We start from the raw sequence: 144,179 nt of genomic DNA, 5'->3' as shown, positions 1-144,179 counted from the left end.
TGGTTGATCACAAGAAATGCCCACACTATTAAGAAGGAAAATGACATATATAAACAAAGGATATTGTCTTATAGTCATTATTTTAGAATAAAGGTATTTTTATTAATATATGTCTAATTTGATGTAAGTGTGCCTTTAAAGTCTATAAATATCTACTTTATATCTTTCTACCTAAGTAAAAAAGGAAAGCGTGATTCGGGGAATTTTGTATAAGTCAACCAAGACAAGAACCAAAATCAGGAGAGGCTGACTGTTACTACTTTGAATTTAGAAATAATATTCTGCAAATAATGTCTAATAGTATCAACATCAGATAATTTAGTGTTCTCAAAAGGGGCACTAGTAGCATTGGGGATGAAGTAGTTTCTCTGCTACAACAGCTCTTTGGCGGGGGGGGGGGGGGGGGGGGGGGGGGAAGGATGTGCCAAATAGTCATGTGCCTCCTGGGGAAAGTAGTACTCACTTCAAGTGAGAATCGGGAGGACCTCCAATTCTGCAGACTTTAATATTCCATCCTGAATTTGGACTGATCCATTAAGCTGATTCATTTCTGGCAAGGCATCTGGTTGGAAAACATTAAATCCTATATAAAAGACATGGGATTAAAATGTCTTGCTTAAATGCAATTGTTAAAATCTTGTTAAACAGTAAATGAGTAAGTTCAAGGGAACATCTAGGTTTGACAACCCAGTCAGTATTTAAATGTTTTCCTATTTTCCTATATTCTACTCTAAAGAACAATTCTAGTTAGCTTATAGATCTAATTTTAAAGAGAAAATATTAAAGTTTATGGATGACATTAAAATCTGTTAATCAAAATGGATTATGAAAAATATTAAGGATCTAGAAATAAAGTGCAAAGAAAGATTAATAAATTAGACTGCATTTAAATTCAGAACATAGGCTTATTAAAGAGTAGAAAAACAAGCTACAGAATGCAAAAAAAAATGCAGTTTAACTGTCATAGGACTTTTAATTATAGTATTCTTACAATTCAGTAACAAAAAGATAATCCACTAAAAATCAGCAAAAGACACAAGAGTCACTTCACAGCTCCATATCCCAAAAGCACAAAGGAAAATTAAATCTACGCACATAAAAGGGGATAAGACTTGTTAGTCATCAAGAAAATGTCAAGGAAAATCATTAGCAAACTTTTTACTAGGACAGCTTAAATTAAAAGGACAGACAATACCAAGTGTTTACAAGAATCTTGAATAATAGCTCTCATACACTACCAGCAGGAATATGGATTGTTGGATCCCTTTGCAAAACTGTTTGGTCTTATTTATTAACTATAGGTTTACCCTATGACACAGCAATTTCATTTCCTTAGTATATATTTACCAGATATCTACATGATTAAAATGTACAAGAATATTGATTATAACATTTTAGTAGTCCCAAACTAGAAACTTAAATGTTAATCAACAGTACAGAGAATTGTGTACATTTATATGTTATGTTTCAATGTAAAAAAAAATTAGGAATCCTGGAAGAAGATTCTTAGAGGTAGTGATATGGCAAATGTGATTACAGAATGTAGAATCCTCTATCTGTATATCTATGTCTATATATATCATATATATCTAGATCTATATCACATATATATATCATATATATATTTTAAAGAATCCATTGTTTGATGTCTACATCATGTTGGACATGATGTCTACATCATGCACCTGATGTCTACATCAGGTGGACATTATTCTATTCAAATTTCATTGGCCTGAACTCATTAACACACTAACTTCAAGGGAATCTTTAAAAAAAAAAAAAAAAAAAAAGGGGACTTTAATTCTGTGCCTAAAAAACCAAAGAAATAGGTTTAGGAAGAGCTTGCCAATTTGTTAAAATCAGTCCTAGTTCAATTTGACCCTTAGTATCTTTGGTTGATAACCTCTAAATCTCTTAAACTGTTCTACAGCCTTTAGTCTCCAGACTATGCTCTCTGCACTGTGTTGCAAACACCCATATTTTTTTAGACAAAATTATTCACCCTCTTCAGTAAATAATTTTAAGGCTTTACCTGTCTCTACTGAACAAATTCAAAACTTAACTAATATGTAAACAAGGTTTTACACTGAGTGGAAATGCCTTGTGTGCCAGCAATGTGTCAGAAATTTTTTAAGCAATAGAGCAGAGTAGGGAGGGAGCCAAAACATAAGAGACTCCTAAAAACTGAGAACAAACTGAGGGTTTATGGAGGGTGGGAGGGAGGGGTGAGTGGGTGATGGGTATTGAGGGCACCTGTTGGGATGAGCACTGGGTGTTGTATGGAAACCAATCTGACAATAAATTTCATAAAAAAAAAAAAAAAAAAAAAGACCAACCTAGCTCAAACATGAATAAGATAGCAATTGCACATTGAGTTAGAAGATATGTAAAATTGTATACATAATGTGACATTTTCTGTTAAACTGCTAAGGATAAAATCCTTTGGAATCTTACATGTGCAGAAGTTGGGAACCATCACCCTAAGGATGATTAGGGTTTGCCTGGTAGAAAAAAAAAAAAAAGGACATTTCCTGGTAGGGGGCAAAAACACATTGTAAATCACTGATTTCCTTAAATGATTCCTCTCAAAGACATGGGGATAGATTACTACCAATAAGGGAGAAAGATTATATGTTTTATAGTTATGTAATAGAAAGGTCCTACTGTATGTAAATGCTGACTGACATGTGTCAATAGTTCTGTTTTATGTGGTATAAAGAAAAGTTTAACATGCTGTATCTTTCTCAACCCACTGTCCCTATTTTCAAAATACTAGCATTTAGAGAAGTTATCTATCTTTGCAGAAAACAAAGGTATCTGAGAATTTGTTCTTTTTTTGGAAGTGTCTTTTTAAAAATTTTTTTTAAATGTTTTTATTTATTTTTGAGACAGAGAGAGACAGAACATGAGCAGGGGAGGGGCAGAGAGAGAGGGAGACACAGAATCCAAAGCAGGCTCCAGGCTCCGAGGTGCCAGCACAGAGCCCAACATGGGACTCGAACGCACGGACGGTGAGATCATGACCTGAGCTGAAATTGGACTCTTAACAGACTGAGCCACCCAGGCGCCCCATGGAAGTGTCTTCATGAAAAATTTCCCATGGTCAAAAGGTATTTAATGAACAATGGGCATTTTAAAAGAAGGTTTGAAAAGGTAGGATGAGTGGTGGGAGGACTTGCCCTCAAGGGAAGATGTGACCTGCAGTCTAAAGAAACTTGAGCGTAAAAGAGCCCAACAGAGGGTGGGTGGTGTGTGGGAAAGACGGAGAGGGAGGACAGTGAGGGAGAAGGGAATGGGGTATGGAGATCTGGAATATCTGTGTAGGTTAAAACTGAAAAGAATTTAGGAGGTTTAGCTTGAAAATGCCTAGATAGTTGGAAAAACTACGGTCTAACGGACATTTGAGGAATGAAGGACCATGGGCTTTAAAAGGTGGTATGGAAATCAAGTAAATTGTATCAACTTATGTCCCTATTGCCTGAGGCATGTATAAACTCAAGGAGGAAAAGAAATACATCTAAAACCCTGAGTTCAGTTAATATATTTTAGTTATTTAACAGCAGTTTTAGGTCCTAGGCGTGACCAAGAGGCACTTTTTATTTTATTTTTAAAAATTTTTTTTTAACATTTATTTATTTTTGAGACAGAGAGAGACAGAGCATGAACAGGGGAGGGGCAGAGAGAGAGGGAGACACAGAATCTGAAACAGGCTCCAGGCTCTGAGCTGTCAGCACAGAGCCCGACGCAGGGCTCAAACCCACGGACCGTGAGATCATGACCTGAGCCGAAGTCGGACGCTTAACCGACCAAGCCACCCAGGTGCCCCAAGAGGCACTTTTAAAGTGGAGATACACCAGTATTTTTTAGCATTGTCTCTCTTCTCCTTCCCACCATGCATATACGTGGCCTTCATTCATTTCTAGGCCAACTTCATGACACATTCCCACTTTAATCTTAATGTGTAACTGAGTCTTAAAGTTTACTTCCTACCCGGATAACTTAGGATGAAGCTTAGATACCAACTAAGATATATGGATTTTTGATAGGAGACTCTGCTTAAGTGAGATCGGTATTTCTTGCTGAGATAGCTTCGTTGGTTCAACATAATCATTGGGAAGCTCCAATTTTGTTTTCAATAACAGATTTGTCTTTTAATTTCTTATATAAACAATATTTGTCTCTTTTAGAAAAGACTTATACATAGAAACAAGTTGAAAATAAAAAAAATCACTCACATCTTAGTACCCAGAAAAATATCTCAATTTTTTATTGAATTGTTTTTATTCTTTTTTAACTTGTTTTAATTTTTATTTAAATATCTCTCAATTTTAAGACATTTTCCATGTCTGTGTTTGAGTGCCTTCCTCATTATATGCATTTAAAAACTACAATCAACTGTCTTTACATAATGTTTTAATTAAATATGTTATATCCACCCTATATTCTACTGTGTAAATACATTTAACTTCATAATGTATTTTAGTATTACTATGAGATCCAATAATTTGGATTCCCCAGAATTTATTAATCCACATTATTGATCATTATTTTGTAAATATTTTATCATTATGAATAATAACCTGGTTAACATTATTTTAGCTAAATATTTATGCATATCTTCATTTCCTGAGAAAAATTTCTAGATGAGTTTCTGAGGCTAAGTGTATGCATAGCTTCTTGCCATTGATTCATAGTCTCAGATTTCCCTTTAGGAAAGTTACACACATCTACAAATCTCACAGGCAGTGTTTGAGGGTAACTATCTCTGCATTTAGTTGTAGTCTTTGAATAAATGCATTTTAAATTCTCGATCTACAACATCTCCATTGCAAGATGTGAATAATTGTTTAAGTATCCTGCCACACACTCATTGGTTTGAATAATTATGTCAACACTCCTGCTTTGTTTGTACTAGGGAAATAATGCTGTGTTTTTCCATTGGTTAATATTTTATAAGGCTGAATGAGATTATCCAAAAACCTGCAAGGGCATTTCTTAGAAAATACAGGAGCTTCACAGGAGAACGTGGCTATCTCAGTAGGTTGTACTGATTTACCCTAAACCAGAGACTAGGGTGCTAGTCTGAAGAACAAAATGTGGCATATTAGGAAAGAACAAACATTCTCCAAAGTGTTTTTCACATAATAATGAATTTTATTCATTAATTCAAATTTATTTTGATATCTTACTGTTTTCATAATTTATTTTGATATCTTACTGTTTTCATAAGTATTTATTTTTAATTTCTAAGGAAATAATAAATCCATGAAGCTAAAGCTCATCTCTCTAGTTTGCTTTTGAATACTTTTTTTCTTTTTAAAAATCATAATAAAATTATCTGATGTACAATTTCAAGAGATGGATGAAAAGTTTGCTGACTACTTAAGTATATTTCACATAATGGGAACTATTCATAGAGAGGTTCTTTTGCCCAGATTACAAGAGACCTTTCATAAAAATTGATAATGTATAGATCATTGAACTACTTTTTTGTGATAAATGGTTTGTTGAATAAGATATTATGAAACATGTAGTTAAAACCATGGGAGATTAAACATTAATCGAATAGAATATAGCCCATCCCTGCTCATGTACACATTCACTCAACTGTTAAGTTCTTGTCTGTCATATAGGATCGGAATGTTCTTCATGGCACTGTTTTCCATGAAAAGGAGTATGATGGGATGGAAGGAAGGTGAACTAATTACAGGCATGGTTTGTCCTTTGAGTAATAACTCTATCCCCAGCCTGCAGGGCCTGTCACTATTTGTAGCACTGCCTCCTAGTCTTGACAGTCCAAATGCAACTTGTGCTAAAAAAGAGCTGCACTACCTCTCATTTTTAGGATGCTGGTGCTTAAAATTTATCAATTTCTGTCATCTCCAATGTATTTACAGGGATATTGTCATTTTCTTTATTATTCTATTTAATGATTTTAATATTTAATATGAAACAACAACAATTAAAAAAAAGTGGAAACCTATACAGCTATTCCCTCATTAGAGTTAGGCTATTCAATAACTTTATTAATTTAACTTACATAACAATTTACTTAACATTTGTTCATTTCAGGGACATACACAGGAAATAACCTGACAGTAAAGACACCCACATTTTTTATTTATTCATCAGTTCATACTGTCACACATGCCCCTCCAGAGCTCTCAATCATAACTGATCAACACTTGCCAATGTAATACTATCTGTCATTTGAAACGAAGGTTCCTAAAGTTTCCTTTTTCTTTGTAACTAGACTCAAATGCAACTTTTACTTGAGGAATAGAACTTTATTTCTGTATCATGGTCTATTGGAAATGAAACTCGAGGAGTCATATGGATCAGGACTCAGAAATGTGAAGACAGATAATGTTGGGTGTAATCCTCTATTAAAGTGGACACTAACATGTAAAATACCAGCCTTTTTTAAGTGGTTACATTGTATTCTCCAGAGTTAATGGAAAAAAAAAAAAATATATATATATATATATATATGAAACACATGTGAAACTGCATCAAACAACTGATTTTTTCAAAGAATTCACTAATTTAACTGAGGATTCCTTTAGGGTAACAATCTTCGGACCTTTTTGATTCTCACATTACTGAAATGAAACATGAACATTCCCTCATCACTACTATTCTACTTTATACCTCTTTACCTCCACAAGGCTGCATGAGCCAATTATTTGACTCAATTGACAGGGACGATGATAGATGCCTGAACTCTAGATTGAGTTACTTTTCTGTCAGGATTGTATGCATTCCTGTCTAGAGATTAGTTTACAAATTAAAAACTAAATTTGGAGAGAAAATTATTGGCTATTGTGTAGTGATTTGCTGAGAAAATAACATTTTTTTTGGAATTTAAAAATTTATGTCATAGTTGGATAACAAGCCCTTAGCCCCAATTTGTACTCCTTACTCCTATCATCTGACAAGCCTACATTTGATGTCTTTAATGTAAACCAGACATACACAAATTTTATTGGTAGCCCAGCCAAATCTGTTCTACATAATGGAATTCGTTACCATTTCAACATTTTTTTTCTTGTAGTCTCCAGTAATGCTCTAGACCTATGTCCAACAAAATAGAGTAAAATTTAATGGATTTAATTAAATATCTGGTAAATAATTCAGGATATATCTAGGTTGCAATACTAAATCGAACAAATTCAGTATTTTGTGTGACTGATACAGTCGTACATGTATAGATTTGCCATTCTTTGCTGTGCATTTTATGAATATGTTAGTATAGACTTTGAATAACCGAAAGACTTGAAAAATGACAGAAGTTGCTGTAGTAAAATTAGTCAGAAAATGATTGAAACTTCCACAATACACTGTCCTAAAACTATGATCAGGAATTAAAAGAAACTTACTGTCTGGTTGAAATTGTAAAAGAGGGTTTGTGGACCCCGCAAATCTAAGCACTTCTCTGAAACTTGCATGAATTGTGCATTAAAAAATTAGAGAATGGTGATTTTTAAGACCTTACTTTGTTGTTAGGGTTACTTGTAACCTTAAAACATAAAACAATTTGAATCTGGAGCAATGTAATCTCAGAACATCTGTTCTGGGAGAGAGAAGAATTTGTTATTTTGGTGATATTTTTCAAATTTGTAGTTAAACTACAAATTAAAAAAATACTTCTTTAAATACACTGATGCTTATCACTTTTTTCTTTGATTTTCAAGTCTATGATATTTTCATTTTTACATCCTCTAGTTTTGATAAGAATCTTGATTTTTATTAAGAATCACTTATTGCCTATTTTACAGAAATTATTTGGCCTCTTGAAATAATTGTAAAATTTGCTATATTTGGATAACAATATACACTATGGCAAAAATGATCTAGTAAGGGGTTTAACTGAAACAAGTTGGTTGATTTGTAATAATGGACGCTTAATGTTGCCAGAGAAAAGTACATCAGCCTAATATTTACTATTAGATAATTTTATAGAGATGTTAACCTAATACCAACATGAAAGAAAAACATTTAAGGAATTCAACAACAAACAATATACAGGTACCACAGTAAGGTTTCTACTGTTGAAAATAAATGTGAGTATAATAAATTCAAGATTATGCATATACACTGAGTATAACTTTGAGAGCAAAAATACACTAGTAGTACAAGATGTTAAAATCCAAATATTTGAATGGAACTGAGCAGTCTCTTTGTTGTCTATTACCCTTGAGAAAACTTTCCTTCATTATATAACAAACATTCTGTGCTGGCTGTATTGAATAGTAATAGAAAGTTTCAGAAATACAAGTTGAATGATTTATTTGGCTCCTACAAAACCTAACAGAAGCAATTGGCCTGTATATATTTTGTCATGTAGTTCCTGGCCATTTCCAAATAAGTTCCCATGCTTTATTAAATGTTGAGGAAGAATAAAACACAGATATGTATGTGTGTGTGTGTGTGTGTGTGTGTGTGTGTATATACATATATATATGTATATATTTCTATATAACCTATATATAAACTATAATAAATATAAACATATGAAAAATACTTGTATATAAATATATAAAAATTTATAAATATATAAAAATGTTAAATATATAAAAATTTATAAATATATAAAAATTAAATATATATCATTTACATATAAATCATATGCTTATATATTATAGAATTCAAAATTTATACATATACTTAGTATATTTTATCAAATTAGAAATAATACCATATTAATAATAATTATAATAAATCTTAGGAAATTATCTTTAACCTAAAACCAGCTAAGTAGTATGCTTATGCATAAATTCCAATTTTTGGTGAATTATGTACCTTAACAGACTTGTGAAATAGAATAGGATAGACTTTGGTTTTCTGAAAGAAGAAAAAAGTATGAGTAGATGGACAAAACTGTGTATTACATTTAAAGTAGGAAGAATGTCTGGAAATGGTATAGAGGTCTAAAGTAGAACTCTGTGGAGATCTTATGTCTATGTTTTGGGAAGGTGTATGTAAATAAAGATGATTTTGGTAAAGATTGGCCAGTTATATAAATAAAATCCAGCCAAGGTTAGTCTTAGAGAAACTAAGAAAACAGAAGTATCATGAATGAGAACGGTAAACAATGTCAAATGTGATTGATATTCTTTGTGAGTTATTTACGATATTGGGGAAATGTGGCTTACTGGAAGGTTGTGAGTGGGGGACAGATTGCAGTTAGATTAAAGTATAAGAGGTGAGATTTAGTCAGGGGATGAGTTAGTATCGTTGGGGCATAGTAATGGCGAGGGTAACCTACTTTTCCTAAAACTTTTGCAGTAAAATATTTTGAGGTAAATGGTAGATGCAGGGGGAATATTGAAGTTTCTGGGAATATTTTATTTTTTTGTGGCTGATGTGTTTTCAAATGGGTAGAATTGAGAAGAATGTTGGGATATTGAATTGAAATTGTCAGAGGAGAGATCCAGAAGGTTTAGACCATGGAAATAAGTTTTTGATAGAATGAAATCCAATGGTATTGAAAATCCAAGGAGATGAATTTATACAGAAGGAGTACTAATAATTTCAATGAGTACTAATAATTTCAATGCATGTTATAGCATGGTGAAAAGAGTAATTTCAAGATGATTGAAATAAAGGAGAAAATATTTATGGAAGCAGCTGAATGTATATACTATGTGTAAGAAGAGTATAGAATTTAATTGTATTTTTCAATGAAGTAGGAAAAGATCACCTGCAAAGAGAGGGGTGAATTGTCAAGTGAAGAATTGAAGCAATATGGATGCCTTGAAATTGCTAACGTGGTAAATATGAATGAATATTTACTACAAAACATTGGGCCAATAGGGAGAAATCAGTGAACAAAGAAATAATACTGAAATATAATTGTTTCCTATTTTATCTCTCTTCCAACAATTAAATCATAGAATGATCTTGCTTTTTGAATTGTTTTTATTAAGTATCAAGCTCTATGAAATCAAAGAACGGAACACAATTATCATTAAAATTGGTACAATATTGCCACTTTAGTGATTAGTAAATTCTTTATAGATTGAAAATAAATTGACATATAAACAATAGCTCTCAATTTGACAAGCAATTTCCAATGATTGTGACATCCGTAATGGTAGGAAACAGTAGTGAGAGACTGAGGAGTTTAAATTTGAAATTTCAGATGTACTTTTCTGGATCAAAAGAAAATCTAGTGGTCTTGTCAGCGAATGGCTTAAGCAAAAGGGACTGTCATTCTAGGTGATGACGGAAAGGAACTTGCAAATTTTAATAGCATATTTCTTCCACAAATACATGACTATTACACCAAAGAGTGGTTGGACACGTAAGTAAAACCTATGTAATACAAGAGAGTCCATGATTTAGTAGATAAAAAGGAAACAAAGCATCATTTTTGAGTTGTGAAATACACAAAAAGTTGAAAATCATGCTGATTTGGAAAGTAAGAAAAAACACAATGCATGTTATGGATCACTTAGGTACTTCTAGTGATGCAGAACATTAAAGAAGGGGAGAAGGTAAGTGAAACAAAACAAAAATGATAGATTGAAAGGCAGTAAGTTATGCGTATGAGAGAAGGTATAGCCTAGTAAGACAAAATAAAATGAAATATGAGAAAATATTTTTTAGACTAAAACATAAAGAAAGGGACTTTAGAGAATTTCTGATGTAATACCAACTGTTAATCATCAGATAGCTGAAAACATGCCAGATACCATGGTAAGAAATTTGCATTTATTAAATAATCCACTTCTTGCACAAGTCCTCTAAGTATTTTTACACTTTACAGATAAGGAAACTAATGTTTGGAGTAATTAGATGATTCCCTCAAAGTTTTAAAAATATAATGTAAAATTGGGGATTCAACCTTGCCTGCCTGACTCCGAAGCAAAGGTGCTTAGCATTCCCCACTATAATTTGTCTATAATTAAAATGCTGTGCTCTTAATAGGCTAGAATATGGACTAAAGAGATAAATATTTGGCATGATAAGTTATATAAATACAACAAATTCACATAAATTATAACCTCTGTAGTAGGATAAAGGAAAGGCAAATTTGCATGTGAGAAAGGAGTATTGAAGACTAACAAAATTGACAACAAAAATGACATTTTACATGAAATGGAACTGCTAAATACCATGTTCAAATTAAAAAGGCAAATTAAAGATCTAACTAATGTGATTATCTTAGTTTGAATTCTTATGGGAGCAGATTTTAAGAGAAAAATTTGAATGCAAATATTTATTCTGGACACCGGTCTACCTCTTTTTTTCCCATGGGAAAGTTGGAAGTGGGTATTTTCATCTTTAACTGTTCTGTGCTGAGCCATGGAGAGGGCTGTGGTGACTGGCTAGTTCAAAATGGCTTTTATGTCCCTCCACCCCCTGCCACCCCCAACATTGGCTTTCAGGACGTTTAGAGTTTGCTAGCTTCCATTAGCACTCTGAGATAGGCTAGGTCAGTCCTCTGGGCAGCTTCCATAAAAGTTGGGGCATTGGATGCATGGTCTGCCCTTTTCCCTTTCCAGGGAAAAGTTGGAAGTTGGAGTTTTTCCTCAGTATTCTTTACTGGGCCTGCAGGAGGAGCTCTGGCAATTGTATCCAATCTGCTGTCTTTTCACTCTGCCCCAGGTGACTAGAGTGTGCCTCTTCTGTTAGTATTCTGAAGCAGACAGGGCAGAAGAGCTGGAACTGTTGACTCATGGTCCAACTCTTGCCCTCCCCAGGAAAAAGTTAAGAGCTACGGGTTTCCTCTCCATTAAATGGTGCTGTGCCATGGATAAAGATTATGGCAAGAAGATTGCTCAGATTTCCCTGCTGGCCTTTGATGTAGCTGTTTTATGCTTGACTAGGCTGCAGGAGCCTCTTAGCTAGTTTTTGGATTTCTCACAAAGGGAACTTATCTGTTGTTGAATTGTTGGATTATAGGGGTTATGTGGGTCTAGGGCTTCCTATTCTGTCATCTTGCTGATATTACTTCCTAAGCACTATTATTTAAAGCCAACTGAAATCTTTAGTCCCTTGACCAGATCTTATCCTGAAGTTTTTCAGCATTTCTCTTCAATTTATTTTACTTTTCTTCAAAATGGGGACACCTGGCTGGTTCAGTTGGTAGAACATCTGACTCTTGATCTCAGGGCCATGAGTTCAAGCCCCACGTTGGGCATGGAGCCTATTTATAATTTTTTTTTAAGGTTTATTTTTTGAGACAGAAGGTGAGTGGGTTAGGGGCAGAGAGAGAGGGAGACACAGAAGCAGAAGCAGACTCCAGGCTCCCAGCTGTCGGCACAGAGCCCGATGCGGGGATCGAACTCAAGAGCTGTGAGATCATGACCTGAGCCGAAGTCAGATGCTCAACCGACTGAGCCATCCAGGTGCCCCTTGGAGCCTATTTATAAATATCTAGTATTCATTTTATACTTTTGTCATTTCCAACAATACCCAAATTATGGAAAGAGCCCAAATGTCCATTGACTGACAAATGGATAAAGAAGGTGTGGTGTGTATATACGATGGAATATTACTCAGCCATAAAAAATGGAATGTTGCCATTTGTAATGACATGGGTGGAACTAGAGAGTATAAAGCTAGGCAAAATAAGTCAGAGAAAGATACCATATGATTTCACCCATGAGGAATTTAAGAAACAACATGAGTGAACATAAGGAAGAAAGAGAGGCAAACCAAGGAATAGACTCTTAACTATAAAGAACAAATTGATGGCTTCTGGAGGATAGTGGGGGGTAAAATAGGTGATGGGGATTAAGGAAGGCACTTGTGTGAGCACTGGGTGTTATATGTGATGAGTCACCAAATTCTGCACCTGAAACTAGTACTGCACTCAATGTTAACCACCTGGAATTTAAAAATTTGGAAAAAAATATTAGTGTTTGAGACAACAACAAAAATAAGGTTTTTCCCACTGCAGCTCTCCTTCATGGATTAAAATCTCAAAGTACTGAAGTAACTACTTACCAAGTGATTAGAATAGCATGTATTATTAGACTCTATTATAAATGACTACTTCAGCAAGATAAATCATACCCTAAGGTAAAAAATTAATGCACCTTTCAAAATGTCACTCTTAACTTCCTCCTTGTTTGCCCTTAGATAATATTTGATTCAGTCTGTGTTATTTGAACAAAATTCTATTCTGATACTTGAAGCGACAAATGGAATACTGAACTGGTTAGCAAATGAGAGATTTCTCCAAAGAAAAATTATATAACAGTGGAATTATAACTAATTATATCTACACAATGAGGCATCCTAGTGTAGCTGACCAAGGAAATGTAGCAGAGCTGCTGTATTAACTGGCGTCTATTTTCTGGGTTAATCAATTAAATTATAATGTCAAGGAATATCTATTGGTTAACTCATGCAACTTTGTAGAAGACTTCTGTAGGGTTTATTTTATAACTCTTAAAGTCTGAACTATTTTCCTCAGTCTTTGATGAATTATTTTATCCACTTATAAAAAAAATAACAAAAAACTGTCTGCCAATGAAAGGAAGTCAGGTGTTCTAACCTTCAGTTGCTGAAACCATCTTAAGTGACCCAGAACTTTAGAAAGAACATTGGCTTTTTCCAAAAGCACTCAAAAAAAAACTTCTTTAGTAAGACTGACTTTTACCCACTGCTGTACTTAATGGCTTTTGCTCTTAAGAATCTCATGCAAAATTCATTGGATATTATGGCAGAAGGGATCATATCTGCCTAGTGTGCTGAAGGAGGAAGGGGAGTGAGAATGGGCCTTATGCTCAATGCTTTTGACACATTGCGAGTGGCACCTAGACACGCAGAGCTGAGGGGGGAAAGTAAAGTCGCTGGGCTTTGCAAATGAGCAATATTTCTAGAGTTGTCATATTTCATATCTATAAACGCTGATATCATGTAGTTCACTTTGTTGTGTAGACCTGAAGCAGAGCCAATTCACAGGGAAACTCGCAGGCTCAGATTGTTACAGGGAGAATATAAGGGACACATATACTTTCCCGTGAAAGGGATGGAATTAAATTCAGAGGCTGAAGGGCTATTTTTTCCTAATGCCAGCAGACATCAAGTTAAATTTAAATTTTCTCTTCTGCAGACCACCAAATATTTGCTGTTTGAAGTCAAACGAATCATAAAATGCCCACAAAGAGATAAAATAGTTTGGTATATATTGTTTTATTCTCAGAATCCATTTTAAGTTTTCATAAAATGACCATGATGAAAAAAAATGCAGTCAAGCTGAAGCTGTGCTAGAATATGGAAGATAGTGCAATGCAGATGACAGCAAAATTCTGCTTTTTTGAAATTCCACTCTATAAGAGAGTATTGAAATAATACATTAAATGGTTTATTGCAAATGTACTTATTTAAAAAATTGAGATCTACCTTTGGAGATCATGATATAAAATGTAGGAACAGCTACTCTAAATTTCTCTGTTGAAAGCAGTTCCATTAACATAAGAAGGAAAGTATGAAATTTGCATGCTGAAAATCACAATTTCTGTTTTTCTATGCTCTGAGTGCTAATATACAAAAAAGTTACATGGATGAAAGACTTTGAATCTAGAAACGTATCTGGAGAGGAAAACATGGTGCTGTATTGCTCAAATAAGCTGAACTTTCCTACTTCTAAAATATTTTAGGGGTGTCTAGGTGGCTCAGTCATTTAAGCTTCTGACTTTGGCTCAGGTCATGATCTCGTGGTTCGTGACTTTGAGTCCTGTGTTGGGCTCTTTGCTGATAGCCCAGAGCCTTCTTTGAATTCTCTCTCTCTCTCTCTCTCTCTCTCTCTCTCTGCACCTCTCCCATTTGTGCTCTTTCTCTGTCTCTCAATAAATAAACATTACATTTTTAAAAATATTTTAAGGGAAGTCAGTATTTCTTTTAGGTTCAGATTTTTTTTTCTTAAATGTGGCCAAGGTGATATATGATCATTTAATAGCTTTTTTTCATGCAGAGCTAGAGTGTATTTATATAAAGCATTGCAATAGGAGTTGAATATATTTAAAGAAATTACAAAATACTACTCTTCATGTGATATCTTGCCATCAGATTCCAGTATCTTCCATGTTAAGAAAGAAATTATGTTTTGAGTCAGACCTGGGTATAAATCCTAGTTATCTTCTTGGTATGCAGTACCTCTTGATTTCTCTTAACCTTCTGTGTTTCCTTTCCTTTCTCCATTTTTTTTTTTTTTTTTTTTTTGGAATTACTTAGGCCTCACTTTACATAGTGATGTATAATGAAGAGAGATGGGTGTGGTATATTCATTAGGAGAAAAGCAATGGCAATGAAAACTGAAAAAAGGAATCAGATTCAAGAGACATTTATGAGGAAGTGTTCATAAATAGTTCTAAGTGTTCTAAATAGTTTTCATTTTTCTCTCCAGCAGCCCCTTCTCCTGTCACTCTTATTTTTATCAGTTACCTGGATTATGCTTGTTTGGAGTAAACACATATTTATCTTCTGTTCTTTCCTTCTTATTCACCCAAACATCATGCAATCTGTTACTAGTCGATATAGTCTGTAATATGTTTCTTTAATGTTGGCAAATTTGCACTTTTTTTCCAATCTTAGTTTCTTGAATTTGATATTACTTATAAGCTAATAAGTTTGTTACTATTTCATGTGAAGGACACTTGATTGTGTGAGTATTGTGTTCCCATCTATTCACAGAGTATCATGAGGACAGTGCAGAGCAACCCAAGTGGAAGCTGTGTATGCAGTGGTTCTGGGTCATAGCTGAGGAACCCTGAGCTTACAGAAGTGACTGTATTAATAGGAAGCAGTAAGCAAGTTTCTTCTTTGTCCCTAATGGAGACTGCCTCAGTCTGTTTGGGCTGCTATAATAAAGTACCACAGACTGAGTGACTTATAAACAGCAGGAATTTATTTCTCATAGCTCTAAGAGTAGAAGTTTGAGATCAGAGTGCCAGCAAGGTCTGATTCTAATGAAAGCCTGCTTCTAGGTTGCAAACTGCCATTTCGTCTGTGTCTCACATGGTGGAGATGCAGATGCTCTTTTTCTCTTCTTATAAGGACACATCCCTTCACTGGGGCCCCAACCTCATGACCAAGTGATCTTCCAAAGGCCCCATATCCCAATACTGTCATGTTGGGAGTTAGGATTTCAAAATATAAATATTGGACAGTCCATAACAAACATTGTCTCAGTGTTCAAGGTCTGCCACTGGAAAAAACCCTGAGAAATGGCCCACATAGAGCATGTTCGGGGCTTATAGTTCTTGGCATACTCAGCACCTAGAGCGGACTTCATTGGCATGCAACCTATGCAGTCACATAGAGCCCTGTTCCGTGAAGTGCCTTGTGTTTGTTTTTGTTTTTGCATTCAGTCCTATAAGTTATTTATCTGGTCTTGCTTGTTAAGATCTTAATGGAATACGCAGCACCTATGCCAGATTGCCTTTCCCAACAGCCATCACCCTGGATCAAGTTTTCAATCACTTCTACCTTAATTAATATTACGAAGATTTTTAGTAGTTTTTTTCTTCCTTGTAGTTTTGTCCTCCTGTACAGTGCTGTTTAACTAAAATCCAAATTCAGTTGTGAATATTGCTTGTGAATCCATTATCCTTGGATTTCAAATGTTACCTAATATCACCCAATCTGTTTCTTTACTGTAAACACACAGGAGAAATCTATTTCAGTAATACACAACTACTCTGTTTTCCTTGAACATAATTCTTTCTGCATTACTTCACATATTCCTAAGAGCAGAGACTGAGATAGGATTAGACATATATGAGATTCAGTGGGAGAACTGCCTCCGAGAGACAAGTGAGAAGGAACTGGAAAAGGTGGGAAAAATCATTAGACTTTTTGTGCATCTGAACACTTAACATATCCCTATTAAGTTCCATCTATTTTTTAGGGTCTATTACTTTGCGAAGTCTTCCAAAACTAATTGGCTGTACATAATTTTCCTTCGAAAGATCATAATTCTTCTAACTGTACACACACAAATGCACATGATAGGACAAATTTAGTCTCTCAAAGTCTCAGATTTGCACTTTGTTTCAATTTTCGCATCTTGAATTTTATATTTCTTATCAGCTAATAAGTTTGTTAGTGTTATGTATGCTGGCAGAAACATAAACTCTTGATTGTGTGAGCATTGTGTTTGCATCTATTCATGTAGTTTCATGAGGACACTGCAGAGCAACTCAAGTGGAGTTGTTTGTGTAACTGTACACAAATGCACACGATAATAGGACAAATTTGATTTCAGTATTTACGATACGGATATAACTTTTTTGTGTTTATTTTTTGGGAGAGCCAGAGAGAATAAGCCAGGGAGGTGCAGAGAGAGAGAGAGAGGGAGAGAGAAATCTGCTGTGCTGTCTGCACAGAGCCCGATGCAGGCTTGAACTCATGAATCTGGAGATCATGACCTGAGCTGAAACCAAGTGTCAGTCGCTTAACCGACTGAGTCACCCAGGTGCCCCTTAACAAGTATTTTATAATGCCATCTTTACTGTTGTGAAATGAGTTTCAAAGATAGTAGAGCTTCATGGGTTTGAGGCCTGCATCGGACTCTGTGCTGACAGCTCAGAGCCTGGAGCCTGCTTCGGATTCTCTGTCTCCTCTCTCTGCCCTTCCCCTGCTCATTCTCTGTCTCTCTCTCAAAAATAAACATGAAAACATTTTTTTTCAAAGACCGTATAGCCCATGTACACATGGAACTTAAAAACAATTTACAGTTATAAGGAAAAAAATGAAAAACCTAATTCTACTTATATTATTTCAATAAAATAATATTGAAAACACAAAATGATTGTAACTGATACATTAAATAATGTATAAATGGTCAAATCTAACATTACAAGAAGATTTATATCCTTAGACACATCTCTGCCTAGATGTAATAGCTACAGATGCAGACTACATATTGTGTTGAAATACAAAATAACATTGATATTTGATCAAGTAACTTTCAAAATATTGAACAGTGTTTGGAAAATTTCTTCAAAAAAGCAGAATACAACTATTAGAACTGATAAATGAATTCAGGAAGGTCCTAGGATACAAAATCAATATACAGAAATCCAATGCATTTCTAGACACTAATAATGAAGCAGCAGAAAGGGAAATTAAGAAAACTATCACATTTACAATTGAACCCCAAATAATAAAATACCTAGGAATAAACTTAACTGAGGAGGTGAAACACCTGCACTCTGAAAACTATAAGATGAGGGGCTGCTTGGGTGGCTCAGTTGATTGAGCATCTGACTTTGGCTCATGTCGTGATCTCATGGTTTGTGAGTTCGAGCCCTGCATCAGGCTTGCTGCTGTCAGCTCGCAGTCCACTTTGGATCCTCTGTCCTCCTCTTTCTCTCTGCCCCTCCCACTTAGCACTTTCTCTCTTTCTCAAAAATATAAACATTAAAAAAATAAGATGACACAAATGGAAAGCTACTCCATGCTCATGAATTGGAAGAACAAATATTGTTAAAATGTCTCTCCTACCCAAAGCAGTCTACTGATTTAATGCAATCTCTATCAAATACCAGCAGCATTTTTCACAGAACTAGAACACATAATCCTAAAACTTGTACAGAACCACAAAAGACCCTGAAAAGCCAAAGTGATTTTGAAAAAGAAAACCAAAACTGGAGGTATCACGAACCCAGATTTCAAAATACACTGCAAAGGTGTAGTAATGAAAACAGTAAAAGTATGGGCAGAAAAATTGACCCAAAGATCAATGGAAGAGAATAGAGAGCCTAGAAATAAACACACAATTATGTGGTCAATTAATCTTTGACACAGGAGTCAAGAATATGCAATGGGAAAAAGTCTTCAACAAATTGTGTTGGGAAAACTGGACAGCTACTTGCCAAAGAATGAAACTGCACTCAACACCACACAAAACATAAAATGGATTAATGATTTAAATGTGAGACCTAAAAATCATAAAAATCCTAAAAGAGCACAAGCAAAAGTTCCTCTGACATGGGCTGTAGCAACATTTTTCTAGATATGTCTCATGGATTAAGGGAAATAAAAACTATTGGGGCTACATCAAAATAAAAAGCTTCTGCACAGCAAAGATAACAATCAAGAAAACTAAAAGCTTACTACATGGGAGAAGATATTTGCTAATGACACATCTGATAAAGAGTATCAAAAAATTGTAAAGAACTTCCTCAGTACTACACCTGACACAAAATAATCCAATTAAAAAAATGGGCAGAAGATATGAACAGACATTTCTCCAAAGAGGACATACAGATGGACAACAGACATGTGAAATGATGCTCAATATCACTCATCATTAGGGAAATACAAATCCGAATCATAATGAGATATCATTCACATCTGTCAGAGTGGCTAAAATCAAAAACGTAAGAAACAGGATTGGTGAGGATGTGGAGAAAAAGGAATGCTCTTCCACTGTTGGTGGGAATGTAAGCTCGTGTGGCCACCACGGAAAACAGTATGGAGGTTCCTCAAAAAATTAGAATTAACATATGATGCAGTAATTCCACTACTGGGTATTTACTCAAAGAATACGAAAGCACTAATTTGAAAAAATATATGCACCCCTGTGTTTATGGTTGCATTATGTACAATAGCTAAATGATGGAAGCAGCCCAAATGTCCATTGATAGAGGAATGAGTAAATAAAGAAGTGGTTTGTATATACAATAGAATACTACTCACCCATAAAAAAGAATGAAATCTGGCCATTTGCAACAATCTGGATGGATCTAGAGAGTATCATGCTAAGTGAAATAGTTAATCAGAGAAAGACAAATAGACGATTTTACTCATATGTGGAATTTAAGAAACCAAAGGAACAGGATAAAAAGACAAACCAAAAAACAGACTGGTGAATATAAAGAACAAACAGATAGTTATCAGAGGAGAGATTGGTGGGGGAATGGGTGAAATGGGTGATGAAGATTAAGAGTACACTTATGATGAACAAGGAGTAATGTATAGAATTGTTGAATCACTATATTCTACTCATGAAGCTAATTTGACACTCTGTTAGTTATATTGGGATTAAAGAAATTAAAAAAAAAAACTCTTCATTTGGCATAAATGGTAGTTACATTTCTGGGAAATAGGGAGTATTTAAAACTGAAAAATTATTTTTGTGTTAAATATTGGGTCCTAGGCTCAGATGACTTAGCCAATTTATCGTATCCACTAATATATGGTGAGATATTTGGAAGTAGTGTGGAATGTGAAGAAATTCTTCACTAATGACAGGCATGTAAGCATTGTAGGATGCCTAATATCTCTGACCACACTCATGAAAAGTTAGTAGATTCCCATCATTATTCTCAAATGTCCCACGTGTGGGAACTGTCCCATGCAAACAATTATTTAGAGTTTGACTGTAGAGATGCTGCTTTCCTAATATAGTAGAGGAGCTGTTCCAGATATGCCTGGAACAAAGGGCCAGCATTATTTTATGGTTGTGAGAGCTAAAGTAGCTAAATATAACAGTAAATCTGTGTGATGGAACAACAACAAAAAGACAGGGGTGATAAATGGGTGTTGTATCTCTACTTTTTTGATGGTGAGAAATTTCTTTTTTAAAATTTTTTTTTTTAATGTTTATTTATTTTTGAGACAGAGACAGAGCATGAATGGGGGACGGGCAGAGAGAGAGGGAGACACAGAATCGGAAGCAGGCTCCAGGCTCTGAGCCATCAGCCCAGAGCCCGATGCGGGGCTCGAACTCACAGACCGCGAGATCGTGACCTGAGCTGAAGTCGGACGCTTAACCGACTGCGCCACCCAGGCGCCCCAATGGTGAGAAATTTCTAACTAAAATGTGTCTCATGAAAGAAGATAAAAAGTCATCATACTTCTAAGTAATTTCCCATTCATGGTTAATTTATCTAGTTTCCTTATTACTCTATATCTTGAGTCTCCTTTTCTGGTCACCCAGGCTTGTATGTGTTCTTAGTAAACAAAAGTTAATTTCCAGATGTTTTCTTTCCTAGGTATCCATTACCAATCAGCTTATTTACATTTTTGCCTAGGAGTAGAGCTAAGTGTATTTTTCTTTCTTTTTTTTCCCCCTCAAGTTTACTAGCGCACGCACTCAAGCGTGCACATGTGCGCAAGAGGGGGAGGGGCAGAGAGAGGGAGAGAGCATCTCAAGCAGGTTCAGTGTCAGGAACCATGAGATCATGACCTGAGCTGAAATCAAGAGATGCTTAACCAGCTAAGCCACCTAGGTGCCCTTCATTCTTATTTTTTAACCTTACCATTTTTAAAGATCAGAACATTCCCCACTCTCCACTTAAAACATTTTTTAAACAACACCTTCTCTATGATTTTTTTTACATGTCTATTATCAGTCAGGAATGAAAAAAAAATTAACAGATTTAAGTGGGATAGGATGCTTTTATAATTGTTTTTCCCATAGAGAGCTTTAGAGCTCTATAATCAGTATCTGTTGTTTCCAATTCAGAAATTGTTCCCCTTGATGTAGGAGGAAATTAAGTGATTAATTACATATATTTATTTATTTTTTCATATGAAAACTATAGGGGACAGGGCTTTGTGAATCCTATATATAAATTTTTATATAAAACACAAAACTGTGAAAGTTTCACTGAAGTAGTAAAAACTGAAATGAGTCACTTGTTGAGGGTAATTACTGAAAACTTTCAATTAAAAATTGACATTTAAAAGTTATTGTATGTCATCAGTAGTTGAAATTGTAACACATCAAGTTACTTCTAAGAGAAAAAAAGCTTTATAAAAATAGCTTTCTAGATCTAAATACATTTTAGAAAAGAGGGAAAAATGGTATACTTCATACATTTTAGAAATTTCCCATTCATATTATTCATGATGATGATAGACTTGGAAAACAGGCATACGTTATTTTATTAATATAAAGATGTATCAGTTAATAATGCCTTTGGCTTCAAGTAATGCATGCATGACCAATACTAGCCTAAACCAAAAAGCAAATGTCTTTCTCATACATGAACAAATCCAGAAATTGGTTGGTGGTGGTGGTTGGCTGCTCCAAGGCGCCATCGGGGATCATCTCCTTTTGTCTTTGTGCCATGTTATCAGTAGTTGCTGGCTTTCTGGTCTCAATGGTTGTTACTTTACAATGAAGTGACAATAAGAGTGCCACTGTTGCATGATTTATGCAGATAACTGATAACTTCTGCATTGCCCAAATATCCATGGCATGAATTTCTGTATTTATTGTTAAGAAACACAGCATGATAAAACCACCAGTTTAATTGCTATGATTTATTTGTTTATAGTGACCTGAGTTTAAGAAATTGGCTTAATTATTGTGATTTATACCACTGTTTTATAGAATTACTCATCTGATTGCAATTTATTGGGGGTTTTCATGAAGGTAAAAATTGTGTGGATTTATAAAGTAGAAGTTAATACTATGTTAATACTTTTAAGACTATTACTATATGTTTTCCAAAGTATAAAGAAAAGGGAAAATTCATGTTTGATTCTAAGAAGTTTATCTTAGGTCACATTTATTCAAACAAATTTACAACTAAGCTTAATTTTAAATTTGCACCAACATTGTGTTTCACTTTGGCTTTAAAATTTAGGCACTCTTGTTACTCCCAGGACTGTTTGCTAAAGAGTTTTCAACAAAATGTATTTAAGTTTTAACTAAAATGTGTTACTACATTTTTATGCTTCATTGAGGGAACAAAGTTAACATTGTTTTGCAGTTAACCTGTAGAGTCTTGTCTTCAGAGATGGTTCCTTGAAATGATAAACTAGGTTTATTCCACAAATTATTTTCATTTGGTGTAATGAACTGAAATGTATTTAAAGCTTCTTTGAAGATGAAACTGTGATGTGCTTTAAATTTCTCATAGACATAGATTATTAACACGTTTGAAGACAATTTATCCAAATTTAGGAAGTGGTTTTACATAAACTATTATAGTATAGTATAAGAAATTATTACACACTCAGTGTTAAGAATAAAAGTACAAATCAGCTATTAACTCAAGGATATTAACCAAATTGTGAATTAACTATAATACAAATTTAATCCAATGTTGCTTTTTAGCTTCTAAAAGAGGTTTTAATTTACTGTGATCTCAGAAAATAAATAATAGTAATTTAAACATTAACATAACTCATACATATTTAGGAAAATAACTCTGCAGCTAAAATATTTATATGAACTAGTGTTATTAACAAACCTTAATAGAAAGTTTCCCAAGGGTGATTCAGACAATAATTGGGGCACAGTTTTCAGATGGGATCCAAGTGGGAGTTGTAAAATCTAATAGAAATCTGAATATGGAAAACTGTTGAGAGAGTCTAGTCAGTTTTATAATACCATGCCCTGCCACTCTGGGAGAGTATATTAAGCAATGCCATAATTTATTGAAATCATTGTAATATATTTAGAACTGGTCCCACGGCTATACAATAGTTTATAGTATCTGAATATATGATTTCACTTATTGTTACATGGATATTTGTTTTCCCAAATAATGAAGATTCTGAGTAGGACTATGAAGATAAATTATTCCCCTGAAGCATTATGCAAGAAAATAATTGCTAGTAGCTTTTTGTTTTGTTCTTAAAGTGAAGATGTTGTTATAATATTTCCTTTACAGAATTCTAGAAGAAATGATAGAGGTTTTCTATGAGAGATAAAACTATTAGGGACTAGCCATTCTCCTTGAGATTCTGGAAATTTAGAGCGTGTGAATTCAGCCCATTGGACCAGGTGCCATATACAAAAGACAGTGATTTCTGGCCCAAATATCATTCACTTTCTTGTAAATTTCTGTAAGAGAGGATGAATAGTGGTAGAATTTCTGAGTGGTAATGTAGATATTTATTTACAGCCTTTCTGGGACTTAAGAAAAAGGAATATCTAGGTGAATGGAATGGCTCATATTCTAGTAACTTTTGGGAACTCACATAAATTAAAATTATGCATTATAATTCAGCCTTCGAATTCCAAGAAGTGTCTGAGAGTATGTAAACTGAAAAAGGCACTCTCTCTTTTCCTCTCATCCTTCCCTTTCTTCATACAAGTGTTTTTTTTTTAATGTTGGAATTCCAAAAATCCCTGTTCTATCTCTATTTTTTATATGTTGGAATTCTAAAAATCCCTGTCCTTTGTCTTCTTCTACTCTACACACCTGACTTGTACAGTCAAGTGTATTATATGAATCACAAAGTAAATCCCCCATTCTAGGATCTTTGTGAACTGTGACGCCATACATGGGCGATTTTTGATTAAAACACATTTCTTACAATAAAATATATATATTTTTAGAAATCACATTGAAAAGTTTTTAATGTGTTAGTATCATTGATTGGTTAAATGTGTAGACTTCAGAGGCATACTGCCATTGAATTATAGAAAAAAAATGGCTTTTTTCATGGTCAAGTCTTTCTGAGCAAAAAAAAATTGCAGACTGAGAATGTCTCTTTTTCCTTAGAAACATTTGCTTATGACATTCTAAGGTGATAGACATACCAGAGCCATGCCACATTTACTACATGACAGACATAATTCTATCTTAGTAAATACAAAATTCTCATAAAACCCTGTAAGATTGATATTCTTATCCACATTTTAAAAATGAGACAGGAAAAGCACAGAGTATTATGCAACTTTCCTAAGGTTACACAGCAGTAGGAGAAAGACCTGGAATCTGAACACAGCAGCCTTGGTTTGAAGGTCAAACATTAGTGTACTAGGTATACTGTTTGTTAATAGTAGCTTGATAAATATGAGTTGTTACTTAGTTTTATATTAGTACTACCATTTAAAAAAAATTCACTTTCCCCAAAGCCTACAGATCTGTAATACAGGTGGTCAGAGTATTTTCTGTAACATCCTTAAATACGAACGCATCCTGTTATGTGTGGACTGCTTTAATGAAATGCCCTCAAATGCTGATGGAGTAAGACTACCACTGAAACCCAGAATCATTAAACCACTGACGAATCCCACTTTTTCAACAGAAGTCTGAACCTTGTCCAAACCGAAGAGGTCATTTAGATTCTGCTCTATGTCCTGCTTCGTGTTTTTCCTGAGGAACTGAGACAAACTAAGTGTTTGAAAGAGGATATGAAGGGAGAAAAAAATGGAAAAAATTATCCATTAATGTCTAATACTACCCAAACACTTGTGTCTCCTTTCATTCTTGGTGTTTTCAGTGAATTTATTCTCCATTTGCCCTTACTGTTGGTAATTAGTTTTGTTCTTGGGGAGTTTGGAGTTAAGTACATATATATCCTTCCATAAACCATTATACTTGTATCCTTAGTAAATCTCTTTGCTGAAACACAAAAATACTGTGGTCCAGGTATCTGAATTATTGACAGAGGTCCCAATGCCTTGCAGATGATTTTTCATTACACTTGTTCCTACAGTTTCTGCCATCTTTTCTTGGTCCATGGGGGAGGACTATTAGAATCCATATGGAATTCTCAACAGTCCTTTGCCTCTGTCTTATTGACCATCTCTGGGGGCTTGGTACTAGAAACAGGAACTCAACCATTCTTCATGTTACTGATTGCAGCACTAAACTTTCTAGAGAGATCAATCTACTTGCAATTTGCAGTTATGGCTGGCATTTTGTATAAGTCCTCTTGGTGACAGAGAATGGAGTAACACTAGTTCAATTCTGAAATGTATTGTTCTTCTGTACTGGTCTCTCCTTGTTAACAAAAAGCACAGTCATTTTTCCATTTCTGAAGGATGTTAGCAAGTTTATAACAATGACTTATTATAGGTATAACCACTGTAGCTCTAAAAGTATCAACTAATGTCAACATTTGTATTTTTAATTTTATAAAATAGTAACTTGAGATTCAATTTACTTCTTGTCACTTCCAGCCAAGTCACTAATGATCATCATTGTTTTCAAGGATGTGGAAACACCTATTTAGATGACATGGGTCAGTGCCAATAAAGATTTTGATTTCTGGGCACAATACAGATAGAAAAAATAGTATTCCTTGAGTAAAGCAAAAAGCCAGAGTATAAGCAAAACAGGGTCACCTGCTTCTGTCATTTAAATTGACACCCTGTTAGTCAGACTTAAGTGACTGCTAGTCACTTATCCACAGCATCACCAGCACAACCAATTCCTCATCAGTATGACCTCAGGAGGGTAGTTAAAACTTTATATATCTTTTTATCTCAAATGTTCAAATGCAATATCTTTATAAAACAATGAAGCATACTATTAAACTATAGAGGATTCTCAATAATTAATTCTCCATAAAGACTTCCAAAGGTAAAAATGAATAATTAGCAACGATCATAGTATTAAAATAATAAGTACACAAATACTCCTTATAGTAGGCATGATCATAAATTCTGTGTAACTTTTAGACATAATTTATGTCCAGATCTCATATCTACCATATAGCTGGTTTCTTGTGCCTTGTGTATTTTTATTAGTTTTGTTACTGTTGTTTAAACAAAACATGGCAGTTTCTAACTTAATATCCTTGATCTCTCTTGTCTAAATGTCATTGAAGACCAGATGTTAATTCGGTGAGGAAACAGTAAATGTTGGTTTGGTAATTCAAATGACAAATACCTTCTCCGAGTTTTGTCCTTCCTGCTCACCTGGCGTTGCCTGTGTTAATAGTGTACCTTGTATATGCCATTCGTTTTGAACAGTATGCTAGCATTTGTTTGCATTACTTTGAGATCCTATAGCAAATGGCATTTGAAAAATGATGTCCCATTTCTCTAAAAAGTATATATTTTTTCTTCCTTTTTTTCTTTTTTCCCCTTTCATTTCCCATATTTTTGTATTAACTTACCTGTCATTCTTGCCAATTCTTACCTATATATCAGGAGTCAGCAAATATTCATCAAAAAAGGGGAGATAGTAAATGTTACAGGTTTTGTAATCTCTTTCATTATTCTTCCTCTACTGATTATTCTTACAACCATTTAGATATGTAAAAAACATTCTTAGTTTATGGGACACAGACTGTGGTTCACAGGCCATGATTTGCCACACTAAGCCACACGTTCATTTTATACTTGGATTCGTTTTACACACAAACCTAATTATTAGTGCAGTTTGGAAATGAAGACAAAACATAAGGAATAATACAAATATATGTAAAGTTTTACTAATGTACAGTGGAAAGAAATCCTTGCTCTGGATGCCTATTAATAATGATGGTTATTATGACAAGTTGGCAAAAAAAAATGAACCTTTTTTTTTTAATATTTGTTTATTTTTGAGAGAGAGAGCAAGCAGGAGAGGGAAGGAGGGGGTAGACAGAGGATCTGAAGCAGGCTCTATACTGACAGGACAGCCTGTTGCAGGGCTCAAACTCACAAACCATGAAATCATGACCTAAGCTGAAGTTGGATGGTTAACCAACTGAGCCCCCCAAGTGCCCCAAAAAATGAACCAATGTTTTTATGCTGCATGTTTTCTCCTTGTCATTTTTGCCCTATATACTGTATGGTCTTCTCTTTGTCTTGCAGATGTATTTTCCTAAACTTTGTACATTAGTATATATCCTCCTTTGCATATTGTTTCTGCTGCTTCCTTTGGTCACTTTTGTGAGTGTGAATGATCCAACAGCCAAGGTATTAAGCATTTGGTATGTGCTAACCATTCTTCAAAGATCTTTATTTGTATTAACTCATACTTCTACTAACCTTGGGAAGAAGTTGTATTATGCTCGCCATTTCACATGAGACAGAAGTAAGGAATAGTGAGGCTTTGTGAACATCCAAATAGCATTTCAAGAAAGTGGCAGATCCAGTTTTTTGTAGTTTCAAGTTTTTATTTAAATTCCAATTAGTTAGCATATAGTGTAATATTAGTTTCAGGTGTAGAATTGAGTGATTCATCACTTAACATACAAAACCCCGTGCTCATCACAATAAGTGCCCTCCTTAATTCATATCACCTCCCCTCCAGAAACTCTGTTCTCTATAGTTAAGAGTCTGACTTATGGTTTGTCCCTTTCTCTTTTTCTTCCTTTGTGTTCATTTGTTTCTTAAATTCCATCTGTGAGTGAAATCCTGTGATATTTGTCTTTTTCTAAGTTATTTTGCTTAGTGTAATACACTCTAGTTCCATCTATATCATTGAAAATGGCAAGATTTCATCCTTTTCTATGGCTAATATTCTATTGTATGTATATAACACCTCTTTTTTTATCCATTAGTTGATGGATTTTGGGGCTTTTTTCATAATTTTGCTATTGGTGATAATGCCGCTATAAACATCAGGGTGCATGTACTCCTTTGAATCAATATTTTTGCATCCTTTGGGTAAATGCCTAGTAGTACAATTGGTGGGTCATAGAGTTGTTATATTTTTAATTCTTTATGGAATTTCCATACTGTTTTCCAGAGTGGCTGCACCAGTTTACATTTCCATCGATAGTGTAAGAGGGTACACTATCTCACCAATATTTGTCGTTTCCCGTGTTGTTAACGTGACAGGTGTGAGGTGATACCTCATTGTAGTTTTGACTTGCATTTTCCTCATGATGAGTAATATTAAGCATCTTTTCGTGTGTGTTAGCCATCTGGATGTCTTCTTTGAAAAAATGTCTTTTCATATCTTATTTTTTAACTGAATTATTTGTTTTTGTGGGTGTTGAGTTTGATAAGTTTTTTTTTCCTATATTTTGGATACTGTCTCTTTATCAGATAGGTCATTTTCAGGTATCTTTTTTTATTCCAAATTTATTTTTATTTTATTCAGGTATCTTTTTTTATTCCAGGTATCTTTTTTTATCTTTTTTTATTTGTTGGTTGTTTTCTTCACTATGCAGAAGGTTTTTATCTTAATGAAGCCCCAGTAGGTGATTTTTGCTTTTGTGTCCCTTGTCTCAGGAGACATATCTAGTAAGAAGTTGCTAAGACCAATGTCAAAGAGGTTGCTGTCTGTGTTCTCTAGGATTTTGATGGTTTCCTTTCTCACATTTAGGTCTTTCATCCATTTTGAATTTATTTTTGTGTATGGTGTAAGAAAGTGGTCCAGATCCAGGTTTTAAAACTGGGACTCTGGCACCACTGTCTGTATACTAAATCACTGTTGTTAACACTATGTGAATTATGACATAGAGGCTAATTGACTGAAGAATTTCTTCAGCTGAAAATTGGCTACATGTAAGCTGTGGGAGAAAACCAAGCAACAAAATATCCCTTATTTTTTAGGCCCACATTAGGTTTGTTTCAGTTTTCTTAATTATAAGCAAGTGCTTACCAATGTCACTAATGATAATATAATCTATACAAAAAACAATTTTCTTAAGGATTTTTGTGGTTCTTTACTACAAATAGCTACCTTTACTGATGTTGTCATCCTTTATGAGTGAATTTTCTATTTGGCATAAGATTCTTTTTTTTTTTAATTGAATATGTGATTTCAACAATTGGTTTTCCTTTCATATAGGTCTGAAAATAGATAAATGCTTATTTTCAGAGGTCCTTCATTACAGGCTCAGTGGAGCAATAAATAACTTGTCATCAATCAGCACATTTTAAAACTATTTTTAATTAAAAAAACAGACTTGTAAGAGGTCCCTTCAGTTCTCCACTGGAATTTGCTGACTGGACAAAGCATGTGTTTGTGCTTGAGTCTGAATAAGATGAACACGTGTATCTGTTTTCCTCCTGTTGCACTTCACTAATTTCCACTGACATAAAGTTATGCTTGTGTATCACATAATGCTCTCGTATTGGCAGTGGAGTAAGCCCCGTATTGCAAATGTTCAGTGATGCACCAAGGTGTATATTGTCCTCTGTGTAACGTAATCTAGTTTCTGTAGGTTTAACAGTCCTTTGTTCATATATTGTAGGTGGTGTCCAAGGTTGCATTGCTCAGCTATTTTTAAAGTTCACTTGAGGTTGATAATTAGGTTTTCTTTTTTTCCCTATTGATTTAAGTTAATAGCTTCTGAATATTTTTATGAGACATATACTTCAGTTAAGCAAGAGTAGTACCCACCTCATTGAACTTATATCCAAATCGAAAATTTTCTGTAGGTTGAGTATGAGATTTATACCCAAAAAGAACACATGATCCACAAATACGTGTCTTTTTCATGGTGATATGATAATGATATGGTAACATTAATCATTATACAGAGAAAACACATGCAAACTTCAATATGCAAAAAATTATTTCAGAGTTTCCATTAGGAATGCCAGTAGTATAATGCTTAGCATAATATAATCCATTTACTTCCTTTTAAAATAAACTCTAACAGAAAAACAATTTCCTATGTTTTCATTTTAACTTTTTCTGAAATTTATTAGTATGACTTATATATTTGAGATCATCAAACATGTTTGGACTATTCAGCTTTTTAATGTATTAAAATTTTTTTCCTGTGTTATTAGATTACCTGAACTGTTTTTGAAATTCTATTTTATAATTAGAAAGCTGCCATGTACAAATTAGAAATATACATAACTGCATGTACCTGAATGTACCTGCCTGTAATATTCCAAATACTTAAATATATGTTAATATATTTTAATTTTTAAATGACTGTTGGATATTCAAATAGAGGTGTTGAGTATGAGATTAAATATCCACATCTGTAATTAAGAGGTGGGACCCTGGGAGGAGATATAAATTTGGACATCCTCTGAGAATGATCACATCAACAAGTGAGTGTCACACATGAGAATGCCAAATGAGTGAGTACAGCTAGAAGATAGATGTGACCCAAAGAACAGGCCCTGGAGTACCCCAGACTTTAGAAGGGTAATTAGGAGGAACCAGCAGAGAAAGATGAGTTTCAGTGAGATAGAAAAAAGAAAAGCTAATAGTGTAGTATTCTGAAATTTAAAGGATATTTGAAGAAGAATTATCTGCAGTGTTAAATGATAATAACAGTCAACCAAGAACAATGACTGAGATTTGGCAATTGTTTTAACATGAATGGAGATGATTGGCAAACTTGGTAATAGCAATTTCAATGGAGTGGTAAAGGGGATGCCTATTTGAAGTGAGTTTAAGTAATAATAGAGAAATTTGAAATAATATGGACAACTTCTCAGGGGTTTATGTGATTGAAATACAGTGATAAATCTAAATTTGGTATAAATTATATATACTTTTTGTATTGTCCAAAAATGTTAATATAGTAATTTCATTTATGAGAAGTAAAAAAATACTCCTTTTTATGTAAAAATATAACAACATTCCCATAATACTCCAATATAGAATAAAATTTACTTAATAAAAATTTGAATGTGTTCGTATATTACATGGATTATCTAATTAAATTCTTAACACTCTACTGGATAGATACTACTTCTTTTTAATATTGAACAATGTTATAATTGTGGTATTTAAAATGTACTGATATGGGGCACCTGGGTGGCTCAGTCGGTTAAGTGTCTGATTTGGGCTCAGGTTGAGTTCGAGCTCTGTGTTGGGCTCTCTGCTGACAGCTCCGAGCCTGGAGCCTGCCTCAGATTCTGTGTCTGTCTGTCTGTCTCTCTTTCTCTTTCCCCACTTGCTCACGCTCTCTTTCTCAAAAATAAATAAACATTAAAAAAATTTAAAATGTACTGACACATTTTCAAATGTACTTCTGATTTTTTTAGAGGGTATCTCCCTCAGGGTGTAGGGCTGGTCATGATATTTTCTCAAATGTACAAGCAATCTAAGACATTAATGAGAACACCCTTAGAAATTTTTCTAAAATAATACTACTACATTTTGAAAATGGCTTATTTTTCATCTGTCATCAGATTTCAGTGGTTTACTGTCTCTTAAAAAATATGATGAACGATTCCAGGGGCACAGACCACATATAAAATTTTCAGACATTCTAGTCTATCCTATTCAGCCTCTTGGTTTTTGGAAACTGTAAAAAATTAGAAACAAACCTAGTGTAAGAAATGTAGTGCTCATCCTAAATGCCTATATTGGTATTAAATGAGAAAGCATGACGTAATCTGTATTAAGGAAAATATTGTAATATCTCAAGTAGTTATTTTCAAAGAAGATTTTTTGTTTTAAATCCATTCTCTTCTACTCTGTCAGTGAAAAGAAAAAAGAGTACTTCTCTGTGTTCTCAAAAAAGCTAAGAAAGTACAGGCTCCTTAAAGGAGGGTTGTAGAAGAAAAGTCATAGAATCTTTTCTAAAATATTGAACTCACAGTTGATAGATTTTGCTAATCTTCTTACAAGCAGATTCAAGAATCTAAGAGAAAAAAATAAGTTCTTCTTCAATGAAATTATTTTTTATTTAAATTCCAGTTAGTTAACATACAGTGTAGTCTCAGGAATAGAATCCAGTGATTCATCTCTTATATATGACATCCAGGACTCATCCCCAAATGTTCCCTCCTTAATGCCCATCACCCATTTAATCCATCCCCCCACCTACCTCCCCTCTGGCAACCCTCAGTTCATCAGTCAGTGGACATTTGGGCACTTTGCATAATTTGGCTATTGTTGATAGCACTTCTGTAAACATTGGTCACATAGCATGTGACCCTTGAATCAGCATTTTTGTATCCTTTGGATAAATACCTAGTAGTGTAATTGCTGGGTCTTAGGGTAGTTCTATTTTTAATTTGTCTAGGAACCTCCATACTTGTTCCACAGTGGCTGTACCAGTTTGCATTCCCACCAACGGTATAAAGGGGTTCCCCCTTTCTCCACATCCTCGCCAACATTTGTTGTTTCCTAAGTTGTTAATTTTAGCCATTCTGACTGGTGTGAGGTGGTATCTCATTGTGGTTTTGATTTGTATTTCCCTGATGATAAGTGATGTTGAGCATCTTCTCATGTGTCTGTTAGCCATCTGGATGTCTTCAATGAAATTATTTAACTTTGGGTTCTGCTTTTCTTGTCAAAGGCATAGCTAGAGAGATTTTGATTGGAGCTAATTAGGCCAGAAGGCTTAAAGGATATCACTGTTTGAAACTCTAGCTTTTTAAGTTTAGATTCTATTTTACTCAGGGGTTTGAAGTGTCTAATTCTCTCAGGACTAAAGTGACTATGTAAGATAATGCCATCTTTGTCAATATGAACAGATCTATTCACATTTATAGAAAATCATGTAACAAAAAGTAAATATCTGAAAACAATAAATGTTTCATGGGAGATAAGCCCTAATATGTAAACAATGATCAAGAAATTATTCATTGCTCCATCATGTATAAATAGAAAAAAAATTAAGAGAAAAATTTCACAAAAATTTTGAGCTTGAGGGTTTTGATTCATTGTACAGATAAGACCATAGTGAGCTCAATTTTCAAATAAAGAAAAGAATCAGGGTTCAGAAATCAAGGGTACATAATCAGGGGTAGGGGAGGAGAGTACAAAGAAGAAAGATTCTTTACACAGAAAATTAAATTAGAGAAGGTATACTAACATTTCAGATTATATACCAAGAATGGTGGTATTTTAATGAATGATATTCATGGAATAAACTGGAAATCCATGAGCAAGGAGTAATAGCTACAGATTCCATCTTAGCTTTATGGTGAGTGTGTCATGATGTGACTTCTCAATGATAAGGGAAAACTTGTAAAGTTTAGAAATGTCATTTCTCTTTCCCTCGCACCCTAGCATAAATTATGCTTTAAATGATTATAAAGGTGTTATTAAATTCAATTCAAATGGGGGATATTCTGCCATCAAGTAAAAATAAAATTCTCTTCATAATGACCTGATGCTAAAAAAATCAGTTAAACTCCAGATCTATGTTAATATTAACATTCTATTTTCAGTAGAAAATGCCGTCTTCCCAGTTGTCACTTTTCATTCCCTTTTTTTCACCTATTTGTCCTACTTTTGTGTAATTACATATGTACAGAGCTGTTTTATCTACTTAGTTATAATCTCATATAAATAAACTAACCAGGTCCTATATATCTTTGTATTTTAAACCTTATCCTGTAAAACACCTATGACATTTTACTAAAAGTTTAAATATATAAAAGTGGCATCAGCAAAATGGTGGAGCTTCAAAATCCTGTTCTTCCAGAGAAACATTGAAAAACAAGCAGAAGATTTCAGAAATAATTTTTCAGACCTCCAGATAACAGTCAAAGGTTTGTGTCAGGAAAGTGAATGTTGAAACATAAAAGGGCAACTTTAATGTGTTAAAGAAATAAAAGTATGATTCATTCAGAGGAATGAAATTAGTTGACAGAAATTGTCCCTATAGAAGCTCAGAAAATTGACTTACTTGACAAAAAGATGTAATCAACTATCTTAAATCTGCTCAAGGAGCTAAAAGAGACCAGAAAATGATGTTGGAACAAAATGAGAATATTAATAAAGAGAAGTTATAAAAAGAAATATAAATTATGGAGCTCATAAGTACAAAAAACTGGAATTTACTAGACAGATTTGACTATAGATTTTATTAGGCAGAATAAAAGGCAAATTTTTTGATAGGACAATTGAAATTTTTCTGAGGAGACAAAAAAATAAAAACAAACCCAAAAAACAAAAAAAACAAAAAAACTGAAAAGTGAACAGACCCTGTGGGACCTGTATGGCATCATCAAGAAGACCAGCATATGTATCATAGAATCACTGAAGGAGAAGAAATAAAGAAGGAGAAAGACTGTTTAAAGAAATGAAGGCCAAAAATGTTCCAGATTTTTAAAATACATGAATCTATACATGTAAGAATTACAATGAAATCCATGCTAAAATAAAACTGTGCTGAAGCACATTATGATCATATTGCTGAAAAACAAAATGAGAGAGTCTTGAAAGTGGCAAGGGAGAGTTTCTTTATCGAAAGATAGTGATTGGCATAATGGATTTCAAAAATTATCTGACTGTGCTGTCTACAAGAGATCACCTTTAGATCCAAATATAGCAATAGGTTGAAATGAAAGGATAGAAAAAAATAATTTATACAGATAGTAACCAAATAGAGTGACTATACTAATATAATACAACAACTTTTTACCATAAGTAAAACTATTACAAGAGACCAAAAGATATTTTTTGGTAAGAAGGTCAATTCATTAAGAAGACATAACAATTAAAAACATATATGCACCAAACAACACAGTCCTAAAACACACAAAGAAAACAATGAATGGAGAAATAGACAGTTCTACGATGATACTTGTATGCTCCACTTTCCATGATGGATGGAACATCTAAACAGAAAGACAATTAAGAGAGAATTTGAGGGGTGCCTGGGTGGCCCAGTTGGTTAAGCATCAGACTCTTGATTTTGGCTTAGGTCATGATCTTGCAGTTCATGAGATTGAGCCTCTTGTCGGGCTCTGCACCAACAGTGTGAAGCCTGCTTGGGAATCTCTGTGCCCCTTCCCCATGTGCATGCACGTGCCTGCCCTCCCTCCTTCTCTCTCTGTCTCTCAAAATGAAAAACCTTAAAGAAAGAGAATTTGAATAACACTAGACATAATAGACATATAGAACACTAAAGCTAACAACTCTAGAATACACATCCTTCTTAGATCCATACCAGTGTTCAAGGTAAACCATATTTCATGTCACAAAATAAGTATTAATTTAAAAAGATTGAAATCAGATAAAGTGTCTTCTCCAAATAAAAGGGATGAAGCTAGAAATGAGTAACCAAAGAAAAATTGGAAAATTTACAATTGTAGGGTAATTAAACAACATGTCCTTAATTAGTGGATGAAGAAATAAGGATATTAGATAATACCTACATGGGTAAAATGGGTGAAGAGGACTAAGAGGTACAGTCTTCCAATTATAAAAAACATCATGGGGATTAAAAGTACAGCATAGAGAATACAGTCAATAATACTGTAATACATTTATTGTGAGCAATTCATAATGTATATAATTATTGAATCAATATGTTGTGTATCTGAAATTAATACATTTCAACAAAACCATTAAAAAATAGTAAATAGCAGAAAATGTGTTAACTGGTGCACACACACACACACACACACACACACACACACGAGCCTATTTAAAAGTCTAAAGGAGGGGCGCCTGGGTGGCGCAGTCGGTTAAGCGTCCGACTTCAGCCAGGTCACGATCTCACGGTCCGTGAGTTCGAGCCCCGCATCAGGCTCTGGGCTGATGGCTCAGAGCCTGGAGCCTGTTTCCGATTCTGTGTCTCCCTCTCTCTCTGCCCCTCCCCCGTTCATGCTCTGTCTCTCTCTGTCCCAAAAATAAATAAACGTTGAAAAAAAAAAAAAATAAAATAAAAGTCTAAAGGAATAAGTGAGTGACATTAAAAAAATTGATAAACCAAAGAAATCAACTTTCTGGTGACAAAATAACAAAACACTACAGATGAATAAAAACAAAACATTAAAACTTATGCAGTGAAAACAGTTCTCAGGGAGAAATGTATACCAATATACACATACTTTTAAAAATGATCTCAAATCAACTTAAATTTATACCTTAACAAACTAGAAAAAGAGCAAAATTGCAGTGGATAAAAACGAATAGAAAAATAACAAAGAATTGATGATACCAAAAATTGGTTCTTTGAAAATATAAACAAAATTGGCAAATCTTTAGCTAAACTGCAAAGTAAATAAATAAGTAAAATAAACAGGAAAAATACAAATTTTTAAAATCAGAGCTAGGGGCGCCTGGGTGGCTCAGTCGGTTGGGTGTCCGACTTCAGCTCAGGTCATGATCGGTCCGTGATTTTGAGCCCCGCGTCGGGCTCTGGGCTGATGGCTCAGAGCCTGGAGCCTGCTTCCGATTCTGTGTCTCCCTCTCTCTCTGCCCCTCCCCTGTTCATGCTCTGTCTCTCTCTGTCTCAAAAATAAATAAACGTTAAAAAAAATTTTAAATCAGAGCTGATCTTTAAAAGTTTATAGGAGGATTGGGTTAGAGAATGAATGAGTTGTTTGTAAAAATAAATAATTAGAACCTGAGGTTACAATTTGAATGGGAATCAGCAACACAATATTTTAAATTGCATATCATATCTTTATTAAAGTTTTCCAATTCATGATCTTCAACAAATCTTAGAGTTTTCTTGGGTTCTCAAAGAGTAATGTTCTTCACTATGCTTTTGTGGTGCATAACCTTGGGTAAACTTAGAAATCTCTTCATCTTGTAAGTAACAGGAATATCTTCTTAATCCATGATGATAAGATTTTTAAATTTGGGGGAACTGTTGGTAATCTCAAGAAAATCCCATTTTTCTTCTCCTCTTGGCTAATCTCTAGATTTTCTTTTCCTGTTTTATACATACTCTTGGCATTTTCAACCAAGCCATTCTAAGGCATATCTAAAGTTTTACCTCTTTGAAAAGCTGCATTAGAGTGTTCTTTGTAAAAAAAAAAAAAAGAAAAGAAAAAAGTCCTAGTAGGCTTTATAGTAATGAGTCTCTGCTGGTCATATTACCTAAAAATTTTAAGGGCCATGTACAAATAATTTGTGTGTTCTTTCACAGATGAACACAGTTTTGAAAATCGGCATGTACTCACTGCAAATTCCTGTTATAGTTCAAAGATACATCATATGGACACTGTTTTTATTTTAAGCAGGAATATATTAGGAAATCAGTATGCAGCTGTTATAAATTGAACTAAATATCATGTTCCTCAATAGCCATCATATTACCTAATGTCTAAAAGTTCACAGTACTTATCGTCATGGCTAATAATAACATTTGTGAGGAACATCTATCTTAATATCTCATATTTAATTATGAAATCATAATCATTTTAACTCTTGCCTGTTGAGATCTTGTCCAACTTATTTTATAAAAGAGACTTTTATGACTCAAATTTTTTCATTCTGATGGCTAAGTTAATAAAGTATGAAGAAGTACTATTAGAGGGATTTTTAGTGTAAAGAGAAATGACTGAACTACTTTTAGACCAGATTAACCATAAAACCCAAGAAGCAAGTATTCTTACTTAAATCGTTAAATTTATTTTTACTTCTAGATTTGTGTTAAAAAAATTAGAGTAAGCATTAATGAAAACGTAATCTGGTTCTGAGTCCAGCAAACGTTCTCTGTAAAGGGCTGGATGGTAAACAGGCCATGCAACTTCTGATAGAGCTATTCAACTCTGCCATTGTAGCATGAAAGCAATCACAGGCATATAAAAAGGAATGAGTGTGGCTCTGTTCCAATAAAAATTTATTTGTAAAACTGGAGATAGGCTGAATTTGGCCAGTGGGCCACAGTTTGCTGACACCTGATTTAGTGCTCTGTAGGATAATTGTGATTTAAGTATAAAGAAAACTCCTTAACATATTGAGTCCATAGAGATTAACATATTATAAGTTATTGATCTGACTTTAGATGACTCAAAGTAAATTTTTCTTTTTGCACATATTAACTAAAGACTTTTAAATACATTATCTCAACTGAGTCCAAGACCAAGTCTATGGCCTAAAATTATTAAGCAATTCTTATTAAATACAGTTAAGGATTTCTTTTACTTTGTTCTGTGTTTAGATATTCTCCAGTTTATCTTTCATGTTAACTGATTAAAAGATTTTAGTGTTAAGGTGAGCCTGGATAGTTGGCCTATTTTTTTAATTTTTTTTTGTAATTCAGACTTACCTGTATGTGAAACTGATGGCTGGGACTGATGTACTCATATGGTTAATAAGCAGTTTACTGCTATGGATAATAAGCAAAGGCAAATTGCTCCAATCTACCACATCTTAAAGCGTCATCTTTGCATTAGTAGATTCATGAAGTCAGCATACGGTTTCTGTAAAATTATTGTTTTAAAAATATTTTTGAACAACTCTTTTCTGTTCAGTGCTGAGACAGATGTAAGGATTAGTGACCTATGCTTTTCCTTGCGGATGTTGGTAGTCATTGTATGCCAGTCATTGTGAGTACTTTGGGAGGCTTCTGTGGAAGTAACCAAGTAACCTATGGCTCTGTGCACATTTTAGAAGCTCGTTCTTTACTAATATATTAAAGTCAAGCACTAGATTTTCCATCTGTCCTGAAGGTTTTCCAAGGTAGACAGCATGCCACTAGTAATTTTCTCCATTCCTCACATTAATGGAATAATGATGACTTTTCAAAGAGTTGCCTTTACTACCTAATGTCTTCTTCTGAAAGCTCCTTTAACTTCCTTTTCTTCCTGCTTCTAATACTCTTTCTGCCCATGTTTCTCTTCTTGTCTGTCTTTTTCTTTCTTTCTTTCTTTCTTTCTTTCTTTCTTTCTTTCTTTCTCTCTCTCTTTTTGTTTCTTTTCTTTCCTCTTCTAAAAATGTTCATTTTCTTACAGCTATTAAATGGATATGTCCCTTTTCTACTAGGGATATCATTAAAAGAGAACAGAGTATGGTTAAAATATCAATACACATGCTATGAAATGATAAATCTTTAGAAATTACTACTGTCACATGAAATGAAACAATTACGTTTTGTTTTTTTTTTAACCAACGTGTCTATTTGAGCATTGGCAACATGTTAGCATTTACTTAAAAACCTGAATAGCCTAAACTAATAATTAAATATCTTTTATATTGCCAGTTTCAAGCTAAAGAAAATCTTGATCTTCAGTATTAATTTTGCATTAAATTTTTAAATGCTTATATTTATCATCTATCACAGAATGTAAAAATTGAATAGGTTTCTTGATTAAAAAAAACAGATGAATGAAAAATAATAAAAGCCATATATGAAAAACTCACAGTTAACATCATCCTCAGTGGGGAAAAACTGAGAGCTTTACCCCTAAGACCAGGAACAGGACAATGATGTCCACTCTCACCACTTTCATGTAGCATTGTTCTGGAAATCCTAGCTGCAGCAATCAGACAACAAAAGAAATGAAAGGCATTTAAATTAGTAAGGAAGAAGTGAAACTTTCACTGTTTGCAGATGATATGACACTCTATATAGAAAACCTAAAAGATTCCACCAAAAGTCTACTAGAACTGATAAGCGAATTCAGTAAAGTTGCAGGATACAAAATGTGTGCATAAATCTGTTGCATTTCTATACACTAATAAGCAGCAGAAAGAGAAATTAAGAGAAGGACCCCATTTACAATTGCATCAAAAATAATGAGACCCCTAGGAATAAACCTAACCAAACAGGTGGAAAACTATGCTCTGAAAACTATAAAACATTGATAAAAGAAATTTAAGATGACACAAATGGAAAGACATTCTATGTTCATGATTGGAAGAACAAATATTGTTAAAATGTCCACCTTATCCAAAGCAATCTACAGGTTTAAAGCAATCCCTATCAAAATACCAACAGCATTTTTCACAGAGCTTGAACAAACAGTTCTAAAATGTGCATGGAACCACAAGAGACCCTGAGTAGCCAAAGCAATCTTGAAAAAGAAAACCAAAGCTGGAGGTATCATAATCTCAGATTTCAAAATACACTACAAAGCTGTAGTAATCAAGCAATACGGTGCAGGCACAAAAATAGGCATATAGATCAATACAACAGAATAGAGAGCCCAGAAATAAACCCACAGTTACATGGCCAATGAATCTTTGACAAAGGAGTCAAGAATATGCAGTGGGAAAAAGACAGTCTCTTCAACAAGTGATATTGGGTAAACTGGACCACTATCTTACACCATACACAAAAACTCAAAATGGGCTGAAGACCTAAATGTGAGACCTGAAACTGTAAGAATCTTAGAAGAGAGCAAGGCATTAATTTATTCTAACATGGGCTGTAACAACATATTTCTAGATATGTCTCTGGAGGCAAGGGAGACAAAAACAAAAATAAATTATTGGGACTAGATCAAAATAAAAAGGTTCTGCATAGTGAAGGAAATAATCACCAAAACTAAAAGGCAACCTACAGAATGGAAAAATATATCTGAGAATGACATATCTGATAAAGAGATGGTATCCAAAATATATAAAGAACTTATCAAATGCAACACCCCAAAACCAAATAATCCAACTAAAAATGGGCAGAAGACATGAAGAGACATTTTCCAAAGAAGACATCCACATGTCCAACAGATACATGAAAAGATGTTCAACATCAGGGCAAATCAGTGCTACAGTGAGCTATCACCTCACACCTATCAGCATGGCTAAAATAAAAAATACAAGAAATGAGTTGGAGAGGATTAGAGAAAAAGGAACCCTCGTACACTGTTGGTGGGAATGCAAACTGCTGCAACCACTGAGGAAAACAGTATGGAGATTCTTCAAGAATTTAAAAATAGACTACCCTATGATCCAGTAATTCCACTACTGGGTAATTACCCAAAGAGTAGGAAAACACTAATTCCAAAGCATACCTGCACCCCTATGTTTATTGCATCACTATTTACAATAGCCAAATTATGGAAGCAGCCCAAGTGTCCATTGATAGATGAAGAGACAAAGAAGAGGCAGTGTGTGTGTATGTGTGCATGTAAAATGGAATATTATTCATCCATAAAAAAAATGAATTCTTGCTATTTGCTACAACATGGATAGAGCTAGAGGGTATAATGCTAAGTGAAATAAGTCAATCAGAGTAAGACAAATACCGTATGTTTTCACTCATATTAAAATTTAAGACAAGAACATACAAAGGAAAAAAGACAAAACACAGACTCTTTACTGTATAGAACAAACTTATGGTTATCAGAGGGGACGTGGAGGTGGGTGGGTGAAACAGTGATGGGGATTGAAGATACACTTATCATGATTAGCACTGAGTAATGTATAAAATTGCTGAATTGCTATATTATACACCCGAAACTAATATGATGTTAACTATACTGGAATTAAAATAAAAAACTTAAAAACAGATGCATGAGACATGATATTTTAACTCATTTACTCTTTTTGCATATGATAATTTGGTAAAGTGAAGGTAACATTTTAAAAAAGCATTATCTGAATGTATTTACTGTTTTCAGTAACATGAATGGAAAAAAAATCTACCAGCAAAATCAGTACTATATTATTTCTATAAAGGGAATACATATAAAAACAATTTCTAGGAATGACTGATTTTCCAAAATTCATACATTCTTTAAATGCTTTTATATACTTACAGATATCTTAGGTAAGTAAACATACCTCGAAATGATATTCTCATATACTACAAGGGAAAATTACTGAATTAAAGCTTATACAAATTGAATAGCAATGCTATCTAAATAAACCAAAAGCATTACAAGTTTTATATTAAATTTATTTTATGTAATGACTAGAGATCTTAAATGTTAGAATAAATGCAGCTATCTGAAGAGAATATTCTATTTTATCTAAGTGCTTAATAATATTAAAAGCCCTTGGGGTATATGGGCGGCTCAGTTGGTTAAGCATCCTACTCTTGATTTTGGCTCAGATCATGATCTCATGGTTAGTGAGATCGAGCCCCCGTGTTGGGCTCTGCACTGGCAGCCTGGAGCCCACTTGGGATTCTCTCTTTCCCTCTTTCTCTGGCCCTCCCCTACTCATGTGTGTGCATGCTCTTTCTGTCAAAATAAATAAACATGAAAAAAAATTAAATATGAAAAGCCCAAACTCCTAAACTACTTAAAATATGCCTGGCTTGAGCACTGGGTGTTGTATGGAAACCAATTTGATGATAAATTTCATATTAAAAAAAATACAAAATTATTATTTCATGTGTTGCCAAGGAAATAAAGGCTGTACCAAAAAAGAAAAAAAAATATGCCTGGCTTTAGTCTGCGTACTTTAGTTATCAAAGATGGTTTAATGACCTGTACCCACCCTGTATTAGTTTCCTTAGGGGTAGCTTAGAACCACAGAAATTTATTTTCTCACAGTTCTGAAGGCTACAAGTCTGAAACCAAGGTAGAGGCAGAGATATGTTCTCTTGTAAGACTCTTAAGAGACAACCCGTTCCATGCCTTCCTTTAGTTCCTGGTGTTCTCAGCAATCCTTGGCATTCCTTGGCTTGCAGCTGCATTACTCCAGTCTCTGCCTCCCCTGGGACGTGGCACTCTCCCTCTGTGTCTTTGTCTTTACATGTCGTCTTCTGCTTATAAGGGCAGCAGTTATGTTGGATTAGGGTCTGCCCTACTGACCACATCTTAATTGATTACATCTGCACAGACCCCTTTTCCAAGTAAGGTCACATTCATAGGTTCCAGGAGTTAAAACTTACGTGCATCTTTTTTGGAGGATGCAATTCAACACCTAACACAGCCTATGAGAAAGCATTGTATTTAAAACTTATTATTTTTTGTAGACAAGGAAACAGAGGCTTGGAACACTTCAATAATTTACCAAGGTCATATATTAAATAAGTAGCAAGGCTGCGTTTTGAAGCCAGACAGCTGGGCTCCAGAATGTTGTCTGGAGTGCATTGCCCACTCGCAGGAAGTATAAAAATATTTTATACAATATTATTAAATTATCCTTTGTCTCCCATTTTTATCTAGGGAAAATATTTATATAAATTGCAATTAAAATAAACTGGGGTAAACTTTCTCAAATACAAATATCCTCCACTGAGTTGTAGATTTAAAAACCATACTTTCCCTCTTTTCTGAAAACTACCTTTGCAAATATAAAATAGTCACCTTGAAACCCAAATACCAAGGAGCAAACAGAGCCTGGAGGCTTTGAACAATACTGTTGTCTGTCTCTCTCTCTCTCTTTTTTTCTTTTTCTTTTTTTTTTAATTTTTGTTTAAAGCTTTGAAAATGGCCTCACTGAACACTGCCAATCATTTTCCAGGGTCACTGAGATATATCCCAGCAGTTTGAAATTCTCTTTATGAGCTTTAGGAAAGCAAATAGCAATCTTGTATGTTCCATCCCATGGGATAAAGTTACAGGTATAGCATTTTATAATATTCATGCTGAAGCAAGATACTTGTCAGTATTAAAAAAACAACACTGTAAACAATAAAAAATATTTCTACAAAAACAGTGTACTGTATCCCAGTTCAGTGAATACAGATTGAACACTAAGAAGTGACATTTATATACAATGAACACGCTTCACAAAGGTAGGATCATGTTCAGTTACATATATATCTGCAGTCCCAATGCCTAGCCTGGTACCCAAGAGAGGAAAATATTTGCCTGATTGAAAGATACAGAAGGTAACATTTCTGTTCTCAAGGAGTGCAAATTTTTTAAATGGGAGTGGATGGGGAAGACAAAGAACACATAAAATACAACTCAGAATATGGTTGTAAAATAATGGAAAGAGTGGCAACATTTAGGAAACACAGAGAAAGAGTAGGGCAAATGTATAAATGACAAAGTTTAGCTAGAATTTTATAAAGTTAGAGACAGTAAAGAAATAATATTTACGTTGAAAAAGTTATTTTAATTCCTTGAGCTAAAAACTTTTGTATGATCTTTAAATCCTCTCTTGTCTTTCCTCTGCAGTCCACACTCCACATATTCCCACATTTCAACCATCAGCAAAGCCTCTGGTTTACTTTCAAAATATATTCACAGAATCTGACCACTTCCCACTCTTTCTCTTCAACAACCTGAGTCCAAGTCACCATTCTCTCACCTATATTGTTGAAATAGCTCTTTGACTGGTCTCCCTATTTTTGTACTTGCCCTCATTCAATCTATTCTCATATAGCATACAAAATGATTCTATTAAAATTCCAGTATATTGTGTCAATGTTCTATCCCAGAACTCTCCAGTGGCTATTCATTACATTCATATTAAAAACCAACTCTCTTAAAATAGATTACAAAGCCCTCTCACCTTTTCTTCTTTCTTGTCTGTTTCATTCCAGTCATACTGACCCTTAGGATTCCTCAAAAAATGCAGAGATGCACTTTCTTCAGAACTTTGCACTTGTTCTCTCTACCTCTTTTGCTTCTTCTCAAAACATCTCCATTTGCTTGCTCATTTTCTCCCAAAAGTCTAATCAAAACTTTCCTTTTCTGTGTGCCTTTTCTGGCTACTTTATAGAACAAGCTTATTTTTATTTTTTTTTAATGTCCATATTTGTGCTTTTGTATTTTTTTTCTCCTTAAGCCTTATTTTGATCTAATATATTACACATTACCAACTTTTTATTTTCTTTTTTCTATATTCTCCACTGGATAGTAAGCTCTGTTAATGCCTGAAATTTCACCTCTTTTGTCAACTGCTCTATGTCCCATTTTCTAGAACTATAGTTAGGACACATTCTATGCTCAGTTAATTGTTGAACGAATGACTGATGACTGAGGTTTTGAGGTTTTGAGCCTAAAAACCATGAGGGAGTATTAAGGGAATGTGGCAGAGACCACTGTTTTGTTTTCCAACTCAATGATCACTATTCCTGTTTTTCTTGAATCCAGAACCTTGATTTTTTTAATGTTTTATTTATTTCTTACAGTTTATTTTGAGGGAGAGAGTGCATGTGCACATGGGGAAGGGGCAGAGAGAGAGGGGGAGAGAGAATCCCAAAGTAGGCTCTGCACTGTCAGTGCCTTTCTCAGTAATAAGGGATGGATATTGGTTGATACCAATCAGTAAATTACAGTCTCTTCGCTAATAATATGTGTAGACCGAAGAATCTGACTCCCCTAAATAAAAAAAGTAAAGGGAAATACTCTGGCTCATGAGAAAGTATTATTTTCTCTGCTATTAGAAGAAAATACTCCCTTCCTATCTTTTGATATTATCGAGTATACATGGGTGGTAGATGTGTAGGCATTGTGAATCAAGGAAAAGAAAGCCCAGTGAATTGGAGAAAGGCTAAACTGAAGCCTTGACAACATAGAAACACCAAGAAACACAACTTGGGCACTTCGGTGACTCTTGGCTACTTGTAATGCGAAACAATAAATTCTTTATTCATTCAGGTCATTGTATTTGAATTTTTTACTACTTACGGAAGTCATCTTCTATAAATTATGCCTGTGGTTTATGAAAATGTGTAAGCCAGGAAGAAAAAGAGGCTCTTATTCTCTTTGCCTTTGATTTTAGTATCTTGTATATATTAATGTATTTTCTGCTTGATACCGAAAAAACAAAAACAGAAACAAAAGCAAAACAAAATAAAAAACACGCACAAAAAAACACCTACCAAAATTTATATTCAATAGCACAGAGGGGAACTTTGTGTATGTAATATATAAATATTATGAGAACATATATGCTAGCAAAGAGAAAAATAGTAGGAAAGCAAAAAGAAAGCTAATTGTAAATCCAAGAAGCACAATTGAATAACTAAAGATAGGCTGTTATTTCTGAATTCCTGAATACCCAAATCAGAAACAAATACAATAAATTAAGAGAAATACAGTATTTGTAACATCCAATATTTCTTTATGGTTGTTTGGAAGAACAGATGTTCCTGGTACAGAGACCCTCAGAAAATGATTTTTATGATTCCTAGTGGGCAACGTTCTTAGCAACACACCTGGAGAGTTAAAAAGTTTCTAATTATCACTTCTGTCCACTCCCAGGATACTACTTCAGACAAAGCCACTATTGTATCTTGGCATTATGTTAGATCAACATTCTATTTTCTTTCTTTATGTCTACCTTTGCCCTCTCTGACACATATAATTAAATTCTATTACAGAGTGCAAAGATACTTCACAGTAAAAATAAGTGTAGACATTGTGTCTATTCTCATGGAATTTAGATAGAAAATGTATATAATTAAAAGGCAGGGAGATTTCTGGTTTTATATATGGTGGAGTAGCTTATGGGAGATGACCATTCCAATTTAGAACAACAGCACCATGACCAAATCCGGTCAAAAAATTTTTTTTGAACATTTGAAAAAAATTAAAGGGTTCTTGTTGCAGAATTTTTTACTTCAATATCTCGATCATTGTCTCGCCCCTTTGAAGAATGAAGAGGTGGACACAAAATGAGCAGTAGGTGAAAGTTTATTAGAGCATAATATTAGAAAGAAAGAAATAGTATTAAAGCTCTTTTCACAGAGGAGACATTTAAAAGTGAATGCCTAAAAACTGTAGGCAAGGGTCTTTGTTTTATAGGATTCTGGTCAGCCCCTCCTTCCCTTTCCCCTATTCCTTCTCATGTTCTACTAGATTACTTCTCATGTTCTGTGGGCTAGATAAGTCTAGGTGCTAGGTTGTCCATTCCTGATTGGCTCGTTTCCATTGTGTGAGGGGTGGCCTATCGCCATACCTTTCCTTGTGGGTCATAGGTTTATGGTCTATTTTAGTTGGGTCTTTTGTCAAATTCCTGAGGGGAACCTGAGGGGGATTAGGTGGTGTCTGATTCATTCTTAAGAGGAACCTTACACCTGAGTGGCTTTGCTGTGTTCAGACATTCCCAGCATTTTCCAAAATATGTGTTTTTTTTCCCCACCCCGCATTGTTTTTCCCACTTCCAGCATTGTTCCAAAATATGTGTTTTTTTTTTCCGTACCTCAGGTCCTAACTTTTCCCTTTCTGCCTGTTTTATACTGTTTTCCTATTATGTTTCTAATATAACTGGACGGTAGGATGCCAGAACAAAATGAAATACAGAGAGTTGAACCCACAGTCATGAAGGCATTTTTGCCTTGGGCACTTGCCAATTAATGATAATTGAACAAAGTCCAATAATCCAACAATTTGCCAAGAATGTGAAAGATAGCAGATTTTATTTTTACCAGCATACAGTGCTGGGGGGAAAAAAAAAGTTGAGACTAGCATGACAAAAAAGTTAAAAGAGCAAAGATACCAGTGAGAAGAGAGATTCAGAGAGGTTAGCCTTTCATTCAGTGGTTTATTTCTGAGACTTGCAGGGTAAGAGGTGGTCTCATCCTATCATTCTGAGGAGATAAAAATTGGAGTCTATGACACACAAAATTAGAGTAACCTGTACTTTTAGTTGTGATTCTGGAGAATTACATCCTGAGACTGAAGATGAATCCCAGGTAGATAAATCTTAAAAAAAAAAAAAAAAAAAAAAAAAAGGCAAAAAACAAGCAAACTGCAACACAGCTTTGAATAAGTTACTGTAATATGACCTTACATGTCTGTCTGTAAGAAAATAGGGTGAAGCTTTTTTGGAAAAAGACATCATCTAAAGCCTCTTAAGTTTTTCAAAGTCAATGTCTAGTCTTAAAATATCCGTGGCTAAGAGGGAAAAGAAAAATAATAAAAATAGATTTGAAGATAAACTTATTGAAATCATTAGCAATTGATTTAAATACAAATATGTCAAGAGTTATATATATATATATATATATATATATATATATATATAATAGTTATACTAGAGAATTGTAATCTAGATAAACAAGATCAAAAGGAAATTTAGAATTCTGAAATACTAACAAATTGAGACTCTAACAGATATAATAACAAATTGGACAAGAAAGAACAGATCATAGTGAATTGGAGAAACTAGTAAATATTCTAACTGGAACACAAGCAAATGGTTAAGAAAAACATAGAAATAAATAGAGGAGGAAAAAATTCTAGCATTGTAATCAGAGACTCCAGGGAACAAAAGAAAACAATTCAGAAGTAATGTTTAAAAAAATAACAGGTGTGTTATTCAATCTAAAATTTCTAGAAAGTGAACCCATATCAATTAATCTAGCTTTATCTACTGTTTTAGTATTCCCTCTGTGGTCTAACACCCTTAGTATTCATCGCTACACACGTCCAGTATTTGCCAAAATATATTAGGAGATTCTTGCAGTCATTTTATTTGTAAATTATTTCCTCCTGGATTATAGGCATATCTAATCCCCTGGAGCATGCTGTTGTGTGACCATTAGTTATGTATCTAGTGGCATCAGTGGGTGATTGTAGCAGGCTCTGAGTAAAAGGAGCAACACCTTCCAAGGCATCTTCCACAAATGAGGCTATCATTGTAATTTTAAACACAAAAGGCTCATCTTTTCAGAAAACAGAGGGCAAGCTACTTCTACTCAAAAGAATCTACATTATGGTCCTTGTGTCATCATTACTACCAAAATAGCCCTGCACAGCAGCCACATGATCTCCCCATGTTTCACTTGGTATTTTATCATAGTCAATCACAGGTTATGGCCTGTGATTCCACTGTAGGCCATGGGCCACTAGCGTTCCATTTCTCTTTGAGAAGGAACTTGCTTGGTAATCAAGCTCAAGGACAAAACTAACTCCCAAATCCCATCTTTAAGGACCACTCCTGATACCAATTTTCTAGCAGTCTGAATCAAATCAAGAGACTAAACTACAAAGTGATATAATCAGGGGAAGTTTAATATAGAGAATGATTAAGATACAAGTATTTATGAGATACAAGAAATGTGACATCTTTAAATTGAGGGAAGGCTAGTTAGTGAAGGTCATACTTAAAAGGATGGCCCACTCCTGGGCTAGGGTTCAGATATAGTTAAGGTGTACTTACAGGCTACTGGATGGGAGAGAAGTTCACTGGCTTGCCTGGCCTCATCCACAGTTTCTGGGCAAACAGGAGGCAACCCTCCGGAGTACCAAAGGGGCACAGGTAAGCCACACCCGGTGTGGCCAGGTGTACGGGCATACCCATGAGAGAATGAGGGTACCAATGTGAACAGAAAGCCTGGAAAGCATGGTGTCTGTGTTGGGAGGTCCATGACATTAACAGGGCTGCAGCATCAGAAGAACCTTTGGAGACAAACATCTGGGGCCTTGGGATAGGTGAGCAGAGGAATGAGGGGCTCTGGTGTGTGTAGGAATCCTATAGCACATAGTGTTCATGTTAAGATGACTCCAGTTCGGTGATCACTAGCCTAAGTCAAGGCTGCAAGGGTGCCATGTGTAGCTGGAGACAGCAAGGAGGTCACATGTGTAGCTGGGACAGTTCTGACACTCATGCTACCAACCAAGAGTGCACCTTCTGGAAATGCAGGAGAACTCTTTTCTCTTGTAGTGTCCTTCTGGCAACCTCTACTGAGAAACCTTAATGTTGTGCTTACTATAATGAAGAAACTTTTCAAGAAATTATGTTCAGTATCACAGAGCATATATTGAAGGGTGAATTTGGTATTGAGAGGTAGTCAATTGATAATTGCAATAGATATCAAAGAATGGTATGTCTTTTTAATATTTAAAATTTATGCCACTAATATCCCTTGATATCAGTTGATTCCCTTCTATAATTACCTTTGAAACTTGGATATTATTTAACTTTTATGAAGTAATTCAGTGATCGTTCTGCTAAATGCTTCTACATACCATTTTTGTTCAGGCTGCCATCACATATTTTTACACTTTTTTGGTAAATTTCTGGCCATTAGGTAGAAATCTATATAATCCAGTATGTTCTTAATGAAACATAGCTTACCATTCAAAGGCAGTTTACAAAATGTTAATTTTAAATATGTTCAAATCAGAACTTCCTTTGCTTGTGTAATCCATATAAACATCTTTTTATTTTCGTTTAACATTCTAAAAAGTTTGTAACTCTAGATGTTTTTGCAATTTGGTTTTAATTCATTTTGTACAGCTGCTCAGTCAGCATGTGGCCACTAACACATCATATGCCTTGTCACATAATCTGGTGTGATTTAGTGAGAAGGAGAGATCATTCCTCTCAGGGACTGAGGTGACTCAGGACACCAGGACAGTTGTCAGTTATTAAAAGTTTTGATCATAAAACTTCTTTAATAAATGGATGTATTTGACCTGTTCTAAGCTATGATTAATCTTGAAGGAAACATATTGTCAACTTATTCCAAGTGATCTTTCTGTTTATTTTTGTATGTTCTCATTTTGAACATCATAAAACCTTGAAAAAGTGCCGGTTACTGACTCTTTGAATGTTATTACTTAATCTTGAACAGCATTCCTCTTAAAATACTTGACTACTTGATATTTTACCCTATTTTTTCTTTTTAGAGATTAAAATATTTTAGTTGGTATTTATACAGTTTCAACATATTAAGAAATCTTGAAAACTTATGTTAAAAATCCATACATCCAAGTTTCCAGAATTTTGGTCTCAAGTAAATTGAATTTTTTTTATTTTTCAGATTTGTATTTTTTATTATAAAGGCTTGAGAATACACCAGATAAAATGTGCAGTTTAAAGACAGAAATGGAGCCACACACATGTGTGTAAAAACTTAAAAATCACATTTGTGTATTTATAATCTACATTATATAACCCATTTATTTCAACTTTGACACATTGTACATTGTGAACCTATTATGTTATACAAGATGCTATCAAATTTTTAACAATAGAATGAATCTCAGCACGATCTGGCTCAAACCTCTCATTTTATAGATGCAAAACAAGCTGAAGTCTCAATAAATCTTAAAATATTACTCATTTTAAGTATTTGTTTCATCAAACATTTATTTATCAGCTATACATAAGATTATTCTTGATGGGCCTAATGACACAGAAGGGGAATATATGATATGTTCTCAGAAAAAAAAGAGGCTGAGATTTCATTATGTATTGCTTTTACTTGATTTTTCCTTATTGCCTTTCTGATTTTTGCTTCTCTCTCCATGGCCCCAGGGCTCAAAAATCTCATTGTGATCTCACTAGTTATGGGCTTGTTTAAAATGGGGGTTTTGGTAAAAATTGGTGGGAAAACAAAAATGCATCTTCCCTTAATCTAAATCAGGATTCAAAACCTGTGAAATTCATTAGTAATCTATGATATTAGTAACTTCGATTTCAGGTAATGTTAGAAGGGATGGTTTACTTCACGTGGCCAGAATCAGCCCCATTTAAGCCTTTGATCAAAATAGGATTTATTACAATCCCAACACCTTCTATTGAATCACTTTCCCTCAAGTACTCCCCCACTTTCCAGAATAAGCAGGTTTTATATTATAACTGTTAAACCAGATGGCTCTTACTTGTTTGCACATAATGCTGAGTTTCATGTAAACATAAACACCCCAAATGGTTCTTCTGAGGAAAGCTGGTGGTTGTTTTTAGAGCAGTCGTTGGAGATTTGGACAGAAGAGCATATAACCCATAACCCTACATAATGTCTTTTAATTTATAATGGAACAGAATAATAACTATTCCTTCCATATTTATTCCTGAGTGCCTGAAAAGGTTAGGGTTTTCTAGTGTGAATGTTGCTTTGCAACAATGATTTCAGTTGTGCTGGACTTTCAAATAATTAATTCTTAAAAGATATCTAAAAAACACATACAATTTAGGTTTTGCTCTAGCAAGATTGTCCATTTTATTATAGTTTTCTAATTTTGGTTTTGAACTCATTATGTAGTAAAACCCCTAAGACTATTTCTTATATCAGCTACAAGAATTTAGGGGATCTGAGATTTTGTGTGCAGAGACTAATTTTAAATGAACTTTGATTGTCAGTACTCAATAACCAGGGCTTTGAATGTACCTGCCTTAAATGAGGGACCTGGAGGTTTAAGATTCATTTGCTCTATAGTAAATCCTACTCTAAGAGAAAGAAAGCAATTTCAATAAGCAGTAAAGTGAAACAAATATTTTGCTAGAAGGAATACAAGATGCTTTGGATATGTTTAGCAAGGGGTTTCTAATTTAGTGTGGGGGCATTTTGGATAGAAAGAAGAAAGTCAAAAAATGATGTTTTACCTAAATGGAGTGTCAGAACCAAATATCAGGGAGAAAAATGGAATAGACCTGAAGCTCCTGTAAGAACAAAAACTGAACTTGGACCTTATTGTGTGGGCTTGGGATTCCATGCAAGGGATTTTAGATGAGGTTAAAAAAAATAGGGTTACATATTTAATGCAAAGGTAGTTGTATTTGTTCACTGATTTTACAAACATCTGCAAATGTGTGTCAGGAAATAAATTAGACTTTTAGGTCTAAAAAGCCTTGTGAATTCAAGAGAACATTTTTCTTTTGGGGAATCTTAAATTTTTTCATTAAGGTAAAAGCCATGGGTTTTATTCCTCACATAAATGCCTTCCTGGCAGACAGAAGCATAATATTAAAATAAATATATGAAAAATTATTTAAAACAGTAACATTGATATCATTATATGAAACACATTGACACTTGCTGCATGTAAGCAGTGGAAATCATTGGGGAAATGAGCTATTGTCAACTTGCATCATTTCCTTTCTGTTTGTAGTCAACTAAGCACAGCAGAGGGAACATTTAGGACTATAATGCCCTGCATCCTCTTCTGCACTTGTTTTCAGGTTACAATTTTCTGTGGACATTTGCTTGAGATTTTAAAAAGGAGATGTTGTCATTCTCTAGAGGGCATTGGTACATTACATGTCTTTTACTTCTGGCTGATTTGGAATGTTTTTCTTTATTGCTTTTTTTTTTTTTTTTTTTAGGAATTCAGTTATGATACCTTGATGAAATTATCTTTGTGTTCATTCTGCTTGTAATTTCTTGAGATTCTCATATGTGTGGGTTGGTATTGTTATCATATATGAACAATTTTGGAGTCATTATCACTAGAAATACTTTATCTTCTCACGTACTCCTTCTAAGAGTCCAATATTTCTGTGCTTCATTACAGGTAGAATTCTTCAAGTTCACCAACCCTGTTCAATCTCTAAACTGCTGTTACTTATATCTAGTGTGTCTTTAAATTTCAGATTCTGTATTTTTGTTTTCATTCTAGAAGTTCCATTTTGTTCTCATGTTTTTTATTTTCCTTCTCATTTGTCCTTATTTGTGTCTATGTAAATATTTTAACATATCCATAATCGCTATTTTAAAATGTTATCAGCTATCCATCATCTCAGTTACTTCTGGCTACCTCTCTGTTTGAGATTTTATGTACTGCCTACAGATCATATTTTGTTTCTTGATGTCCAGTAATTTTTTATTGGCTTTGGACATTTGGAATGTTATGTTTTGAATGTCTGGACCTTCCTTTATTTTTTTTTTATTTTTTTTTTTAACGTTTATTTATTTTTGAGACAGAGAGAGACAGAGCATGAACGGGGGAGGGTCACAGAGAGAGGGAGACACAGAATCTGAAACAGGCTCCAGGCTCTGAGCGGTCAGCACAGAGCCCGAGGCGGGGCTCGAACTCACGGACTGTGAGATCATGACCTGAGCCGAAGTTGGCCGCTTAACCGACTGAGCCACCCAGGCGCCCCTGGACCTTGCTTTAAAAAATGGTTGTTTAAGCAGTCACTACTTTGCGGATATTTTTGTTCTTCTAGGCTTATTTCTGATGCTTTGTTAGGATATATCTCCATAACCTATAATCTATGACCAGTTTAGTGCTTCACCTTACACCTTAAGTTATGGTCTTTCCAGGGTCTCAGTTGATTTCCTTGATGTTCAAAGAGATCTCTCCACACTTGCTGGTTGGTACTCAAATATTACTCAACTCTGTGTAAGCTACAGTAGTTTTCAGTTCATGGTTTCTCAACCGTTGTTTGTTCTTCCCCTGGTGTTTTTTCTTTTCATATGCTCCTGAAGTATGCCCATATTCTTCTTCAGCAAGGAATTTAAGAAGACCTATCTGTAGATTTGTGGAGCTCCTTGTCTGCCTATTTTCCTTCTCTCTGTTATTCAGCCTTGCAAATCCAGTTACCTCAACTTCTGTGAAATCTTATCTGTGTTACCTCTGCACCATGGTGCCAAAAGCACCTTGAGTTAAGTTAGAAAACCAGACTAATGGCCGAGTGTATCTCATTTGTTTTACTTCTTTCACAGCTTTGAACTGCCTGTCGTTCAGTGAATGAAAATAATTGTTTCACATTCTTTGTTCAAATTTCTAATTCTGGTATTGCATTATTGAATGATTGAAGTTGTGTATAAAACTTTCAGTGGGGCAGCTGAATGGAATTAAGCATGACTTACCTGTCTTGCTTTGGAAACTGGGTTCATGTTAAAAGCTGTCACTGAGGTAGAGGGGGAAAAGCAGGAGTAAAGGCAAAACAGGAGGATTTAGGATGGCAACAGGAAACGTAGTATGTTCCTTTTTCATTTGTTGACTTTGAGGAAGTAGTAAATCAAGTGGGTATGAACTATAGGAAGTGAAAGGTTAGTAAAGAAGTCTAAGTTAGAGGTCAGCGATTAAGTAAATAGTCAACTCATATTAACACAGTAGAAAAGAAATTGAGAATCAAGAATCTTACAACTATGATTTGTTCTGCCTTCCTTATACTAGTACCTTAGAATGATACTAAAAAAGGAAATGTCATAGATCATGGGGATCATTTCTTCAAATTGAAGCTATGTTTTCTATTGTTTCTTTAATCAAATATCATGACAAACTGAATTGCCCAGGGGAGGAGCCAAGTCAAATTTCTCTTCAACATTAAAGAAAATAACACATAATATTTCAAAAGTGACATTATTCCAAGGAAATTGATGTGTTCCTGACAGTCATGTGTGGCATTTAAAGAAAATTGCCTATAAATATACATAGGATTTATTTATTCAGCATATGTACTGAGTCCTATTACATGGCAGGCATTATTCCTAAGAGGCAAAGATACAGTGATAACCCAGAGAGCCAAAGCTTTTATTCTTATTTTATTGGGAAGTGTAGAAATCAGCAAATAAAATAGATATATAAACATATAAAGTAGTTATAAATGCCATGAAAAATAAAGGCAATAGATTCAATGAAGTGGTATTTTAATACTGTGATTAAGGAAGGTCTCAATAGAGAACTAGTGTCCCCATGCAGGGAACAACGAATGTAGTGACTCTAAAACAGGAACTAGCTTTGTGTTTTTAAAACATGCAAGAATCTCAGGATAGCTGGAAAGGAACAAGTGGGTAGATAGAATGGTGTGTGCTGAGTAGTTCACAGTTATGGGAAGGGCTCTTGTTACGTATGACCTCTTCTTCCATAGAAAACATTGTGTTAGTGAAATGAGAAGCAGTCACTGTGGGGAGTGAGGGGGTGGGCAGAGTGTGACTAGGAAGCAATAAAATCTGATTATTGTTTTCATACTATTATTTGAGGAGGAAATTTTGCTGTAAAAACAATAAAGGAGGATTATATGTTAGAAGGTAGTTTGGAGAGAGAAATGATCTGTTTCAAGGAGAGATTCTAGAAAACTCTAAAATGGAGATATTTGATCAGAATCCTGAATGAAGCAAGGGAGCATATCATGTGGAGATCTCTGGGAGGGATATTCTAGGTAGCTGCTTCTGAGGAATAGCAAAATTCCAGTTTGGCCTGAATAGAGGGTCTAATGGGAAAAATAAAAGGCAATAATTTTGGAGAAAGAGATGTAAGGCAGGTCATATAGTGCCTTTTAGTGCACAGTCAAGTTGTTGAGATTTTTTGGGACAGATTTGGAGGTTGTTAAACAGGAGAGTGACATGCTTTGTCTTTTGCTGAGAGTATGATACCATTTCACCTAGGTGATTTTCACTGCCAGGTAGCAAATAGTTTTTAGAAGGAAACAGGGGAAGCTGAAATATCACTTCTGAAAATTTTGCAGGACTCCAGTTGAGAGATGGTGGGAGCAAAGTCATAATAGCTCTGCATAGTGGGCAATTTGGGATAAGTTTTATGTTAGGTACAGAGAACATGAAAACAGATTGCATGTTGAGTTAGAGGAGTTGAGGCAACTCTTTTTAATAGGATCTTAATATTCTCTTTCAACCACTAATTTACAGATTTGTGGTCATCATGTTTTTTTGTTTACATTTAATCTTTTTCCTCTGTTGAGCCTCAGGATGAAAGGAAAAACAACACATGACCCCTCTCTCATGCTTGCCCTCGTTTTCCACTGTGTTATTTTTTTCTACTCAGATGTACATATACACTGCTGTACATAATTATACATTTTTGTATGAGGAAAAATAGACATTCGATGCCTGATGAGCATCACAATAAACTTTTCTCATAAGCAAACTTCCTTACAGTGCCAGACACAAAATGTCAAGGAGTTCTTTAGCACTTTTCCACAGACATCAATGTTTCTATTCCCTGCTCAGCAGAGTTCTATATTCAGTGACATTACAAAGTCATTTGAAGGGAAGTTGCCTGGTGAGAGAGAAGATGATAGTCTTCTTCGTCTTTTAAGTAACTGAAAAATGTTTCAGCGAGACAAATTTCACAGTGTTCTAATTCATTTTTTTTTTCCTTTCAATGTGTAAGTCCCCTTCTAAGTGAATATGTGAAGATTGGAAACCCAAGAAATGTCCTGATAACTGCTAGTAAAGAAAGGATATTTTCTCCAATCTTCCAATCTCATTAAAGATACTGAGTATTCTGAGAGAGGATGTGTAAATCATGTAGGGCAAGGTGGTTGATTTTGTTTTACATAGTAAAACAAAATAAACTTTCTCTCCCCCATTCCTATGTACTTTCAGTTCAGCTAACTCCACTCTCATTTAATCTAGGTCTTGCAGAATAATTAGCGTCTCAAGAAAGGGAGACTGGGGAGGATACACAAAGAGGCATGGGAAACAGCTCAGAGGAAGTGCTGTCAAAGAGAAATCCCACCCAATGGAGTTAAACAGGCAAGGAAGACTTTACTTAAGATTATTGCATTAGAGGTTGAGACTCTTGCAATAGAGGAGAGGGACCAAACTCAACTCCGTTGAAACAGAAGGTAGGAGTGTTTGTACTGGTTTTTAAGCATTGGGTTGAGCTAATAGAAAAGAACTGGAGAGCCCTAGAAAGGAGATTGGTCAGTGTGATTAGGACATCTGTGTTTGCTAATTGGTGCTTGGCAAAGTTAGACTTCTACCCTCCCACAAAGTCTGGAAAATAGGGGATCTATCTCCTTGAGGATTTCAAAGGGATGGCTTTGTGGTCCTAACTAAAGACATTCATGGGTTGTAATCCTGCAACAGGCTGGGAGAAGATTTACATTTCAGTGGAGCAGAGAAAGAATTTAAAATCACAAGTTTTTTTAAGGTAAATGATCTAACAAAAGGGAGGTCAGAGGCCTCTAGTCAAGAAATAGCTTTTCAGAAGCTTAGTGGAGCTGAGGGGAACATTAAAGATGTCTTGGTCAGTGCAGGAGAAACATGGCAGTCGAGGTTGATCTGAAGATTATGAAGTATGAAGACCTTTCTTTTGAAATGGCACACTCATAGTACGATTGTTGGAAAACTTCTCTGGTTTTGATACGGAGGGTAGGTTGAAGGGCTGAGGAGGAGGACTAAGGCATACATGTGAGGTGGCTACTACATCAGTCATAGCCACCAGTGAATAAAGTCCTGTCATGATGTCAGAAGCCATGCAATAAGAGGGTAGATGAGCATAGAATAACTAAATGAAATAAAAGAAAGTATTTCTCTATTATCAGTGTCTCTCATCACTGTTTAACTGTTATCTATTTTTATTTCTGATAGCAACCAAACTTTTGTGTCATTTAAACTGAGTTTTGTTCATGTTGGTTATTCTGCATCTGTTGGTATTTTAAATAGCCACATGGGGCCCATAGATTTAACAGACAGATGTCCATCAGTTAAAACAACAGATGAGTAAAACTCTTGAGCCACTGAGTTACTGAAGATTATAATTACCGTGGCATTAGAGTTCCTAGAGGTTTGTATAATTCCTGTCCGTTCTCTGGATGATGATCTAATGGTTTTACTTCTGACATGAAGGATGCTATTTCTAATGTTCATGGCAAATTAATTCACTAGAGAAAGGTGAGTGAGAGTGTACTGCCAGAGGTCATGACTTCCTCTTCTTGGCTGCCATTTAGTCTGTTGTTTCATGTTTTCAGCATAAAGGAAACTTCTGCTGGGTTGTGCCAACAGTGCTCTCCTGGGGAACTTAATTGTCTGTGTCTGTCTGCATAACAAACAATACAACTGCAGAAGGTACAAACATTAGATATGGAGAGTGTCACATGACTGCTTAGCTTGGAAGCACATTCAAGAAAGTTCATTTAGGATTCCTAAATGAATAATGTTGTCAATCTTAGTTCACTCTAGGATAATTTACTGAGTAGTTTTCATGACACTGAAGAAAAATAGCTGCCATATTTACTCTGATTTACAAACAAACAAACAAAAAAACTCTGATTCAAAACCATTATTATTCGAAATTTATTTCACTACCTTTTTATAGTCCACCTGTCTTCTGGAAATATTTTTTTGTCCTTCGATTTCTGTTGAATAAGCAAAGCGACTCAATGGCAGCATAAATGTTTCAGGTTAATTTGGGGAAACAAATGAGAGTTATTGGATTAAAGACACATACATGGGTAGACTATATTTACCTCTAAGTTGGTCATAGTTAGAACTGGCTTTGCAAAAACTTAATATCAATCTTTTGCCATTCTTAGTTTGATTTTTCTATCGAAATGCATCGTCTACATCCTGACCACATTCAGACACTATAGTTGGGTAATACATTAGATGTAATACATTGGATGTAATACATTGAAAAACATCTTCTGCTTTATATGTAAGAGTTAAGAAATAAGTTCCAAACATACTGGGGCTAAGAACTGAAAATAAATGTGAGACCTCAAGATGTAGAATTCTTGACCTTCAGCTCCTGTGACCCGTTATTGATTGCTGAGCTGTCCGTCACGGGAAGACTGAGTGGGACTCAGGCTAGTCAGAGCAGGTCAGACTTTGATGACACAAACAGCAGTTTTTGTTTACAAAGTCTCGTTTTACAAAGACATGTTTCTTCCTAAATTGTGTATAAAACTATTTTTACTATTTAGGCGTATAACTGATTGTGTATTTGGATTCATTTGGCTCATGTGAGCATGTCATTTATTGTTTTAGGAAGTAACAGTAAAATGATTCTGGAGTACCAGATTTATCTAAAAGTTTATGCAGTGATGTAAAGTGCATCCACATGGTCCACATTGTGCTGGTGGTCTTATTAAGAGATTTCTGAGGGAAAGAACACATGGAGATTCATTCTTCGTGAATGGCCAACATATTCATTCATATAACAAAATGCATATAGTACTATCATGTACCACATAGGAGTTATAAAGTCAAAGTTAAGGTAGGCTTAATCCTTGTTCTCATATAACTTCTGTTTAGTATTATATCTGGTAAGCTGGGGAAAAGAAAAAAAAACAGTTGACCATCATTTTATGGTGATATGTGTTAGGACTCTTCTTATATATCATAAGCACTTATTCTGTTTCAGTAAACGGAAAAGTATTCCTTCAAATGCTAAGCCTTTGCTTGATTTTCTGCCCCATATTAAAGCAATCAAAATTATGATATTGAAAAAGGACTAAAGTGAATGTCTAGTTACTAAAAGGGATTAAAAAAAGAACTACACTTTCTCTTTCAAAAATAAATAAACATTAAAAGGGGGGGGGGCACCTAGGTGGCTCAGTCAGTTAATTGATGTTGGCTGAGGCCATGATCTCACAGTTTGTGGTTCGAGCCCCACATCAGGCTCTGTGCTGACAGCTCAGAGCCTGCTTCAGATTCTCTGACTCCCTCTCTCTCTCTCTTTCAATAATAAATAAATAAACATTTAAAGAAGAAGAAAAAACAAGAGCTACAGGGGCACCTGGGTGGCAGAGTCAGTTAAGTGTCTGACTCTCGATTTTGACTCCGGTCATAATCTTGAGGTTAGTGAGATGGAGCCCCACGTCAGGCTCTGCACCAGAGCATGCTTGGGGTTCTCTCTCTCCCTCTCTGCCTCTCCCCCACTCATACTCTCTGTCTGTCTATCTCAAAATAAACATTAAAAAATAACTACATATATTCCATGCTCAAATTGTGCTCCAAAGAACAATATTTTCATTAATGAATATTAATGTGTAAAGGTTAAATGTTCAGTTCAGAAGCATGTTTATTTTTAGAGTAATTTTTTATGAGTTAGGAAGGAGATAGTTATATATTCATGAAACCATCATAGGGCATTTTTTTTTCAGTCTAAAGTACAAGTAAACAGATTTTTTCCCCCATTGAATTGTTTTAGTACCTTTGTAGTAAATCAAGTTGACTGTATATGTGTGGGCCTATTTCTGCCCTCTATTATTGTCCATTGGCTGTTTGTCTACACTTATGCTGGAACTACACTTTCCAGATTACTATAGCTTTGTAGAGGGTCTGGAAATTAGGTAGTGTATGTCATCAAATATTATTCTTTTCAAAGTTGTATTTGTTATTCTGAGTCCTTTGCTCTTTCTTATAATTCCTTAGAAGTACCTTGTCAATTGCTATCACTGTGCTTGCTACAATTTTGATTTTTTATTTCATTTTATTTTTTTTTTTTTTTACTTTAGAGAGAGAGAGGGGAAGTGGGGAGGGACAGAGGGGGAGAGAGAGAGAGAGAGAGAGAGAATCTTAAGCAGGTTCCATTCCTGGTGTGGACATAGGGCTCAATCCCACAACTCTGGGATCGTAACCTGAGCTGAAATCAAGAGCTGGACACCCAACCAAGTCACCCAAGCACCCTGAGGTTGCATGGATTTATAGGATAGTTGGGGATAATGACATCTTAATACTATTGAATTTTTCAGTCAATTATTATATATGTCCTATTTAGAGCCTCTTTTTTTTTTCGCTCATGATTATCTTGTAGTTTACAGTTTATATGTCTTATATACCCATCTTTATATTTATTCATAAGTATTTTATGTTTTCATATTTTTGCACATGGTATTATTTAAAATTTTCTTTACCAATTATTCATGAGTAATTAATAGAAATACAGTCGATTTTTGCATACAGTGACATTGCTACATTTACTTGTTATTTCTTGCGGTTCATTTGTAGAGTGCTTGGGACTTTCTACATAGAAACTGAGAATAAAGGTGATTTTATTTTATTTTGTTTTTAATCTGTATACCTTTGAGGTCATTTTCTTGCCTTTTACTAGCTGGGACTTGAAGTACAAAGTTGAATAGAATTGGTGAGACAATTGGGTTCTGCGTTGAGCATGGAGCCTAAGATTCTTTCTCTTCCCCCTCTGCCCCTCTCTTCTGATGGCTAGATCTCTCTAAAAAAAAAAGAAAAAAAAATGCCTAGGGGCACCTGGATGGCTTAGTCAATTAAGTGTCCAACTCTTGATTTCAGCCCAGGTCATGATCTCACTGTTTGTGAGATCCAACCACAGGGCAGATGACAGCACGGAGCCTGCTTGTGATTCTCTTTTCCTCTCTCTGTGCACCTCTCCCACATGCGTGTTCGTGCACGCGCTTTCTCCCAAAATAAATAGACATAAAACAAAAGAACTGGTGAGAAGAGACGTCTTTTTCTTCTTCTGGAATATAGGAGGAAAGACTTTGAGCTTTTGCCAGTAAGTATCATATTAGCTGAGATGTTTTTGAAGACACCCTTTATCAGATTGAGGAAATTCTCCCTATTCTTACTTTACTAACACTTTGCTTTCACAAATGTGTTGAACTTTTTCAGAAGTAACCCTGAATTTATTAAGATGAGCACACATTTACTCCTTTTTTCTGTACATGTGGTAAATTACATTAATTAATGTTTATATGTTGATATATTCTTACTTTCTTGAAATAAATGCCTCTTGGTCTTTCTGTATTATGACTTTTACATATTGCTGAATTCATTTGCTAATATTCTGTCCATATATATTCATGAGGGATACTGGTATCTCATGAACATAGACATTCTTATAAGGTCTAGTGAGATTGGTACTGCCTTATTAGTTTCCAAAAGTGTTTGTGAAAGAGTGATATTATTTCCTTCTTACCTATTTGATTAAATTCACCAACATAGTTATTTGGATGTGGTGTTTTCTTTCCAGAAAGGCTTTTACTTCTGAATTCAAGTTTTTTAAAACAAATTTAGGGCTATTCAAGTTTTCAGGTTTTTTCCTACTTACATCTGTTTAATAAATATTCTCAAGGAAAGTCTGTTCACTAAATGGTGCTTGAACAAGTGGTTACCAAACAGAAGAAAATGAATGTTGACTTCTAATTCATATCTTACATGAAAATGAATTCAATTTGGATCATACATAAACATAAAAACTATAACCATCAAGCTTCTAGGAAAAAACCAGGAGCAAACATTTTTTTTTTAATGTGGAGTAGGCAAATAATTTTTAGACAGGACACAAAAAATAATAAGTTTATATAAAGAGAAAATAATAAACTGAACTTCATGGAAAGCAAAAAAAAATCTTCCTGCTTATTAAAATACACTGTTAAAATGAATATTCAAGCCACTGACTGAGAGAAAATATTAGCAATACACATATATGACAGTAGATTTGTATCCGGAATATAAAAGACTCTTATAAAAAATCCAATTGAAAAATACTCAAAATACTTGAAAAGACAATTCACAAAGGAAGATCTACAAATAGCCAATAAGCACATGAAAATGTGGTGGTCCGCATTGTATTAATCAAGGAAATGCAAATTAAAACTACAATGACATACCACAGTACTTCTTCTAGAATAGCTAAACTTAAAACCTCTGAGTGCCAAATGTTGGCAATGGTATGGAGCAAGTGGAAGGCTCAGATATTGCTGGTGCAACTGTAAGATGGTTATAACCATCTCGGAAAATAGTTTGGAAGTTTCTTCTAAGCTTAAACATTCACTTCCCCTGTATTCCAGCAATTTCACTCCTAGGTATTTAGTTGGGAGGAATGAAAACTTATGCCAATAACAAAAGCAAAAACAAACAAACAAAAGGTGGTACAGAAATGTGTATAGCATCTTTATTCATAGTAGTCAAGAAATGGAGCAATCCGATGTCCATGAACAGGAGAATAGATCAGCAAATTGTAGTATAATCATAGAAATCTACAGTAAAATGTAATAATATACTGATGCACACAGTAATAGATACATGATTCTCAAAATGTTATGCTAATTGATAGGAGCTAGACACAAATGTAAACTTACTGCATAGTTCTATTTATGAGAAGTTTTAGAAGGCAAAACCGATTCATTGGAGCAGAGCAAGTGGGATTTCTTCTTCAGGGGAAGAATTCCTACAGAGGATCATGGAACTTGCTGAGACATTGGAAATATTCTATGTTGGAAATATATATACACTATAAGTATATAGAATGTAAATATTCTATTTGGAAATACTCTCTATTGGCAGTATTCTAACTGGAAATATTCCATATCTGGATAGGGATGTGGGTTACTTGGCGTTTGTCAAAACTCATCAAACCATTCAGCCAAGATTTGTGCATTTTGTTGGGTGAAGATTATGTCTCAATTTTAAAAAAAATAATAAAATAAACATAATTATTTAATTATAAAAATAAAGTGTATAATGTGAAAGAGAATATATCTATTGTACTATGCCAGGAGAGGATCCAACATTAAGAGACTTCTGTGTATGTTTGACAATGTCAAATTATTGTACATAGGAGAGAACAAAGAAATGGCTATAAAGTAGATAGTTCATCTCTTGGGCAAAATTGAATCAGTGAAAATGTGTTATGATTTCTGTGTGCAGTCAACCAAATGTTGCTATTAAAATGCACATTAATAGCACTAAGAAACCATAGCCCCAGATGCATACATGTAAATTTGTCTCAAGATAGTAAGAGTTTCATTATTATTTTCATTTCAAACTATTTTTATATTTCTGAGAAAGCCTTAAATTATTAAATAATTTCAAAAAATGCTAAAATATGTATCTAAAAACACTTTTAAAGTTTCATTTGATTTCATGTTTGAGCTGAAATAGGATTGTCTTTGGCATTTTAAATATTTTAAATATTTTAAATTTTACTTCTTTTTAATTTAAATATTATTTTATATCATTTTAAGAGAGGGAGGCAAACCGTAGAGACCCTTAACTATAGAGAACAGAAGGTTGCTGGAGGGGAGGTGGGTGGAGGAGTGGGCTAAATGGGTGATGGGGATTAAGGAGTGTACTTGTGTTGAGCACTGGGTGTTATATGTAAGTGATGAATCACTGAATTCTACTCCTGAAACCACTCTTATGTTATATGTTAACTGACTAGAATTTAAATAAAAACTTAAAAAATAAATGGTAAAACACAGAAATAAATATTTTTATATCAATCTAACTTTAAATATTAATTTTGAAATTCAAATATATCTTAACCTTGATGACTCAACTAATGTATAGAATATGTTTTCAAGTAATAAAAAATTTTAAGACAGTTTTTTTTTTTCCACTTTAGAGAAAAGTAAAAAAAAAAAATAATCATGGAAAGACACTATTTAAAGAAGTCCCCAACTTCATATATCTTAAATTTTTAGTTTTTATAACTTGGGAGGAGCATGTTTTTCCTTTTTGTTTCTTTTTTCCCCCAGTTTTTCTTACTGTACTAATCAATGGATAAATGAAATAGTTCAAAAAGTTTAATCTTTGATTCAAGATTTCCCCCAAATTTATATTATCAGCAATGTTGCTGTAACTACAAATGATTTTCATTGTTAAATAAGCATTTGCTGGCTTAATTCTCCCTCTCCATCTGTGAGATAGTTACCACTTAACCATTTTCACATTATTTTGACGTTACTAGAAGTAAAATGACTAAAAATCTCCAAATGCACTAGCTGGTATAGTTTCTTTTACCATTCCCAGTATAAGAAGTCTTAATAACTGAATGGGCCACACACATATAACATCTGATGATTGGTAGAACTTAACTGTTTCAATCTGGGCTTTAGGAAGAAAAGTGTTCATGGTAATATAATTTCCATTCTTTAAATTTTATTATAAAATAATGTTTGAATGGTTTGGAAAATTATACAACTTTACTTTCTTGACTAGAACATGATTGATGTCCCTTATCTAATTCCTTCTCTAAAATATATAAAGAATATTCAGCTGAGTATGTTGGCATTTAGTAGTTTAAATACACTTTATCCCGGGATATATTCAGTTCTGCTTATACCTTAATGTGGCAGCAATTTGTTTCTTTGGTATAAGGCAGAGATGTTCACTGTCACAAAGTAGCCAAAGAAGACATCTTTGCTTACATATTTAATAGTTGATTTCTATGACTTTGTTTATAAATATAAAATTAAGTTCAGTATCTTAATCTTCAAAGTTAATTAGAAAAATTATTTAAATAAGGAATTAATTATATGTTTATTAAATGATATTCCTTTCATCACAATCCTTATTTCAGTGGAGTCTTCCATTGTATAAATTGCAGAAGGCCCAGTATTCCCTCTCTTCTGTCTCTGTAGCTGAGGTGCAGATTATGATCAGGACTCCGCCTTTCTGATTCCCATTCAGTGCTTTCATGTGGGATTGACTCATGTGAGTGTAGAATTAGAGATTGGAACTCATTTATAAAGGGTGTGGCTGCAGAACAGTAGGATTGTGTCTAATGTCAGATGTCCAGTCGTGCTGGTGACCCCCAGTAGAAACGGGTAGCAGCATACCTTAAGTAGACAATTTCTCAGATGTCACTTTAGAGTGGCTTCTTCTGCATGGCTTGCTTTCTTCCTTTTTTCATTCTAAAACATGTTTCAACTACCCTTGGCAATAATGTGAGCTTTCTGATATCCTTTCACTAAGGATGTTTCAACTACCTTATGGCAATAATGTGAGCTTTCTGACATCCTTTCACTCAAGCCATTTGCTACTTAGTTTTTGTTGCTTTCAACAACAAGAACCCTGGGGAGGGTAATTTCCTCTGTAACGTCTTATACAAATACCTGTCATAAAATAGACTTAAATCTATTATTCTTACATTAAAATGTATTAATTATTATTAATTAATATGAGATAAAGTCTTCCATGTATAGATGTTATGTAGTTTAAAAGTCAGTGGTTATTTTTTTTTTTAATTTCTTAAGATTTTTTTAAACTCATTTCAATTCGTCATGTATTTTAAACATAGCTCACTGGGAATGTGTGAGTTATATTGTATATAACATAGTCAATAATCTGACCTAAGTTATATATTAATAAATGTAGGATAGACTGGCTGCAGGCCTACTTTTCTTCCTTCTCTCTTTGTTCAAATGTACAGCCCCAGAGCTGTGGTTAGTATTGTGATGGATGTAAATTAGCCCTACTCTTGAGAATTTGAAGTCTAAAATGTTAAATAACATGGGTGGACCGGTCTGTTGAGCATCCAACTCTTGATTTCAGTTCAGGTCATGATCTCACAGTTGTGAGATGGAGCCCTGTGTTGGGCTCTGTGCTGACAGCTTGGAGCCTGCTTGAAATTCTCTCTTCTCTTCTCTCTGCCCCTCCCTGACTCTTGCACTCAAAAGGGAGGGGAGGGGAGGGGAGGGGAGGAGAGAGAAGGGAAGGGAAGGGAAAGGAAGGGAAGGGAAGGGGAGTTAAATAACATGAGTTCACATTCTACAAAAAAATGAGAGAGAATGAAATGAGGATGGGGCGCCTGGGTGGCTCAGTCGGTTGAGCATCTGACTTTGGCTCAGGTCATCATCTCACGGTTGGTGGGTTCCAGCCCTGCTTCAGGCTCTGTGCTGACAGCTCAGAGCCTGGAGCCTGCTTCAGATTCTGTGTCTCCCTCTCGCTCTGCCCCTACCCCAATTCATGCTCTGTTTCTCTCTGTCTCAAAAATAAATAAACATTAAAAATTTTTTTTAATGTACAAAAAGAAATGAGGCTGTGGCCATGCCATCCTTTCTGTGGCCTGCAAGCATGAGAGGTGAGATAGTTTGCTTAGAATTTCACTGTGGAGGGATGTATTTATGAAGGGGAGGAATAGTATATAAATAGACTTTTTTTCCCCTAAACCTATGAAATGACAGTGTAGGATCTCCTAGATCTTTGACGAAAGACCACTTTCTCTATTTTCCAAGGAAAGTCAAATTTACTGTTACATAGTTCACCATATGCAAGGATTTACATAAAAAGGAAGATTTCAAAACTAACAAATTTCTACTTCTGTGCTGTGATTGGATTGTAATTGTAGTTTCCTTTAAAGAATACAATTCTTGTGAAGCATTTCATTACTTCCTTCCTTCCTTCCTTCCTTCCGGATCGGGAAGGGAGAGAAGGAAAAGAGAGAGAGAGACACACACACACACACAGACTCTTTCTAAACATGGCTATTTCAACTAGAAGAATCATAATTTTTGCCTCTAAAAGTATGCAATTTGATAATGATAGAGACTTTTAAAGTGGCTATGCTCTTTGAAGGAATATAATGAGAACATAATAGGTTATATTTACTTCCTAATTCTCTTTTTTGCCCTCTTTCATATTTTCTGTATACAAATGAAATCTACTCACACGTGATAAGATGTTTCAGGGATAGCAGCAAACTCAGCCTCTGTTCATTTCTCTCAAGATTAGAAAGCTTTTGGTTTATCTTATAAATTATGGAAATGCTACTTGGATATTTTATTTTTGCCAACAAAATAACATACATGTTTAGTAACTATTGACTCTTGAAGAAACATGTTGAAACATATTAAATTATTTTTATTGTTTACATTTAAAATCTACATAAATATCATTTAAATTTTATGATACTTATTTCCAGTGTGGTTGCAATACTAAAGAGGCTTAAGTTTTGGTGCCTAAAATTTCTTCACTATAACACAGATGCATCCACGTTCTTCTGATGATCTCAAAAAGAATATGTTGTACCATTGTTGATTTTTAAGGCCAATTATACTACTGAAGAAAGTTTAATAAAATCTCTTTCATATTGTCTTTCATTAATATATTTTAAGAGAATTTGTTACTAATTTCTTGAATCATGAGAATTTTGACCACTAAGATTAGTCTTTGAATATTTTCATTAGTGCTAAGGTATATAAAAGAGAAATGAAATAAGGGGTTAACTCATCAACTTTTATAGTTTTTAGTGACCTCTAATAATGCTTCAAGTGTATGGAACATTTCTCCAAGTCTAGAATGGAAATGTATTAGGATATGTGCCCAGATTGCAGTGTCCTTGTATGATTTGTAAATATGTCCACAGAAGAAGCACAAATTAAAAGGCCTGTTTGTACCAGTATGAAACATGTCTTCTGACCATTAATGATAGGTCAACATGATATGACAATGTACTATATAGCCCATATTAATGAAAGAATATTTTCCATGTTTTTGTAATCGTGGCAGAGAAAGTCATACAGCCTTTCCCAGTGAGATAAACTGGGAGATGTGGCAGTTATTTGGTGACCTTATGGTCTGAGATTTATGGGGTGAGGAGGAATGAAGTAGATATGCAGTGATAAGCAAGAGAAGGAGTATGTGTATGGGGGTGGGAGGGACTGGGTGTGTGTGAGAGTCAGACCATCAGAACTCCCAGTTTTCTATATCTGTATCAGTTATTGATTCTTTCCCTTGTGACTTCTTGGCCATGCCACCTTCCTGCTCATGGTTTTATAAGTGAACTCAAAACACAGGTGTCTTTTCCCATGTACTAGTTAAAATATGGTAGTCAAAAAGAGGAAAGGAAAAAGAGGTAGGAAAAAGAGAGGGAAAATGTTAGCTTAGTATTTGTGTAACCCTTAAATTGTATGTTTCTAAGAAAATTAACTTTATGTCTAATGACCATATGTGATTGTTAAAAATTATCTTCTCCACTTTAAAGATGGTAAAGCAAACTCTTTACAATGGTTAATGGAGCTCAGTGAACCCAGTCACCAGCATTTAAAATAATCTCTCAGTTTGAAAATAGAATGAATATTAGTGTTAGGGTCAGAAAAATTAGTGGGGAGAAGCGGATAAAAAATCATGAATACAACTAGAAATCTTTAACTTCTTAAAATAACTAAGTAGCATAGATCAAAGTGAAAATAATACCTATGGAATACTTTCATTTCAGACAGTCATCTATAAATGGGCATTTTTAGTAAGCATTTAGGATAAGCAGGTTAAAAGACTGAAGGACTGGGAAAAGCACAAAGTGTCAAGAAACTAAATTTATCATAACTGAATTACCTTAATTTAGAACCTCAAGTATTTGGGCATTCCCATGTCTTTCAGATACTCTGTTATAATAAACACTAAAAGTAATCAGCAGTTGCTATTTTTCATTGTGTTTACTCTTCGCTGATTGTCCACCACTAATAATAGTTTTATATAATATGATTACAGTTGTAGTTCATATAAGATTGTACATGCCTTTACTATTTATGATTTTCTGATAAGCCAAATATGAGAAATATAAAAATTTGAATTTAAATATCACCCAAATATAATTAGCAACTTCTATTTTTGTATTTTGTTTTTGGTGATTTTTTTTTTCTGCCTAAAATATTGTGAAATCACATTGTATGCATTTGAGTTAGTTATCCCAAAACCTTCACAGTTCCTTCTAGGTTACTGATAAGGAACTATTTTTTAAAAAGATTTTAATTAAAAAATGATTCAGATTATCCAATGTGAAATCAAAAGATGGAAAATATCATTACTCTTCTATAATAAAGAAGACCCTTTTGGGATAAAATAAAACCTGTTCCTAATGAACCAATGACTATAAATGTGTTTAATAATCTTACCCAGGAGCACCTGGGTGGCTCAGTCTGTTAAGCATCTGACTCTTGATCTTGGCTCAGGTCATGATCTCAGGATTCCTGAGACTGAGCCCCACATAGGGCTCTATGCTGACAGTGTGGAAACCTGCTTGGGATTCTCTTTCTCTCTCTCTCCCCCTTACCCCTGCTCTGTCCCTCCCCTGATTGCACACACACTCTCAAAATAAGTAAATAAACTTAAAAAAATAATGTATCCAGTGTACAAATAGCTGTATAAATAATCCAGAATGTTTATTAAAGGTGTATTTAAACAGTACTTGCTAAGGCTTAAGCAATTAAATAATACAATTCAAATCTGATATCTAGACAAGGATAAAGAAACAACACTTCATGACAATGAGGGGAGGCAACAAATGCAAATGTGGAAGTAAAGCAAGGCCAAGGTTGGTCTCCATTTCAATAATTCACTTTCGTATTATACATTTAGATTCCTGATTTTAGCCTTTAACTGAATGGAGGAAGACATGCCAAAGAATCTATTACACAAGTATCCCTTCTCAAGATATAAATATTTATTAATATCTTGTTGGGGTTCTGCTGCATTCAGTTTCTAAAGATTTATCTGTTGGTGACATATTTGTGAATCCCTGTGTATCATGTTCATCACATAAAAATGAAAGCTTGGCTGAATACAGAACTCTCAAGTCAAAAAACTTTGTTCTAAATTATGTAGCAATTGCTTCGTTTTCTTCTGAAATTTGTGATGCTGAGATGTAGTTATCCAGTTTGAAAAAAAGAAAATCTCTTTTTCTGTCCAAATTTTTGGCATCCCAGTAATTTGAAAAAAGCATAGGATTTTTCTAGATGATTGTTTCTTAAAAAAAAAAACAGGATCGGAATTTTAATGTACATATTCAGTTTATTTTTCAATGCTATAATGTTTCAGCCATTATAGATTTTATGACAGTCTCTCAAAGATTTTTTTTTGTTCTTTTTTGAAACTTTTCTGTTCCCTGCCCTTCAGATGTATTATCTCATTCCTCACTGTTTTCATCCTGTTGTCATTTCCCTTTGGCTATCAGGAAGAGTTCTCAGGATGCTTTACATTTAATTAATTTTCTTAATAATACGAAGGATGCACTTGCTTATCGCAATATGTAGTTTAATTTATTACATTTTAGTACACTCTGTTATTGTTCCTTATTGTACCAAGTTTGTTAGATACTTTTACTCTATTTATTATCATCTGTCCCTAGTTTCCTTTCATCTTAAGACTTTATCTTGCAGATGAAAGAGATTGTGTATTTTCTCAAAATATTAAGTATATAAACTTAGAAATTTTCTTCTATTGCCACTATCAAAACATTTTCCAATATGTGCTTTCTTTCATTTTGAAGGGAAATAAAAAACATGTTTCTTAGATCTAGTTTCCAAAGGAATTTTATCAACATCATTCAATGGCCAGAATCAGTAGTATTAGTGATGTAAACTGCAGTGTGCTAAGCCCAGTGTTCATGGTCTCAATCATCCAACTAGTGGGTATGGTGCCCAGAGGTGCCAGTAGTGCCTAACTGAGCCAGTTCTGTCACGTGAACTTGTGAGTCCAGATGGTATGGCTCCAAATCTAATTCTCTACCAAAGATCCTGTAGGTTACATACAGTTTTACTAACAAGTATATTTTGTCTTGAAATTTTCCACGGTCAGTTTGTGTGATTTACATGTGAAGCCTTATACAGGTAATCAGAAATATTTGCTCATTCTCTTCTTTTTGTTTTCCTACCTATTTTTGTATACTTTGATTTATATGTTCATATATAATTTTATGATACATAAATGTGAACATTCTAAGGATTTGTTGGAGTTACCTTCCTTTCTTCCCTTTTATCCATACGTTCACTTACATTCATTGTTTGTTATTCTTTTATGTTTTCAGGGAAATTTTTAATCATGAATGATTACATATAATCCCCCCTTCAAAAATTCTCAAGTTTATTCTGGTCACAAGATAGTATTTGATACAAAAAACAACAACAACAAAAAAAACCCTCCCATAATATCACAAAGCCCTGTTAGAAAAGTTTAAGACTAGGCTAGATCTCTATGTTGACTGCCCCAACAGTCAACAATATAAATATATATTTATATTTATATCAATATAAATAGAATTTCTATTTATAGAGACCCTGTACGTTCAAAATAATCCACAAAGTTGAGCTCTACTGTAATTTCTATAAACCACAAGATCTGACTTGACCTTTTTCTCCATTAAACTGTCTTTGACTTTTTGAGACCTATTTTTTTTCTTGTGGGTTCATGTCCTTTTTTATTCCAGGCCCAAGTATCCTTCCCTATGGTCCTCATGTTTGTTAAAAATTTTTAGATGAATGTAAAATTTTTTAAATTTTTATTTACATTCCAGTTAGCACACAGTGTAATATTAGTTTCAGGTATAGAATTTAGTGATACATCCCTTTCATACAACACTCAGTACTCATCACAATAAATGCCCTCTTTAATCCCCTTCACCTGTTTAAACCTTCCCTCCACCCACCTCCCCTCCAGTAACCTTCAATTTGTTTTTTATAGTTAAGAGCCTGTTTTCTGGTTTGTCCCTCTTTTTTCCCCTATATTCATCTGTTTCGTTTCTTAAATTCCACATATGAGTGAAATCATATAAAATTTGTCTTTCTCTGACTTAATTTGCTGAGCATAATACTCTCTAGCTCTATCCATGTCGTGGAATATGGCAAGATTCAATTCTTTTTTATGTCTAAGTAATAAGTGTGTGTAGTGTGTGTGTGTGTACATACATACATACATCTATATGAGCTCTTTATCCATTCATCTATCAATGTACACTTGAGGTGCTTCCATAATGTGGCCATTATAGATAATGCTGCCATAAATATCAGGGTACATATATCCCTTCAAATTGATATTTTTGTATTCTTTGGGTAAATACCTAGTAGTGCAATTGCTGGATTGTAGGGTAGTTCTGTTTATAACTTTTGAGGAACCTCCATTTTGTTCCCCACAGTGGTCGTACCAGTTTCCATTTCCCCTCATGATGCAAGAAGATTCTCCTTTCTCCACATTCTCACCAGCACCTCATTTCTTGTGTTGTTAATTTTAGCCATTCTGACAGATGTGAGGTGCTATCTTATTGTAGTTTTGATTTATATTTCTCTGATGATCAGTGGTGTTGAGTATCTTTTCATGTGTCTGTTGGCCATCTGTATGTCCTCTTTGGAGGAATAATCTGTTCGTGTCTTCTGCTCATTTTTTAATTGGATTATTTGTTTTTTAGTGTTGTGTTGTATAAGTTCTTTATATTTTTTGGATAATTAACCTTTATAGGATATGTCATTTACAGATACCTTCTCTCTTTTGGTAGGTTGCTTTTAGTTTTGCTGATTATTTCCCTAGTGCAAAACTTTGTATTTAATGTAGTCCCAATGGTTTATTTTGCTTCTGTTTCCCTTGCCTCAGGAGACATATCTAGAAAGAAATTGCTACGGCTGATGTCAAAGAGGTTACTACCTGTTTTCTCCTCTAGGATTTTGATGGCTTCAGGTCCCATGTTTAGGTCGTTAATTACGTTTGAATTTATTTTTGTGTATGGTGTAAGAAAGTGGTCCAATTTCATTCTTTTGCATATAGCTATCCAGTTTTCCCAAGACTCTCTTTTTCCCATTGCATATTCTTTCCTCCATTGTCAAAGAATAATTGACCATATAACTGTAATTTTATTTCTGGGCTCTCTATTCTGTTCCATTGATCTAAGTGTCTGTTTTGTGCCAGTACCATAGTGTTTTGATTACTACCCTTGGAGCCCAGGAATAAATCACATTTAATCATGGTGAATGATTTTTTTAATGTATTATTGGATTCAGTTTGCTAATATTTGTTAGAATTTTGCATCCATGTTCATGAGGGATATTGGCCAATAATTATCTTTTGTAGTGGAATCTTTATCTGTTTTTGGTATCAGGGTAATGCTGGGAGTTTTCCTTTCATTTCTAATGTTTGCAATAGTTCGAGAAGAATGGATATTAACTCTTCTTTAAATGTTTGGTAGAATTTGCCTGTGAAGTGTCTGGCCCTGGACTTTTGTTTGTTGGGAGTTTTTTTATTACTGATTCAATTTCATTGCTGGTTATCGGAATGTTAATGTTTTCTATTTCTTTCTGTTTCAGTTTTGCTAGTTTATATGTTTCTAGGAATTTATCCATTTCTTCCAGGTTGTTCAATTTGTCGGCATATAGTTATTCATAATATATTCTTATAGTTTGTATTTTTTGTGGTGTTGATTGTGATTTCTCCTCTCTCATTTGTGATTTTTTTTTTTAAATTTGGGCATTTTCTCTTTTATTTTTGATAAGTCTGGTTAGGGGTTTATTTATTTTATTGTTTTTCAAAGAACCAGCTCCTGGTTTCATTGATATGTTGTATTGTTTTTTTAGTTTATATATCATTCATTTCTGCTCTAATATTATTTATTTCCTTCTTCTGCCTTTAAGCTTTTTTTCTAGCTCTTTTAGGTGTACTACTAGGGTATTTATTTGAGATTTTTCTTTCTTATTAAAGTAAACCTGTATTGCTATATACTTTCCTCTTAGTACTGCTTTTGCTGCCTCCCAAAAGTTTTGGACTGTTGCGTTTTCATTTTCATTTGTTTTGATGTATTTTTTACTTTTTTTCTTTGATTTTCTGGTTGACCCATTCATTGTTTAGTAGCATGTTGTTTAATCTTCATGTATTTGTGGTCTTTCTAAATTTTTTCTTGTGCTTGACTTCTAGTTTCATAGCCTTGTGTTCAGAAAATGTGCATGGTATGATTTCAACCTTTTGTATTTGTCGAGGCCTGAATTTTGACCTCATATGTGTTCTATTCTGGAGAATGTCCCCTGTGCACTTCAAAAGAAATGTGTATTCTGTTTTAGGATGGAATGTTTTGAATATATCTGTTAAGTCCAACTGGTAGAGCTTGTTATTCAATGCCATTGTTTTCTTGTTTATTTTCTGTTTAGATGATCTGTCCATTGATGTAGATGGTGTATTAAAATCCCCTACTATTATTATATTATCATCAGTTAGTTCCTTTATGTTTGTTATTAATTATTTTATATTTTGGGGTGTCCCAAATTGGGTGCATAAATATTTATAATTGTTAGATCTTCTTGGATTGTCCCCTTTTATGATATATTACCCTTCTTTGTCTTTTGTTACAGTTTTTAAAATTTAGTTTGTCCAATATGAGTATTGCTACCCTGGCTTTCTTTTGACATCCATTTGCATGATATGTTTCTCCATCCCCTTACATTCAATCTGCAGGTGTCTTTAGGTCTAAAATGAGTCTCTTTTAGGCAGCATATAGATGGATCTTGTTTGTTTGTTTTTTATCCATTCTGCCACCTATGTATTTCTGTGGAGCATTTAATCCATTTACATTCAAAGTAATTATTGATATATATGTATTTATTGTCATTTTATTCTTTTGTCATTGTTTCTGGGTATTTTCTGGTCCTTTCTTGTCTTTGTCACTTTTGGTCTCTCCTTTACCCTCACAGAGCTCCCTTCAATATTTCTTGCAGGGTTAGTTTAGTCATCCAGAACCCTTTTAGTTTTTGTTTATATGGGAAACTCATTATCTCCTTCTATTCTGAATGATAGCTTTGCTGGATAGAGTATTCTTGCCTGCAGATTTTTCCCTAAGGGCACTTTGAATATATCATGCTACTCCGTTCTGGCTTGCCATGTTTCTGTTGAGAAATCTGCAGCTACCGTTATGGATTTTTCTCTTCTCAGTTAAGGACTTCCTTTGTCCTGCTTTTAAGATTTTTTTGTTTATCTTTGTGTTTTGCAAATTTAATTATAATATATCTTGGTGTTGGTCTTCTTGTATAGATTTTGATAGGAGCTCTCTGTGCCTCCTGGATCTGGATATCTGTTTCCTTCCCCAGATTAGTAAAGTTTTCAGCTATTTTTACACATAAATTTTCTGCCTTTTTTTCTCTCATTTCTCTGGGACTCCTATAATCTTAATGTAACATTTGATGGAGTCACTGAGTTCCTTAAGTCTGCTCTCGCATTCCAAAATTCTTCTCTCTCTTTTTGTTCAGTATCATTATTTTCCATTATTTTGTCCTCTGTATCATTAATTCATTCTTCTGTTTCTCCTAGCCTGCTTTTCATTACATCAAGCCTGTTTCCATTCTCAGTTTTTGCATTCTTTATCTCTGATAGATTCCTTTTAAACTCTTTTATCACTGTGGTAAGGGTCTCACTGATGTCATGTAGTCTTTTCTCAATCTCAGTGAGTATCCTTATGATTATTGCTTTAAATTCTCCATCAAGCATGTCTTATATGTTTAGCTTAGATTCTGGCCATAGCCTCTTGTTCTTTCATTTTGCTTAAATTCCTTTGTCTTGGCCTTTTGTCTAAGTCTCTGCTTTCTCTGTGTTAGAAAAGCCAGTTATGTCTCCTGCTCATCAAGGTAATGGCCTTATGAAAAACAGGTCATGCAGTGCCCAGGGCCTGGTGCTTCAGCAAGTGTCCCAGTGTGTGCTGCATGCCCTCTGCTGTTGTGGTTTGGCTGCTCTGTTGTTCAGGCCAGTCATCTGCAGAGGTTCTCCTTGCTTGCTATGGACACTGCTACTGGCCTGAATGTGGTGAGTTTTACTGGTCTGCTTGTGAAATTAGATGTGTTGCCACCTCTACTCACCCACTTGCAGAACTCTCTGGATGGGCCATCGATGTGGTGTGGTGGGGGTTTGTGCTGGTCTTCTATAGAAGGGGCCCACCCTTCTGGGACTGAGGCAAGGGTGGCTGAGGTGGGCAGTCCTGCCAGAACGCATGAGGGTGTGGCTTGGTGTGAGCAAGTTAGGCAGTCATTGCCTGTGCCGAGCTGCTTCCTGCATGTGGCTCTATGTTTCTGCTGAGGGGTAGGGGATGGAAATGGTAAGGGCCAGCTCCTTTTTTCCTGGAAAAAATCTGCTGAAAGCTGCCTCTCAGGGACATGCTTCTAAAAGAGCAAATAATCTCCCCCACTGTGTGCCCCAGATAGTCTTAAAATTTTTTTTAAATCTTTATTTATTTTTGAGAGAGACACAGAGTGTGAGTGGGGGAGGAGCAGAGAGAGAGAGACACAGAATCAGAAGCAGGCCCCAGGCTCTGAGCTGTCAGCACAGAGCCTGACGCTGGGTTCAAACTCAGGATCGTGAGATCATGACCTGAGTGGAAGTTGGACGCCCAACCGACTGAACTACCCAGGTGCCCCAACCCCAGATATTCTTTAGATCGCTCTTTCCAATCTGTCTGCTTCCCTGCCTCCCGCACACATACCCCCCCTTGCATTGTTTGGATGCCTTCTCTCCAGGAGCAGCTCAGTGACTTCCTGGCTCCATCCCAATCAAGCTAGCTGACCTTTAAAACTCCAGGCTCTAAGCCAGGCTAGTTAAGAGAACTCACTAAGCCCCTCCCTCTCATTTTCAAGCCAATGACTGAGGAGATGTTCTCCCACATTATTGTTTGTCCCTCTCTTTCTTGGCCTGCTCCTTGACCACAGTGCCCTCCCCCACATCATCTGCTATCTATTTCTTCCCTAAACCATGTCTCCATACTTTCTGCCTCCAGTGTGGCCTCTTTCCTCCCTTTTGTTGTGGAGTTTTTTCTGTCAGTCTTCAAGTTGACTTCTGGGGTATTTAGGATGATTTGATAGTTATCTAGTTGTGTTTGTGGGCCAAGGAGGGCTAGGGTCCTCCTACTCTGCCACCATCTTCTTCTCTCCAGATGAATGTAACACTTGAACAAGACGTAAGGCTGTAGTTTCTGAGAAAGAGAAACCTTGTGTCTTTGATCCAGAAAATAAACATCCTGTGCTTGCTATTTTCAGAAATTTCCTGGAGACCCTGTATAGCAAACCCCCACCTCCTTCATGCTTTATATCATGCTTTTGCTCTCAACTTTTTTCAGTGGTTATTCTTCCCAAATATAATTCTTAACTAAAATTTCAACCATTCTAAGCGTGCCCTAATAATCATCTACATTTGATTATTCTAAGTCAGCCATCTTACTCTCTACTTTTTGCAGTTATTTCTAATAGTAACTTTATTATTTTGTTCAGACTCATCTATAATATATTCCCATTCCTCTAATTAAGGATGGGTTTTACTTTTATTCAAAATTAATGTAATATTACATAGTTGGACAGATACCTATACTATTAATAGGCACTAAGTATATAGTTCCTTTAATAGCCATATGGGAAATTTATACAGGCCTTTTGTTTATAACTATAAATAAATAAAATGATGTGTAATAGCCCTGGCTCCAAAGAGATGGAATTTAATCAAACTCCATTATCCTATTAGCATTGGTAATGTTTGAGGAAGCTGTGTGAACCTCATTAAATTCTCAAAGCTCTTGTGGTTTCCTGGATCAGAGATGATAATCAAATTGATGGAAATAGTCCAATCATGGTAGCAAATTCCTTTATATTATATAAATTTTTAACAACAAAAACATAATGCATTTTATAATTAAGTTAAATAAATGCAAGGGATGTATCTTTTTTAAATGTACAGAACTATCTAATTGTCCTTTTTTTGTCCTTGCCTTGCTAAACTCTATTCCCAACACATCAAGCAGACTGATCCTTTCTAAATGCGAGTAAATCTCATTATTCATTTGCTCAAGTCTCTTTGGTACACTTCCATCTCTCTTAGATTAACAATCTAAATCTCAGTAGACTATGAAATCTTACATGATCTTTCTCACACTCTTAGGTATGCTCTCTTTATTACTATTCCTTTAACATGACAGACACAGTCCTACCTCAAGGTAGGTCTTCAAGTTCACTATTCTTGAATGATATTTTCCTTTTCTGAATGTTCTTTCTCCAGATAGTTCCATCACTTCTATCTTGAATCCCTTATCTTTGTCCCAGTTTTTAGTGCTTTACATATGTATGTGGCCCTTGATTCAGAGATGCAATCATTGGGATTTGCTCTAAAAGAGATTTTTATTTATTTTGCTTTTCCATGGACAGAGCTATTACAACATTCTTCTCTCCTAGGCTGTGAAACAGCAAACACCCCTCTAATGAGTATCTTCAAGGAATTTCCTGGAATCAGTGCCTTTAAAATAAAGAGTAGGTATGGATGGAAATGTGGGAAATATATTTCTTGAAAAATATAAGTGTACACACATACACACACACACACACACACAATTATTGGAAACTCTAGAAAAATAAGTTAAAATATCTGCCAGAAAACAGAAGAAAAGATACACAATTAAGAAACATGATAGCAAAAACAGAGATTTTTCAGCAGTTCCAACATCTAATTTATACATTGTTTCTTAACTTAGAGAAAATAGAGTGAAGAAAATATCTGCAGAACAGTAGTTGAAATACTTGAGAAAAAATTATAGAACTCTTCAGACTAAGGACCAATACACAAACATATATACCTAAGTGCATATTTCCTCAAGTTTTAGTAAATCTGGGGAATACTAAAAAATAAAAGCTGCTAGAGAGATAAATAGAATGAAGAAAGACAAAGCAGGTTAGCTACTGATAAAATGGCAGCCAGCATCTCAAGAACTACACATTAGATACCAGAAGGCAGGGTAGCAATGCTTTTATGTTTCTATGACATAGTTGTTGTTGTTGTTGTTGTTGTTGTTGTTGTTGTTTTAACTCAGAAATGTATAATTAACCAAGCTACCAATTGAGTAAGATGGCATAAAAGCATTTTTGAGAAATTCAAGGTCCTTTCACATATTTACTCCTTAGAAATTTTGGTGTATGTATTCTAAAGAATGAAGCAGTACTGAGTGCCTGTGATCCATAGCTGAAGTCAAAGGCAGTCCCAGTACGAGATATTTACAGCAGTGATGGAGAGCAAACAGTTTTGATTGAAGTCAGAAAGCAGGAGCCTATTTAAGGAACGTGGTTGCAAGGATCAGACTTAATAAAGTACTAAATGTGAGTTTAAACATTTCTAAATGTTCAAATGAGGGAAGAAAATGGATAAATAATGCAAAGAAAACAAAAGGCAACAAAAAAGGCTATTAAGATTAAATTAATTTTAAAAAGGAAGAAGAGCATAATGCAATTATAACACAGTAATTTTCTCAAGGGCGTAATCATATAAAGGTAATTTTAACTAAAATATGACCAGAACAATATTGAAAAAATGCAGAAGAGGCCTGGTAGGTGAGGGAAGGGGTAAGGGAAACAACATATTCATCCCTCACAGTAGAAAGTCAATAATAGGGTCGAAAATGAATATTAAATAATACTATGCATATATTTAAAAAACATACATAGTAGCTGGAAAATAATTAAAAGTGAGAAAGCATCTAGGAGCTCCTGAGTGGCTCAAGTGGTTTAGTATCAAATTTCGGCTCAGGTCATGGCCTCACATTTCATGAGTTCGAGCCCCGTGTCAGGCTCTGTGCTGACTGCTCAGAGGTTATTTTACTGTAACATACATCATCTCCCACTGGAACGTGAATCTTTTTTATGTTGTTCAATAGTGTATTGATGATTCCTAAAACATTGACTGGTATACAGTCTGAGCAAAATAAGCTTTTTGCATTTCACTCAATTATTATCCTGAAGAGAGTCTTATCTAAAAATAGAAATCAAGGGATCAAGAAACAGCAGCTGATTTCAGGGCAAGTCTGAGGTAGAGAAGAAAGCTGTTGATGTTTATTTCTTGGGCGGTTAGAGATTAGACTCTAGACATAAATGAATTATGCTAAGATATGGAGTAAGTAGTATTTGTTGGAAAACTGTGAGGCCTAGGTTATGGATGCAAAAAATGGTCATATTTTATATTTGGTATCCACTTTTAATTTTTTACATATATATGGACTTTGTTTCTTGTAAAATCTGCTGCGTGGAGAATTGTTATATATTATATTCCCTTCTTAACCCTCTGTGGTAAGAGATGTGTCTGCCTGTGACACATGGCCAGAGCAAGTTAGCCCAGAGTGAGCTATGCCACTGCTTGAAATGAAGCAGGATTCAAGATGGAAAATGGTGAAATTCAAAAGAGGAGAGAAGTGATCTCAGCACATGGTGAGATAAGGTGACAAGCAGGATAGGGTTCCGGAATGTGTTAACCTTCTTTGTATACATAAGGTTATATTTGGCAGTAATCTCTTTCTCAGTCTGGAGTCTTGGCCCCACAGTGTGATCCTTGTTGGAGTGTCGGTACCACCTCACCTTGAAACATCGGTCTCCAGGATCACATCTGTTGCCTCTGAAAGTACTCTTCTTAAGCTTTACACATTTTTGTGGTCAAACATATACCTCATGTTTACAGAGTCCCATATATTGTTTGCTCATCTGTCTTCTATTCTTATTTGTTTCATGTAAGATATGAATCCATTACTATGTTTCGTCATTCTACTTACTATCATAAAATCCTTTATGTGAAACTTGATTGAAAATGCTTTGCCAAGTCCTGTGGACAGAAAGTTCACCAAAACGCTATTACTGTCTTCAAAAAATTTGGAAGTAAAATAAATGCAGAAGTAACTAGCATTGTGATTTTTCTAGCTTTGTGACATGGTAGATCAATAAACACCTCTGACTCTATTAATTCTGTTTAAAGTTGAATATTTTGTGACTATAATGCATTCCTTAATCTAGTTCAGCTTAACATGGAATTTGCTTATTCAAAGAAATAAAACAGGGTGCCTGGGTGGCTCAGTTGGCTAAGTGTCCGACTCTTGATTTAGGCTCACGTTATGATCTCTTCGTCGTGTGATCGAGCCCCCACATCGGTCTCTACATGGCATGGAACCTGCCTAAGATACTCTTTGTCTCTCCCTCTGCCCCTCTCCTGCTTGTGGCATGTGCGTGTGCACACACACACACACACACACACACACACTCTCTCTCTCTCAAAAATTAAAAATAAAAAAATAGAAATAAAAGATACTTATAAACTTAATAGAGATTTGTATGTTTACTTAAGGAAAAAAGACAAATGGAAAAATTCTAGAAATAACATTTTTTTCTGCTACAAAGCACAAATAATAACAATCATAGGACATCCAGAAAAAAAAAAATTCTTAAGTTTTGAAATTGAATAGACAAAGGCATATGTTTTGGAATCTCTGTAGTCCCATGAGAGAAACCATACTAGCAATTCCTTCATTTTAATTCTTGACTACACAGTTGCCAAAATTAGTCATATAACTAGACTAATTAGTCCTAAAAATGGAAGAGAGGTATCTTTCCAGACTGTGGAAAAGGGAAGTGGGGTAAACAATGGAGCAGACACAAAGTGAATCTTAAGGAGTGTCAATCTAGGGAAAAATTAACAAGCAAACACAGGAACAAAAAGTGAAAGACTTGTATGTATTTATTTATTTTCAACTGTGGAACCCTTGGGAGAAGAGAGACAAAATATTTCTTAATAATTAATTGCCAACTAAGAATGTTGGAATGCCACATTTTAAGTACTATGTAAATATGGCATGAACAAAATCTGAATGTACCAAACACTACATGATTAGGTAGCTTTCCCCATAATTCAGAATTGTTCACACATTTAGGTTTTTACATGGTGTTGTCTTTGATTTTCTTGTATTATTTATCTTTTAATTCTGTAAAATGTTATTTTTATTAAACCTACCAGTGTCTTCTGTATTTTTCATTGTATATTTAATTATGTATGTATATAAATTTATGTATTTGTATATTTGTACATGTACATATGCAAATAAATAATTATAATCACTAGATGCAGCCATGGCTAAATATATAGTTGAAATCATAAGCCCTACGTTTAAATAGCTGTCAGTGAGAAACTCTTAGAAAATAAGTTATTGATACTGCAAAATAAATTCACATAAATTAAATATTGGGTCAGCAGGCATTTATTTATTTTACAGATTTCCTCCAAATTCTGAGATATATTTGACATACTACATTGTGGGGTTTTTTTTAATTTTTTTTTTAATGTTTTATTTTATTTTTGAGACAGAGAGAGACAGAGCATGAATGGGGGAGGGGCAGAGAGAGAGGGAGACACAGAATCGGAAGCAGGCTCCAGGCTCTGAGCCATCAGCCCAGAGCCTGACGCAGGGCTCCAACTCACGAGCTGTGAGATCGTGACCTGAGCTGAAGTCGGATGCTCAACCGACTGAGCCACCCAGGTGCCCCCTACATTGTGTATTTTTAAAGTATACAGCATGATTTGATATGCATTTCATATCCAAAACAATTACTGTAAGGTTAGTTAACATTCATCACTGCACTAGAGTTACTATTCTTTGTGTGTGTAGTGAGAGCATTGAAGATGTATTCCCTTCACAACTTTCAAGTATACAGTGCAGTATGGTTAATTATAGTCGACTGAGTGAACTAATTATAGTCAAAATGTACAGTAAGTCTCTAGAACTTACCTTATATGGAAGTTGGCTTTCTTTGACCATCATCGCCCATTTTTCCCATCCTCCAACACCTGGCAACCAGCAATCTACTTTCATTGTATAGGAGTTTGGCTTTTTTAGATTCCACAAGTAGTTGTTAGATCATATAGTATTAGTCTTTCTCTATCTGATTTATTTCAGTTAGCATGATGCCCTGCAGATTCATCCATGTTTTTGCAAATGGCAGGATTTTCTTCTTTCTCATGGCTGAATAATATTCAGTTGTATGTATCTATGTCTATATCTATCTATATATAATATTTTCTTTATATGTTCATCCACCTTTTTGAATTTGTGTTTTAATTGCTGCTTGTTTTTTTTTTTTTTTTTTTTTTTTAATGTCCTGGCTGTTAAGAATAATATTGTGGTGAACATGAGGGTTTAGCTATCTCTTTCAGATCCTGATTTCATTTACTTTGGATATATACCCAGAGTGGAATTACTGGATGATATGGTAGTTCTATTTGTAATCTTTTGAGGAACCTTTATAGTATTTTCCATACTGGCTGCAACAACTTACATTCCCACCAACAGTGCATGAGGGTTTTATTTTCTCTTCATCCTCAACCAGCACCTGTTATCTCTTTTTAAAATAATAGTCATTCTAATAGTTGTACACAATTTTATGATTAAGGTCTTACTCATAAATTGTGTTTTTATTAGTAGACCTTTTTGTTCTGAATGATAATTAGCTGACGTAATATGTCATATTAGCTGACATAATATAATATCTTGGGTATTTTTAAACATTACCTGCACATCTCTTTGTTTCCAAGTTCTCCTTTCCCTTTAAAGTACTTCTTTAGGAGCACCTGGGTGGCTCAGTTGGTTAAGTGTCCCACTTTGGCTCAGGTCATGATCTTGCAGTTCATGAGTTCAAGCCCCACGTCAGGCTCTGCGCTGACAGTATAGAGTCTGAAGCCTGTCAGATTCTGTGTGTTCCTCTCTCTCTCCCCCATCCCCTCATGCTCTCTCTCTCTCTCTCTCTCTCTCTCAAAAATAAGAAAACATTAAAAAAAAACTTAAAAAATACTTCTTTAAACAAAATAATGGGGTTGTTAATTATAAGTAATCTCTTATATAAAGAAGTCTATGCCATTTACATTGAGGGTGATAACTGATACACTACATTATATTCCATCTGTTTTGGTTCATGTTAGCTACCGTAAATATTGTACACTGATGCTTCTTTTTAAGGGAGCTACAGATAGCTCTAAGAGGCATTTTAGATTTCTCAGAGCCATTCAAAAATTTAATTGTTTCTAAAGTCAGTCTAAAACAAACCAAACTCATGCTTCATCATTCCCTTAGTGGCTATCAGTGGCTTTCTAATCCATTCTATCTCTTTATATTTTATAATTTCTGCAGGTGTTTCTAAAATTAGTCATCAATATGAAATCTTTTATTTTTCTCTGTGTCTTCTCTCTTGCTTATTACCTCATTTGTCTTTTGTTTTTTTACCCAGAAGACATCTCTTTATTATCCTTTTTTATTTTTTATTTTTTATTTTTAATTTACATCCAAGTTAGTTAGCATATAGTACAACAGTGATTTCAGGGGTAGATTCCTTAATGCCCCTACCCATTTAGCCTGTCCCTCCTCCCACACCCCTCCAGTAACGCTCTGTTTGTTCTCCATATTTAAGAGTCTCTAATGTTTTGTCCCCCTCCCTGTTTTTATACTATTTTTGCTTCTCTTCCCTTGTGTCCATCTGTTCTATGTCTTAAAGTCCTCATATGAGTGAGGTCATAGGATATTTGTCTTTCTCTGACTAATTCATACCATTTTACTCTTTTACTATGGTTACTGGTCATAGTTTTGAAAAAGCACATGGACTTGAATACTTTTGAATTTCACAACAACTTCTTATTCTGGGTCCTCAGAATTAAGATTTTTTCCCCCCTTGATTTGCATTAGATTTTGGGAGTCAAAAAAAATGTTTTTGCCTGTTTACCCACAAACAAGAATTTTAAAAATTAAATAAGACAAGTATTTGCCCTCACATGGAATGCTAGCTATCATTGATCCTGTACTTTTTTATTTGAATTATTTTTCAATCTCCCTCTTAGCTTCACTTCAGAAGGACAAAAATGTTATATATAACTTCTAGAACAATCATCAGTGTTTGGCAAATTTGTATTTAATCTGGTACTGGTAAACTAAGCACTCAATATTCATCACCTCCTTGCCAAATAATGTTCAGATGTGTGCGAATAATTTTTAGGCCATGCTGCCTAGTTTTCTGATGGTAAAAGATACAAGTCTCTAAACTGAGGAGAGAATATCATGAGAGGATATATGCTCATTCTGCCAAGATTCAGATAGCACAGTGTTTCCCAGTCAGTCAGAAATCCCTTATAACTTTTAGAAATAAGCTAATCTTCAGTCCAAGTTTTTTGACTTTTGAAACTCTTATCAGACCATTTACCTCCCTGACAATTAGATCTCTTATAGAAGTTCAGAAAAAAATGTGGATCCATAAGCACAGTTGATTTGAAAGACTATTTTGTTATGAAGACTGAATGCAGATTAATGTTAAATCTGGATGTCTTTAACAGTCAGAGTTTATCAATCTAGCACATGTTTGTCAAATAGTTTTTCAAAATAATATTTATCAAAATTGTTTTAAGTCGTAATAATTTTTTGTTTACTAATAACTAACTGTCAAGAATGAGACTTCTTAAAATTAATTCGAGCTTTGCAGAGTCACTAGCTCTAATCTGAAAGATTGAAAAGGGAATATGGAAGTGACATTGCTTTTCAACAGATAAGCTTTGCTGTTTCCATAATCTTACAAAACCAAAAACAAAACAATGACAAAAAAGCAAGAAAGAAGCATATAATTAATGGTCTTTATTTAATTAAAGCTCTTTGGATTATACATTAAATACAAATATGACTTAAAAGAGGTGTTTTATAGATTCCAAGAGTAAGAAGATAGCTAGGATTCTTTTGTTTTTCCCTTGTTCTGATTTTGTTCTTCTTTCTGTGTTTCTTTATATCTCTTTGTGAGAAGTGAGATGATTCATTTTTAAAAATACCAAATAAAAGCTGTGCTGTCTAGTTAGCAATAGTTTTACAACCTATTAGAAATATGTGTGAACTGCCCTCCCCCCCCCACCCCAATGGAGTCCCTAACCCTTAGACACTTCACTTCCTGGTTCTTCTTCCCCTCTTCATTTCGCAGGCTTATTTTTCACTGGCTTTGCAATGAGCATGTGCCAAAGAGCTGAGGTCTCTGCATCACCTCAAGGAATGACCTTTGTTCCTATCAGGCTACTTTTTGCCTTACCTGGGCATAGGCGACTCCAGGTAAGGCTGTAACCTCTGTAGTACTCAGCCAATGAGGAATTAGGGGAGGGACTTGCACAATAGGAGATAAATTGTCTGCTGTAACTGCCCCAAGTGTGCCTGTGCATTAGACACCCACTCTTGCAAGAACATTGATTAAAGCTCTGCTTCACTGTGCTCCAAGTCCCTGTGTCCTCCTTTGACTGGGTCAGTAGGTTTATTTGTCACACTGTTTATCTCTTTTATTCTCCCAAGATAGAATATTGCTACTCCATGACTCTTAAGATTACACAGGTGACAGAATAAGATGTTAACCTGTGGCTTTTCTGTAGCCCTGTTTTGGACAAGGCCCAGTGCTAAGAACAGGAGTGAATTCCATTTACCTGTGGCTTCACATGTGAGAAACTCATCTGTCACTGCAGATATGCTAATTCTGTAAACTCCTTTTGCTAACAAGAGCCATCACTTACTTCTGGACTATTTAGGATTCATCAAGAGAAAGGCTTTATTGGGAGGGAGGATTCATTTTTAGGTACAAGAGATAAAAGAATGAAAATTTTTGGAAGATGTTTCATCCACTACAGGAGAGAGGAAGGAGTCTTCAAATACCTTTCAGAGAGCTTGATATGTATGTCTGCCAAGAGTTAAGTCAACATGAAAACTGATAACTAACTCATCCCTGAAAAGTCTAAATAAAGATAATGTAGCCAGAGGGATCATATTTCAGAGCAGAAGTTGGGGCGGGGGAGTATAAGACTGGAAATGGCTTATATTTTTAGAATGTGGTCAGACCAGGTTGCTTTTATTTCTGTTGTCCTGGTGTGCCCAGATAGAAAATGGTGGATAACGAGGATGTGATATCCCATTCTAAAAAGACTGCCATGAAGGGTAAGGGGACCCCAGCCAGGTGAATAGAATGTCAAAGGAGTAAACGGCTCATCAAAAAATCCAAGAAAACTTTCCATAAGAGATTCCATTAATTAGGCTTTCCAAATAATGAGGGTCATCCAAATAACCCATAAAAGTATCCCACTAGAGAGAGAGAGCCAATCAGAGGGTATGAATGTTTGATAACCACTGCACTAATCAATAAGACCTTTCCTTATCCTCATTTCATGTGCCTCATCCTGTTCTAATTGAGAAGATTCCCCTATTCCCTTGTATATATATCAAATTTTTCAGTTGAGGAAGAGTTAGAAAAAGAGAAGAAACCTACCACAAATCGCTGTGCTGAAAGTGGGACCAATCCAGGAGAGGGAGAGAGTTTTAATTAGTTGATATTTAGGTGTGAAAAAACATAGCCACTGGACCCATATGTTTTAGTTAGGTACCAGAAAAGGGATGATGGCTTAAATATATTAACACTCTTCCTTTAAGTTAATAGCTTTATCTTACTGTGCCAAATTTACAACAATAGAAGCTCAAAAACAACATAGTTCTCATGGCATTTATAATAAAAAATAATATTGGTTTTGAATACTGCGATTTTACTGAATTGATTATTTTTAACAGAGATTTTCTACATATCAGTTCATGTCATCTGCAAACAAAGACAGTTATACCTCATTTCTGATTTGGATGTCTTTTATTTTTCTTGCCTAAGTGCTCTGGGTAGGATTCCCAGTACTATGTTCAGTAGAAGTGGTGAGAGTTGGCATCATTGTCTTGTAGCTGATATTAGAGAAAAAGCTTTCAGTTTTTCAGCATTGAGTATGATGCTCTCTGTGGGCTTATAATATATGGCCATTATTATATAGAGAGAAAATTCTTTCTATACTAAATTTGTTGAGTTTTTATCATGTAGGGTGTTGAATTTCATCAAATGTTTTTTGTATATATTGAGATGATCATATGATTTTTAATCCTTCATTCTGTTAATGTAATATAGTAATTGATTTATACATGTTGAATCACTTTAATCCAAAAAATAAATTTCATTTGATCATGGTGTATGTTCATTTTAATATACTGCACCGTTGCATTTAGGATGTTAATATGTGCAAGGATATCCTTGATGCAAGTTCATCAAGGATTTTGGCCTATAATTTTCTTGTTGTGCCTTTATTTGACTTTGGTATCAAAGTAATGCTGGCCTCATAAAATGAGTCTGGAAGTGTTCTTTCCTCTTCAATTATTTGGAAGAGTTTGAGGAACTCCTACACCTCACCCAAAAAACAAAAAAACAAACAAACAAGAAAAACAAATAGCTAGAGTAAAAAGTAGGCAAAGGACCTGAATAAACATTTTAGTTTCAAAGAAGATATACAGATGGCCAAAAAGCACATGAAAAAGTGTTCAAGGCCATTGATCATCATCAGGGAAATGCAAATCCAAACCACAATGAAATACCACCTCAGACCTGTTAGAATGGCTGTTGTCAGAAATGCAAGAGAAAAATGCAAGTGATTTGTGGAGAAAAGGGAACTCCTATGCGCTATTTGTGGGAATATAAATTGGTATAGCCACTTTAGAAAATAGTATGGAAGTTCCTCAAGAAATTAGAACTACCATAAGATCCAGCATCTGGATTGCACTCCTGGGTATACTCAAAGGAAAAGAAATCACTATTTCATAGAGGTATCTGCAGCCCTGTGTTCATTGCAGCATTATTTATAATGGACAAGACTTAGAAACAACATAGATGTCTGTCATTGGATAAAAAAAAATGAACACCCACACACATACATAAACAATGGAATATTATTCATCATAAGAAAGAAGGAAAGTGTGACATTTACAACATAGGCGAATCTGAAGGGGAATTTGCTAAGTGTAATAAGACGGAAAAAGGCAGATACTGTATGGCATTACTTCTATGTAGACTGTAAAAGAGCCAAACTTAAAGAAACAGACAGTAGAATGGTGGTTGCCAGGGGTTAAGGAGTAGAGGCAATGGGGAGATGTTGGTCAAAGGGTATAAACTTCCAGTTTATAGTTATAAATAATGAACACTGTTGATCTTATGTACAGCAGGGTAACTGTAGTTAACAGTACTTGAAAGTTGCTAAGAGAGTAGATATTAAATGTTTTCACCGTGACAACAAAAAAATAGTAAATATATGAGGTGAAGGGTGTGTTAATTACCCTCATTTAGTAATCATTTTGCAATATATATGTGTATCAAATGATCACAAGTACACCTTACACTTACACATTGTTTGTTATATGTAAATTATATCTTAATGCTGAAGAAAAAAATGTACAAACAGTATACATATAGTGGGATTTTAATCTGTCTTTACAGAGAAGGAAATCCTGACCTATACAACATGAACAAAACTAGAGGGCATTCTGCTAAGTGAAACCAGACTAGCCATAGGAGGACAGATAGTGCATGATTCCTTCTATAGGAGTTATCTAAATAAACCCATAGAAACAGTACAATGGCTTGGGAGGGGGAAAATGAGGAATTGTTCTACAGGTATAAAGTTTCTGTTCTGCAAAATGAGTAAGTTTTAGAGAGATCTGTTGTACACAGAGTGACAGTTAACAATTCAGTGATGAATACTTAAAAATTCAGAGGATAGATCTCCTATTAAGTATTTTTATCACTTAATATAAACATTTTAAATATACTTTAAAAGAAACAAAGCTGAAAAAATTTTAATCACACCATTTTCCTACCTAGTAAGAGGAGTGTAGGAGGGGGTGTGGGAGGAGAGGGAGAGGGGAAGTAAGTTGAGGGGTGAGGGAGGGGCTTCTTTTTTCAAAAGATAAAACAGTCCACCTCCCTCTCTTTAGTCCTTTACAAGTACATTATCTATTTTTTATTTTCTACCTTTTGTACAGAACATAGACATCTTCTGAAACAATCTGGGTATCTTCTCTTTGTTTTATAGTCATAGACTTTCTCTTCTGAACCCTTCTTTCGCCACCTTCGCCCAGTGTAGTCCTTCCTCTTCTGTTAAACTTCTCCTTAGTACTCTGAGCCACTTTCCTTTCCTTGTCAAAGACACTGAAGTTCAGAGTAGATTCTAGTCCCAAGTCTACTCACCTCTGAACTGAAACCGTTCAGGCTGTACTGAAATTGAAATTATCTGTAGTGCCTTCTGGCCTTCTGGTCTCACCTTCTTACTGGCTACCCTGTAAGAAATAGAAGTGGAATGAAATGAATGAGGTGAGAGACCTCTCCCTTACCTTCTGAAAGATCACATTGCTCTCTGTACTTTCTCTTTTCAAATTCTTTTTAAAAATTCAGTGGAAGTTATATACAAATTACTGTAGGATAAATGGTGGTAGCACATAGACTACATATAAATGCTTGGTTGCTCATTAGTTGTTTCTTGTTTTTACCAAACTTAATGAAAAGGTTCTTGAAGACAGGAGTAATGTCTTTTCCATTAAGGTATACAGAAACTTAACAAAATGTCTTTTAATTGAAGCGTATTTTTTTTTTAACTTAAAATTTAGATACCCTGCTACCTACTATTTTCTCTATGGAATATTTATCTGCATTTTTCCCATTATCAGTGGTATAACATTTCAAGGTTTAAACTTTATAATACCATTTTATATGCTTTTTAAAAATATTTATTGTGAAACATTTATTTGTACTTTCTTTTTACACTGCTCAATAAAACTGATAAGCCATTAATGGGAAAATTAGAACCATTAACCTGTAATATTCATGCCATCACTGGCTATAATTGAACTAAAATGTGTATCACAAAGCCTTCTATTTACTCAACCAGACTTTTGTACTTTTTTTTAATGTAAAAGAGCAGGGTTTTTCATGCACTTAAGATTCACATAGCATCTTCGGGTAGTAACTCTTATAACTAACAACAGTGTATGCAATACTAAGTCTACAAAATAGAAGCATATTTTTAAAAAATTGATAACTAATAAAATGGAATATATGATTCCAACAATTTAGAGCTTGCTTTCATTTTAGGAAACTTTATGGAGAAAATGGTGTTAGGCATCCAGCTGTGTTTTCTAAAAAGACATTTATTTTAATTTAAATTCAATCTTTTTTTGCTTTAATGACAATGCCAGTGGCTATTTTATGAACAGTTGCTTAGATTCAAATTACAATGTAACTTTCTAATTAAAAAGTTTAATTTCTCCTTAAGTATAGTAAAAAATAATTACATTATGTGAGCTGTTAAAAAAAATTCTTAGCTGTTCTCCATACATTCACTGTTTTGTTGAATTCTCATTTGGAGAAAAACTTTGACTAAATTAGTACCAGGAGTATGTACATAGATTCCTACATTGAATTGAATATTATTATTTTTCTGTAAGCTCAAGGAGTATTGTTCTTGGAAGTTTTCATTCTTGTCCAAAATAAAATAGCTTGGGGGAAAAGATGTATCAACTTACTCACATTTGGTGATAATTTGAAAGCACTAAAGTATTTTGAAAAGTTTTCGTGAAGTCATGCTATTGATGAGCCTAAGTAAGTTCCCAGTAGAAAATTGGTCCCTCTGGGAGGATTACATTTAGTCCGGCTAATAGAATATCATGTGTCATACTTCTGATGACACAAAATAAAATGTCAATCGGGACTAACAGTTACAAGCCTCTACTTCCTCTTCAATAGTATTTTGTACTGTTGATGAGAGTAACTTTATTGTTTGCCCTTTGTTAATAAGATATCCTCTCATATTTAGCAATTAAAATATACTTTAATTATATAGAGATCAGAGTTTTCAATTTTTATATGGCAATTACAGTTGTTCATGCTCCATGTTCCAGATTAAAAGTGTTGGAAACAGAGCAGGCAGGGCCAAAATCAGGAACTGGAATTGGCTGAGGTGATCCCTGTGTGAGTGAGAGACCTGGGCATAGATAATGGGGAAGAGTTGAGGTTGAGAGGCAGGGCCTGGGATTCATGATATGAAAACAGAGGTAACTGGTAGTCTGGATGTAAAGTAAAATGCAAACCAAAGAAAAGAGGTTACCTTAGACTGCCCTACCATAGCACGGCAGCAAGTGAGCTGGGCATTGGTGATCATAGAATTAATCAGGCTGCTGTTTTTCTAGCATGAGTTCATTAGCCATTAGCAGCAAACATAGCAGTATTAATCTGGAACTGGCTGCACAGCACACAGCCCCAGGGTCCTTCAAGGGAGAAGGGAATTGCTGATACATCTGAAGCAGGGATTCAAGCATTAAAAACAGAGAAACCAGTTAATAAGGACACAGAGTCCTAAACAACTAACATGTATGGTATATAATTAGTCTCATTATATTGAACAAAACTTTCTTGTTAGAAATCAGTTGCAGTGGGGCTTTGTTGGTATTTAGAGAAGAGTGCTTCAGGGAATGAAATACAGACATGCCTGATCATTCTTTTTTTGTAGGAATGATGCCCTGAAATAGCTTCTTAGATGCATTTGGGAAAACTTAAAAAGTACATATTCTTATGCCCCGTATCAGATTCATCAAACCAAATTTCCTGAGAATTTTTTTAATACAATCTTTTCAGTGGAATACCATGAAATTTAAATTTGTAGTCCATGACTGACATTTAGGACTCAGGGAATAGTTTTTATTTAATTAGTATTAAAAAAAAAGGTAAAACTGGTATAAACTTTATTGACATATTTCTTTTCTTTTGTAATTTTCTTTGGAAAATAGCATGAGTTATTTTATTGTTTCAAAATTAAATATTGTTTAAAGAAAATGTGGGAGAAAAATGAGCCAAGAAAGTTACTTAAGCAGCGTGGAAATGTGTTTCTTTTCCGTGTGTTGTGTTTTTAATTACTATTTTAGGTGTTAAAATACATAGATAATGTATGTTTTGATGTAAACTTATGCAATTTATTTGCAATTTGGTCTAAAAGTAAAATGATGAAACTTTGAGAGGCATTTCAATGGGTTATTTAGTGAGCTTAGAAGAATGCTTACCACACAAAATAGAATAGAATCAACCTAATTTTTCTCTGGCCATTGTCACCTGGAATCAATTTTTCTGTTATTTATATAGGGCAGCACAGGGTTTTAAATTTGCCACTAAAAGGTAAAATCTATATCTTTCCCGAAACTATTATGGATTACCCTATATACCTGCTTTTAGCAGATATCTACTCTTCAAAAAATGAGTATTTGCACATTTGAAGCAATGTGTCACATTTCTGCTCCACTGACTAGCATTGCTTTAAATCTCTTGGATCTCATCTTCTTGTGTTATGTCAAATCACATTGGCTTTTCTATGTGACAAAATATACAGTGATGGAAGGTGACAGAAGAAATGTAATGCAATATGACACATCAGAAATTTAAAGGGTAAAGAGATTAGCTATTTGGTGTCAAATTAGATAGAGAATGTCAAATCAAAAATGAATCTGGCAGTCACTAATGGAGTGAAAGGTGCAGTATTCACCCTGTCTATGAAACAATGAATCCTGAACTTCATCAGCAAATATTTAGCTAACTCAGAGGTACAATTTGGAACATCAAAAAGTATCTTGGTATCATGGGCCTGTAATGCACTTCAAGGTCATTTCATGATGACACTGTTTACAAAGATGATTTGATCCACATGATTCTTCTACAGAAAGCCAGTGTTACTGGTTGTTGCTGATTTGGTACATATTTTTTTGCTGTATTTGAGAAGTTAAAATTTATAAAAGATTAATGCAGTGGCATTCTGCCATATAATACTTGGTGCCAATATGTGACACAAACAAAAAGCATTTTAAACTAGTACCAATGGGAGAAAAAGAATCCTTATGATCATAATACAGATTTCTGAAGATTTAGTTTGTACCTGTTTATACCTAGATTAAAGCTATTGAACTCCTTGCCTTAAAAGGAATTTGACCCAGAAAAAGGGCTGGAAAAAAAATGATGAATTTATTTCTTGCCCTCTCAAGGAGATAATAGTAAGTGAGGATCAAAAAAGTGCTAGACAGAAATTACCATTTCCCTAGTCTCCTGGTTGGTAAAGTTCAGTGACAGTTAAAGTTTGCTATTTACCTGGTTTTGCATAGAGTGGATACAATAATTTCCCTTACCTAAGTCAAAAGTATATTTTGCTGAGAAAACCATATATCTGGGTATTTCCCATGTTACCATTTTCCATTTACAATTGTTAATTCTATATGGCATTTTGGATGAAAGATTGGGGAAAAACTTCTTTCTATGTATTTGGCATCCACTTTCAAAGAAAAATATTCAGAAAATAACCAAAATATTCATTAAATTTAAGGAGAAGTGCAATCTGTCATTCATTTTTTTAAATTATTATTATTTTACCTTTTCCCTGATCTCTTTTTCCTTAATCCTTTCAGGATTGGTGATCCAAAACAAATGATCTCTATTGGTGACCCTTAACCCTTTTAAAAAGACTTGCAGACACTGAAGCTCTAATATTGAGCTGCAGCAAACTCTAAACCATTTTAATTTTAGCTTCCTCCATAAATTAAGGGGTGTTTAGTTCTCTAATGTGAAAGGTTAAAGAACATTCTAAATGTAAACACCCAGATTGATTACTTGCAAATCCACTACTTATGCTTTCTATCTTTTGCTACCCTGAGTGAGGTTTCTATTTTTCTTTTTGTCTTAGTAACCAGGGAATTTCTGAAAGGAAGGGAAAGTAAAGATATAAAGAAATCTACAGAATAATTAACTGAAATATCTATCACTCTGGATGAATGATCGTTTTTAAGGCTATTAGGATACATTTATCAAAGATTAATGAAGGGTATTGAGAAAATTGGTTTAGATAATTAGACTATTATGATTTTTCCTCCACTCTTTATCTCAGAATAAAAATATTTTAGTGAAAAAAGAGTCACAATATTACTAAAGTCCTTTCCATATTCTTTTCTGTTTGTATGTTTCATAAAGCATTTACCAAACAATATTTACTAAAAAGAGATTAAAAACTATCACCGAAACTTTCAGATTTTAAAACTTCTGAAAAGGAGTATCAAAAGCTGTGAGCTAATATTTCATTTTTTGCATTACCAAGTATAATTCTGCAACTCTAGAAACTACAATCCAAACAGTTCATGTAAAAACTGGGAAATTATTAATGTATTTTTTAATATTAAAAACACTAAAAATACACTCAGTGTTCTAACATGGCTACTTCTTTCTTAACTTCAAGTCATATTGAAATAATATTTTTGTTCATACTTAACATTTACAAAATTTTGCTTTGAAGTTCACTAAATTCTTTAGCTATTGTTACATAGTTGGAATATATGTCAGTAACCTACTCTTTAAAGATATACATGAAAGCTACATATCCATTGTTTAATAATTTGTTAGCTGATATAGTATTTAAATTTTTTTAATGTTAATTTATTTTTGAGAGAGAGAGAGACAGAGTATGACAAGGGGAGGGGCAGAGGGAGAGGGAGACACAGAATCCCAAACAGGCTCCAGGCTCCGAGCTGTCAGCAGAGGTCCCAGTGCAGGACTCGGACTCACAAACTGCGAGATCATGACCTGAGCCGAAGTTGGCCACTTAACCCACTGAGCCATCCAGGCTCCCCATACCTGGTATAATATTTAAATGAAATCCAGCCTTTGGACCCAATTCTTCTGTATGTTTAAACATTTATGTGTATGCAGTATAAATTTCCTTTTTCTTGGTAAAGTCCCATTCTGCAAGGCTAGGCACCTCGAGCAGTCTTGGAAAACACATTCTTCCAAGATGCAAAATATTTTGATCTCTACAGAAGACCCCTGGGAGAATACAGATGCAATGGGATATTAATTCTTACATGATGTTCTGAAGGTATTTGACTGCTGGGATGGCATGATTCATATGCCTTGTTCATGCAATGAAAGTGGCTCATGCAATCTCTGTAGTGAGGTGCCTCCTGGCTTGTTAAATTTTGTGGTTTGTCATCTTGTAAGATCATCTTACTGTCTGTGCTTGCAAGTTAAAGGAGAAAAGAGTTAGAGAATGTACATCTACTTTTTATATCCAGAAATTAAAGGAAAAAGAAAAGAGAATGTGACGGTACTTTTGAAATGTACCTCAGGCACAGAAAATGTACATAATAATTCCTCTCACACTGCACTGGTGAAATAAGTCAAGAGCTCATAACTAAACGAAAGGGAATATAGTACAAAGCACCTGGCTGGACATCTGTATTTCTACACACAGTGTATGCTGTGAAAGTGGCAGCATGACTTTGGTAAGCAGTTGGCATCTATGGCCTGACTAGTCAAACACATCCATGAAATAATACTAGTTTCACCTATGTTATTTAACAAATGTCTTGGGATAGGCTTTGACAATTGTATTTGAAGTGCCTAAACAACTACCTCTTGTCTGTTCATCCACGGTATATCAAACCTAACTAACCACAACCAGAGTACAGATTTACAATTAGAATAATTCATAACAAACTGAGTATACTAACATACTTTTAATGCAAATTTCATCATAGCAACCTGATAAATACAATATTTACATACAGTGTGCTTTCCATCTAAATATTTTTAAATAGGCTGAGTTATGCATTAAGTAAATACCATTGGTATTTCTTTAAATTCCATAATGAATATGGAAAAACCACTTAATATACCAGGAAAAAATCAAAGGAAACTTTTACTTTTGTAGAAAAAGTGAGTTTGGGATTTTCAATACCACAAAGTAGTATCTATTTTCAAGGGCAGTACAAAAGGAAAAATTCTTTCAGCTGGGAGTCCTGTTTATAATACAATTGACAAAAACTCATGGGACTCTTTTTAATACCACCATACCTCCATCTACTACACAGTGAACTAACAATTTAAACTCATACAATGCCTGAAATTTAATTTTGACTTAAGCAGAAAGATCTCAACTAAGGTAGAGGATTCTTTCAAGTTTATCCTTACAAATTACACTTGATCCAAATTATAGTCCACTTTCTAATAAGTGCCTTTCAAATATTCTTAAAAACATTATTACTTGTAGCAACGTGGATGGAACTGGAGAGTGTGATGCTAAGTGAAATAAGCCATACAGAGAAAGACAGATACCATATGGTTTCACTCTTATGTGGACCCTGAGAAACGTAACAGAAACCCATGGGGGAGGGGAAGGAAAAAAAAAAAAAAAGAGGTTAGAGTGGGAGAGAGCCAAAGCATAAGAGACTGTTAAAAACTGAGAACAAACTGAGGGTTGATGGGGGGTGGGAGGGAGGGCAGGGTGGGTGATGGGTATTGAGGAGGACACCTTTTGGGATGAGCACTGGGTGTTGTATGGAAACCAATTTGACAGTAAATTTCATATATTAAAAAATAAAAAAAAATATTTTAAAAAAAATAAAAAAAAATAAAAAAAAACCAAAAAAAAAAAACATTATTACTGTTTTGCTTGTCCAACATATAGTATGTGTTTATGTAATTCTTAGAATAATTTCAGCCAAACTTAAGTTTTTAATTTTTACTTATTTTTTTATTGAATTGTAATTAGCATGCAATGTTACATTAGTTTCAGGTGTACAACATATTGATTAAGCAGTTCTATGTATCACTCGGTACTCTCCACAGTAAGTGTAGTCACCATCTGTCAACATACAACATTATTACAATATTATTGATTATATTCCCTATGCTGCACGTTTCATCTCTGTGATTTATTATATAACTGGGAGTTTGTACCTCTTAATCCCCTTTATCTGTTTCACACATCCCACCCACCTCCTCTTTGGCAACCACCAGTTCACTGTATTTAAGTGTCTGGCTTTTTGTTTGTTTGTTTGTTTCTTAGATTCCACATATAAGTGAAATAATAGGGTATTTGACTTTCTCCATCTGACTTATTTTACATTAAGGTTTTTATGAAGTTTTTCAACTGTCATGTTATATACCAGGCAATAGTCTACCTATCCCAAAATTTCCAACGTTTGTCACCGAAATCTGAACTGTGCTAAAAATTTCAGAGCCTTGAGGTAAACTAAAAGTAAAGGAAGTCCATTGGTAGGCTTTATTTTAAATATTTATTTAGAGAGAGTGAGAGGGGAAGGTGCAGAGGGAGAGGGAGAGAGATCAAGCTGGCTCCAAGCTCAGCACAAACAATCAAGAATTGGACACTTAACTGACTGAGCCACCCCAGTGCCTCTTTAGAGGATTAGAAGGCATGAAAAGTCATAAAATAGGTAGTCAACCCAAACCAAAAATAAACAGATAAAGCCAAAGGCCCAAATTCACATTATCCCAGTAAGTAATCAGTCTGTTTCTGAAGAAAAGTATGGAGATAAATTATTTCTGGAATTCATGCATATTAATTGTCCATTCATTGAAAAAGACATTGCTGAGAGTAAATGTATAAACCTGCTATCTACAGCTGTGAACATTTATTTTCAGATAATGGAAGGGTTAAACTGAAGGCAGAATTGTAGGTATATTTTTAGTATACAACATATTTTCTACTAAATACACACACACACACACACACACACACACACACACACACATACACACTTAGAACAATTACTGCATATTCTTGTCTGATTATAGAATACATAAATATAGTTAGTAGATCATTTAAGGGCATCCTCTATAATAACTGTGACAATGGTTGATAGTTCTGACCCGTTTGAAGTAACGAGAAAGTTAAATTAAAAATAAATATATTGGTACAAATTTGACTCAAGTTTGCTTTCAGAAGAATCTGCTTGAGTGAGTATTTTGTGTGTTCTGGAATTTACAATGACAACATCTGCTATTTATTCATTATTAGACTATTTCAACTTGCTCTGAAAGGGTTCTTGAACAGCCTTTTAAGCCATCTGCCAGAGAGATGGGAATGTTTGCCTACAAAATTACCATTTTATGCACTCATTACAAAGTGGATAGTATGTCACCCTTATCACTTGCATGAGGACATAAGAGGCTGTTAAACTAGACTATGTTGCAAATATATGTAATTTACATAATGTGATAAAGTATAATATTTAAGATACACAGGGCTAAAATGGATTTTAAATCATTTTAATTTTCCATTATTTTGGCCAGTGTGGTAGTCCTAAAGGGCTTGGAGCCCTTGAAATTGATTTTGATTATAATCATTATGGTTTTACAATGAAAAGTGACTTTGTATGAGAGCACACCATCCATCGTAACTTTAAATGTAATTTCAATGGACTGGGACATAGCAATACTAATTCAATCAAATAGATATTTAAAAATATATTACACAGCATTCAGAGCTGCCAACTAAATATACAGTAATGGATTTTCTGTTTCATTGTCTAAATGACATTTATAAGGCTATGGTAGAGATGCAAAAATGATCATTTCTGAGCAATTATTTATTTTAGGAAACCGGTAAATCAATTAGGCTACCTGACACTTCATCCTCTGATGAAAAATTTATAAGCTTGTTTGATTGTCATAAAAGTAAAAAGATATCTTTGAAGATGCTAAAACTCTTCTCAAAGAGCTAATATTACTGATAGTCCATTGTTCAGACAATGAATGGATACTTTGAAGTTCACACCAACAAGGGCAATCAAGGAAAAGTCAGAAAATTCATTTTATATTTACTGTCTATATTTTATTTGCCCTTTTTCAGTAGAAAGAAATGCAAATGTTAATGCTATGACTCTCTTCAAGAGGGGATTGTTTTGTTAGTTGCTCCAAAGTTTCAGTAATCATATTAATAGTTGTTTATTTGAAAATATATTTAGTTAAAAGACAAGGTGCATAAACATGTTGGGATTTTTGTTTTTCTGTTTTTGTTTTTTGGGGATTTTTTTTTTTTTTTTTTTTACTAAACCACTTTTAAAAGATCCATTAACAAAATTGCTTCTGGCAGTTTCATCTTCAGATCAGCAATTTTAAAGCCTTCATTTCCACCAAACAGAAGAATCTGGGGGAAACTTAATAAAATAAAGTTAGAAAGAAATGAGAAAATAGTTAGGGTTCAACGTTGGGATTCAATTTATAAAGACCTAGGAAAACCAAGGTTTTTGTTCATGATATTTGCACTCAGTTCTTCCTCAACTTAATCTTTTTGCAATAACTTTTTTTAAAATAACTTAAATCCATACTTTCTGTTAGAATTCAGATATTAGTGGGTTTAGATAGTTCTGTTATTGTATTCAATGGTGTATGTTCGTTTATAGAAAGGGCTAGCAAGAGTCACATTTTAATATGTCTAATGATCTATTTTAGAGTACCTTTTTTTGTGAGAACTTAAGACATTAAAAAATACATGTTGTCCTGAGTTTTTATTGCCAAAGTAAATTTTAAAATGTTTTTATAGTTGACTGATTATATTATTTTTGTAACTGTTTTTATGGTTGGTGATATTAATGATTACAATTTATTCAGTAATAGTCCACATCAAAGGATATTTTCTGGTTATCTAAAAATATCTATATTACTAATAGATGCAAGAAAATGCATTGCTACATTATAGGGTGTGTTTCATAGACAGGTAACTTTTTTAAAATATAAATAGCTAAAGCTTTATATTTAATTTTTCTATTTAAAAATTTAGTTAAAAAGAAAATGTGACTCATATTTGAAATACAATCATATTTATCCAATCTTTATAATAGGTCTTTTCTCAGAGGGGTCAGCTCCCTACAGTAATGTATGGAAAAGTGGCAACAAGGGACTTCCGGGATCAAAATCCTCTCAGGACACTAATGAAAAAATATGTAGCTAAGTGTTTTCCTAATACTGCATCTATGCTCTTACATTGTGTTCTGAGTAAAAATATTCCTGCCTTCACATTTTTTCTCAGTTTAATATTGTTATCATGTATGTTCACCAAAAAGTAAAACCTTCAAGAAGCTATATACACTTTTACTTACTTTTTATGTATGGAAATGTTTTCTCACTTCTAGTAACAAATACATTTACAAGAAGGATCAAGTGTAAACTATTGTATTTTTGTAATCTGATTTGCTTCACTACATTCTTAAATTACACTGTTTTCATAGTTCATCTATCTGTTTATTACCTATTTTATTGATTCAGACTTAAAAATACATGCTAGCATAGGTGCAGTGACAGTATATATCCTAGTTTCTCCAGAGAAAGCTGTTCTACACATTTTTCTTCTTAACATCAGTGTCCTGAGTTGTATTTTCATAATATTGACAATTCTTGTTGCTGTTGCACTGCACCACGCCAAGTGTGCTGACCCTGCTGAGAAAGACCTTCTGTTGTCAAATTGATGCTAAATCCAAGCGGTTAGCAGCAGCTTTTTATGTGAGTGCGGTAGATTGAACCAACAGTGTCAGTGTCCTGGAGTCATGGGAAGGTCACAAACAGCTCTGACCATTAAATGATATCTATTAATTTTGCTCTGGAGAACAAGCTGCCCAGTTAGGCAGTGATAGAGATAATTGCTTTGACTGTGAAGCCATTAGGCAAGTTTAAGGAATTTCAGCTGTGGGAAGTGTGATAATGCCTACTTAATGCTTTAAGATAAACGTTAGAATTCGAGAGGCAAGAAAAGCCTCTGTGTGTGTACAAATATATATGCATATACACATGCATATATATATATTTTTTTATATATCTATTTTATATCTCTATATATTTGTATATCTATTTTATATATATTTATATTTATATTTATATTTATTTATATTTATTTATATATATATATATATAATTTTTCTGTGAGACAGATTCTCATAGAAATTTAAAGTCCCACTGTTAAAAATATTTGGATTTATCTGCTTAAGAAGCTATGTTGTTCAGTTTTTTATTTTACTTATTTAAGCATAACTGTTAGTTTCAGGTATATATCATAATGAGTCAATATTTTTATACATCATGAAATGATCCTCTTGATAAATCCAGTTACCATCTGCCACTGTACAAAGTGTTTATTAAATTATTGACTATATTTCCTATGCTGTATATTACATTCCTGTAACTTATTTTATAACTGGAAGTTTACCTCTTGATTCCCTTCACCTTTTTCACTTGTCCCCAGCCACTATGCCCTATGGTAACCAACAGTTTGTTTCTTGTATCTATGAGTATGTTTCTGTTTTGTTTATTCATTTATTTTTTAAAATTCTGCATATGAGTGAAATCAAATAGGATTTGTCTTCTCTGACTTTCATATTATCTTCTAGATCTATCCATGTTGTTGCAAATGGCAATTTCATTCTTTTTTATGGTTGAGTAATATTCCCGTGTGTGTGTGTGTTAATACTATATCTTCTTTGTCCATTCATTTATCCATGGACACTAAGGTTGCTTCCTTATCTTGGTTATTGTAAAGGATGCTGCTATGAACATAGAGGTGCATATATCTCTTAGTATTGGTTTTATGTTATTGACATAATATTTTACATCTTTTTGTTTTGTGTATCCCTTAACTACTTATTGTAGTTATGGTTGACTTTACTATTTTTGCTTTTTAACCCTCATACTAGATGTTATGTGGCCGATCTACTGCCTCTAATATGGATTAACCTTTGCAGTGCGTTTTTTTCTTTCATATTTTTTTTTTTATTTCTAGTCAAAGCCTTTTTCTCCCACTTAAAGAGGATGCTTTAACATTTCTCATATGGCTGATTTACTGATGATGAGCTCCTTAGTTTTTGCTTATTTAAGAAACTCTCTTTATCTTTTCTTCAACTCTTAAAGATAACCTTGCTGGGTAGAGTATTCTTAGTTGTAAGTTTTTACTTTTCTGCACTTTAAATATATCCTTCAACTTCTTCTGGCCTGCAGAGTTTGTGCTGAAAATCAGCCAATAGTATTGTGGGGCTTCCCTCGTATGTGTTTTTGTCTTGCTGCCTTTAAGATTCTCTCTTTATATTTAACTTGTCACTTTAATTATAATGTGTCTTGGTGTGGATTCTTTGAGTTCATCTTTTTTGGTGCTCTCTGAGTTTTCTAGACCTGGGTCTGTTTTTATACCCACATTAGGGAAGTTTTCAACTATTATTTCTTCAAATAAGTTTTCTGCCTCTTTCTTTCTTTCTTCTTCTGGGACCCCTATCGTGCAAAAGTTAAATATGCTTGATTATTGTCTCAGAGGCCCCTTAAGTTGTCCTCATGTAAAAAAATATTTTCTTTTTACAGTTCTGTTGTGGATTTCCACTCTTCTGTCTTCCAGATCATCGATCTGCTCTTCTGTATCATTTAATCTACTTTTGATTCCCTCTAATGTATTTTTCATTTCAGATTTTGTATTCATCAGCTTTGATTCTTTTTTATGTTTTCTCTTTTTGAAGTTTTTAGTGTATTCCTCCATTTTTTTCCCAAGTTCAGTAAGCATCTTTATGACTATTATTTTGAAATCTTTATCAGGTATATTACTTACTTCCATTTTATTAGGGTCTTTTCTTGGGGTTTTATCTTGTCCTTTTATTTGGAATATATTCTTCTGCTCCATAATTTGTTTGACTTTCTGTGTTTATTTCTATGAATGAGGTGGAACAGCTGCCTTTCCTGGTCTTGAAGGAGTGGCCTCTTATAGGAACATATCCTGATCAGATTGCATGTGCCTGACAGCTATGGCAGGCCATCTGGGTCTGGAGCAGGTGCAGTTGGGATCCTAGGTTGCGCCTTACTAGGGCCATCTTGGTGGGTTGAATGAAGTTTGTGGGGGTTGGTCCCAGGTCTGCTGTGTGGGGCCATCTTGGTTGGATCAAACAGCAGGAGCAGGTATGGGTGGGGGGAGGGGGGGTGGGGTCTGGGGCACTCTGCACCATGGCCTCCTTGATGGCAGTGAGTTGGGTGTGGGCTCAGTGGGTTCTGAGGTGTTCTGTGCCAGGGCCACTTTGTCAGGATGGCTGGAGCTATAGTGGGTACAAGTCAGGGCTGCCTTGGTAGGAAGCTAGGTTTGGAGTGGGTTTGGGCCAGGGATGTCCTGTGAGTCTTTTTCTCAATGTTTCAATGACAAATGAATATTCTTTTCTAAAATTAGCTAACATTTAATGACTATCCCATACAACATATATGCTGTGAATCACAGTTATTCAGGTTTCTTTTCTTTTGACATGTGTGTATGTAGATATCATGTTTTTGTTAGGAAGTCCTGGACAGTTTTTAAATACGTTAAATATTGTGGTACAGAATGGGTTTTGGAAACTGGTCTGTTTTCTCTGCTATCTTGATCATGTATGAAGTTTGTAAGGCTGGTTTCAGAAGGAGGCAATGGAGATAAAACATAGGAATGTAAGAAAAGTGTAGGGACTCAAAAGGATAGTTAAAGACTATGAATTATGAACTAGTTCCACTCCTTGGGAGAATCTCAAAATTGTAAGTAAAATGCAGAAGAGGAAAATAATTTTCCTTGTACTTTTCTAGGTTCTTGGCTAAGGCACCCTCACTCCCTAATATAAAGATAAAAGGATAAGATCAAATTTATATATATATATATATATATATATATATATATACACACACACACACACACACACACACACACACACACACGTATAGTAGCCCCACAAAGATATGAGAGTGAAGGAGTGACCAGAGCAGGAAACATTTATATGTTTTAGACAAAGAACCAATACATTTATGAAAAATTGATAAGACAGAGAGGTTTGGGCCAGGTTTAGTAAAATGAGAAAGAAGTAACAAGGTTTATTTATAACCTTTTTGGTGCTCAGTTCTCTGTCTCTGATGATAAGTATACCTTCTACCTTCTTGATACAGGGAGGATATCTTTCATGTGTGGGAGATTTATCTCCTTTCAGGGGAACAAAGGAGACTCAGAATGTCTTTCTCTTACTATCTGTTTTGAAAGTATCTTCAATTCAAAATAATCAGTGTGCCAAAGTGGCATGTTTGGAAGTAATATATTCTGAACCCCTACCAAAGTCCATTAAACTAAAAAACTTTCATTGAGAAACATATATATATATTTAAACTGTGGAAATCTGAATATTACGACAGAGCTGTTAAGTTAAAGGACAAAGGAAGCAAATAATCCATGGTGGTCCAAAATAATGGGGAAATATAAGGAGATGTGCATGTTGGAGTTAATATCTTTAGGAGGGATTTGGAAGCCCATTTGAAAAGGAGGGACTCAATGTAATATCACCCAAATCTATACACTGACAGAGGCTGCCAGCTGAACATATGGGTTACAGCCACATGTGGTTTATTTTTTTTTTTTTTTTGGTGAACTATCACTTTTCTAAAACTGAAAGTTTCAGAAAAGAATATTTATGTCCCAGTTTTTAAGATGAACTCTCAATATATTAAATGTTGAAGAAGATAGTCAAACCCAGGAAACCACATTCTATAATATTCTGTAAGAAGATAGTGTATAACAGAGGAACAAAATACAATGATAGCATGATCATCAGATCATGGGTGATCTGATCTATCACTCTGAGATGAAGAAGTGTCAGGTTAAAGGAAGATAGGAGATTATACGGCAAACAGAAGAGTACATTAGAAACTTTATCCTCTGACAAATTATCCATCTTTCCTACTTCTCTAATAGTGTGTCATACAAGTCCCTGGAAAAATCATTTTTCTGTGTGTGGCTAAAGTAAACTGAAATGAACCTGTGTCTGTAAATCGCTCAGCAGTCAACAAGTATCTATGCGTTTGGCACAAAGATATGTGGACTAGTTCCTTCCTCTTGAGCAGAGACTACGCACATCAATGGGTCTTTCTTTAATAATGCTTACCATAATGTAGTACTGTCCCTCCCTTTTTAAATTGAAAAAGATGAAGCTTGAGGAAGTTAAATACCTTCTCACCATGTTTTGGTCATAAAGTTGTGGAACTCAGATGTGAATCCAACTAGTCTGGTTTTAAAGTCTGAAAACTTACATGCTTTATTTCACTATGTGTGGTGTTGGGGGTAGGTCTCTTCTCCATCCCCAGAAACTCCCTCACCTTTTTTCTTCATCTGTCTCCTGCCCTCTGCATTTACTCTCTCCTTTTCACTCCATCTCCACTTTCCTTCTCTTTCTATCTTAACTTTCTTCCTTTCCCCCCTTTGTTCCCTCCTTCATTTCTTTTTCATTTTTGGATTACATGCTCCTCAGAAACTGTTTTAAATTTTTGATGGTTAGCAAAGGCTACAAAGTAATCTGCATACCTCAGAAACTTCCACATGTCAGACAAGAGCTCTTTGGAATGTGGTTACATGAAGCCCTTTATCTTCTTTGAGAAGATGGAAAAGGGAACCTTTAAAATTTTGGAATAAGCTTCAGAATACAGGGATGAAGACCGCAAAAGGAGAAATCTGCCATATCCAAGAGTACCTTAACCAGGATCTGAACCTGCCTCTTGGATGTGAAAAATGCAATGCATATCATTCTTCACAGACATGAAGACAGTTTCTTGAAGATAAGGAGGAATGATTTTCAGGGTCTCTCCTGGTAACAGTGCAGCGATTCCTGCATATGAAAGTATAAGGGATGTCAAATAATGAGAAGAGGCTTACATTGAGAGAACTGGCATTGTTTATTATGTTTTTGTTTGCTTAAGCATCTGTAAACACTAAAGAGGAAATGATTCTGAGTGACATGTCAAAATATGTCATCACATATGTCAGCCATGAAACAACTGGGTGGGAAGTAAGTCGGTTGGTAGTTATAGTCACTGAAATGAAATGGTTGCTAATAACATTCACTGAGACCTCAGGGACACTGTGAGAAAAGAAGAGCCTTTTATGGCTTGGATCATTAACTTTAATTAACATTAATGTTAATTAATTAATGTTAAAGGTGTTCTACTGCATTACTTGAATGTCCTCAACAAGGAAAATATAGTATGGGAAGAAAGTTATATTTCATAAAAAATTCTCCTAATCAGAGACTTAGAGCCAATACACATGTCAGATAAATTTAAAATGCAGCATCCCATATTTGTCAAAGGGTAATCTCCAGAGAAATAAAAATGTGTAAAATGCTGTCTGATGATGTTAAATTCATTTCTGTAAAATATGATTGCCTTTATTTTACAGTATAAATGCAATTATCAAATAAAGCTTTGTTTTGCTACCTTGCAGAATGTATTTATCCCAATATTTACTTGATACTTCTCCATATACTTAGTAAATGGATGTGTTGTGATTGTTAATTGTATTTCCTGTTGACATATTTCACTATTGGTTGGGAGGTATCTTTCTAGGAGTTAATTATTCTGTAAAAAGATGCGAACTTCTTGGAATGTACTGAGGAAACCGTTGAATGTTAATACAGAAAATCAGTTTTTATTCCCCTAAGTGAATTCTGGTAGCTTCTCAGGGGTATAGATTTCAATGTCTTATCTCAGGCTATGGCACAATTATCTTCATGGTGTCACACAAAATTCCCATGAAAACAAATGAGGTTGTTAAGTTCATCAGGGAAGAAAAAGAAACAGGTCAATGCTCAGAGTACCAGGCTCCGTCTTCTCTCACAATTTCAGACTGCAGTGCAATAAACGAGTTGTCAAGGATCTCCTAATTCAGCTTCTTGAAAAAAAATTGAAATGCTGAAAGAAACATTTATTAACCCATTTTATTAAAATATTTACATCTCCTTAGATAGCTTTATATGGTTGCCTTATTCAATAGTTTGGATATAAATAATGTTTTTTCGTAGCCATAATTACTAACAATCCTAACATAATGAACTCAATTTCATGAAGCTTCAGCATGATTAAATGCATTTTGTCAGCACTAGGTTACTTTGCAGAAATGTGTTTAGACTTTTCACCCTGACAGCTGTTCTCTTTGCACTCTGTTTTTTAAGTAATACACTTGAGGCAGGGTGACATCAGTCAAGCCATATTTGAACAGAAGAGAGAGTTCCCTGTGTTAGAATTTCCAGATGCATCATTTAACTTGAGATGATGCAGAAAGCACAGTTATTTTTTTTAAGTCTTAAATTGTAAAATATGTGGAATGGTTTCCTTGTTGTATCAAAGTAATCACAACCATGCCGGGTATAACTCAGTTTGCTAAATGGTAGCTCAGGCACACAATAATTAAAGTAATAGACAATGAAAGTTGTAATTTTTTGAAAAGTTTCTACACCGATCAGCTTGTTAAGATATTGGGTAGAAATTCTCTCTCTCTCTCTCTCTCTCTCTCTCTCTCTCTCTCTCTCTTTCTTTCTCTGTCTCTCTCTCTCTCTCTCTCTCTCTCTCTCTCTTTCTCTCTCTCAACTTTCTCACTCTCCCTCTTTCTCCTGTCTCCATTCTGCGAACCAAGTCATTGCCTGAACAAGTCTTGTTTATCTGAGTCACAATAAGAACTAACGGTCAAATAATATACAGGAGGATAAAACTTCATTTCAGAACTATCTTATGTGTTAGAAAATCAATATTATTACATAGGAGCATGACACCTTGTTAAATTATTATTTAATAACGCCGACAAAGTTATGGGTTTTGTTTTGTTCATTATGAACCAGCAAGTTTTATACTGATAGAAAAAAACCTGGTCAAAAATATAGATAAGGCAAAAAAAATATATGCATGAGGCCAGAAACAACTGGATGTTCATCAATATTAGAATGTTTAATTAATGAAACTCTCATATTATTCAGCGATAAATCATAATGAGGCTGATATTTATACACTGACATGGAATTAAAGTTTTAAAAAGATAGATTGAGAAAAGACAAGTATCAGAACATTTTGTAAACAAAATACAACCAACCCTTGGTATTTCGGCTTATGAGGATTTATGCTAAATTGTTAAGCATACGGTTTTGTCATTGGAAACAGAAGTTCCGACATTTATCTTAGCTGCTTTGCTTTCCCCTTATTCATGAATGTAAATAAAAATATCAGGAACATTCATGTCAGAACTGTATCCTCTTATCAAGTGCAACCATATAATAGCTACAGATACCAAAGTCAGCAAAAATCAACAAAAGTTTTCTAGGAAAATGAAATGGTTGTTTGGAATTCACCAAAAAGTTTTATACACATTTCATACTTATCAGTGAAACCAGATGCATCCCACAAATTTATGTGTGTTCATTTTGTAAGTTTTAATTAATCTTCTCCCACTTCAAAAATCAGTGACTTCAGAGATGTTCTTTTCTGTTTTCCAAGATTGCCAATATAACTATATTGTCCAATTAACCTAGTGTATAGGAAAATCCAGGGCCAGGAACTTGTAGCAGAAATTTTCTGTAAAGGGCATTAAGTACTTGTTCTAATCTAATGTGGCTCTTTTGTTTTGTTTTCCAGTCAGTAGACAAATAGTTAATTGCTTGCTACAAACTTTTAGTAAATCTTATTACATCTAAAGAGATGCTTATTTCTTGTTAGTACTTAGTAAACACTGAGTGCTGAATCCTGGCTCATGAAATTGTATTTCATGTTCTGTCAGATAGTTGAATTCCGAGACTTTGGGCATGTCTGAGCCAAGTATAACTCCTAGAGCACTGTTATAAATGTCCTAGTAATATAATTGATGTAGCAGCTATAATTCACTAATGCCAGTTAATACACATATCCATGTTTGATTCTGCCTTAGCACACTTCTAGACCACAAGCAGAGCATTTGTGTTTAATTGGAGCCATATGATTCCTGCCAAAGAAATGTGAGTGAAAGGGTTATGTCATTGGCACATGAAGTGAAAAGAGGTGAGGTCCTAAAACTCCTGTTCCTTGTGAGCAGGAAAGAGGTAATCCTACAAAGATGACTGAAATTTAGTGAACAGCGAAGGAAAAGCAGGAGACAAGTACACTTAGACTCTGAGCAGGGAGTGCCGCAAGAGAAGTTGGCAACAGTGTTCAGCACTGCTTAGAAATCTAATAAGATGATGTCAAGGATTCAGGTTTGACTGGGAAGATCCTGGTTTATGTTGTTGCCTCGCCTGATTATTAATCATTTCCTTTCTACTTTCAAGAGTGCCTGATTCGGTAGTTGTATCATACAGTCCTCGTTATTCCTGACATCAAGGAGAGCCACTTTGCATGTGCTATAGGACTGAAAGCCTAAGCCTAATGAGGTTAGGAAAATGAGGAAAAGGAGATCAATCTGAAATTAACATTAAGCTTGGTTGTGAAAGAGAGAAATTTCCTCATTTTCCTCATTTATCTTACTAGGATAGAGAGTTCCTAGGTTTCTAAGATTTTACCATCTTGCTATAACTTTTTTATTTGCTCTGGTTTTTGGCCTTTTCTCTTTTGTACCTCCTATCTCTCAAAAGTAGAAACACGCAGTATTTAACTTCTGTCATATCTTTTGGCACTTGCCTAATAACCTTCTTAGATTTCCCTGTTCTTTTAGAATTTTATTAAGACTTTTTAAAAACAAAGCTAATTTGGGGCGCCTGAGTGGCTCAGTCGGTTAAGCGACCACTTTCGGCTCGGGTCCTGATCTCTTGGTCTGTGAGTTTGAGCCCCGTGTCAGGCTCTGTGCTGACAGCTCAGAGCCTGGAGCCTGCTTCGGATTCTGTGTCTCCCTCTCTCTCTGCCCCTCCCCTGCTCATGTTCTGTCTCTCACTGTCTCTCAATAACAAATAAATGTTAAAAAAAATAAAAATAAATAAAAATAAAAACAAAGCTAATTTTTTCAGCTGTTAAATAATATACTTTTCCTTTATATTTTTTTCCACACTGTATTCCACACTCCATCCCACACCCCTCAGCATTGGAAACTTTGGGGTATAAAATGCATGGTAGTTTTCCTACCTAGACATTTATTCATGATAAATCAACAATATAAATGTAAGTATCTTCCTAGAATTGTTAGTTTTTCTTAAACAGAATCAAAAGGTTCAGATAATAGTAAGTGGTGAACCCAATGTTTGTGTTACAAATGAGACTATTCTTTCCATACAGGTGAACGGTGTTTGGTGGGTTCTTATGTCAAAGAACTAACTTATGCCCTAGCTCTCTACCGTCCTTTATTCTCTTTCAAGGTGCATCTGGCAAGTTTAGCTCCCTAGAGACTGTACTAAATGTCGTTATATTAAAGAGCAGAAAGTAGTTCAATATGATTGTTTATGCAGAGGCAAGTAATATCAGTAGAACATCCCTCTTTGAAAGAACCATGATTACTGTGTGTTCCCATATCAAACTATAAATGTACTCTTTTATATTTTCACAGTGCAAAGCTAATAGCTACTGTCAAAAAATAGAACAGAATAAACTTCCATTAGTCACTATGCGAGAGGAGTTATTCACATGTGTATATATGTATATATGCATCAGAAGTGTGTTCCTGACACCCATATGATTGATTAATATATACATTTTTTTTTATGTTTAGCAATATCCAGAAACCTTTTTTATTAACTTTAGGCCCAATTTTGTGGAATATTTTTTTTTCTGTTTAGTCTTTACTCTCAATACAGAGTTCATAAAATGTAATAATTTAAGTTAAGCAATTTATGTTTGCCGTTCTTTTCAGGTCTCAGTGGTGAAGCTTGTTAATAAAAATATTCTATTTCATTACATGTGTAGGAAAATAAAATATGTTCAATTCATTTCAACTGAATATGTTCAACTCGAAAGTCTGTGTTTAAAATAAAACCCTTCTCAGTTGTGATTCCTGTTTAACTGAAAAATTACCCCCCTTCATACATTTTGTATTAAAATTTCACTGTAAGAATCTAGTTTTAAAATAAAGGAGCACTCATCACCATGCATTTTATGTGTAGCAAAATAATAAAAACAATAATAATAAAAATATGGCAGTTTCCATTTACATATTTCAAGTAGAATAAGAAGTATAGAGTTTGAATTTGGAAACCAAAGTTGATCTCAATTTTGTCACTTACTTGTGTGACTTAGAAGCAAGTCTGTAATCAGTACTTACCCTCAGCATCTTGATCTGCAGAGTGTTTGATTTGCTACAATTTAGGCATAAGGATTTACTATAATGTGTTTGAGGAGCATATACTAAAATTGCTATTATTGATCTGTGTATTTCCTATTGTATTAGGTATTGCTATACTGTGATATCACTGAAGTGTAAAATGACATTATAAATTTTTATTTTAGGATTTAGAACATGTATCTACACATATGAAACATTCTAAGCAAAACAATATAGTATTTAAAATGCTTACACAGCTTGTCATGAAGCATATTCTACATGTTTCATATGTAATTATTCATTGAACGTTTACAGCAATTATATAAGTACAGGTGTTTTTATCATCTCTGTTTTACAAACAAACCAAGGCAAGGAATGTTTAAATAATGCGCTCAGGCTTACATGACTAGTAACCACCAAAACCAGGTTTGAACACCACCAGTCTGTACTCAATTTCTGTGTTCTTGGAAGCATTTCACTCATAATGATGAATATTTGTTTAATTTGTATAAATAGGTCTGGGGGGGTGGACTGTATTCAGAGCAATTTCTTTGCCTGAATGAGTATTTTATCTCACATAGCCAGTGACATTTGTAATAGCTTCATAAAAATGTAATTGTTAAAAAATAAAACGCTCTAAGTGTTGGTTTATTTGATCTAGTAACTGCAAACATCATCTTTTAGTTGTACACCACATTACCCTTTCAATACATATATATCCTATTTGAAATTGAATTTGCTATGGTAATTAAACATCAATTCTGAATTTTAAAATAAGTCATATAATAAAATTTGCCCACAGATTCTTTAAGATGATTCTGCAAAACTGTTTTGCTTTTAATAAAATAAACAATTCATGAAAAAATATAACACATTATGGAACAATTTCACTCCACTTTTTCTGCCATACTTATATTTACAACTATGTTATGATACAAAGAGAAGGGATTCACAAGAGGAGAATACTGGCAATATATTCTCTTCTATAGAAGGGATGCGCTAATGTGCTGTTTAAATGCAGCATTAACATTCTATGAATTGGGACTCAGCCAATTACTTTCTGCCAGCCACAACAAAGAAAAAAGGCCAATACTGTTTTTCCCTTTGGAGCTTTGTTTTTATTTGCTCATTGCATGCAGGAGGTGAGAAAACATGCTTTTAAGTGCTTTGTTAGCTCATTAAGCATAGACTGTTATTGTAAATCAGTCAGAAACCCTTAAATATAAAATCCTTTGAGCCATAAATACATTATGCCCTTAGGAAATTTCTTTGTAGTATGGATACTTCTTTCTGTTTCCATTGATATTACAAAATGCTATTTTAATTTGAAAAAATATGGCGTTATTCAGATTCCGACACGTTAGCAAGATTGAGCAAAAGTTTTTATAAAGAGCAAATAAGTCTGAGTGCAGAAATGCCTTCAGTTGTAGCTAGTCTACTAAAATTTTATGCTAAGAAATTTAGACCTCAGTATCTTCTGTTACAGAAATCCTTTATCATCCTACATAAGCTAACATGCAGTGTTTTCCCTCCAAAGATCATTCTTAATATTTTACACATTTTACATATAAATCTATTTTCCATGATTGAAATCTTACTATAAACCAGGCGTATCATTAAGCACTGGAAGACATTTAAAAACATGTCACTATACTAAGAAACTAAGAACTCTTGGGAAATAAGTGATCGAAAGCTGGCCATTGGACTCTCTAAACAATAGAAATTGATAAGAGTTTTGTTGATTGTTTCCTTTGCTGTGCAGAAGCTTTTTATCTTGATGATGTCCCACTAGTTCATTTTTGCTTTATTTCCCTTGCCTTCGGAGGCATGTCTAGTAAGAAGTTACTGCGGTTGAGGTCACTCATATGTGGAGTTTAAGAAACACAGCAGGTGAACATAGGGGAGGGGAAGGGAAGGAAAAATAAAATAAAAACAGGGAGGCAAACCATAAGAGACCCTTAAAGAGGAGAAACTGAGGGTTGCTGGAGGGGAGGTGGGTAGGGGAGGAGCTAAATGAGTCACGGGCATTAAGGAAGGCACTTGTTAGGATGAGCCCTGGGTTCTTCCCCTGAAACCAGTACTAACTGTATGTTAACTAACTTGAATTTAAATAAATAAATAAATAAGTAAGTAAGTAAGTAAGTAAGAGGCCAGATGGGAGTTTCAGGCTAAGCTTTATTGGAGTTTATGTAGAAGCAAAGCATCACCAAGGAAAGTCCTCACGCTGACACTTCCAGTAGAGGTCAGGGAGAGTTTGTTAAAGACACTTAGGTGAGAAAAGGGTGATGTCTAAGCATGTAGAGGTGGGGATTTATTAGCACTTGCACGCTTAATGATCATGTTTCTTCATGTGTCACATGTCTAATATGTTAATCTCCACCTCGTGTGATTTTTGTATTCTAATGAGGGAAAAAGTCAGTGTAAGTTCAGCACTGGGACCAGCTTGACATATACTGGTTTGACTAGGTGTGCACCAGTCTTTGTAGTCCAGTCCCTCCTTTCAGTAAGCATCCTGCTTCTGCATTCCTGCAAGATATGCTAACTGAAGGGCATAGAGTTTTAGCTATCCTGGGAGATCTACTACTCAAGGGGCATAGGGTTTGAGGTATCAAGTTATGCAGATTTGGTGTGAATAGGATTAAGGGGACCTGAGTCCCTGTTCTTTCTCACATTTATAGTGTTGTGACAGGAATATGTACCGAGTGCTTTGGGAAAACCCGTTGTCCATTCCTTGCCAATCTGTTCAATGATATAATATATGCAACTGCAGCAGTGGGTCTGTCAACATTGTGAATGCATTATACACATAACAGTGTTACTTTTTAGTTCCTAACGTTGGCACAATTCTAAGAATACCCCTAATGACCCACACTCTTGCACAAGCCTATACTGAAGGCAGGACTTGCAACATTTTTCTATTCATAGGGTGTAGAAAAGTGGGTAGGGAGGGTGTCACTCCTGTGATGATACTCTATTATATGGTAAAAGGTTAAGAAATTTCTCAGATGTCATTAAGATCTCTAATACGTTGACTCTAAGCAAATCAAAAGGTAGTTTTTCTAGTTGAATCTGCCCTATAAAAGAGGATCTAGAGACTAGAGAAAGAGAAATTAGAGACTTTCTGTCACTTGCTGGCCTTGAAGAAACAAGTCACGATAAGTTCTATAGATGCAAGGAATTAAATTCTGGTAACATTCACGTGAGCTTTGAAGAGGATCTCAGAGAGGATCACATTCCTAGGAGACAACTTAATTGCTGCATTGTTAAACCCTGACTGCTCAGGGTCCCATTTAAGCTGTTCCTGAACTTCTGATCATGAAATAATAAATGTATTATTTTGTTATATTTGTGGTAAAACTAACAGACCCACTAAATACTTTTTTACCATATAAAGTAGATAAGGTTGAACAGTGAGAATTATGAAGGAAGAAAAATAAGGCACAGTTCCTGAGCAAATAAGATCATATATATATATATATAGAGAGAGAGAGAGAGAGAGAGAGAGTAATTGAATAAGTGGTTGAAATAACAAAAATGAATCAAAACATAAAATGACAAAAGTTATAAAATAATACAAATTAAGTGGTTTAGTCACTAGAAAGAGGAATAACTTGAGCATCTTGGGAAATCAGATGAGATATTAGTTTAAGCTGTTACAGATTATTGATATAAGGAAAGTCTTTGCAGGAGAGAAGAAACTATTCTAGAATGTTTCAGTAAGTTGAGGAGAGGTCTACAGATGAGAAATCTTTACAAAATTTCAATTGGAGTCTAATTTGATCAATAGATGAAGTGATTCATACGTGCAAGTCATAGAGGCTAATGTTGGAGAGGAGAAGGGGCTCAGATCTCTCAGGTTTTTAAATGGAAGGCTAACCCGTATAGGTTTTATTGAATAGATACGAAGAATATTAATATTGCCATTTTCCCACATAAATATTTACTCCAGCAGAGTATCCATTCTTTTTTCTCAGTAGTGTTTACCTTAAGAATTATTTCTCAATATTTTCCCTTTGATTTTCCGTATTCTTCTCATTTGTCGAGGTCATGCTTCAAATGTGAGATGACTAAATGATCCCATGTTGATTCTTCTTCCTCTAAGTCCTTTACCCACTAATTTGACCCTGAAATATATGCTCAACACATAAATTATTGCTTCTACCATGAAATGTCTTTACAATAGACATCCATACACCTACAACCTAAATTCTAACCTTCCATAGTACTTGTTTTATCACATCTATTAATCTTTTTCCCCATTGTTCTTATACCCTTTCACCAGATTTCTCTGATACATTGCAAGTAAATTGCAGAAATTAAAATCTCATCCAGTACTCATCCAATCTCATCCAGTACTTTGACATTCATGTCTTAGCTAAAGTTCAATAATTATTTGTAATGTTTTAAATGTAAAACTTACAAAAAAATGCACTGTGAGGGTTAATTTTACGTATCAACCTGCCTAGGTCACAGTGCCCAGATATTTGGTCAAACACTAGTCTGGATGTTGTTATCCTGGTAATTTTTAGAAGAGATCAACATGTAAATCAGTAGACTTTGAGTAAATAAGATTATCCTTCATACTGTGGCTGGGTCCCATCCAATCAGTTAGAAGCCTTAAGAGAAAGAGGATTGACCTCTTCCCCAGAAGAAGGAATTCTGCCAGTAGACTGCCTTTTGATGATACATGTTAATTTCTGATCTTATTTCATTATTTCCTTCCTTCCACATATTTTGGGTTTTCTTCACTTTCCTTTATTTAGGCTTTTAAGGTGGAAATGTACATCATTGAATTTATATTTTTAAAGTAATAACCATATAACCAAAAATATTCCTTCATGCCTTCAATTACCTGTGCACCATGCATTTTCATGTTTATTTTCATTATCATTTAATTCAATTTTTTCCTAATTTTTCTCCTATACTCTTCTTATGTATAGGGATTATATAGAAAATTATTTTCTGAATTTATCAAATATTTGGTATTTTACTAGCTATCTTCTTGGTATTGGTTTCTAATTTAATTCTGTTGTGGTTAGAGAAATATTGTATAATCATTCTACATTTGTTATTTTTGGACCAAGAAGATGATTAATCCATAATAAATATATCATGTACATTTGGAAAGATTGTGAATTATACAATTGTTGGGTATAGTATTCCAAATACTAATTTCATCATGGTGGGTTGATAATGTCCATCAGACAGTCTACATATTTGCTGTTTGTTTTTTTAAAAATTGTTTAATGTTTATTTTTGAGAGAGAGCACGAGCAGGGAGGGACAGAGAGGGGAAGAGAGAGGGAGAGAGAGAGAGAGAGAGAGAGAAAGAATCCAAAGCAGGATCCAGGCTCGGAGCTGTCAGCACAGAGCCCAACATGGGGCTTGAACTCACGGACCCGAGATCATGACCTGAGCTGAAGTCAGATACTTAACCAACTGAGCCACCCAGGTGCCCCCATATTTGCTGTTTTTTTGTGTATAGTCCATTGGTTCTCAAAAGTGTGGTCCAGGTAGACCATCAAGAACTCTCAAAAGGTCCATTTAATAAGCAAGATGAAGCATTGGGTGTTAATTTAAAAATGTCACTAATATGGCTTCAGTTTTCATATTACGATGAAATTTAAAAGGTACTAGTACTTGCTGTGGCTTGATGTAGTGTCAAAAAAGAATATCTAGCATTACCTAAGATGGTTATTAAAAGACTTCTTCTATATAAACATCATATATGTGTAAAGCCAGATGTTTTTCATATACAACCAACTAAACAACATAATTGCAACAGATGAATATAGATGCTGATGTAAGAACCTAGATTGTCTTTATTAAATTATATGATAAAGAAATTTAAAAAAATAAAGCAAACTTCTAAATTTTTGTTTTTGAAAATACAGTTATGTTATATTAATAATGCAGCATTATTTTACTATGTAAGAATTTATTATTTTAAAATAAAATAAATTATTTTTTATTCTCATTTGATAAAATGAGAATATGAGTAGCTATAACCTGATGAATAAATTTTTAAGAATGTTACCAGTTCCGTGGAAGGTGCGTACATATTTATGACTGATGAATTGACCCTTTTGTAATTACAAAATACTCCTCTTTATTCCCGTAATAGTTTTTGCCTGGATGTCTATTTTATCTGATATCAATGTAGCCATTTTAGCTCTATTGCTTACAATTTGAATGATACACCTTTCTTCATTTATTTGTTGTCTTTAATCTGTATCTTTATATTAAAATATATCTCATTTAAACAGCAAATAATTCTGTATATGTGTGTGTATATATAAGCACAGATAAGTATTTATATCATATGCTATAATTATTGTTTAGGGCATATTACATTTTACCATTTACTGTTTTGTGCCTATCCCTTGTTAATTTTTCTTCACTGCTCCTCATGTTCTGCTTGTCTTTTGGATTATTTGAATATTATTTAGGATTAATTTTTTAAGTTATTGTTTCCCTTTTTAAAACTATCTTAGCTTTTCTCAAAGTCTTTAAAAATTAAAAATACTCTGATAATTCTATTTTTATTGTATTGAATTTTTTGGATCCTTTGGGAAATTGTATATCGTTATGATAATCAGTAATTCTACCTGTGAACGTGCCTCATCTGGGCCTTAATTCAGTTTTTCTTTTATGTCTTTCATAAAGTGTTTACATTTTAAACATTAATATTTTCCAAGTATATTACTGGATTTTATCATAAATAATATATACTTTTTTTTAACCCTTTGGAATAGAATCATTTTGTTCCAGCTCATTTTTTAATGTTCTCTTCTCATGTAGAAGGATGGTTTTTGTTGTTTATGATGCAAATTTTTGGAACTCCCTTTAGTTTGAATAGTTTGTGGAGTCTCTTGAATTTCAAATAGAAATAACTAAGTTGTGTGAAGAATTGGACAGTGTATTAATTTGCTATGACTGGGACTTCCAAAACCACATACCACAGCCTGGATGGCTTGAATAACAGAGATACGTTTTCTCCAAGTTCTAGGATTCAGAAATCAAGGTGTCGGCCGGGTTTTTTCCTGAAGCATTTTTTTCTTGATTTTATGGGCTTCTTCTTCCTGTTGTCTTCACATGGTTTTTACTCTGTACATGTCTTTGTCCACATTTCCTGCTCTTACTTGTGCACCAGTCATAGTGACTAGGGCCCACCCTAATGGCTGGCTTACTTTTCAGAGTCTTTTTAAGAGGGAATTATCCCCAAATAGTCATCTTCTGAGATAGTAGCAGTTCAGACTTCAGCATATGAGTTTCGGTGGAACACAATTCAGCCCATAACAGAGAATATCCACATTCAAGTCCTTTCCAGCCTTCTTTTGCTATGGTATGCTAGTCTATTATTGGGAGATTAGTTGCATATGACAGATTACACTATACTTATTTCAAGCAAAGAAGTATTTGTTAAAGGATATAGATACAGATATATTTGGAAGGGATCAGAAGAGGGGAAGTATCCGCTTCCCTTCTTCATTCTTGTGGCTGGTCTAATAATTGACACAAGACAGATTGACAGGAGAGAAAAATAATTTCATATGTATGCTCTCATCGATATGGGACCCAAGAAGTGACTGAGGTTAGATGTCCATATACCTTTTAGACAAACAATAAATTTGTGAAGAACTGAGAAGGAAAACTGAGGCTTAGGTACTAATTAGTGAAGAAACTAAGCAGAGTTTGTTTACCTAGATTCTTAGGGCTGTATCCTGTATCCCTGGGGAGAAGGATACAAGGATGTGACTCCACCTCCTGCTGCAGGGAGGGTACCTGTCACTTGAGATTTATTTCCTGCTTTCAGGGGGACAGAGAGGACGGTCAGAGTGTGCCACTTGAACCAGCTGCTTCTCAAGTAACTTTAATTCAAAATAATCAATATGCCACTTTAGCATATTTCAGGGCAGCCTGCCCTAAGCCCCATCAGAGGAAAGAGAAAAAATTAGGCTGACCTTTCAAAACCATTTTCACAATGATTCCTTAAGGACATGGCTGTCTTGGAATAATTAAAAATGATGGATTCAGGAAAATGCCTCCTCAACTGCTAGATTCCTCAGAAATTCCTTTCTACCATGATTTTGGGTATCATTACTAACGTTTGGCACCCTGCAAGGATTTCCATGAAACTCATTTTAAAATTAAGTTTCATGTATCTGTCCTGATTTGGCAAAACCTATATCACATGTGGGGCCGTAGCTGCAAAGAAGACAGAAATCATAATTTTTGCTTTCCAGCTTAGCATGATAGTAAACAAATGGTATTAAAATACTGTTACAATATTATAATATTAACTATATATAGTTAAACAATATTCTAATAGTTCTGCATGATAATGTACACACAATTTCATGAAAGAAAATTACATATAATTTATTAATTTTATATGTGTGTTTTGTAAACACCCTATAGCTGATAACAGTTGTCTTCTCATGAATGAGGTTGTCTCTTTTTTTGTGTGTTTGATATATTTCTAAAATCTTATTTTCTTCTAGTTACAGTTTTAAAAAAATTCTATTAGTTTTTCCTTCTTTCCTAAATCTTTGGCTTAAAATTTCTACATTGCCCCCTCCTTTTCCACATACTGATATCTTTATTTAAGTTTTAATATTGGTTACTAAAATGTTTCTTAAGTAATTTCATATATACTTATATAAAATTGCCTTTTAAAATCTAAATTGATTTGGCATTTTTACCCTCTGACATGACATAGAGGTTAGCCTATTATGATTCACGGTTGAACTTGCCATTGTGCACATGCACACCCCCCCAGCACACACAGTGTTATTTTTTGTCAAGGATTTTATAGTCTCTTTTTTAGGCAGAAAGAGATGGTCATTTGTGTTAACACTTTACTGACACGGAATATGCAGACAGAATATTTTGCATGTTTGATTTACCATGGATTGATGAAACTAATACCCAAAACAAGGTATGTTCCTCCTAGCTCTCCAATGATCCTGCCTTTTCCCCCTTTCAGTGAGTACCCGTCCCAAGGAAAACGATTTATAATTATATTTAATAGTCAATATGTTAAATATTTTGTTCTTCAGCTCAGGTCCTGATCTCGCGGTTCATGGGTTCCAGCCCCACGTTGGGCTCTGTGCTGACAGCTCGGAGCCTGGAGCCTGCTTCGGATTCTGTGTCTCCCTCTCTCTCTGCCCCTCCCCCACTCACACTCTGTCTCTCAAAAATAAACATTAAAAAAAAATAAAAACATACATTTGGGGCACCTGGGTAGCTCAGTCACTTAAGTGTCCAACTTCAGCTCAGGTCATAATCTCACAGTTCGTGAGTTCAAGCCCCATGTCGGGCTCTGTGCTGACAGCTTGGAGCCTGGAGCCTGGAGCCTGCTTCAGGTTCTGTGTCTCCCTCTCTCTCTGCCCCTCCACCCCCCCTCTCAAAAAATACACTTAAAAAAAATTTAAAAAATTTTTGTTAATATGTTTGCACAGTATTTTTGTTTTATTTTTTGTATCTTGTTTTTTGTTTTTTTGTTTTTTTTTTTCATATGGGGTCATTTTTCTTCATTCAGAATTTCTCATAAAATTTTCTCTGGTTATGTTTTGTAGGTAGTAACAATCCAGATTTTTATAAACATGAAAATGTCTATTCTTTCCACCTCGAATAAAAACCAATTCTACAAATCTTAGTTGGCCCTAACACTCTGATGAAATTATGCATTTTTGTCTTTAATTGCCTTTTTTCTTCAAAAAATTATTTTTTTGGTGGCTTTAATTTTATGTGAAATGATTTTATATTAACATTAGTTCCATTTTGGTACTTAACTTTGTTTTACAAGCTTTTCTTGTTTTGAGTAGGAATTTCTTTCTTTCATTTTGTAGTTTTCTCAGTCTAGGCCCCTGCTCACTCAGGTGCTATTAGATTACAAAATGGCAAATTGGATCCGTTGTGATAACGGGAAATCACAGATCTTTTCTTTGAGCCAGTGGATATACCTTTCAATTCCATTTAAGGGGATTTATTTTGTTTGCTCTACTTCCTCAGTCCACACAGCTTTGTGCAGGCTTTCATACAACAATGGAAATGCCAGCAATCTGTATTTTTCATATTACTCATTCACAAATGAAAGGATCTAATGAACCTGGGACACATTTTCTTTTCTTATGGACACTTTTAGTCAAACTTTAATCCACTACTCTTCTCTTGTACCCCAAACCCTGCAGGTACATTGTTTCAGCCCTACTGTGTATTGATTATACTCCTCTCCCACAGAGATACTTATATAGGTTTTACGAAACTAGGGGACACCTGTGTGGCCCAGTCGGTTAAGTGTCTGACTCTTGATTTTGGCTCAGGTCATGTTCTCATGGTTTGTGCGTTCAAGCCCCGCATTTGGCTCTGCACTGACAGTGTGGAGCCTGCTTGGGATTCTCTTTCTGTCCCTCTGTCCCTCCCCCACTTGTGCTCTCTTGTGCTCTCTTTCTCAAAATAAATTTAAAAAAATGTTTTAGCTCAGTTCTAGTTTCGTAAGGTTTAAAAATATATTTTAATGTGTATTGTAGAGGTGAACATAAATAAGAATATCATTGGCAGTGTTCTCTGAAAATCTTGATGAAATATTTGTACAACCACACAATATATAGTAGCTTTGTGATAAAAAAAAAGTCTTATAACTTTTATATAAATGCGTTCTTTTATAATAGTTTTAACCTTAAAAATATATAACCGTTATTTTACCAGCAAAAATGGGTTTACTTGGGAATAATAGAGAATTGCAGTTTGGGACATGAAAGCTATGGCAAAACCATAGGCAAATTCAAGAAAGAAGGAGAGAAATGTTATTTTACGGAGGAGGAGGAGAAAGTTGAGGTGTTGTTTTGAAGAAAAATCCACTAGAGAAAGTAAGAGTTCACAATGATGACAGTTTCTCATTAGCTGAGTTGCTTGTTGATTTCTTTTCTTTTCTTTTCATTAAATTTTTGTAATGTTTTTTTAATTACTCTTGAGAGAGTGAGAGACAGAGTGTGAGTGGGGAAGGGGCAGAGAGAGAGGGAGACACAGAATCCAAAGCAGGCTCCAGGCTCTGAGCTGTCAGCACAGAGCCCTACGTGGGGCTCGACCTCACAGGCCATGAGATCATGACCTGAGTTGGACAAGTAACCAGCTGAGCCACCCAGGTGCCCCAATTTTCCTGTTGGGACCTGAAATTGAGGGTTCTTACCTGTTTAGGATTGTTCTGTTGGGATTCCTAATTGATAATTCTTCCAGTAATCCACCTAAGTCTCCCTCTTCCAGCCTCCCCTTCTAGCCCTCCAAGTCCATTTTGTTGAAGCTTTCCTCTATTAATTTTCACAATAGATATCTATATGCCATTAGTTTTCAAAGAAATGGTAAGGCATTCTACCAGGCTAAAGTTTTCTGTGCTTTGTATTACATAATACTTATGCATTTATTCTGTAGCCTATTATTTTGTTTTTCCTTATTTAAAAACCCTATTATTCTGGTATTGTTATTTAATTTTTTCTTTTTTTTATTAAAAAAAGTATCTCTAAATCTAACGCTCTTGCTGCCTGTCTCTTTCTCCTCAAACTGCCATAACAAAATACTATAGTCTGGGTGGCTTAAACAACAGAAATCTATTTCCTCACCATTCTGGAGGCAAAGATTAAGTTTCCAGCCAATTTAATTTCTGCTGAGAATTCTCTTCTTGGCTTGCAGACCACCACTTTGTCCTCACATGACTTTTCCTCTAAGAATGCAAAGAAAGAGAGATCTCTACCTATTCTTACAAGGCCATAGTCTTACGGGCTTCAACCTTATGACCTCATTCAATCTTAATTACTTCCTGAAGACCCTTTCTGTACCCTCTAATATGTAGTCATATTAAGAGTTAGCACTTCAACATATGAATTTGGGAGAGGGGGTACAATTCAGTCCTTAACAGTATATTACATACAATATATAATAGATTATACACAAGATGCTTTGCATTTAGGTCTGTATAGGAAAAGTAATCTCTTGAGGGATATAAGGACATGGTACTTATTCATTCATAGATCCTGTTAATGAGACCATATAGGAAATTATATGAACTTGACAATCATGTTCCTTATTATGGTTTAATTTCCCATTTTTAAAACTTAGCCACATATCATATTGGCTAAATGTTTCTGAAATCAGTATTGGGTCTGCTTAACTTCTCCCAGACAACATTATATTTATTGGGCTTTCATTTTAATAGTGCTTGTGCTGCCATTATTAATTTCATCCATTTAATGATACTCTTGAGTTGATGATTTGACTCCAACAGTATTGTCAGAGTTGAAAAAATAGGTATTAAAATATAAATGTGCCACCCTGGTCAGAGTCAGTGTCACTCAGTCATGAACTGCTTAGCTCTTTAAAAAATTGTTTGTTTTTTTAGCATAGTTGGATTTATTAAAATGTTATCTAAGTGTAACCTTGTCTTCTAGTGAGAAGTATTTGATGTTTGTTAATTCTTTAAGTAAGTGCTGTGGGATACACTTTGGAAATCTAAATGAATAACCATTACTAAGATTTACTTAGCGTTTGATTTGTTTTTGAAATACACTACCTATCATTTTTTAAAATTGCGTTTGATATAATTAAAGAAAATAACATAAATACATTTTAAATATTTTCTTATTTATTTTTGCTTAACAATTTAAAAATAATTTTGAGGGGCGCCTGGGTGGCTCAGTTGGTTAAGCGTCTGACTTCAGCTCAGGTCATGATCTCGCGGTCTGTGAGTTCGAGCCCTGTGTCAGGCTCTGGGCTGATGGCTCAGAGCCTGGAGCCTGCTTCCAATTCTGTGTCTCCCTCTCTCTTTTCCCCTCCCCCATTCATGCTCTGTCTCCTCTGTCTCAAAAATAAATAAACATTAAAGAAAAAAAATACAAATAAAAATAATTTTGAGTATAGTTGACACACAATGTTACATTAGTTTCAGGTAACATAGTGATTCAACACCTTGTATGTTGTACTATGCTCACCATAAGTGTTGTTACCATCTGTCTCTTTTTACCTAACAGTTATTAATTATAGACATAATCTTGCTAGTTTTGTTATCTTTTCTTTATCTCAAAAATTGCATTGGTCTTGGGAGGAAGATTGTGGCGTAGGAGGATGCTGGGCTCACCCCGTACTGCTGATCACTTAGATTCCACCCACATCGGCCAGAAGACTAGCAGAACGGATTCTCCAGAGCCAAGCATAGACAAGAGGCCCACAGAAGAGGGGCCCCTCCTGAAGCGGACCACCGAAGGCAAAGCAAGCTGAGTCTGCTCCTCCCACCCCTGTGCACCTTGCGGATCCACCCTGGCTAATACACCAGATCTCACAGAAGCAGCACCACGAGCCTGGCAGCGTGCAAGTAGCCCAGACAGGGGCCACACCACTCAACAGTGAGACCTGCCCCTGGGAGAGGGGAAGATAAGGGACACACCAGTCTGTGGCCCCAGCAGTGGGCTGGGGGCAGACATCAGGTCTGATTGAGGCCCCACCCACCAATCCAAATTACTCCAGACAGCACAGAGGAAGAACCCTGCAATTCCCTGCCACTCCACGGACTATCCAAAATGACAAAACAGAAGAATTCCTCTCAAAAGAAACCCCAGGAAGTAGCGACAGCTAACAAACTGATCAAAAACAATTTAAGCAATGTAACAGAAAGTGAATTTAAATAATAGTCATAAAATTAATTGCTGGGCTTGAAAAAAGTATAGAGGACAGCAGAGAATCTATTACTACAGAGATCAAGGGACTAAGAAACAGTCAGAAGGAGCTAAAAAATGCTATAAATGAGCTGCAAAATAAAATGGAGGCGACCACAGCTTGGATTGAAGAGGCAGAGGAAAGAATAGGTGAATTAGAAGATAAAATTTTGGAAAAAGAGGAAGCTGAGAAAAATAGAGATAAAAAATCCAGGACTATGAGGGGAGAATTAGAGAACTAAGTGATGCGATAAAACACGATAATATACGCATAATTGGGATTCCAGAGGAGGAAGAGAAAGGGAAAGGTGCTGAAGGTGTACTTGAAAAAATAGCTGAGAACTTCCCTGATCTGGGGAAGGAAAAAGGCATTGAAATCCAAGAGGCACAGAGAACTCCCTTCAGACGTAACTTGAATCGATCTTCTACACGACATATCATAGTGAAACTGGCAAAATACAAGGATAAAGAGAAAATTCTAAAAGCAGCTAGGGATAAACGCGCTCTAACATATAAAGGGAGACCTATAAGACTAGTGACGGATCTCTCTACTGAAACTTCGCAGGCCAGAAAGGAATGGCAGGAGATCTTCAATGTGATGAACAGAAAAAATATGCAGCTGAGAATCCTTTATCCAGCAAGTCTGTCATTTAGAATAGAAAAAGAGATAAAGGTCTTCCCAAACAAACAAAAACTGAAGGAATTCATCACCACTAAACCAGCCCTACAAGAGATCCTAACGAGGATCCTGTGAGACAAGGTACCAGAGATATCACTACAAGCATGAAACCTATGGGCATCACAATGACTCTAAACCCATATCTTTCTATAATAACACTGAATGTAAATGGGATAAATGTGCCAACCAAAAGACATAGGGTATCAGAATGGATAAGAAAAACAAGACCCATCTATTTGCTGTCTACAAGAGACTCATTTTACCCTGAGGACACCTTCAGATTGAAAGTGAGGGGATGGAGAACTATCTATCATGCTACTGGAAGTCAAAAGAAAGCTGGAGTAGCCATACTTATATCAGACAAACTAGACTTTAAAAGCTGTAGCAAGAGATGAAGAAGGGCATTATATAATAATTACAGGGTCTATCCATTAGGAAGAGCTAACAATTATAAATGTCTATGCACCAAATATGGAGCCACCAAATATATAAAATAATTAATCACAAACATGAGCAACCTTATTGATAAGAATGTGGTAATTGCAGGGGACTTTAACATCCCACTTACAGAAATGGATAGATCATCTAGACACATGGTCAATAAAGAAACAAGGGCCCTGAATGATACATTGGATCAGATGGACTTGACAGATATATTTAGAACTCTACATCCCAAAGCAACAGAATATACTTTCTTCTTGAGTGCACATGGAACATTCTCCAAGATATGTCACATACTGGGTCACAAAACAGCCCTTCATAAGTATACAAGAATTGAAATCATACCATGCATACTTTCAGACCACAATGCTATGAAGCTTGAAATCAACCACAGGAAAAAGTCTGGAAAACCAGCAAAAGCATGGAGGTTAAAGAACACCCTACTAAAGAATGAGTGGGTCAACCAGGCAATTAGAGAAGAAATTAAAAAATATATGGAAACAAATGAAAATACAACAATCCAAATGCTTTCTGATAGAGCGAAGGCAATCCTGAGAGGAAAATACATTGCAATCCAGGCCTATCTCCAGAAACAAGAAAAATCCCAAATACAAAATCTAAGAGCACACCTAAAGGAAATAGAAGCAGAACAGCAAAGACACCCCAAAGCCAGCAGAAGAAGAGAAATAATAAAGACCAGAGCAGAAATAAACAATATAGAATCTAACAAAACTGTAGAGCAGGTCAATGAAACCAAGAGTTGGTTTTTTGAAAAAATAAACAAAATTGATAAACCTCTAGCCAGGCTTCTCAAAAATAAAAGGGAGATGATCCAAATAGATAAAATCATGAATGAAAATGAAATTATTACAACCAGTCCCTCAGAAATACAAGCAATTATCAGGGAATACTATGAAAAATTGTATGCCAACAAACTGGACAACCTGGAAGAAATGGACAAATTCCTAAACACCCACACTCTTCCAAAACTCAATCGGGAGGAAATAGAAAGCTTGAACAGACCCATAACCAGCAAAGAAATTGAATCAGTTATCAAAAATCTCCCAACAAATAAGAGTCCAGGACCAGATGGCTTCCCTGGGGAATTCTACCAGACATTTAAAACAGAGATAATACCTATCCTTCTCAAGCTACTCCAAAAAATAGAAAGGGAAGGAAAACTTCCAGACTTCTTCTATGAAGCCAGCATTACTTTGATTCCTAAACCAGACTGAGACCCAGTAAAAAAAAGAGAACTACAAGCCAATATCCCTGATGAATATGGATGCAAAAATTCTCAATAAGATACTAGCAAATCGAATTCAACAGCGTGTAAAAAGAATTATTCACCGTGACCAAGTGCGATTCATTCCTGGGAGGCAGGGCTGGTTCAACATTTGCAAATCAATCAACGTGATACATCATATTTATAAAAGAAAAGATAAGAACCATATGATCCTGTCAATCAATGCAGAAAAAGCATTTGACAAAATTCAGCCTCCTTTCTTAATAAAAACCCTCGAGAAAGTCGGGATAGAAGGAACATACTTAAACATCATAAAAGCCATTTATGAAAAGCCCACAGCTAATATGATCCTCAATGGGGAAAAACTGAGAGCTTTCTCCCTGAGATCAGGAACACGACAGGGATGTCCATTCTCACTGCTATTGTTTAACATAGTGTTGGAAGTTCTAGCATCAGCAATCAGACAACAAAAGGAAATCAAAGGCATCAAAATTGGCAAAGATGAAGTCAAGCTTTCACTTTTTGCAGATGACATGATATTATATATGGAAAACCCGATAGAGTCCACCAAAAGTCTGCTAGAACTGATACATGAAGTCAGCAAAGTCTCAGGATACAAAATTAATGTACAGGAATCAGTTGCATTCTTATACACGAATAATGAAGCAATAGAAAGACAAATAAAGAAACTGATCCCATTCACAATTGCACCAAGAAGCATAAAATACCTAGGAATAAACCTAACCAAAGATGTAAAAGATTGTATGCTGAAAACTATAGAAAGCTTATGCAGGAAATTGAAGAGGATATAAAGAAATGGAAAAACATTCCGTGCTCATGGGTTGGAAGAATAAATATTGTCAAAATGTCAATACTACCCAAAGCTATCTACACTTTCAATGCAATCCCAATCAAAATTGCACCAGCATTCTTCTCGAAACTAGAACAAGCAATCCTAAAATCTGTATGGGACCACAAAAGGCCCGAATAGCCAAAGTAATTTTGAAGAAGACCAAAGCGGGAGGCATCACAATCCCAGACTTTAGCCTCTACTACAAAGCTGTAATCATGAAGACAGCATGGTATTGGCACAAAAACAGACACATAGACCAATGGAATAGAATAGAAACCCCAGAACTAGACCCACAAACGTATGGCCAACTAATCTTTGACAAAGCACGAAAGAATATCCAATGGAAAAAAGACAGTCTCTTTAACAAATGGTGCTAGGAGAACTGGACAGCAACATGCAGAAGGTTGAAACCAGACCACTTTCTCACACCATTCACAAAAATAAACTCAAAATGGATGAAAGACCTGAATGTGAGACAGGAAACCATCAAAACCCTAGAGTAGAAAGCAGGAAAAAAAAACCTCTCTGACCTCAGCCGCAGCAATTTCTTACTTGACACATCCCCAAAGGCAAGGGAATTAAAAGCAAAAATGAACTATTGGCACCTCATGAAGATAAAAATCTTCTGCACAGCAAAGGAAACAATCAACAAAACTAAAAGGCAACCAACGGAATGGGAAAAGATATTTGCAAATGACATATCGGACAAAGGGCTAGTGTCCAAAATCTATAAAGAGCTCACGAAACTCCACACTTGAAAAACAAATAACCCAGTGAAGAAATGGGCAGAAAACATGAATAGATGCTTCTCTAAAGAAGACATCCAGATGGCCAACAGGCACATGAAAAGATGCTCAACGTCGCTCCTCATCAGGGAAATACAAATCAAAACCACACTCAGATATTACCTCATGCCGGTCAGAGTGGCTTAAATGAACAAATCAGGAGACTATAGATGCTGGAGAGGATGCGGAGAAACAGGAACCCTCTTGCAGTGTTGGTGAGAATGCAAACTGGTGCAGCCACTCTGGAAAACAGTGTGGAGGTTCCTCAAAAAATTAAAAATAGATCTACCCTATGACCCAGCAATAGCACTGCTAGGAATTTACCCAAGGGATACAGGAGTGCTGATGCATAGGGGCACTTGTACCCCAATGTTTATAGCAGCACTTTCAACAATAGCCAAATTATGGAAAGAGCCTAAATGTCCATCAACTGACGAATGGATAAACAAATTGTGGTTTATATACACAATGGAGTACTACGTGGCAATGAGAAAGAATGAAATATGGCCCTTTGTAGCAACATGGATGGAACTGGAGAGTGTTATGCTAAGTGAAATGTCATACAGAGAAAGACAGATACCATATATTTTCACTCTTATGTGGATCCTGAGAAACTTAACAGAAGCCCATGGGGGAGGGGAAGAAAAAAAAAAGAGGGTAGAGAGGGAGGGAGCCAAAGCATAAGAGACTCTTAAAAACTGAGAACAAACTGAGGGTTGATGGAGGGTGGGAGGGAGGGGAGGGTGGGTGATGGGTATTGAGGAGGGCACCTGTTGGGATGAGCACTGTGTGTTGTATGGAAACCAATTTGACAATAAATTTCATATTAAAAAGAAAAAAAAAGAAAAAAATTGCTTTGGTCTTAGAATAGAAACAATGGTGAAAGTGGGACTTTTCTCTCTCTAATACTCTGTGAGGCTATATTAACAAAATCGTGTTTTACTTTATTTACTTTTGAAGAGGTATTATGATGTTTTATTCCTTTTCCGTAAAAAATATGTCACTTTAACACTTTCTTCATATATTTCACATATTTCCTCTTAAAATTTTAATTATATTGTTTCTACTAATAGCAGTTTTCTTTTATGCTTTAAAATCCTTTTTTCTTAAGTACTTATGTGTCATGTTTTCTCATACTCCATAGTAGTTAACAGTTATGATTGTATTAGAAAAAGTCAAGCCTCATTTTGAATACTCCTATGACTTCATCTTCTCATGAATCCTAGATTTCACATAGAGATACAGTATAACTGTGACAGACATGCCAATTTTGTCTCTATTTTCCATTCGTTCTTTATTGTTAGAAGATCCAAGATCTTTTAAGTGTGGCACTGTTCCTATGCAATTGTCGCATCATTATCGACCTAATCCAACCATGACATTCTTTTTCTCCTTTGCTGGGAACTCATTTTCTCCTACTCCCTGTATTCAGAGGTGTCCCTAAGACCCATTTCTAGCTAATTAGTCCCAAAAGAAAGTACATTGGTGGTTTTTAGTTTACTTTTTGCTTTCCTAATGAAAGGAAAAGCATGACTCAGGAATCACAGGTGATTCCAATTCCCCCTTTTGCAAATTTCTTGCATTGCCTAGAAGTACAGCAGCCAACTTGTGACAATAGATTAACAGGCTTAAAAACAGAAGTACCTCCTAAGGTTGGGTATCTGATGGCATGATAAAGAAGTCAGTGCATCAGTCTTCAAATGCCTCTGAACACACTTTTTATTTTTGAGAATTGTCTGTACTACTCAGGTCACTGTAGAGATGTCTGTTAAACATGATACAACAGTGTTTTTAACAACTTCAAACAATTGTGTGTGGGTGTGTGTTCATATATTAGAAAATCAGGTAGAATTTGTATGGAATAGATAATAAGAATGTAAAGTCTAATTCAGTTTAGAAGAAATGACATAAAAAAGAAATGATGTGAGTCAAGTAAAAGTGGTAATATAATTCCTATGGAAAAACATTATTACATTAGCTGTATATAATGTTTTTAGAATTAATGTTTACTGGGTTTATTTGGCAGATATCTTCATTCTCTTCATTGCAGTGATGATTTCATAAATCAAATGACCAAATTGTCAACATTAAATGTGCAGTTTATTGTACATAAATTATACGTCAGTAATGCTGTTAAAATAGAGTGAATGAAAGAATTATGTTGCATATTATTTTTTGGCATGTCCAAAGTGAGAAAATGGGAATTCGTTTTGTCTTTACCTTTTATTTCTTAATTAAGGAACATTTTATATAAAATGAAGGTTCTGAGTTAATAACAATATTCAGAGTATGATTAATAATAAAGGCAATGAGCATTTAATAAATGACTCTAATGTGCCAAGTCTATACTTGCCTTACCTCTTACGTTCCTAGCAAACAAATAAGGAATGGTATTATTACCTCTAATCCAGAGGTGAGAGTTAAAAAGTAAACTCTGAGAAGACAAGTTGATGAAGCCACATGGCTAATTAGGTTTATCAGCTGTGCTTTCAACATAGAACTATCAAATTCAAAACTTGTGCCTTTTCCAATCTGCTGTTTTGTTCCCTGTATTACTGCACTCTAAAAGCACTCATTATAAATCTGAGTACTAGTTTCATCATCTGTAAATGTGCATAATATCTTGTATCCTGACTACTATATGGAGTTTGTTAAGACCAAATGATATATGGGAATGCACTTGAAAGCCCTGTAAAATGCTAGCTATCATCATCCAAATTCTTATTCAAGTCCATGATATGTCAACTTTTCTTATATACCATGAATATATTCTCAATTACACAGAGTATTTTTTTGCCCAAATTAGCCTTTTTCTCACGACTTTATCAAATATTTATATTTGATCAGATCCTTATAGAAGTTGTAAAGAAACAGAGTAGATCATATTCTGCATATGTAGTGTCACGGGTATAGACAGTAGATGAGGTCATCATTGTTCATAATGTTGTAATTCAGGTTTAGTATTAATAAATGCTTGGGAATACTGGAAGTACCTGCTAGCAATAGTGAGGGGATGTCTTCCCTTCAAAACTTGATGTTTAAACTTATGATAAAATAGGGTCATTTAGGACACATTGCGTTTTCTCTTAAGAATAGCGTTTGTATCTTGTACAGTAAAGTGTTCATCAAATTTTGTAGTTTCCCAAGATACAAGTGTCGATTAATTTTGGAGGAGTTGATTCGTACTAACCCAATAAAAAATGCTTAAGCTTATAAGCCAAATGAGTAAATCTCTTCTGTGAGAAAACTTATTGACAGAGAAACGATAATTTTTCTCTTCATAAGACAAATCTGAAGCACCATATGGAAGATTGCTTGATGAGCTTAGGTTATACACAACATGAAATTAGGAATTTTGAGGAAGAGTTCATTAAGACCACAGTAAAACATTCTTTTATTATTTCATTTATTTATTTTGCATATATTTATTTTTAACTCTTCTATGCTCAGAATTATTCTTAGGGTATGAGTGAGAGAAAAACAAATATGGAGCTGACATTATGGAAAAAAAACTATGCCCTTCTGCAGAGACTTCAGTACTAACAGCAAGATTCACTGATTCTCTACTGGAGCTATTAGGTAACAAATGCCACATTTCATCTTAGGGACTCTCCTTCTCTGGTTTCCATGTATGTTTTCTATTTACTTCGACCACATTTCTTCAAATATAAGAATACCATTTGCAATGTTACAGTCTGCTATCGTCTAGGTAATTATGCACTGTCTGGTTTCAGCGTAAATTCTACAACTTTATATTACGTAATTCTTTCCCTGGCTCACTAGCCTTGTTCATTTTCAGTGAACTTATCTAAATTTGTAATTATCTTTTGATTATTTTGTTTAGTTATTTATTTTATATTTCACCAATTGAGTCATAAACTTCTTTGTTTCATTTGGCACCTAGAGCAGTGCTTAACATATAGGTAGTCCTTCTTCGATGAATGTTCATTAAATGAATGAATGAAGAAAGAAAGAGTTCTGTACACAATATATAATTTCTTTCTATTTTCTTTTATAACCTGGAAGTCTGATATTAAAATGAGTTATATATTTAGAGCAATGCCTGCAGCATATATCTTTTATGTGCTACCTTGCAATAAATATTCCTGATTTTCTAATTTATGGTGGGTGCTTCACCATTTTGCCCATGTATTTTCTATGTACTTTTCTTTAGGCAGAAAAATATCACGAATAGTGTTGCATGTCCTTATGTATATGAAGAGTTTTATATCTCCCAGTGGAGTTCAGGTAGAACAAAGTGATATAAATTTAATTTAAATTTTATTATTGTCTAGGGAATTCTCAACTTAAATATCATTTTCTTTACATTTCTTTCTTTTCCACTCTCATTCCACCTAAACTCTGAGTTAAATATATTTTACCATTTTAAGTTTATTTTGCTTCAGGAGAGATAAATATGAAGTTTAGCTTAGGGTTAAAAAAAGATGAAATAGATTAAATGGAAAATAAAGTGAAGTTAAAAAAAATTTTATGTGGCTAGTCATCTATGGAATAATTGTTGAAAAACTGTAAACCATTTTAGCATTATTATTTACATATGTTTTCTGGAAACTGCAAAGCAATTAGTGTTTATTATAGCCCTGTGGAATTGCTCAGCTTCCAAAGCCTACATATTGTAATGTCTCACATACTATTTTAAGTGCAGGATTCACAGCTTAAGACAGGTCACCCATGAATGATTAAACTTTTAAAAATTATTTGCACATGTGGTATTTTCATTAGTTTTCCCAAAAATAGTTTTTCAATGGATAGTTAACAATGAGCAATGAGATTAACCTGTGTTATGAGTTGAGCAACTAACTATGCATGTTGGGTTCTAGAACTAAGCAGATTCCACTTGTGAGGAATCACTTAGATGAAGAATATCATGAGGTCAGGGCAGGATTAGGTCATTGTGCAAATAACTTTATAGTCTAACATTTTATAACCTCTTTTAGTATTGAAAAAAGATAATGGAGATAAATTTAAGGTCCAATAGGCTTTGCTCTACTCTATAAGAGTTTGTGAATTGTAATGAATATATAAACTTTTATATTGGAGTGGGTACTTTAGAGAAACCCTTGTGGCAGACATAAGCATTTCTGTCTCAGTTGAAGCAATATCAATATGTTAATTACAGGACATTCAACTATATTTTTCTCTCAAAAAAAAAACAAAATTATGTGCTTTATCGAAAAGCATGTAACAAGATAGAATTTGAATTTTTTTATTCCTAAAAAAAGCTTAAATAAATAAATAATAGATGAATTTTACAAAGAGGATGTTTCAAGATTTAATAAAGCAAGGAATGAGACATAAATCTAAGACAACATTCAATTTGTTGAATGGAGAGCTGTGTAATTGTTGGGCTAAGTTTGGATATGTAGACTCTTTATTACACGCTTCATATGTTAAATTAAGTTCAGATGTGTAATTCACTTCATGTGGTAAATAGACTAATAGTCCCCCACCCCCAGATGTCTATGTTCTAATTTCTGGAAACCATGAGTATAGTATCTTAGATGGATTGGAAAAAAAAACTTTGAGGATATGATTAAGTAAGGGCCTTAAGATGGAGAGATGATCCTGGATCACCCAAGTGAGCCTAATATAATCACAAAGATCTTTGAAAGATGAAAGAGAGAAGCTTAATAGTCAGAGAAGGAAATGTGAAGACAGAAAGAGAGGTCACAGAGAGAAGAAGGTTGGAAGATGTTTCGCTACTGGCTTTGAAATTGGAGAGTGGGGCCATGAACCAAGGAATGCAGACAATATCCAGAAGCTAGAAAGGCAAGGTAATGGATTCTCCCCTAAGAGCTTTGAGAATGAAAACATACCTCAAGACCCACTTTAACCTTCTGACCTCCAGAACTATATAATGCTACTTTATGGTGTCTTAAGCTACTTTAAGTTTGTGCTAACTATACAGTGGCAGTAGGAAAGTAATGCACTGATCATTTATCTGAGACAATATGAGCTGGAACATTTTTAAAATAGTATAAATTATATTCACAAAGTGATGTGTTTAATATGGTATTATTGGACTTTAGATGACATATCTTTTGTGCCATTAATTTGAAATTTGTGATTTTTTGTTTGTCTAAATGATTAATAGGGATTCAGGGTTTTTCTCTTTTCTTTCCTGTTAGTTGACTGAGGGAAAGAAATTTTACTCTTCGTAATTTTCCATGTCCTTCCAGTCTGAAAGAAAATGCTGTAAATTATAGAACAGAAAGATGGAGGGAATATGGGACAGTCATTCCACTGTGGAGTCACTGCATGGCCGTGTATCACCTGTGTCTAGTTAGGTTCTGTAAAATAAATAAGTAAACTGCTTTAGTCTCAAATCCCACTTTCTTTTTCTTAGTAGCTGGATCCATACTGATCACATCAATTATAACATTAATTAATTGTTTTTCTAATTATTTGTTTTAAGCTAGTTTCCCTGCTACATTATAAGCATATTATTTAGTCCTTTTTTTTTCTTTTTTTTTTTTAATTGCTATATCCTAGAACCTAACTCCACATCTGGAGTATGATATTTGAGTAAGTGACTTAACTTTTCTAAATTTTAGTTTCCCTCAACAGATATAATAGTTTAATAAAATATAGCTGGTTGATTGTTAAAATGAAATAAGATATGTGTGTGAGATTTGAAAAGGAGTAAAAAGGTATCATAATACATATGGCACTGAGAGGAAAAAGCAAATATATTGAGCATCTACTACCAGTAAGAACAAGGTGACTTGAACTCATCAGTGAGTTTAATTTTGTGTAACTTTCATAACTCTGTATAATAGGTGATGTCATTACCACTTACAAGTGAAGAAATTTAATTCAGGAAGGATAAGGAACTTCACCACTACCACACGTATAGTATAGTGCTGGCAGTGTGGATTTGAACCAAACCCTGAATCCAAAGTTCATATACATTCCATGGTATCACATTACATTCCATGCATCACATGCTACAAGTAACTATATACTACGTAGTATGTAATTCTTAATTTTAACTGAACGAAATGATTGGTTTATAGTTGACTTTAGTATTCACATTTAATGTTTATCTTTGTGTATGAAATTTTGTCATTAAAATTTGAACAAATTCTACCTTTTTAGTTGATTCTTTTTGCCTAAAAAATGATTTCAGAGTTCTTAAAGAATAATTATTCCCTAAGTGATTGTTCTTTAGTCAGAGTCTATGAAAATCCATGTGATTTTTAAAAATATAATGTAGATTTAATGTGAATTCAAAAATATCATGATTTTGACTATTTTCTGCATGTAAACTCATTTGACATAAGCAGAATTAGAATGAGAAATTCATCTCCTTCATTTGTCATATCAGGAGCCACTTTGGTTAATCCTATTGTCTGTGTAGCCAGATGACTGGCACGTCAAAAATCGCCTAGCCACTCCTGTTAAAGTCAGTGGAAGTCACACCGTGTATCTCTACTCACCATTTTGACAGTTTGGGAACAGGAGATAACACATCATAAACAACTACCAGGAAATGTGTACTAAAAAAAAAAAAAAGAACATAATAGGATTGCAATTTATTCTGTTCCCCTTACTTATCAGCTTTCTGCATGTGGTTGATTTAAAACCTTGTAAAAAAGTCAGAAGATTATTTATAGTTTTCTTCCCTAGAAATGAGCACATTTTGAGCCCAGGCAGGTTAAAATATGAAATATGTTAAAATGGTATTTCTATTTGATCCAAGACTTTAAAAAGATGCAATGTAACAGAGCATTCTGAGTCAAGAAGATGACTATTTTCAGGGAGATAAAAGCTGACATTGATAACAAAATGTTTATATTAGTGGTTTATAATATAGGTGTCCCATGGATGATTTTGATAGATCCCTAGTTAGAAATATATACTGAGTTTGCATATTTTGACTTATTTTCAGGGTGAAAAATATGCTTTTCAGAATATAATGTTTTTATCCAGTAAAAAGGAAACTAAGTTTGTGTATAATAAATATATAGATAATAGCCAATTTGGCAAAATGAGCAATTTTGTCTGGTCTATTTTAGTATGCATTGTATTCTTTAAGAAATGAAAATACAAAGACTACAATAATTCTCACATTGATAACAGTTGGATTCTAAAAGATTTACATTCAATAGACCACATAATAATTTATGGATTTTCTTATACATTTCTAAAATGTCCAAAAACAGGAACAATCTGGTTACCTTACGTTTATTCTATATGATCGTACCATTATATTAATTACTGTTGTGTACTAACTACTGTTGTGTACCTTCCTGGGAAGTGGATGATAATTAAAATGCCAAAGGATATACTGAAGAGAAAAAATACATGGATTATTTCACCATAAAATTATCAATGCTTAAATAAAAGCAATTTTTGGGGCCCAAATGTTCCTTGTATAATAAAGCAATTTCTAAAGATTGTTTTTCAGAAGGACAGATATGCAAAGGGCCTTGTGCAATTTATGTACATGTATACGTTCATTTAAAAACATCAGTTTAAAGTACCTAAGAAAACATATTTTTCAACATTGTCTTTAAGATAGAAACTAATTTGTGTACATTAGGACTAAGACTGAAATGAATTCAGTTATCTAATTTGCAAAATGAGGTAAGCGGAGAAATGAGGAACCAAGAATTTGCTCACAGCTACCCTACGTTACAAAACACTAAGATAATGAAGACAGAAACAGTTTATAACAGTAGTGTGCTACTTCAAAGTATAGATGTCTCCTGACCCACCTTCCATAACTGCACGCAAGAGTCAATTCCTTTACTCATCCAAGTGAGAATTCTCAATTCACATCAACCACACCTCCACTACCAGAGAGAAGAGACTCCAAGGAGAACCTTAGAACAGTTCCCTCATATTTTGCCTAGTCCTTGGGTTTGATACCGATTGGAACAATAGGAGAGACCAATAATCCTAGAACTAAGTTGACACTGAAGACAAACAAGTGGCCAATCTAAAAAAGGAGGGGTAAAGGAAATGGAGAATTTGTTTTAGAAATAATAGGACTTTTTATGAAGCCATGCTCTATAATATATTGTCACATATATAGTAATCCATGTAATAGTCTTGTGCACACAGAAACAAACCTACAGATTCATAGATAGGTGACAGAAGTAACGCTGAGGAAAATGGGTAAAGGTAGACTTTTCTTTTTTTTAAATATATGAAATTTATTGTCAAATTGGTTTCCATACAACACCCAGTGCTCATCCCAAAAGATGCCCTCTTCAATACCCATCACCCATCCCCCATCAGCCCTCAGTTCTCATTTTTTAAGAGTCTCTTATGCTTTGGCTCTCTCCCACTCTAACCTCTCTCTTTTTTTCTTTTTCTTCCCCTTACCCATGGGTTCCTGTTAAGTTTCTCAGGATCCACATAAGAGTGAAATCATATGGTATCTGTCTTTCTCTGTATGGCTTATTTCACTTAGCATAAGTTCCGTCCAAAAGGTAGACTTTTCAAATCATAGTGGGAATGCATTACACAATAAAAATGGGGGCACCTGCGTGGCTCAGTCAGTTAAGCGTCTGACTCTTGGTTTTGACTCAGGTCATGATCTCACTGTTCATGGGTACAAACCCCACATCAGACTCTGAGTTGACAACATGGAGCCCGCTTGGGATTCTCTCTGCCTTTCCTCTGCTCAATCTCTCTCTCTCATTCATTCTCTCTCTCTGTCTCTCTCTCATTTTTTCTCTCTCTCTCTCAAAATAAATAAACATTAAAAAATTAAAGTGAGTCCTTGTCTCAGCCCATAAAATAAATCCCTTCCATGTAAATCAGTTATTCATTATAAACAGAAAAACTATAGTGTTAAAAAATATTATAAGATACTATCTTAATGAAACCATAATAAAGAATTAAAAATTATTTTCTTTACTATTAATCTTAAAGGAAAAGATAGTACATTAAAATTAAGAAGTTAATCACCATATGCCAAAAAGAGAATGAAAATGTGACAGTATGTGCAAAAGCCAAAATGTGGGAGTGAAAAAGCCAAGTGTGTAGGAAGGTATTTTCAACATGTATTTTTCAACACATAGAACCAACAAATGGCAAGTCATCAAAATATGGAAAGAAGTATATGTGAAAGAATTTTTTAAAATATACTCTAAAGAATGGGCAAATGACTTTAAAAGCTACTACAAATAGAGTAAATCCAAGTGTTAAAAATAATTAATGACATTATATTCCAGGAAATCAAAATGGCCATTAAAATGTAATCACAGTAGGCACATTCTAGAGTCTCAGGTAGCAATGCCAAAGTGAGCTCACAGACCAAGGACAACTCTTACTATTCTGCTATTAATTGGTATAACTTCTTTGGGTATAATGTAACATTATCTAGGTAAGTAAAGATATCCAGAGCCTGTGGCCCCCTCTTACATAAATATCTTAAATAAACTCAAGTATTCATGTAATTAAGATATGTTCTCAACTGTTCATACTATCCTTTCTTTCCATTATGGTTCCAAAATGTGAAAACTATATATATATATATATATATATATATATATATATATATATATATATATATATATATATATTTTACCCACATCAGAATGGATTTAAAAAAATTTAGTCTCTTCATACAATAGGATACTATTTGGCAACAGAAGGATGAGCAAATTCCAGTTACAGGCAACAACCGTGAAAAATCACATAAAATAATATTAAGGAAAAGACACAAGACAAAAAATAAATCCATACTGTAAAAGTCAGATATAGTCTAAACTAAAATATATTGTTTATGGTTGTGTCCATAATTGGTAAAATTATCATTGAGTGCAAGGTTATGATTATCACAAAAAGGAGAATGGTTATTTCTATTCCACTATCTATTCTCCACCCTCTCTAATTTGGCTTCTCTTCTAGTTTTTTTGCTTTTCCTATTCCTCTCTTCGTTTTCACTACAACATCCCTACATAAAGCATTCTACTTAGAACGAAGTATGTATTTGATTAGCCCATTGCTGCTTCATTTTTAGCAAAACACATTTCTTGGATAAGAGTTATATTGAATAGGTTTGATATTGGGTCTATTACTTGTGTGAGTTTTATTTGGTTGACTATTTTTGCTGTTAAAGGAAATCCTATCGTGGTGCTCTCTATTTATGGGATGAAGACAAAAACTTTTTTCAGATAATAGTTCTATACCATAAACCAGAAGCGAAATGTTTTTGCTCCAAGAGAAAGTCCACCCAGAAAAGCATCTGTGTATGAGGCCAACATCCCAATATGTTTCTAATAGTGTGCCATTAATTTCTAAGAAGTAACCATATTCAATATAGTTCAGCCTGGAGAATTCATTATAAGTGTAATGAGAATCTTTTTTTTTTTTTTTTTTTTTTTTTTTTTTTGGTCAATCCTTATAGTCTCTTATTCTGTCACTAATTTCTGAGATTTTACGTTTTACATTATTATTTTGAATCTTGTATTTTGAGTGGGGTAAATTGTGCCAGGTCATTTATTTTGCTTTTTCCTTTGTAATTGATCTTAGCCTTCAGTTTAGAGACTTAATATGTTATGGCAATTACAGTTACAACTGAAAACCAAGTATGTGAAGCGTTAACTCTGGGATTAATGCAGGGACACCCTGGGCCTACAGTGAAGAAATTGTTTTTTCCCATTTATCACTTGACCTTCACAAAACACCTGCAAGAAGTAGATGACAGTAATTCTTATTTCTATGAAATTAACATCTCAAAATTGGTGTCTGATAATCTCATGTATACCTGGACATTTCCTTTTCTCTTGTGTACGTTATGATGGTAGATAGCAGGAGGTGGCTTTAAAAGATTAAGGGAAAATTTAAGGTATGTACTTCTGATATGATTTCAGGTACTTCCTTGAGTGTATTTGGTGTCTTTTTTATTCAAAGGGAGTTAAGTCAATGGACTGAAGCAGTCTGCTAACTGAAGACATTAAGAATGGTTAGGAATTTGTTTCTCGGCTCAGACATCTGTTAAGTTGATCATATTATTATATCTCAATTATACTTTGACCCCTGAAGATGTTTATGGTACTATCCCTGGTGTGACTCTGCAATTACCTAGTTATCTAATATCTAGAAAAGAAAGGGAAAGTATTTTCTATTTATTGGGTCAATTTTATAGCTATAAATTTTTCCGTGAGTATTGTTTGGTTGCATCTCACATCTCAAAGCTTTTTTTGTTACGCTTCTGGTTTTCTAAAATTAAGGTATGGTTGACATACAATGTTTTGTTAATTTTAGCTGTACCACATAATTTGATATTTGTATGTATTGCAAAATGATCACCACAGTTACAGAATTTGTGTGTGAGTGATGAAAACTTTTAAGATCTACTTTCTCAGCAACTTTAAGATATACAATAAAGTTATTAAACTGATAAGAACAGATACTACACTTGATCTTAGCCAAAAGGCCGAGAAGCGATTACAATAAAGTTATTAATTATGGTCACCATGCTGTAAATTACATCCCAGTGACTTACTTATTGTATTACTGTACCCTTGACTCCCTTCACCATTTCTCACACCCAAACCCTCTGCCTCTGGCAACCACCAATCTGTTCTCTGTGTCTATGAGCTTAGGTTTGTTTGTCTATTTTAGGTTCTACATATAAGTGAGATCATATGGTTTTTGTCTTTTCTGTCTGCCTTATTTCATTAAGCATGATACCTTCACGGTCCATCCGTGTTGTCACAAATGCAAGATTTCAGTCTTTTTTTTATGTTGAATAACATTCTGTTGTGTATATAGACCACATTTTCTTCATCAATCCATCCATCACTGGACACTTTAGGTTGTTTCCATATCTTGGCTAATGTAAATAATGCAGTGAATGTGGGGATGCATGTATCTTTTCAAGTTAGTGTTTTTGTTTTTGGTTAAATGCCCAAAAATGGAGTTGCTAGATCTTACAGTAGTTCTATTTTTAATTTTTTGAGGAACCTGCATACTGTTTTCCGTACTGGGTGCACCAATTTACACTCCCACCAATTGTGCACCAGGGTTTTGTTTACCCACATCCTTACCAGCACTTATTTCTTCTCTTTTTGATAATAGCCTTTCCAGTCGGTGTGAGGTGATCCCTCATTGTAGTTTTGCTTTGAATTTTTCTGATGATTAGAAATGTTGGGCATCTTTTCTTATACTTGTTGGCCATACGTATGTCTTTGGACAAATGTCTATTCAGATGCTCCACCCATTTTTAAGTGGGATTGTTGGCTTTTTCTATTGAGTTTTTATATAATTTTGGATATTAACTTATCAGATATATGATTTGCATATATTTTCTCCCATTCTATAGCTTGCCTTTTCATTTCACTAGTTTTTTACTGTGCAGAAAATTTTTAGATTGATATAGGCCCACTTATTTTTTTAAATAAGTAGCTACTTATTTATTTTTTTATTTATATATTTATGTTTTAGTGAGCTCTACATCCAATGTAGGGCTTGAAGTCACACCACTCTGAGATCAAGAATCACATGCTCTACTGACTGAACCAGCTAGGTGTCCCTAGTCCCACTTATGTAGTCCCCCTTATTTTGTTGCCTTTGCTTTTGGTGTCAGATTGAAAAATTATTACAAGACCAGTGTCAAGGAGCTTATCATCTATGTTTTCTTCTAGGATTTTTATGGTTTCACGCCTTACATTCAAGCCTATAATTCATTTTGAGTTAATTTTTGTGTGTGGTATAAGATAATGATCCAATATTATTCTTTTGCATGTAACTATCCATGTAGGTGTCCAGTCCAACACCATTTATTGAATACTGTCCCTTTACTATTGTATATTCTTGCGTCCTTTTTAATAAATTAACTGAACATATATGCAAGAGTTTATTTCTGGACTCTGTCTTCTGTTCCGTTGATCTTTATGTCTGTTTTTATGCCAATACCATACTGTTTTGATTACTATAGCTTTATAATAGAGTTTGAAGTGAGGGAATATAACGCCTCCAGCTTTGTTCTTCTTTCTCAAGATTGCTTTGACATTACAGGGTCTTTTGTGGTTCCATACTTCTGATTTTTTTAGACATTGTTTTTTAGACAAGTCGTAGGTTTACATTAAAATTAAGAGAGAAGTACAGAG

The 144,179-nt window shown here is 34.5% G+C and overlaps 1 pseudogene; it reads right to left on the bottom strand.

The window, feature by feature from the left end:
- Window positions 1-142,344: 142,344 nt before the first annotated feature.
- Window positions 142,345-142,516, bottom strand: LOC132675087 (U2 spliceosomal RNA; annotated as a pseudogene).
- Window positions 142,517-144,179: the final 1,663 nt, after the last annotated feature.

The sequence above is a fragment of the Panthera onca genome, chromosome A1 (genome assembly GCF_046562875.1).
Source record: "Panthera onca isolate mPanOnc1 chromosome A1, mPanOnc1 haplotype 2, whole genome shotgun sequence".
NCBI lineage: Eukaryota > Metazoa > Chordata > Mammalia > Carnivora > Felidae > Panthera > Panthera onca.
The sequence above is the reverse complement of the archived record's forward strand: the minus strand, read 5'-3'. Positions and strand labels throughout refer to the sequence as shown.